Raw genomic sequence first — 127,179 nt, 5'->3', positions numbered from 1 at the left:
TTACAAATCAGGAGATACTCCTATCGCAAAAGGAGACAAGTTCAATCTCAATCAGTACCCTAAAGGAAATCTAGAAACTCAAGAAATGCAAAAGATTCCCTATACATCAGCTATAGGGAGTCTAATGTATGCACAGGTTTGTACACGTCCGGATATAATGTACATTATTGGAATGTTAGGCAGATATTTAAGCAATCCTAGAATGGATCATTGGAAGGCAGCTAAAAGAGTCATGAGATATTTAAAGAGGACAAACGATTATATGCTCACATATAGGAGATCAGACCATTTGGAGATCATTGGGTATTCTGACTCCGATTTTGTTGGATGCCAAGACAGTAGGAAATCCACTTCAAGCTACATTTATATGTTGGCTGGTGCGGCGATTTCTTGGCGTAGTGCCAAGCAATCTCTTATACTTCTTCCACCATGGCAGCAAAATTTGTAGTATGTTTTGAGGCATCAAATCATAGAATTTGGCTAAGGAATTTTGTCATAGGACTGCAAATAGTACAAGAGATTGAAAGACTACTAAAGATATACTGTGATAACAAATCAGCTGTTTTATACTCCAACAATAATAGGAGCTCGACTAAGTCAAAGCACATTGACATCAAGTTCCTAGTTGTGAAAGAAAGGGTACAAAGTGTTAGGATCGGAGTGGCACTAAGAGGGGGGGGGGGGGGGGGGGTGAATTAGTGCAGCGGATTAAAACTCGTAAGTTTAAAAACGATTTCGTAAATGTATAGAGATTTCAATTCGTCAATGACTTGAAAAAAATAGCTCGAGTAAAGTGAGAAGATGAAAATCGAAAGCTTGCTACTATGTAAATAATGGTTTCAAAAATGTAAGAACTCACACATTCAAGGAACGCACCAATTTAAAGTGGTTCAGTCAAAATGACCTACATCCACTTGCGAAGCCTTCTTCAATGAGGCTCTCAACTTCCACTAGCAAATCACTTTGAAGGGGAAGGACAAATACCCCTCTTATAACCTTTTTACAAGTGGTTCACACTCTTACAAATTTTTCAAAGAGAAAGAGGGAGGTGAACACTTAAGCTATTGAAAACAAGACTTTTGCTAAAGCTTTTCTCAATTTCTAACTTCCCAAAGGTTGTCTTCTCTACTGAGAATTGAGGGGTATTTATAGGCCCCAAGAGGATTCAAATTTGGGCTCCAAATTTTGAATTCTCTTGGGTTTCCGAGGCTGGCGATGACACCGCCTATCTGTGTTTGACAGACAGTGTATTGGCGGTGCCACCGCCGGACCTCTCGGGTGCTGGGCGATGCCACCGCTCAGTTCTCGGGTTCTGGGTGGTGCCACTGCCTAATCTGGCGGTGCCACCGCCTACACTATTTCAGCTCACTGGTTGGGCTCCAAACTTGGCCCAAACCAGTCCGAACTCGGGCCCAATTGGCCTCTACTTGGGTTATAGGATTAACACCTAATCCTAACCCTAATTAACATGCTAAATATGAATTTAAAGACATTTCCTAAGCTATTATAAAGTCTGCAAATCAAGACTTCTTCCGGCGAGCTTCCGGCGAACTTCCGACGGTCATCCGATAAACTCTCGGAAACCATTCTGCAGACTCCCGACAAGCTCCTACACTTCACGATTTGATCTTGGCGAGTTCCAACGAGCTTCTTTGGCAAGCTCCGATATTTCTCGGCGAGCTCCGCGAACTTTCAACGAACCTTCCGGCGAGCTTCCGAAAAACCCTTCGGCAAGCTCCCTACTCATTCTCGGCTAGTTCCGGCAGCATTCCCGATGAACCTTCGGACTTCCGTCGAACTCTCGAACTCACAACGAATCCTTCGCGCTTGACTCCGACACTTTGTTTCGCTTTATGTCTTCGTCGTTATCGTAGTTAATCCTGCACACACAAGCCAAAACTCTACTCTGATCTAGACAATTATTACAACGCGAATTGACATTCTGTTGCCCGGCACGTCATTGGTTGTCGCTTCGTCCGATTCTTCAACGCATCATCCTCTCTTGCAGCTTGTTGCCCAATCAACGGTTGACCTCCGCAACCCCAATATCCTTGGCGCAATTCTACTCTCCTTGGCCCGATGCCCGACGTCCGAAGCCTTCTGTCATCAATATCCTAACGTGATCTCCTCCGGCGCAACGTCAATTCCTCCTACGTCAACTGTCTAATCCTGATCGAGTAGACCTGCATCACTCAAAATGCAGTTAAACATCTAAACATAATTAATTAGTTTCATCATCAAAATTTGAGATTCAACAATCTCCCTCTTTTTGATGATGACAACTAATTGATGACTAACGGAGTTAACCTTAACTCCCCGGAGTTTAACCAAACTCCCCCTATCAATATGCCATTGATAGAACACTTGGATTATCCCAAATCCAAGCAACATTCATCACATATTATGAAAAATATTTAAATCATCATGCAAATATATATAAAATATTCAATTCAATGAATGAAGTCATCAATATACTTCTCCCCCCATGTCATCAACAAAAAGGAGAAGTAGCTCTAGCTATTTTAAAAGATATGCAAGTTTTTGCAACATGAAGCTAGATTTTCATCACAACATATAAGCACAAAAGTATAGCAAGATTTTTAAGTTCAATCATGGCAATTCTAACACTTGAATTTTTGTGCAAGATTACACTTTGCTTTTCTTTGCAAGTAACAATATGTATGATGTTTGATATAGCAAATTTCTTCATTACAATGATTGAGCTAGCAAATTCTTCATTCAAGTGTGCAAGCTAGCAATAACTTTCTCCCCCTTTGTTAATGTCAAAAAGAAGGAGAGGAACCAATGATTTAGACTTTTACATCAACTTTGCATCAATCAATATTTCAATCATCACATGATGCATACAAGATAATAATGCAAAGAAATCATTTCATGAAGGATATCAATGTGAAAATTCACCAAGGATCACATGATACAATCGTAAATCATGATATCATTATGCGATATATCATGAGATGATAATTTATCATATCAATGAAAGATATCAATTGTTGAACATGATATGATAATAGTCTCAAAATTTTTAATTTTTGATACATGTGATACATTGTGATACACTAAAAAATTTAATACGATGCTTTTAAGGATATCAATCTATTTTTGATACAAAGCATGGCAAGAGCAATTTTGTTGCAAGTTTTCTAAGTTTTGCACTTTTTGCTTCTTTCTATAGGCATGATCTTTCTTCTCTTTTTGAGAAGTGCAAGCTTGCAAGTTTTACTTCCTTAGCATGCTAGGAAGTTTACTTTCATTTTCAATGCACAAGCTAGCAAAACCTTCTCCCCCTTTATCAAAGTAAAAAAGAAAGGGAGGACTCAATGGCTAAAAATTTCAACCATTCAACAAGCTAAATATGCAAAGAATTAATGAAATATATCAATAAGGATCAATTCATAAATACCAAAGATATAATTCATGGTTCATTAAAATTCTTCTTAACAAGTTCACGATCAATATTCATATAATTCATAATAAAGCAAATTGATGTACAATCATCACATAAGGCATACAAGGCAAAGAAATCTTGTTATTTCTATATTATGAAATATATGATATCAAGGCTCATGATTCATTTGAAAAGATATAGCACAAAGAGCAACTTGAAACATTCTTATCAAGATCACATTTTAAAATATTCCAAGTATCAAGTGTTTAGAGGTAAAAAGTTCAATACATTGTATGAAAAAAATATAATATCAAGATTTATCATCATGTAATGTAGCAATTAAAGATGTGCAAGTTTAGCATTTTTGCTTTTCTTAAGATAGCAACTGTTTGCTTCTCTACAAGCTAGCAATTTTTACGATATACAAGTTTTACTACATACAAGCTAGCAAATTTAAAGATTTGCAAGTTAGCATATTTGCTTTTCTTTGCAATGTGCATGATAGCATTTCTTTGTAATGTTCAAGATAGCAAATTGTACATTATGCTAGCTAGCAAATTAAAGATGTTCAAGAAAGCAATCTCTTTCTTCTCTTTTCAGAAATATCATTTTTGCTTACTTTGCAAAATATATGTTTCTAAATTTTACAAGATGAGCTAGTGATATTTCTCCCCCTTTGTCAATGTCAAAATGAAGGGAAGACCCTTTGCGTCAATTTCTAAATCATGACAAAGGTAAGTATCAATCTTATCATTATAAAATATGCACATTTTCAAAACTATACATTTTATTTTTCATGCATGATATAAATAAATCAATCATCATTATGAGCATATCATACATGATATTCAAGCATTAAAATTTTTAAGCATTTATCAACATATTGATCATGATATCAAACATTCATCATTTAAAGCATTCATAATATACATCATATGCAATACATCATGTACATCATTATCATAAGTATTGCATGCATCATTACAAATTTATGAATATTTCATGCATTCATATCATCACATAAAGAATATCAAGAAGAATTAGTTGGGTGACGAGAACACATTTCATGAATACAAGGAATTGCATAAAGATCATATCATGAAAGATTTAAACATGTGAATACCAAAAGACATGATTTCTTTTTGAAAAACCTCCTCATAAATAATCGAAAGAAAATCTTAGGAGATCGATTAAACAAAAAATCTTGATTCATAATAAAATTTCATGTATCGAATATCGAGAAATCAAGATGATGATTCAAAAAAAAACATATCACAAGTTATATTCAAGAGAAAAATCATCATTCATTTTGTCAAATCAACATTTCTTGGGTATGCATGATATCAAAACATGGTTTCAAATCTTCAACATATAACATGCATAAATTCAAAAATCGAAGGAAGAAGGGAAGAATTCAAAGGTATAAAGATTTCAATCATCTCATAAACAAATGAAGGATCAAGTCATGAATCAAAAATTCCATGAATCATATCGACAAATCTCCTTTTAAAGAATCGAGATGATCATCAAGGGAAATCTCATGTTATTCCAAGAAATCAAGATCATGATTTTGATAAAACTCATCTTAAATTCAAATCACCAAAATCATTTTTATGGTTCACAATATTCGTAATATAAGTAGATTCATGATTTCATTGATAATATATTTTTTCTTTTTTAAGTATTTCATTTTAAGTGATTGATTTCATGTTAGCATGCTTTTTCATTTATGTTAAATAAAAACATGCATCAACGTTTAGGATCGAAAAATGAATTTCGTCATAAAACCATCAAGATCAATATATTCTTAAATACCAATTGTTAGGATAAAAAAAAATCCGAAAATGAAATTTAACATTTTCATGCATTTGGACATGGTTTTGCTATAGATTTTCAAATTCAATCATGAAGTTAAAACATGCTCATGATCATGAAAATTTTTATATCCAAAACACATAATTTCCAACATGTTATTAAGGCATGTAATAGTGTAAAATCATCAAGATACACATGCATGGATTAATCCTAAGCACTATCACATATCATACAATTATCATCCCTAATGTTGCATACATCATTCAACATTTCAAAACATAACATGCATGAAACCTTAGCAATATACTTTTCATGATCAAATTTTTAATTTTTCAAAGATTCTAAAAAGAAAAACATGATATAATTTTTAAAAAATAATTTTGTATTTCCTATTCCTACTATCTAAATTAAGCACTCATGAAAGACTTCAAGTAATTTCAAAATAATTCAAGAGATTTGAGTTACTTACCTTGTAGTCGAAGCTCGTCAAAGCCCAATTCGTCGTTTCACTTTTGGAAGTTTTTTATTCATCCTTGGTTGCCTTCCTCTTCTTTGGCCTCTTCCTTCATTCAAGTTCATTGTTTATTTTAGATTTTTATTTAATAAACTTATTAAGATTTAGTGTTCGAAGTTCAAGTTCATCATTGTCCTCATCACTTGAGTCATTGCTCAAGTGGTATTCATTTGTCCATAGTTCCAAATTCTTCCTGTTCTTTGGAAGGTGATTTTGTTCATCTTGTTCATTATATGCATTGTGCACCATTTCATATGTCATCAACGAACCAATTAGTTCTTCAAGTGGAAAAATATTTAAATCTTTTGTTTCTTGTATTGCGGTTATTTTAGGATCCCACCTTTTTGGAAGGGATCTTAAGATCTTGCTTACGAGATCAAAATTCGAAAAAGATTTACCAAGAACTCTTAGATTATTGATGACATCCGTGAAATAGGTGTACATATCGCCTATAGTCTCGCTAGGTTGCATTCGAAAAAGCTCAAAATCATGCAATAAAATGTTAACTTTCGAGTCTTTGACTCTACTAGTTCCCTCGTGCGTGATTTCAAGTGTTCGACAAATATCAAAAGTCGTTTCGTACGTAGAAATCCAATTGAACTCATTTTTGTCCAAAGCGCAAAATAGGCATTCATAGCCTTTGCATTTAAAGAAAAATACTTCTTCTCCAAATCCGAATATTCGTTCATTGGTTTAAAGGGAACTTGAAAATCATTTTCAACGATATTCCATAAATCCAAATTCATAGAAATCAAGAAAACTCTCATTCGAGTTTTTCAATAAGTGTAGTCCAATCCATTAAACAACGGTGGATGAACAACCAATAAGCCCTCTTGAAAGCCATGAAGAGCCATTTCTCTCGGGTGTAACTCCGAAATAAGAAATACCGGGCTCTGATACCAATTGTTAGGATCGGAGCGGCACTAAGAGGGGGGGGGGGGTGAATTAGTGCAGCGGATTAAAACTCGTAAGTTTAAAAACGATTTCGTAAATGCGTAGAGATTTCAATTCGTCAATAACTTGGAAAAAGTAGCTCGAGTAAAGTGAGAAGATGAAAACCGAAAGCTTGCTGTTATGTAAATAATGGTTTCAAAAAGGTAAGAACTTACACATTCAAGGAACGCACCAATTTAAAGTGGTTCGGTCAAAATGACCTACATCCACTTGCGAAGCCTTCTTCAATGAGGCTCCCAACTTCTACTAGTAAATCACTTTAAAGGGGAAGGACAAATACCCCTCTTACAATTTTTTTACAAGTGGTTCACACTCTTACAAATTTTTTAAAGAGAAAGAGGGAGGTGAACACTTAAGCTATTGAAAACAAGACTTTTGCTAAAGCTTTTCTCAATTTCTAACTTCCCAAAGGTTGTCTTCTTTACTGAGAATTGAGGGGTATTTATAGGCCCCAAAAGGATTCAAATTTGGGCTCCAAATTTTGAATTCTCTTGGGTTTCCGAGGCTGGCGGTGCCACCGCCTATCTATGTTTGACAAACAGTGTACTGGCAGTGCCACCACCCAGTTCGACGATGCCACCGCCGGACCTCTCGGGTGCTGGGCGGTGCCACCGCTCAATCCAATAGTGCCACAGCTCAGTTCTTGGGTTCTGGGCGGTGCCACCGCCTACACTATTTCAGCTCACTGGTTGGGCTCCAAACTCGGTCCAAACCAGTCCGAACTCGGGCCCAATTGGCCCCTACTTGGGTTATAGGATTAACACCTAATCCTAACCCTAATTAACATGCTAAATATGAATTTAAAGACATTTCCTAAGCTATTACAAAGTCCATAAGTCAAGACTTCTTCCGGCGAGCTTCCGACAAACTTCCGACGATCATCCGATAAACTCTCGAAAACCATTATGCGGACTCCCGACAAGCTCCTACACTTCACGATTTGATCTTGGCGAGTTCCAACGAGCTTCTTCGGTAAGCTCCGATCTTTCTCGGCGAGCCCCGCGAACTTCCAATGAACCTTCCGACGAGCTTCCGAAAAACCCTTCAGCAAGCTCCCTACTCATTCTCGGCTAGTTCCGGCAGCATTCCCGATGAACCTTCGGACTTTCATCGAACTCTCGAACTCGCAACGAATCTTTCACGCTTGACTCCGACACTTTGTTTCGCTTTATGTCTTCATCGTTATCGTAGTTAATCCTGCACACACAAGCCAAAACTCTACTCTGATCTAGACAATTATTACAACGCGAATTGACATTCTGTTGCCCGGCACGTCATTGGTTGGCGCTTCGTCTGATTCTTCAGCGCATCGTCCTCTCTTGCGGCTTGTTGCCCAATCAGCGGTTAACCTCCGTAACCCCGATATCCTTGGCGTAATTCTGCTCTCCTTGGCTCGATGCCCGACGTCCGAAGCCTTCTGTCATCCAATATCCTGACGTGATCTCCTCCGGCGTAACATCAATTCCTCCTGCATCAAATGTCTAATCCTGATCGAGTAGACCTGCATCACTTAAAATGCAGTTAAACATCTAAACACAATCAATTAGTTTCATCATCAAAATCCGAGATTCAACACAAAGTAAACAAATTTCTATAGAACATTTAGGAACAAACTTTATGTAGGTAGATCCTCTCACAAAAGGTGTATCACCCAAAGTCTTTCATGAGCATATTGCTCATATGGGTATATCAGAATTTAAGGAAACTTCAGTTTAGTGGGAGTCTGTTATATGTTTGTTATATGTTCTATACCAGATTTTATATTTGAACAGATATTTTCTAATCATAAATAAAGCTTCAGCATATTATACTTTGTATATTATGACTATTAAAGTTATTAATGATCTCATAAAGATAAAGTTGGACCAGTTGAAAATTGACATGTATATATCACATTCATGTAATTTTTATGCTACACATTTCATAATTGATCTATGTGATTTAGTTATATTAATATTAGTGATCAGATCATTGATGGGTTTAGGTATGATTGATATAGCAAAGATCGCTTTGATCCTATATTAATATGGTGGACAAGATTATTTTATATGTTCTGTTTAATAATGGCAATAATTTTGAGCTCATAAAGTATAGCACATTTATAAGGATACATATGTGACTTAGCGGGAGATTGTTAGAATTTTAAAGGTCATACATGTATAATCAAAATAAAGTATAGCTATTATTTTGATTAGCCCAAATTAAAGTGATCTAATTAAAGTAAAATTATTTGGCTAAATGACATAATTATTATGAAAATTAATTGTGTGGATATCATCAGTCATATTTCTAACGATGAGATAAGTTAGGAATATAAAACTCTTGAGGCATAATTGCATATTCATTAATTCTGAATATAATCATAATTGTAGATTCATCAATTATGATTATAAATAAGGTTATGGTCCCCGGTTGCAGTATCTAATGAAGTTTCTCTTCACTCGTAAAGAAGAAATCTGAATTTTTTAAGGATACTATGCAATTGAAAGGCCAAATCATCGATTAATTTAGAAATTACTCTAATGGATTCATCAGGTACGTTTCTGTGTTAATATGTTCTATGATTTTATGCATATTATAATGGATTTAATAAGTTTTATAGAAATATTCTAAAAGCATTGTTTTGGATCTATAAAATATGTTTTGAATCAAAAATTCAATTTTGATTCTATAAAATAATTATTTGATCTATATTTGATACGTTAAACAACCAACACTCGGTAGTTGAAATAGCATCTTTGTTTGTGTTTTTTATGCGCAAAGATTCTTCTTTTCCCTGGTAATTCGATTCTGTTTTGTAATTTATCTGAGATATGTTCCGAATTGCGTCAACGAACAATCGAAGAATATGGAAATAGTAAAGAGTTTCACCTAGAATGGGTGGGGGGCTACGACCAAGGTTGAACAGTTGAGTGTATTTTTGTGCTTTATTTTCAATAAGTTCCAAAATACGGAATTTTAGAGTCTATGGTCTCAAAAAGCTTATTATTATTTTTTTGCTAATTTAGCTTATTGTTGAATTGTCATGTCACTTTCGATATGCGTCCTGTTAAACCCCTACTATTCTTTGAATGTCTTGTTTCTCGCTCGGTGAAAGTCACTCGCTGTAGCTACTCGGAGCAATCTCCTGCAGACATTGGAACTGTTTTATTCGTCGGAAAGGTCCACATACTAAATTACTAAATTACTCTTGACTATATTCATTGAGACCTTTGGGGTCCAACTCGTGTTTAATCTAAGGGTAATGTCAGGTATATGTTGACTTTCATTAACGATTATTTCAAGAAAGTTTGAATTTATTTTTTGAAGCATAAAAATGATGTTTTTCTAACCTTTAAACAATGGAAGGTTTTGATTGAGAAGCAAACATGTAAACAGATTAAACGACTTCGAACAGATAATGACATGGAATTTTGTGAATGTGACTTTGATGAATTCTACAAAAATGAAGGAATCGTTCGGCATCACACTATTAGGATGACGCCTCAACAAAATGGTGTGGCCGAACGTATGAACAGAATACTCTTGGAGAGAGCAAGGTGTATGATATCAAATGTAGGGTTGACAAAGGACTTTTGAGCAGAGGCAATTAATATGGCCTGTTACATTGTCAACCGCGCTCCTTCTGTGGCACTTAACTTTAAAACTCTAGAGGAAGTTTGGTCATGTACTCCTGCTGATTACTTTGATTTAAAAATTTTTGGGTGTCCAACATACATGCATATAAATGAATAAAAATTAGAGCCTCGAGCGAAAAAGTACATTTTCCTTGGGTATGCTTCTGGGGTGAAAGGATACAGATTATGGTATTATAATCCCAAATCCCCAAAATTTATAATCAATAGAGATGTTACTTTTGATGAATTGTCTATGTTATCTTCCAAATAGGAATCTACTAGTTGTACAAATGATAGTGCGCAGAAGCAAGTGGAGCTTGAGATTGGTAGATCTGATTCTTTTCAATCGAACTCTTCTACTCAAAGAATGCCAGTAGATAGTCTCGAGTCTACTGACGCAGATGATCCAGAGGAAGAGCAATATTCTATAGCCAAGGATAGACCACGGAGAGATATTCGATCACCACAAAGATATGCAAATTTGGTTACATATGCTTTGTCTGTTGCAGAAGAAACAAATAAAGTTGGTGAGCCTACTACCTATTCAAATATAGTTTCTTATGATAATTATGCTAAGTGGTTGATTACAATGAATGAAGAAATATAATCTCTCCTTCAGAATAGAACTTGAGATCTTGTGAAGCCGCCTTCGGGTAAGAAAATTGTTGGATGCAAATGGGATACTATTGTTGAGGGAAAGGTCCTTGTTCAGAAAATTCATACGAAGGACAATCCAGCTGATATGCTTACGAAGCCTCTTCTGGTTTACAAGTTCAAGCAGTGCATGGACTTTGTTGGTATTTATTGTTGGTGATTGCCCATCGGGGCTTTTATGAAGAAGGTGGAGCAAGTTTTGTTGGAACATGCTAAGGTGGAGATTTGTTAGTTTGGCAAATCCCACATAGTCCCACATCAGAAAAATCAAGTTTGGTATCTCCTGTTTAAACTATAAATAAGGGCCTGGTTTTTGAAGTCAGATATACCACAAGAAAACCTAATTGTTTATTTTAGGCTTTTCTTGTTCAGTAGTTTTAGGTGTTTTATAGCCTAGGAACATCTTCCTAAGGCATTTATAATAGTCTCTCTTTTATAGTATAGTAGTGATTTGCTCCTCTTTCGTCCGTGGGTGTAGGTTAATTGACCAAATCACGTAAATCTGATGTTTTTATCGTTTTTATTATTTCTGCTTTATTGTCTTTGTTAGATTATCAAAATTAGCTGTAACAAAAGTCACTCGCAGTAGCTACTCCGAGCAATCTCCTGCAAACATTGGAACTGTTTTATTCGTCGGAAAGGTTCACATACTAGAATCTGGATGTACAATCCTAGTTTTCTTGAAATGAGAATGAAAAATCCCATAAGCAGAGTACTTGTTGTCAGTTTGATGTTTGACTGAAGCTATTATCGGTTGTTAAGGGCATTGTTCGATGGCTTTGAAATGATTATACTGTTCATGTAAACTTGAGAACTTACTTTAATGGAGGAAAAGCCCAAAGAGGACTTTTGATGCGACCAGGCTGCAATCTGCTGATCTTAATTCTCACCTTGTTGTTTGTATTTTATTTTACAATATTTTAAGATTCCGGATTTATTTGTAAATGCTTATAAATTCACAGACTGGAGGAGTCTGCAGAATACTTTGTTGAGAGTTCTTAGCTATTCTGGGGGGTGACAATACGACTTACAAATTGTTCTGTTTTGTTTCTAGGTGATAATATGTTTCACTCAATTTGTTGACAGCAAATGGCTTCTACTTTCAGCACCATGTCCTTTGAGTGCTACTGATTGTCTTAGTGCCAATAAAGCCTCTGTTGAGAAGTTCTCTTCTCTTTCTTCCTTATCTTCCGATTCACTGAGCGGCGGATGGCAGAACTTGCAAATGCAAAAGAGGTGCAATTCTAGGATCAGAGCTATGGCCAAAGAGTTACACTTCAACAAGGATGGCTCTGCCATTAAGAAGCTACAGGTAAGCATTTAAAAGAAACTCCCACAAGTTTGTGAAGTTGTATGATTGAAGATTTTGATTTTAGCATCAGTGCCTTATTGACTCTTATTCCAAATGTTGTTGTTACAGACTGGTGTCAATAAGCTTGCAGACCTCGTTGGAGTCACTCTCGGTCCGAAGGGTAGAAATGTTGTTTAGGAGAGCAAATATGGATCATCAAAACTTGTTAACGATGGTGTTACTGGAGCCAAAGAGGTACCTAATTATCAGAGTATTTATCCAAAGTTTATCTTGATTTATTTCTACTTAGGGATTGACATGGAAGTTCTATGCAGTTTGCTGTTAAGGCATAATTGTTGGGATGAAGGAGTAAGGAAAAAACAGAATACTATGATACGAATAAAAAAATCATTTTGACTCAAAAAAACTGATGTAATATTTAAAAACAGGAGGATTGACAAGAATACTTACAAGATGCCAAATACACACTCTCTATATTCCTTGCTTCATGAACTATAGTCCTATTTATAGGACCTAGTGAAACCACCCTACAACTACTAGATCATGATGGAGGTGGTTATTGAAATCATCATATAACTACTAGATCATGATCATGATAACTATCTAGATAATTATGAATCAAATCTCAACAATAATTTGCTGATTCAACAATTTTATCTTTGTTACCAACAACATATCAACATATCACTTTATGTTACATACGGAACGGATAAACATGTTTTTACCTTTAGTAGTATTTGAAGTTTCTGATTGGCTAATACATGCGTTGACCTGATCTGTTAACGTGGGTTGGTTCTTTGTTAGTTATTGTCTCATGTTGTCTGGTTGCATGAACCCTACTTACTAAATCTGATGCATTTAGGTCGAATTAGAAGATCCTGTTGAGAACATCGAAGCTAAGTTAGTCAGGCCTGCTGCAAAGACAAATGATCTCGTTGGGGATGGAACTACTGATAAGCAGATAAGATTTCCTCAAAGCAGTTGAGGAAATCTCTCAGCAGTTGAGAAGCAGATAAGATTTCCTCAAGGCAGTTGAGGAAATCTCTCAGCAGTTGAGAAAAATCCTCCATGCTGAATGTGTATAACCTCCCTACTGAGTGTGTATAAATGGCTGTCAAGAACTCACTATCAAAATGTATTAGGCAATTATATCTTATACATTTCATAGTTTCTTCTACAATTTCTATCTTTCTATCTTCTTCGCTTAATTTCTATCATGGTATCAGAGCAGTTTGCCTAGAGCAAGCCCTCTTCTCCGGAGTCCAACCATCCCTCTCGTGGCGACGCCTTCACCCCTCAGCCGTAGCCATTCGCTGCAGCCTACTGCAGCACTTGTGGCTGCTAATATCAGATCCTAAAGGAAGCACAGTCACGACCTTTGTTTCTACCGCCGGCTGCTACTCCCTTGCCAACCGAAGTCTTCCGCTGAAAACTCCGCTGCTCTTCCGGCCACCAAACTCCAATACTGCAAGATGCAGAGATTTCTTCCACCTCGCTGCAACAATCTCTCCTGCACTCTGAATCGCTGCAGCCTACCAGTGCCTCTGGAAGAAGCAGCAGCCCTCTTCGGCGTTGCATACAGCTACTCTTCTACATCTGACGTCTTCATCATCTACCTCCCGCCACAGCCATCGCTGCCTTTCTTGCTGCAGATTGCTCGCCCATCACTGCAGTTCATCGCGCTGCAGCCTACTCTGCAGCGCATCGATCTGCTTTTCTCCTCCTCCCTTCCTCCTATATCTTTACATCTTCTATAAAGATCACTTGACCCGCCACAAAATATCTGGGATGTCTTCATTTTCCTCTTCCGATATTCCTGTCCCTATTTCTGCAAGGACTCTGAGCACTTCTCAAAGTCTTATCACCATCAATGCTGCAGCACTCATTCCCTTCAAATTATCCAAAGGCGGCAACTACGCATCTTGGCGGGCACAACTTTCTAATCTTTTATTTAGCTATGATCTCTTAGGTTACATTGATGGCTCTCTCCAGTGTCCACCTGAAATGATCAACATCCCAGGCGAACCCAATCCAGTGCCAAATCCAGCCCACCAACTATGGTTACGTCAAGATCGCCTCATCCTCCAAGCTATTCAAGCTTCCGTTGCTGGATCCATTGCCCCGCTGATATCCTCATGTACGACTGCTGCAGAAGCATGGTGCAAATTACAAACAACTTTGGCAAATCGCTCGCGTACTCGCATGCTCGGACTTCTCTCCAATCTGATGAAAATGAAACAAGAGGGAAGTACTATTGCTGATTATCTACAAAATATCAAAGTTATCATCGATGATTTAGCTTTGATAGGTCATTCTCTCAGCGATGAAGAAGTCCTAATCCATACCCTCAATGGCTTAGGAGGCGAGTACAAAGAACTAACAGCAGCACTTCGGGCACGTGACTCACCAATATCATTCGAAGAACTTTATGATAAGTTGATTGACTATGAGACGTACTTGAAGCGTGATGATAAGTTGCCCGGACCACCTATTACAGCTCAGGTCAATCAAAAATCCAAGAGGAAGAGCAACCAGTACAATAAGCACGTCAACAACGATTTGGCTAAGCTACCTCCTAGCCTTATGGGGCCCAGACCAAACCCTCCTTACCCATATCAAGGTGGTAACTTTCATAATACTCAGCCGTCGCGTCCTAACTTCACAGGCCGCCAACGAGTTGTTTGCCAACTATGTGATAAAGTTGGACACTCCGCGAAAGTCTATCGGTCTCGTCCCAGACTCCCTACTCCATCACAGTGGCCTCAGGCGAATTTCATGGCTACTCCAACTCCTACTCAACCTAATTGGATTGTGGATTCGGGCGCCTCTTATCACATCACCTCTGATCTTCAAAACTTGTCCATCCACAACAACTATGACGGAAATGAAGATATCATCATCGGTGACGGTAAAAGAATTCCTATTACTCATTCTGGTTCCTCAACGCTTAGTTCACTTACCACAACCTTTACACTCGATGATGTTTTGTGTGCACCTAACATTAAAAGAAACCTCATTTCCGTTTCTCAATTCTATAAACAAAATAATACATCAATTGAATTCTTTCCTAACTTTTTTCTTGTCAAGGATTTGAGCACGGGGGCATCCTTGGTCCAGGGCCAGAACAAAGACAACATTTATGAGTGGCCATCCACTTCACAAATTACCCTTCCTACCGCTCACTCCTCAATCGCAGCTCCGGTTGATGTATGGCATCGTCGTCTTGGTCATCCCTCCCCTTTTATTCAGCAAAAATTACTTTCTCGTTATTCTCTTCCTACCTTGAAAATCAATAGCACTATTACTCATTGTGATGCTTGTCTTTACAATAAAAGTCATAAACTGCCTTTTGGGACAACCTCCATTTTTTGCTCTAAACCATTTGAAATCATTTATACCAACGTGTGGGGCCCTGCCCCAATTCCTTCTGTTGACAAGTTTCGTTTTTATGTCATTTTTGTAGATTATTTTACTAAGTACACATGGTTATATCCTCTCCATCATAAGTCTGATGTTTCTACTATATTTACTAACTTTCGAAAGTTGGTCGAGAATTTTTTTCAATCTTCCATTAAAACAGTTTACTCTGATGGTGGAGGCGAATATCAAGCCCTCACATCCTGTCTCTCTGCTTGTGGTATACAACACCTCAAGTCACCCCCACATACTCCCCAATTGGTTGGTTCTGCCGAACGCAAACATCGGCATATCGTTGAAACTGGTCTCTCCCTTCTACATCAAGCATCCATGCCACCATCTTTTTGGTTAGTAGCTTTTCAAACTGTAGTTTATCTCATTAATCGTATGCTCACTCCAGTCTTACAATACCAGTCACCATTTGAAAAATTATTCCACAAACTTCCAAACCTTCATAAACTCAGAGTTTTTGGCTGTTTATGTTATCCATGGCTCCGTCCCTATGCGTCACATAAGCTAACACCACGATCTAAGCCTTGCACTTTTATAGGCTACTCTCTTGAACATAATGCTTTTCGATGCTATGAACCCCAAACTAAAAAGGTCTTTATATCACGTCATGTTATCTTTGAGGAGTCTATCTTTCCTTTTCAAAATAATCCTACCATGCAAACTACTCCGATAAACATACATCACTGGAATATCCCTCCGATCTCATCACACGAACCTCCAATGACACCGTCCAGTCCTTACTCTCAAGATTCACATACTACTATTAGTCCAGTTCAACAGCTTTTCACTCCCTCTATTCCTCCACTCCCTTCCTCACAAGTTTCCCCTATTAATGAAGTCATACCCTCGGCAACATTGCCACTGGCTTTACCTTCTCCTAGATCTAGTGACATTGTTGTGCCGACGGTTAACCCGGTCCATGACAGTGACTCGCCCTCGGCTATACCACCAACACAATCTACCACTTCCACCCCCCCTAGACATCCAATGACAATACGCTCCAAAAGTGGTATTTTCAAACCACGTCAAGTCCTTGACTTACATGCTATAACAAATTCCTCCACTGAGGCCAGTGAACCCACTACAATCACTCAAGCTCAAAAATCTTCTCACTGGCGTAAAGCCATGTGTGACGAATATGATGCTCTCCTCCATAACTCTACATGGACCTTAGTACCCTTTCATCACACACAAAATATCATCGGGTGTAAATGGGTCTTTCGAATTAAGCGGAACCCAGACGGATCCATTGCCAGATACAAAGCACGTCTAGTCGCCAAAGGGTTTCATCAACGACCTGGTGTCGACTTCACAGAGACATTTAGTCCCGTTGTTAAACCCATAACAATTCGTCTTATCCTGAGTTTGGCTATCTCAAAGGGCTGGCACATACGACAATTGGATGTTAACAATGCCTTTTTACAGGGGTCACTTACTGAAGATGTCTTTATGCAACAACCTCCTGGTTTCGTTCATCCTCAATATCCGAGGCATGTCTGCAAACTTCAAAAAGCTATTTATGGACTTCGTCAAGCTCCAAGGGCTTGGTATAACGAGCTTGGCTCGTTTTTGACCTCAATTGGCTTCATCAATTCAAAGTCTGATACCTCGTTATTCATTTGTCAGCATAATGGAAGCATAATATATCTTTTAGTATATGTGGATGATATTATTGTCACAGGAAATGATCCTTTGAAGACTCAGGCATTTCTAAAGCACTTGGCCGATCGATTCTCCCTCAAAGATCTAGGAACTTTAAGCTACTTTCTGGGAGTGGAAGCAACATTTACATCTTCAGGTCTCTTCCTATCACAAAGAAAGTATATTCAAGATTTATTATCAAAGGCAAACATGCAGGATGCGAAAGAGGTTACAACTCCTCTCTCTACCAGTGAATCACTTAAATTATGTGATGGAAGTCCTGCTACAGATTTGACTCAGTATCGACAAGTCCTTGGCTCCTTACAGTACTTGGCTCTCACCCGTCCAGATATTTCATTTGCCGTCAATAAGTTATCGCAATTCATGCATCGACCATCTACTACGCATTGGTCTGCGGTCAAACGAATTTTGCGGTATCTTAAAGGGACTCTTAATCATGGCATTTTTCTTCGCAAAAATACTTCACTCCATCTCCATGCCTTTGCTGATGCTGATTGGGCAGGGAACTTTGATGATAGAACATCTACGTCCGGATACATTGTCTTCCTTGGAGCTACTCCAATCAGTTGGAGTTCTAAAAAACAAAAGACGGTTGCACGATCTACAACTGAAGCTGAATACCGTGCCGTCGCCACCGTCGCTGCTGAACTCAATTGGGTCACAAATTTGCTCAAGGAACTTAACGTCAACTCCACGGTTATTCCTACAATATATTGTGATAATATTGGAGCTACTTATTTATGTGCCAATCCAGTGTTCCATTCCCACATGAAACACATAGCCATCAACTTCCATTTTGTGCGAGATCAAGTTGCCAGACATCAACTCTGAGTTTCTCATGTACATACAGCAGATCAACTAGCCGACTCACTCACAAAGCCTCTCGCCCGTAAACTATTTTCATCTCATCGGTCCAAGATCGACATCCTTGATGGAAGCTCAATCTTGCGGGGGCATGATAAGCAGATAAGATTTCCTCAAAGCAGTTGAGGAAATCTCTCAGCAGTTGAGAAGCAGATAAGATTTCCTCAAGGCAGTTGAGGAAATCTCTCAGCAGTTGAGAAAAATCCTCCATGTGTATAACCTCCCTATTGAGTGTGTATAAATGGCTGTCAAGAACTCACTATCAAAATGTATTAGGCAATTATATTTTATACATTTCATAGTTTCTTCTACAATTTCTATCTTTCTATCTTCTTCGCTTAATTTCTATCAACTACTTCTTCCGTCGTTCTTGCTCAAGGATTGATTGCTGAGGGTGTTAAGGTTTGTAGAACATTACAGGCCATGCTACTCATTCTTCTGGTGTTTGTTCACAAATGAAACTTTTATCACCTGATAAGCGATAAACTTCTGATGTGTGCAGGTTGTTGCAGCAGGTTCCAATCCAATTCAGATTACGAGAGGGATTGAGAAAACAACCAAAGCCCTAGTGGCTGAACTGAAGCTAATGTCAAAAGAGGTATATTTAAGGTTCCTTTAGACATTTTTTTTCAGATATGGTATTGTTTAAATATATTTTTTTCTTGATGACATGAGTTTTCTTTTCTTGTTTTAATTTTTGTAGTCATAAAAATGAGTGTAGTTATGTGACTTGCATGTCATCTTAATTCACAGATCGAAGACAGTGAGTTAGCTGATGTAGCTGCTACGCTACATATCGTACGACGGAGGAGATGTTCATCGTACGACAACAGGTGGTTGGAATTTTGTGTGCCGCTACGCCACACATCGCATCGGTTGATTCATGGAAGAAGACGCTAAGAGAGAGAGAGAATGGAGGGTTGATTCATGGTCTCAGCAGGACTACCAAAGCGTTTGGCTTGAGCATCGAGGAGTTAAAAATGGGATACACACAAAGCCGTAGCCTTCTTCCTTCTCCTGACTCCTCCTCACCATTCTCCGAGTCACAAAAACACATGGCATCGCAAAATAAACGTTTGATTCCTCTTGCACATCTTGATTACTCAATTACTACTAAAATTCTGAGCAAACCGTGGAGGAAGAGACTGTGGAAGAAGAAGAAGAAGGTAAAGGCTTTTTGCAGACACGGCTCAGACGATGTACCTGCTCTAACTAACAATTCGAAAGCTTGAGTCCGCAGCCTTCTGTCCTATCCTCCCATCATTCCGATGCTCTCTCTCTCTTCCCTCCATTTTGATCCACAGATCCCTCGTGTCAAATAAAACGTAAGAAAAACACCTATACCACTCCGCTCCCAGGATTCAGATTCAAACCGTGCAACCTGCACGCCATGGAAGGCTCGTCAAGATGATTACGAGCTTAGCTTTGTCCCACCTGTTTTGCCTACTCATAATTTAACGCTAACCTAACCTTAATCGGAACGATTCATCGCTCGTCCATTCCACCTTCCTGCCGAATCAAACATGTTGATAGAAATAATAGAAGATAAGAACAATAATTAAAAAAGCTTTATTATAGAAATGAAATGGCTTTAGCTTGAATCTATTAACATGTTCCTTCTCCTATTTATACAAATTAGGAAAGATGGTGCTCCTGACAAGGATACCAATCTTGAATCGATGCAAAGAATTGTTTACAAGCGAGAGGCTTCATGAGTAAGATAAGTGTAGATCGCTACTGCTGCTGCGATTGCTGTTGTTGTGATGGCACAGGCGTTCCCTTCATTCTCCTTAAATCTGCCGAATGTTGACAGATCAGCGAAGACTACCGCGGTGAGGAAGATGAGGATTGACCACGGAGCCTCTTAGGAATGCAACGGCATTGGTCGCTAGCCGAAGGGTGAAGCTTCACTTTACTTAGCGACGTTGGTCACGGCCGAAGGCAAGAGTGAAGCTTCGCTCCGCGGTGAGGAAGATGAGGATTGACCACGGAGCCTCTTAGGAATGCAACGGCATTGGTCGCTAGCCGAAGGGTGAAGCTTCACTTTACTTAGCGACGTTGGTCACGGCCGAAGGCAAGAGTGAAGCTTCGCTTTTCTCAACAACGTTGGTCGTGGTCGGCTGCAACGGTAAAGAAGAAATCTACAGCAATGTTACAGTGATGCTACTACAGCAAAAGAGGAAACTGCAACAGAGGAGGAAGCTGTAGCAGAAGAGGAAGGAAAATAGCTACAACGAGGAAGAAAGGTGGGGCAGTGCTGATGAGCAGCACTAGAGATGTCGTAGCGGAAGGGAACGGACGAGAGCTTGCTCTAGGCAAGCGGCTCTGATACCATGATAGAAATAATAGAAGATAAGAACAATAATTAAAGAAGCTTTATTATAGAAATGAAATAGTTTAGCTTGAATCTATTAACATGTTCCTTCTCCTATTTATACAAATTAGGAGGGAGGATTTCCCTAACAGAATAGAGGATTTTCCTCAACAGAGTGAGAAATTTCCTTAGTTAGGAAAATCTTAATCTTAATCTTCTATCACGTGTGACGGATCCAAGGCCACGTCTCCGTCTCCACCCGCCGCCGGTTTCGTTTCGTTCGAGAAGATGAGACTCATCGGGTCGGTTTCCAACTCTGCCAGATCTGCGAAGAAGTCATCGGGGTGGCTCGATGCAGGGATCACGGCGGGCTTCCAACTCTGCTCGACTGCTCCATCGTATTCGTCACCCTCAGCCGGATGATGAATGCCCTTGTCTGCGACCTCTCCCTTTACGAAAAGAGCATCCGACCCGGTGGCCGTTTCCTTGGGCTCGTCTTCCTTTAGATCGTGGCCGGAGGTCTTGGAAGCTGAAGCGGCGTTCTTAGACGCTTGGGATCTTGTGGATCCAGCCAGAGCGTTGCGTTGGGTCGGCCATGCGTGGTTGTGCTCCGACGTGTAGGTGATGACTAACATGTTAGGATTGGTGGGGCTGCGCTCCACTTGTTTCCGTGCGGTGCATCCTTTGGAGCTACTGCACCTGTAGTAACCCCTGAGGTAAACCAACAGCTTCGGTCAGCTACTAAGTTTTCACTCACAACACTATTATTAATAACACCGAGCGTGCAATCGGTTATAAAGATGGTCATATCACGTATCTAATCATAAACATTCCGTGTTAATGCTTCAATGCGTCGTAAGGAAAGACGCAGAAAGCAAGCAGATTAGATAGACTGAAAGCAAACACACACACACACACTCATGATTTAGGGTTTCATGTTAGGATGAGAAAAAAAGAAATACCTAGGATAAGGAGAGCCCTTGATTGGCTTCTGGCCATACTTCCTCCAAGCCCATAGATCGTAAGGAACAACCTCTCCGCTGTGTCTATTGGTTGCCGCTGTAGGGGCTGGAATGCATACCACCTTTTTCACTTGGTTCTTCCTGATAAAGAAGCAAGTCCTATTACTTGTTGGAAAACAGCAACATATTCCTCGAGGAATTAGCAGCAGCTAATCGATGAGTAAAGATTCTCAAAAATAGTGATCTATATCTATCTATATAATGTATACATGGGCTGTCGAACCTCCGTTTGATGCCGAGCGTTCTAGTGGATGAGATCCGCACACCACCATCGTCCACGGAGCATCCTACCGCTGCACCATCACTCGCCTTCGTCATCTCCCCGATGAGTACCGCGGATGGCACGATGGCATTTGGAGGGAGAGGGGAAACCTTGGCTCCTCCTGACGACACCCGGAACGCCCTGTGGTTGATATCACATGCCTTTATAATCTCCTCGCTCATCCGCAACTTGCGGGATACGATCATCCCACCTCCACCACCATCGCTACTCTCTATTGCCACCTCGATCTGCCCTCCGTCGCTGTGGAGGAGAGGATCACGATGACACCCAAAGGGATCTCCCAAGTTGTTGATCCTGTCCCCGGGCGAGGGCAAGACTGTGGCCTCCGATGGCAGTTTCTGGTCGCTGACCGGGAACTCAGCAGCACCCGAAGCTCCAGCAAACCCGCCGGAGCGGACTATGTCGGCAAGATCTCCCTGATCACTCTCCATTCTTTGCCAGAAATAGTCAAACATGTATTCAGATCTTTGATGTTTTTTTGGCAAAGAGTGTTGCAGCGAAGGTGTAGCCTATTGCTGAAATCTTTCCTGCTGCTCTGGGAAGGGCGGAGGGAGGGGATGGGAAGAAAATTGTGCGGCGAGGGAGGAGTGAGACGAGAGAACTCTTCTTCAACCCCAAGAAAAATAGTGTGCGCAAGGGGACAAATGGATGTGTGCGTGTGTGCGTCGAGGAGAGAGAGAGAGGGTAGTATATTTTTATTCATGGAAGACGCTGACTTTTTAATGGAATAGACTTGTCCATACGCAACTGAGGACGGACAGAGAAGAGAAACACGTGTCTGTACACGTCTGTGTGTGTGTGTGAGAGAGAGAGAGAGAGAGAGAGAGAGAGGGACCGGAAGCAAGCGGCGATCATATTCTGTCGTTTGAGTTGTAGGTGTCCGATCCATCCATCCGTCCATCCAAATTGGGTGCCGGATTTCGTCTCTGAAGTGCAGATCGTGCCTCGTAGTCTCCGTCAAATTTCTTTTTTTTTTTTGTTTTCCCTGTTAGATTATTACGTAGTTCTATTTAATTAGATAATATATATTATAGATATAATTAACTAGTCAATAAAAAAAAATTATATTATAATAGGATTATTAAGAGGATGCTGTTGATTGAAGGAACTCTCCTAAAAATTTATCCTAGACCCTCTACTCTCGCTTATAAATAGACAAAACTTCTATTGACTATATATACATATTTCCACACAATTAATAGATTATAGTTTTTCTCTCTATTTTCCTAATCCATCAATTTAAGTGGTTTTACGAAAGAATAGGAAGAAAAGAGAATGAGAGTCTAGTTTTTCTTGGAGGTTGATATGTCACGATGATAGTGCACATGTAAATCAGATAAGATTTATTCTTCTGAACAACAATGAAAGGTATGCATCATAATATTGTTTAGATCCATTATTATTTAATTTTAAATTCTGACATAAAAGTTTCTTCACATTACAGATAGCATGATTACATATTTTATGCTAACAATTGGTATCAGAACATGATTTTTGAAATCAAATACTTTTGGATCTATTTGTTAGCATCTTTCGCTTGCGAAACAATATTAATCGGTTTTTGTTTATGATGCATGAATGATTCATCGGATATTATTGATCTGTTTTTTTTATATGATTTGCTCTATTGCTAATTATGAGCCATGTACGATTTCTTATGTTTGATCGATGGATTTATTATTTACTATCATTGATATTTGTTGATCGCCTGTTTAGTTGTTGACAGCCGTTGAATGGCTGTGCACAGAGATTGCAGCCCGTAGCTACATGCCGACAACAATCACTATGTTGATCTACTTGCGAGAGGCGACTGCACCACGCAGCGCGTATCGCAACAGCAACAACGACCATTAGCAGCCGCTAGGTGGCCAATCACATGCCACGGTGGCTACGTATCATGGCACCCACATGCAGTTGATGGCCACGCAAGCAACGACCGCACCGCATGTGAACGTGGTGGCCATAGAAGGTGACGGCTACACCCTGTGTGAAGTCGGCCGCCGCCATCACACGTAATGGTGGCGCCCGCTTGCGGAAGGGCAGTGGTCGCAAATGGTGGCAACCGCACTACGCAACGGTTGCCCTCGTGGGCAGAGGGCAGCAGCGATAGCCCCGTGAGGGCATAGGCCACACCTAGGTGGTAGTCGCGAGCAGGCACAGGCCACGCCGTGGCGGCAACGCCAGCTGTAGTCGTGCGCAGGCGACGACGATGTAGGGAAGATTAGGGCTTTTTCTTGGAAAAGGATATTTTTGCCCTTCAAAAATGAAAGAATTCCATAGCCTGTCCTTTTATTTACTTTCCATATATGTTCTTCATAATTGAAATTTTCCTCACATGTCCTTTTGATAGTTCTACCCTTCATGAATCTCATAATTCCGATCTATGTCTTGTCAACAAAATTATAGTTTTATCTTTGGATCAATTCTTATTGATTGACTTAATTGGGTTGATGTTTAGTTTAATTCTGGGCTTATCTAATTAAATAAGACTGATTGTCATAATGGTTCTTTTATAGTTTTCTCATATAAATTATTGATTGCATGTTGTAAATAAAATCCAATTATTATTCTTGGATATTTATTTGGTTATTAATATGCATATATTTGAAATTATAAAATAATAGTTATCTTTCACATAAGGCTCTTCATGATTTATGTGTTATTATGATTATAGTTATTATATGAGTTTTCTTTATGTTGATCAATATTCAATAATTATTATGGTTGTTATTCTATTATTGATTTATGTGTTATCATGATTCTAGTTTTCTTTATGTTGATCAATCGTCGTGCGCAGGCGACATTAGCGTAGGGAAGATTTGGGCTTTTTCTTGGAAGGATATTTTTGCCTTTCAGAAATGAAAGAATTCGGAGCATGTCCTTTTATTTACTTTCCATAAATACTCTTAATAATTGAAATTTTATTGACATGTGCTTTTGATAGTTCTACCTTTCATGAATCTCGTAATTTCGATCTATGTCTTGTCAACAAAATTACAGTTTTATCTTCGGATCAATTCTTATTGATTGACTTAATTGGGTTGATGTTTAGTTTAATTTTGGGTTTATCCAATTAAATAAAATTGATTGTCATAATGGTTCTTTTATAGTTTTCTCATATAAATTATTGATTGCATGTTGTAAATAAAATCCAATTATTGTTCTTAGATATTTATTTGGTTATTCATATGTATATATTTAAAATTATGAAATAATAGTTATCTTTCACATAAGGCTCTTCATGATTTATGTGTTATTATGATTATATTTATTATATGAGTTTTCTTTATGTTGATCAATATTCAATAATTATTATGATTGTTATTCTATTATTGAACTTCTTTAGCATGAATTAAGATAAAAAAATTTATGAATATTATTTGTAATTTATCTTCATAAGTTTTATCTGATCGATAACTGTCAAAGTAGTCTGGGATGATAGACTCATGAGATATAAATTATAATAAATGTATTATCATTTATAGGACATTTTAGATTATATTTTATATTTTTATATTGGTCTTACAACCACCAAAGTAACCTGGAACAATAATTTATAAAATATATTATGAAATTAGTCTACATTAAATAAAATAATATTCATAATGACAGCATAAATCAGAATAAAAAAATTTGACGAATAGTATTTATAATTTATCTTTCTAAATAGCTTGTGATGGTAGGCTTATGAGATATGAATTACAATAAAATTCTTATTATTTATGGGATATTTTAGACTGTATTTTATCTTTTTGTATTAATCTTGCAGCTACTAAAGTGACCTGGACCAATAATCTATAAAATACACTATGAAATTGATCCTCATTGATATTAAATAAAATAATATTCATAATGATACATATAATTAGGTGATTTAGATAATCCCAAAGGAAAATCTATTTCAAATAATTATATAATGGGATATGATGATACTGTTTTGGATATCCTTGCAGTTTAGTATTGTGTACCTAAATATAACACTACTATTCCACAAGGATGGTATCGATCTTGAGTGAATACTGGATATATGAATATATCATCTTTGGGTGAAATATAGATGATATCAATAGTTCAACATATTTTGAAAACTCAAAGCATTAATGTTATATTATTATAGTGATACTTTCTTCATTATATTTTTATAAATATCCTTATATTTTGTGGAATAAATAGCTTGAGCATATACAAGTTGTATTGAGTGAGTGAGACCTTGATCAGATTAATTGAATGGAAAATAGACTTAATTATTGAAAGTTCTATAGAATAAATAATTGAGGTGATTGATCGGGAAATATATAAAATACTTAATTTTATGATATTTAGACTTCAGTATAATTTACAACTAGCGTATGAGAATATCTAAGGATCAATTTAAATTTTCTGATAAGTCATTAGTTGATATCTTAACAAAAGAACGGACTAAAAATGATAATATTTGATGAATTTAAGATTATATCCTTGATATAATTGACAAAGTTATAAACTCAAGACTTATAATATTTTGAGTACTAATCATAGCTAACAATACTAAAATAAAGAAGGAAATAGGTAACACTAAAATAAAGATAAAATGTAAGTCAAATAAGTTTATAATTACTATATAAACTTATAAAAAAATATCTTCATAATAAAATATTTATTTTTTTAAGAAAAAAAATTATGTGACGAAGATACAGATTTCCTTTAAGAAAATCTCACTTTTCCTTCGTTTTCCCGACTAAAACTCCTTCAAGAAAAACCTCAGTTTTCCTTCGTTTTCCTCGGTTGGCACTCTCCGGAGGGACACCTCCAATAAGTGGTGTGTTCAGTGTGTAATAGGATGAGAGAGAAGGGGAGGCAAGCAGCCGCATTTCTCGGCTTTGAATTGGTTCCTTTCTCTTGATGTAAATTCTACATCAACAGGAGAGGTGGGGGATGCAACCCATTCCTCCTCGCATCCCTGCTAGTGCTCGCAGGCAGAATTTGCCCCGTGTGGTCGGCTCTCCTCTTTTCAGCTCAACATGTTTCTACTTGAGCAGATGCCTAATCAAGACTGACATTACGAGTGAGTTTCTATGGAGATCGAGTCCGAATTGCTGGTGCTGTTCTCGTGAATATTGGCTCCTATTTTACGTAATTAATTAGGCAGAGAATCTCGAGTGCATAAAGTGACAAGACTCGGATACAGTGTTTCAGGACAAATCATTATGAACAGGCTGTGCGAGTAGAAACCTCGTGTCCTGTAGCATTCCATGAATGCTATACACGTCTGTACTTTGTAAATACAAGACAAAGACTCGGCAATTTGAATTGAGTCTCTCCCTCCCTCCCTCCCTCCCTCTTCTTCTTCTTCCTCCTCCTCCCATTTCTACTACCACAGAACTGAGTAAAATTATTCGAATATCATTTTGCACAAGAAGAAATACGAAAGACGTGTAGCAAGCACCAAGTGATTTTGTTGCGTGTGGTGTGTCCGAAGCAAGCTTTTCATCTGCCTAGATACTTTAGACCACCACCAAAGATCGAAAAGGAGGTTTCGGACATGTCTAAAGGTCGCAATGGACAAACACCAAAGGCTTCCCAGCGTAAGAGCGGTGAGGGGCAAAATAAAGACCGACGAAGTGGAGGGAGCTGAGCTTTCTCAAGGACTGCTTCTGATGCAACTTCAGGTCAAGTGTCTTTGTCCTTTCTATGCTTGTTAAAGCCGTGTTGAAGGTTAGTTCTATTTGTGAGGTTAATATTTTTGTTTGATGGGCATGAAAATGAGGTACTGCTCTCTCTCTCTGCCTCCACTGTTATCCGGGAATTGGACACCATTCGAAACACATCTTGTCTCCCGTTTCTCATTTATCACTCACGGTGGCCGCTCACATTCTCCCAAGTTCATATCCTTTCTGCTCGAATGATTCCATCTCTTTGCCAGATCTCTAGAGGGCAAAGAAGAGAGAGAGAGAGAGAGAGAGAGAGAGAGAGAGAGAGAGAGAGAGCGAGCGAGAGAGAGATGCATCATTTCACCAACCTCCGAACATGATCCACCTACTTCTTTTCCTCCTTGGTAGCTGTAGAGGGCGTAATTTACAGCTGTGTGATACAGAGAGAATTACTAGTTAAGAAACCCGGCAATATGATATGATTCCACCGATGTTAATGTTGCTGTACGTGTTGATGAAGCATAAGCTTCTCCGATTGTAATTAAAGCCTCATCAGATGACTCGCATGATGTGCCATCTTTCTCCACGTACGAAAAGTAATAGTTTCTCAAATGCTGGAGTAGCGTGCCGAGTCGAGGATCACAGTCCTGACCGATTCCAGAGTCCCAAAAAATACAGCTCTTAGATCGATGCCTGTAGATTGATTGGTTAGTTACGAGAACACACCACCACGTTGGTGCATGAATGAAAATTCCCACTAGGGAACACAACACCTCTATCTCTTTCTCCCTCCTCTCACAGGCTGCTGCTCTCCAAGAATTGCAATCAGAAGCATTCTTCCATTTACTCTTATACAAATGACCTGCTGCAGTGCTGTGCCAGGGCCCATATGCCTATGCGATCATTGAGTGCACATCCCGCCTTAATGCAGAAGACAGGCATCTCGGGTACCCACCGCCCACCTAATCGAGAAGGCTCAGAATCCTCCTCCTTCCCACTGGATCGCAATGCATCTAATGCCAGAGTGCGTGATGATAAGCAGAGCAAACCATGGCATCCTCAGTTTCCGTAGTGTCGCTGGGCAAAGGGTTAATTTAAACTTAAAGATTATCCCACGAGATAATCGAGCGAGGAGTTTGGATAAGTCGACGAACTAAACTTCTACACCCATCGATCGCATCGATGAGCAATGACGTTTTAGCGAAGGAGGCGCTTGATGATTGTTGTCGTAGATGAGGTTTTAGTGAAGGAGCGAATGGGGTGATTCGCAAGTTCAGCCGGTTTGTCCGATGCCCGGTGGTCGGAGTTCATCATGGAAGAGAGGATGAAGAACGCAAAGAAGAGCATTGTTCGACGACGATCGTCACGCACTACTGTCGCATGATCATGACCATACGGATGACGATATGATAAGATGTATCAGGGGACGAAAGCAAAAGAAGGCAGCTGACACCTCTCTTACTCCCCTCTCTCCTTTTTCTTTCCTCCCTCCCGCAGCAGAATATAGTGCCGTCCCTCCCCCACTAAACACCAAAAGAAAAAAACTTTCCCAGATGGAATGATGGCTTCGGACGAGCAGCAATGCATGCAGCCGAGAGGCGGTGGGGAGGGAGGAAGAACATGGCCATGGACTGACACTTTCCTGTCGGGCAAAGCCTCGCCACACATGGATGCCAATTTGCAGAGCAGCAGGAGGCCACCCTGTAGCAAGTGACACCTGACATCATCACCATCGACAACACACAACGCTGCTGGCGTTGCCATGTCATTTTCCTATCGAGTTGGCATCACATGCATGAATTCCTCGAAACATATTCCAATCACATACTTTATCAGGTTCCGAGAGTACGTTTGTCTGTCGCGACTCTGAAGAAATCTTTGCGGCTCTCGAATATCTTTTTCTTCACACCATTCTTGTTCCTGCTATAGAACCAGCAGCATATTAGTCTCGACAAGTTGAATTCTAGTGATGATATCATTCCTAGGTGACAGCCGCATGTTAAAGGTATTCTTTTGTTACCCTCGGGAACTATTTGTACGTATGAATCATAAATTACAGACCCACTCAGCCTTATCCAAAACATTTGATGGACCGAAAAGCCCATAGAGCACATCCGTTACGAGGCCCGCGGGCTTTAATTTTCGTGACGAGCGTCCATGGGACTGGGCCAGCAATCCCATTTGCCGTGTCCACGAGTACGGCTATCCTCCCCTCTCCTCTCATCTGCCGTGGCAGAAAGGAAGCGCAGCATCGCAGAAAGAAAAAGTCGTGGGGTTGGTTGGGGAAGGGCGGAAGTAGACGCACATGGCTTCGGTGGTGAGGGGCGTCCTCCGCACGATGAAAGAGAAGGGCATCGGCGGTTTCTTCAAACATCTCCGCGACGAGGGTTACACGTCAGTCTTGTTCTCTTTCGAATCCATCACCTTGTTTCTTCTCTCTTCTGCGACCTAGCAAGGGTGATTTCTCGGGTAGGAACCCTAAAAGGGCCATTCTTGGATGCTCCTACGTTATCGTCTTGGATGCTCATACTTTGATCAGACCCGTTCTTGCATCTGTATCGTCTTTAAATCGAGGCGTATCTCTGTTCATGCGATAAATCTTAGCTATCGGATGCCTTCTCAATTAGGCACTCTCTTTTCATCGTATAATACGCCCAATTTTGCAGAAAAGAAGATGCAAGTGGTCTTGTGTGTATGCTTAGGTTAGCAAGAGTCTTCCTATTGCACTGCTGCAAATTGGCTCCCTTGAATTTCTAGGTTGATGCTGAAATTATTTACTGATTTCATTTTCTCCATCAGCACAATCCTGGATAACCTACGCCTACCTCTAATGGAAACTCGACCGATTTCTCTAGTTGACCCAAATTGTTTAGAGCTTTTGTTTGCAAACGTTCAGCAGCATCGAACAAGATTATGCATCTTCCTCCATGGATGGATGGACTATCATGCATATACTGCTAGGTTTCTTTCCTAAAGGTTCACTCTGACGCAATAACCTTATGTCTTCATGCTTTTTTGGAATTTTTTTTTCTTGCTATGCATACTTGATACTCAAGTTGCTATCAAAATTAACATGCTTTTATCATACAGTGATATCAAGCTGAGGTGGCAATTAGATAGAAAGAAATTCTTGTAGATGTTCTGGCAATTCCCTTTTTCTGATCATGTACGGAAGAAATATGACTCCATATAGCTATTCCTTGAAATTGTTAGTAATATGTGTTTCGTGGTCATCATAGTGTCGTAACTCAGGAATTCCCATGATAAACTATCTGGCCATAGTCATGGAGGGTTAACTTTTGCATCTCCTTTGTTTTTTATTTCACATCTGCTTATGTAAATGTCTAACTTTCTTGTGATGTTTAGAAATAATTGCCGCTCAACATAGATATCCATTGAAATTGTCATTGTAGTCAAACAACATAATGCCATATATTTCTTGTTTCTTTATGCATTTTGTGGTCAATAATGTCATATTTCAGGAATTACCACCATCAGAAACTATCTGAATGTAGTCTGTGGAATATAACTTTTCGAAAGAAGGGGGAGGGGGATGATTTTTGCATTTTTTTTTTTTTGAAATTTTTTGGATAACTAAGTCTCTGATGCATAGAATTTCTTGTCTGTTACAGGAACTGCCTTTTGGATGGGAATCTGCTGTAAGTGCCTTGGTGTGCCATATATGCTTTTCTTTTCTTTCTGTGATACATATTGGTTTACCTTGGATTTAGGAGCCAACCAAGTCCTATGTCTTAAATGTATTACATGTTACAATCAAGGGAACATATTAAACTTTTGCTTCTTTCTCTGCAAGTTATTTCAGGGCATGTTTTCTGCACATTTGATGCTTTCTTTTTCTGAAAGCAATAGTCTGATTTTTTAGGCAAACCAAGATTCACAACATTGGTGCAACAGTGGTTGGAGTTGATAAATTTGGAAACAAGTATTATGAGAAATTGGATGTCCAATATGGTCAGTGATCTTGTTGCTTCTTTGTTTTTCGAATACTGTGTTCTTCCCTGATAATTCTCTTGGCATTTTGATGCATGAATTTGAATTTTTTGTTATCTAGGCACCTAGTTGTTTTCTGGAAATCTTGCATGCTTAGCACATAGTTGTTTGCTCGTAGTTGAAATCAATCGACAACTTATACCAATTTATTTTAAAAAATATTCATTTAAAGAGTAAATTCTTTTACTAACAGACATAATTGATGCATGTATAGTGGCAAGTGCTAAATAAATCATTCTTGATTATGAAAGCCAAGCAGTAATTTCATGAATAAAGTAATTTCGTGAATAACTTGTGAGTACCAACCCACACTAAAAAATTTGTTTATATAATAAACTTTTGAATCTTAAGAATAAGGAAGCATCAAGATTGTAATGGATTATCTCCAACTAGGTGGCAAAAGGAACAAACATTACTCAATAAGTGTACAAGCATAACAAATAGCAATTTCCTCATTTGACCTAGTCTAATGAGATATTTTAAAAAGAAGAGAGCTTCTACTTCTAGTATAAAAACAACATAAATAACTTTAAATATTCCTGGTCATAACTATCACATTTGATATATAATGTAACACCTGATATTTTATTTCAAAAATTGTTTTATAATGTTTCTTGCAAAACATATATATATATATATATATATATATATATATATATATATATATATATATATATATATATATATAACATATAAACTCCTCATAAATATGAAAACTCTTAACTACTTTTAATAAATAACAGAATGATAAGTTATTAGGTGTACTGTCTGATTTCATTTCATATCATAGACCATCTTCCAACTATCAATTAGCACTTAACAAAGATTTTAGATATAAAACAGTTGCTTCATGATTTTTTATTTGTCATGTCGTTCAATACAAATTTTTATTGTTGGTAAAGTTTTGTGGCTTGGCTGGGGTGTAGTAGGTTGTCTTATACAACAAAGGATGATTTCTGATCGAATAATATAACTCCATGCTTTGTAGGTTTTATTCTCTAGTTTCATTAAAGACTTGTATAATATTCTTTTAGTCTTCATGGTTGGACAAACACCCAACTATTTTTCGAGAATCTTACATGCTTATCACATAGTTGTTTGCCCCTAGTTGAAATCAATTGATAATTTATACCAATTCATTTAAAGGGAAAAAAATCATTTAAAGACTAATATCGTTTACCTAACATATAAAAACATCCAAATACAATTGATGCATATATAGTGGCAGTTGCTAAATAAAGCATTCTTTATTGTGAAAGTCAAGCAATAACTTTATGAATAACTTTTGAATACCAGTTGACACTAAAAATTTTGTTCATATAAAAAACTTTTGAATACTATTAATGAGAAAGCATCAAAATTGTAATGAGTTATCTCCATAGCTCTTGCAGTTCTTGGAGACATGGAACCAGCCTTTGACACAACTTGTAATGAGTTATCTTATATTTGTTTTCAGAGTAATCTACCAATTTGTAATAGATTAGAGACTTAGGTGGAAGAGATTTTTTCATCACTTATGACCCTACCAAGAAGATACAGTCCTTTTTTATAGTTAAATATATTTAGTGTTGTAATGATAAAGATTTTGAATTCAAAATAAAAAGAGTCTTTTGTAAATTATGAATTTTGAAATGATGATTTTTTCTAAAAGTCTAGGGTGTGACACTATCGATAAATCAAAATGATCAAGTTTAGTAAATACTATGAATATAAAAATAACATCACTATTCTTTGGCCTTGACTTGGTAAGTAAAACATGAACCAAGTTGGGAATGAATTGTATGCTGTCGAAATCCATATTCAGTTGATGTCTCCCCAATTTTCCAATCATTTCCAAGTAGCGACGTTGTAGGTGATAGGTGAATGAAGTCAGTAACTTCACTACCAATGTTTCTCTGATTAAATACAAGGAAATAAGTCGGGTTAGCACATGGAAGGCCTTGACAAAGCTTCCTCACTAGAGCTTGATATGTTATGCAAGTGCGATTGTCGAAAATTTGTCATCTTCTCGAAGTCACCATTATGTACCCAATCTCCACTTTTTTTCTCCCTCTAGTGTTTTTCATATCTTGCAAGCACCACCAATTTTGGTTTAATTCATGAGGGATAGAGAAACACGTGTATCAACGATTAAATTTTCTAAAATGAATTTAGTATACTCTCGATGGAATATGTATATTATATTTTACAGATCAATAAACGGCAAAGATTACCAATAGTTTCCTTATTTCTATAAGGGAGAGGTTTATGTATCTCAATATGATCAAGTCCCCAATGTTATTTGTTAAGTATTGGATGGGAACACCCTGAAAATCTGGTATTTTGAGAAACTTGGTTCCATGGAAGCTAATTTCTTTTGCCTTGTATATATCTCTTATACGTGACTAGTTTAGGAGTAAAACACTTCAATGACATATACTTATTGATACCTTGAGCATTTGTGGTATCGAGATATCGTATACCAATTGAGTCATTAATGTTGATAATAGACCTATATAAGTTGAGGTTACCAACTTCTGACCGAGTCAGGTCTAGTAGATGATCATGAATATGAACACTTGCCATATCTCCAGTCAAATTCTTGTTTGTCAATTGTATAAGAGATCTCTCCGTTAGCTTTATCAGATATATTCTTACAAATTCCTTTATTTGGCTCTGGTTGAATGATGTCCTCGACCATCCATAAATGTATTAATCTCTCATCTATAATCTTACGAGCCTCCGGGAATGCAACAAAGTAGAGGAAGCATGACTTCAAGTGATGAAATATTATGGGAATTGAGATCTATATCCTTCGAGTTACGTCTTCACATCTTCTGAATTTATAGGAAATTTTTTGCAGCACTTCCATCCATTGGCTGATTTGATCTTTTTACTTCATAGACACTAAGCACAACAATTGTTAGAGGTAATCTACCACATTTTTAGATGATCTCCTTTCAAAAACACTACAAATGAGATGGACAACTTGAATTGAGGAAGACCTTTCTGCAAAATAAATTTCAGCTATATTCAAAACTCAAAAGTTGTAGCCCGTACGGATCAAGATATGCAAACTTGGCAACGTTGAGTTTATGTGCGGTAAGCAACACTCTAGATTCAGTCCATTCTTTTGGAAATACTGCCTCGATGGTATTCCAAGTTTTTACCTCCCAAATATTAGTCATCACTACTATCTCTTAAGTGTTGTTCCATCAGCCTGCTCTTCATCTTTGTATTATCCATATGCTTAATGTTGATAAATGGATACAACAACAACAATAACAAAGTCATGAATTTCAACTATTTGGGGTCAGAAAATAGTTGATAAATGGATACCATCGAAAAAATTAATAAATGGATATCATCGAAAAAATTGAAGATATGATATATAGAAACAGATAGACAAAACAAAGGTAAAATCAATCACTTACCTTTAAGCAAGAGTTGTGCCGACACGGATGGAAGACGAGACAGACAATGGGAGGGGATGGATACCAAGTTGCGAAGCCTAGTTGTAGACCTCTTGAAGCCTTTTGTTGATGCACTACATGTAGTTGAGGTACAACCATCCTCCCATGTAATAGATCCAAGGCCCTCTCCTTATATCTTCTATTTTTTCGATGGTATCCATTTATTAATTTTTTCGATGGCATCTATTTACCAATATTAAGGATATAAAGGAGACATAGATGAAGAGTAGGCTGATGGACCGACACTTAAGAGAGAGGCAATATTTAGTCGTGATGGATGAAGTCTGGGAGGTAAACATTTGGAATGCCATCAAGACAACATTTCCAAAAAGATGGATTAGATCTAGAGTGTTGCTTACCACATGTAAAGTTAATGTCGCCAAGTTTGCAGATCTGGTTACTCATCCATACAAGCTATAACTTTTGAGCTTGGAAGAGAGAGAGAGAATTTATTATGCAGAAAAGCCTTCCTCAATTCAAGGCGCCTTTCTCGTTTATGTAGTTTCTGAAAGGAGATCATCCAAAAATATGGTAGATTACCTTTAGTAATTTTGGTTCTTGGTGAGATCCTACGAAGAAAATATTTCTTATGAATTTAGAAAAGATGAAGACAAAACTCGAAGGATACAACTCTTAGTTACCATGATCTTTTATATCATTTAAATCCATGCTTCCTCGATTTGCTATATTCCCGAAGGCACAAGATTAGAGACAAGAGATTAATACATTTATGGGCAATGCTTCCTCTATTTTGCTATATTCCTGAAGGCTTATAAGATTAGATAAAAGAGATTAATACATTTATGGGTGGTTGAGGGTTTCATTCAACCAAAGCAGGGTCAAACAATAGAGGAATTTACAAGGATATATCATTGGGGACTTGATCCTATTGAGGACTTGGAGGATGCTCGCAACCAATGCTTATCAAATAACAGTGAGGACTTGACCATATTGTGGTACATAAACCTATCACTTATAGAGATAAGAGAACTATTGGTAATCTTTATCATCTGCTGATCTTTAAGGCAGAATATGCATATTCATTCGAGAGTATACTAGATTCATTTTGGAAAATCCAAATCGTTGAGACATGTGTTACTCCATCCCTCACGTATTAAACCAAAAGTTGGGTGTTGCTTGCAAGATATGCAAATACTAGAGGGAGTTAAAAGTGGAAATTAGATACGTGATGGTGACTTGAAGAAGATAAATCTTCGACAATTGCAATTGAGTAACATGTCAACCTTAGACGAGGAAGCTTTGCTTTATATATGCTAACTCAACTTATTTTTTTGGATTTAATCAGAGAGACATTGTTAGCGAAGTTACTAACTTCATTCACTTGTCACCCTCAGCTTTGATGCTTGGCAATGATAAAAAAATTGGTGAGACATCAATTGAATATGGATATTGACAACACAAGGTTCCTTCCCAACTTGGTCTATGTTTTACTTGCCAAGTCATGGCCAGAGAATAGTGATGTTATTTCCATATTTGAAATACTTCCTAATCTTGAACAATTTGATTTATGGGTTGTGTCATTCACTGGGAAGGAGTTGATGCTGCAAGAGCTATTTGTTCCTTTTGTCACCTAACTAGAGATAATTCATTACAATCTTGATGCTTCCTTATTCATAGTATTCAAAAGTTTTTATATGAACAAAATTTTTATTGTGGAATGGTATTCACAAGTTATTCGGTAAAGGTACTGCATGGCTTTCATAATAAAAAAAATATTTTATTAGCATTTGCCACTATAAATGCATCTAGATGTTTTTATCTACTAGGTAAAAGAATTTACTTTTTAATTTTTTTTCTCTTTAAATGAATTGGTATAAGATACGAATTGATTTCAACTAGGGGCATTCTAATTGAACTACAAAATTGAACCAAATCGAAACTGAACTTGAACCAAATAGGTTCACCAATGGTTTGGTTTGAAGGCTATAAACAGTTCTAGTTCGGGGGTTTGATTAACTGATTCGAACTGAACCGAATCTATTTTAATTTAAGAGATATCTTTCCAATTGAGTTTGCTGCCCTAAGCCCTTAACCCGTTCAAACCGATTAATCAAACCATCTCAAATGTCTAATTTTACAGATAGCATGGGCTTAATTTCACAAATATTGTCATGTCGCTCAATTAGACCAAGATTCCGATTCGGTCCAATTGAATTGAATCGGTTCATTTGAAAAATATCATTGTTATTCTTGAACACTTATTGCTATTTATTATTTGTTATTCTTGTACACTTATTGAGTGATGTTTGTTCTTTTTTCCACCTAATTGGAGATAATTCATTACAATCTTGATGCTTTCTTATTCATGGTATCAAAAGTTTTTAATGTACACAAAATTTTTAGTATGGGTTGGTATTCATAAGTTAATGCATGAAATGAATTGGTATACATGCATTAATTGTGTCTAAAAGAATTTGCTCTTTAAATGAATTTGTATAAGCTGTCAGTTGATTTCAACTGGGGGCAAACAACTATGTAATAAGAACGCAAGAATTTCAGAAAACAGCTGGGTGCCAGACCAACCATGTTTTGAAAAAAAAAGCATGTTGTGACAACTTAATATCCTAAAATTGGTTATATGTATCCGTCAATCAGAGAACAAAGGCTTTGTAAGTTTTTCTGAATTGATTTAAATCAATTATGTTAAGGCAGTCTGAGTTTTGATTAAATTTGGCATGCATGATAGAATTAGATTATCTTCCACTAGTTTTGGTTTGACACAACATGCTTAGATTATTTTTATATTATTTTTCATGTTAAAAGTACTAAAGAGAGAGTTTTGCTTTGTTATCTAGGGGCAGCGGAGTTTTGAAAATGACTTGTTCTCATTATTTTCAGACAGATTCTCATCTTTTTTTTTTGTCACTCATTAAATGATTAACATTGTATTGGAACTACTAATCTATATCTTATTATTTCATATGTGCAAGCACTAAAGTTATTTAAATAAATTTGTTACCGACTAATCTGCAGGGCGACACAGATGGGTTGAATATGCTGAGAAAGGCCGCTATAATGCGTCGCAAGTGCCGCCCGAATGGCATGGTTGGCTGCACTACATAACTGACCATACAGGCGATGAAGTAAGTTCATGTCTTAATGTCACTTGTGTAGTCTTGCCCAGCTGATTATCTGCATCCCTGTCAGATTTTAGTAAGACTTAATTGTAACTACTGAAAAAGATAGAAGAAGAACCATTCATGTTTGAGAACAAATGGAAATAATTTTGGAGGATTAATCAAGAGAACAGCATCTAAGAACACGTTGGACATATCCAAAGGGGATCTAAAGGTTAGCAAGTTGAACCACTTATGAGAAGAGGCATGGGAAGGCTTTGTTAGGAATGGGAACCAAAGATTTGATTTGCTTTTAGTTCAACTAGTGAGATCACCATGAATAGAAAGTGGTGGCAAATGATCCATGCAGCCATTCCTAGCCTGTTGTTGTTGTTGTTGTCGTCGGTATCATCATCACTGCTACAGTCAGATCTTTTCATACTCATAAGCTTGATTAACATCATAGTGTATATGTGTTTAAACAATAAGATATTAGATCGTAAACTAGATTTCTTACGATGATATAGAACATCCGTCTGATACTGCAAATAGGAGCATGCAAAATTCTCTGTATGCTAACCATTAACTGATGTTGATGCTTAACTCTTACCGGTTATTGCTGGGGCCTTAAGTGTTTCTTTTTCCTCAGCTTCTGATGCTGAAACCCAGAAGGTACGGGGTGGAACATAGAGAGAACTTTTCAGGAGAAGGCGATGAGTATATCTACCATTCCAAAGGCCACGCTCTTAACCCTGGACAAAGGGATTGGACCCGATACCAGCCCTGGCTACCTGCGAAATCCTAATTTCCTTTTTTCTTTCTTTCTTTTTTTTTTTTTTCCCTGAAGCATGACTGGGACACGAATTATGTTGCAATGCTACTACTACTTCCCTTTGACCAGCTTTTGTTATCTATCTATCTATGCTACTACTACGAATTATGTTGCAAGTTGGATGATTTTGTAACTGTTTTAATTATTTCCAAGCTAGTTCATACCTCCAGTAAGCGGTGGTAGTTATATTAGGAACACATCAATCAGAATTGGGTCTGATCACCGCGCAGTTCAGAATAAGATACCGCAAGTTTCATAATTTTTTAACGTTTTAATTTTTTTGGGATGTAGTTCGTGCCGCCGGCAGGCGACGGTAAGGAAACCAAGAGGTCTTCAGATCTGCGTCCGGGCTGTGACATCCGGCCCGAAACAAACTAACCCGTCCACTACGCCAATCCGGGCCGTAGACCGCATGGGCTGGATCCATTTTGCAGTAGAATATCTGGTTACGCCTCGGTGAACTTACCGCATGCGACTGTGGGGTATCGACGACCTCCAAAAATAATTAAATGGTGCCAAAATCACAAAATGGTGACCGACGGTGAACAGATCTAGCATTAACGGCTTCACCGAATCCATCTCGCTCGGCCCGTCCGCACAACTCTCGTCCTCTTCTGCTTCTGCCTTCTCTCCTTCCGCAGCTTCGCCAACATTGGCGTTCCCTGAACTAAAGCAAAGCACGATCCACTTGGCGGAGCTTCGAACTATCAAACCACCAGGTGCTCGAGCAAATGCGCCAAAGAAGCTTCTGCTTCTATTTTTACCTGTCATTCTACAAGAGGATGACTTGCTTCCATCGTTTTGCCCAGTCCGTGTTCCAGCTTTTGCTTCCATCGATTTGTCAGAACGATCCGTTAGGAGATGAAAGAAAGACCGTCAAGTCACGAGGCGGTGAGATGGTGCTCGACCAAATGCGCCTACAAAGCTGCTGCTCTCTGTTACTCTGCAAGCAACCACGTACGGTTAACACGTCTGCGACCGCGGAGATAAGAAATGCGTCCGACTCGAAAACAGAACGAGCCCAACAGAAGAAGAGGAGAAAGCAGCAGACATGTACATGTCTTCTTTTTTATGTCATTTCGTCGAACGGATACATCGACGACGCAAAGCAATGGGATTTCTCGCACCTGCTGACCGAGGAGCGCCAAATGACGATGCCAGAAGGGATATCGGACTTCATAAGGCCGGCGTCGAACGATCTCTAATGATGCCCGATTGCTTCCGACATCGGTCTTAATTATGTTGCGGACGCATCGGCAGTAGGGTCCGATCACGGCAAGTCAGAATAAGCTAACGCAAGTTGGAAGATTTTGCAGCGTTTTATTATTATTATTATTATTATTATTATTATTATTATTATTTTGGAGACGGTTCAGTGGGAAGCGGTAGCGATACCGGGGGGCATTCAGATCTTCGACGTCCGGGCTGCGAGACTCGACCCGACACCCGAAACCCAACTTGGAAGACGATCTCGATATGCCTCGGTGAACTTTCCGAATTCCACCGGGTCCCTCAACTGCGACAGAAGTAACAAATTTTCGTTATCTTATTGCGACCGGCGGTGAACAGATATGATAATCGAGGAAAAAAAAAAGTTTGATTCTGTTTTAATAGAAGAAATGTAAAGCAGATATATATATATATATATATATATATATATATATATATATATATATATATATATATATATATATAATCGTGATAATATTTAGTAGGATTATATTAGCACGTAGCATGCGTGGGCATGGAATTAGGGGACTAAAATGGTGAGATACTGTGGAAGGCGACTGGATGGTGGACGATGGTTATGCACCCCAATCATCGGTCTGGGGATCCGACAAACATCAGCTTGAAGATCTCAATCCTCCAATGAGATGGCCGGCGATGCATGGATGGGTGGGGCCTTAATCTGTCTCCCGTCCCCAACCTTATCCGGTTTCATTTTCACCACCTGGAGGAGTTCCCCCTCTACAAACGACTCGAAGCGTCGAGAGCCTCAGAAAATAGGAGCCAACTCCCCGCCGCTCTTTGCCTTATGGTCAATGCCGGGGGATGGCCGAGCCTCCACCCTCGCGGGGAAGATGACGACCCACTCCCTTGGCGTGGCTTCTTCTCCCGCTTCAAAGTCCTCCATCGTGTGCCTTGTTTACTTGCCCATCAATTAGAAGAGCTTCTTCCGAGTTGATGAATGACCAGTTTATGTCTGCGGCTCCTTCATTGCACAAAACTCGGGCAACTGCTCTGTGACGATAGATCGAGGAGTATCGGTCTCACGTTGTGTTAATCGCTCTATCCATCAATTTCACGATTAAAAATGGTAGGAGGTTTAGCCCTTCATCAGACCCAACCGTTCATCCCGCCACCACCATCACAGAACCCCGCATCCCATGTTTCGGAACATCGGCCGAGGGAGCCGTTGTCGTGCCTCCCCCCACCGCACCAGGTCAAAACCATGGAAGAATTCAAAAAGCTCCATGCTCGGTTCATTAAGCTCGGACTGGATCGCGTTCCCCGCCACGCCGGGGATCTTCTTCTGGCCTGCAGCTTGTCCGAATGGGGCAGCATGGACTACGCCCGCTCAATCTTCCTGGGGCTCGACGACCCCGGAACGTTCGATTTCAACACCATGATCAGAGGCTCGCTTGTCCACGGTGATCCACAGGGAGCACTCCTCTTTTACCCGGAAATGCTGCGGAGGGACGTGGAGCCGGACAATTTCACGTTTCCGTTGGTGCTCAAGGCATGTTCTCAGCTGTCAGCTCTTGCACAAGGATTGCAGATCCACGGGCATGCAGCGAAGCATGGATTCCAGTGCGACGTTTTCGTCCAGAACAGTCTGATCAACATGTATGGCAAGTGCGGCGAGGTCGAACGATCTTGCAGGGCGTTCGAGCAAATGGGCTCCTGCAGGACCGTCGTCTCCTGGAGCGCCCTGACGGCGGCTCACACCAGAATGGGGTTGTGGGGCAAATGCCTGGAGATCTTCGCGATGATGACGAGAGAAGGCCTGCGGGCTGACGAGAGCTCCATGGTCAGTGCCCTCTCCTCATCCAAGAATTTGGGCGCGTATGGTACGGGGAGAAGCATCCACTGTTCCTTGCTCAGGAGGTTTACCGGACTTAATGTCGTCGTGCAGACTTCGTTGATCGATATGTACATCAGCTGCGGATGCCTCGAGAAAGGAATTGCCATCTTCGAGATGATGTTCGAGAAGAACACGTGGACGTACAGCGTCGTGATTTCAGGGTTGGCGATGCACGGGGAAGGCGAAAGAGCGCTGCAGGTTTTCTCAGACATGCTCCACGGAGGCCACGAACCAGACGAGGCCATCTATGTCGGAGTTCTGAGTGCTTGCAGTCATGCCGGGCTGCTCGATGAGGGGCTCCGCTGCTTCGATCGCATGAGGCTCGAGCATCGCATCCCGCCCAGCCCTCAGCATTACGGGTGCGTGATAGACCTCATGGCCCGCGCCGGGAAGCTGAGAGAGGCATATGAGCTGATGGAGAGCATGCCGGCGGCGCAGACGGAAGCGGCCTGGCGGTGCCTGCTGAGTGCCAGCAAGACGCACGGAGAGCTGGAGGTGGCTGAGAGCGCCAGTAGGAATCTCGAGGAGTTGAATGCTCGTAACAGCGGAGACTACATAAATCTGTCGAACATGTATGCCGAAGCTAAAAGATGGAGCGACGCAGCGATGACAAGAAGAGAAATGGTGGATCGAGGGCTGGTGCAGGCCCCGGGATACAGCAGGGTAGAAGTGAAGGGCAAGATGCACACCTTTGTTTCAAACGATAAGAGGCATCCGCAGAGGCGTCAAGTGTACGAGATGGCGTATCAGATGGAGTGGCAGCTGCGGTTGGAGGGTTACACACCGGAAGAGAAGAGGCGGATGGTTGGTGGTGCAGAGAGTCAGAAGCTTGCCATCGCCTTCGCTCTGCTGAATACGAGCCAGGGAAGTCCGATCCGCATAATAACAAACCTGAGAATGGGGAAGGAATGCCATACCTACACCGCACTCGTATCGACTATCTTCGAGCGGGAGATCATGGTCAGGGATCGAAACCGATTCCACTGCTTCAGGCGAGGGGTATGCACGTGTGGAGATCACTGGTGAAGGAAACACGGGAGGCAGCACAGCAGAGAAGAGCAGAGCAGAGCAGCGGTCGACGTCCACTCCTTTCTCCTGTCAAAAAAAATAAAAGACTCTTCTTCTTAACCAATAATGTCTCTCTCTCTCTCTCGAGATAGATAATTAATTATACATGACGACAAAACAAAAAATTTTTTCTCTACCTCATGAGTCGTGCTGCTTGCTGTATGCTGCTGCTGCAACATGAAGGTGTTAATTTGGGATTTCAGTAAAAAAATACCCACTGCTCCATATTACTCTGATGGTGGAAAAATACTAAACAAACTTTTCTCAAACATAGAAAATCTGGCCTCCACGGACAGAATACTTTTACTTCTCTCTCTCTCTCTCTCTCTGGTTCTGATATATGGTATAACAATAATAATACAACAATGTTTAGATGTTGTTCGGAATATTGATATGCCTCAACAATAATAAGGGCAACTCGATCATACAAGCCTCAATCCAGAAACTGCAGTTGACACTTGTTTAACTCTTGGGTCACCACTTTCCAATGACACACCACGTGGATCTTCTTTCACCAAAAGGGGCAAAACACCATGTGAGCTCCAAGTTTTGCCTACTGAATCGCTGGCTTCCCCAAGAATTATAGCAAAAACTGCATCGAAACCACCTGCTCCAGGAACCCCCGCCAACAAAACCCCATCCAAATTCATAGTGGCATCCAGAAGTCGGGTTTGTGATTCTGGTTCGATCTACACAATTAAGAAAAAAGAAAATGAAGACACGATACTTACATTAAAGAGACCGGACAAGATGGACAATTTACTGACAACTTACGATTTGCTAAGTACCAGCATTTACAAATGCAAATGACTAACTCCACAATATGATCACCGATGATATTCTAATGCAAGCAAGAGAATGTGTCATGAATCCGTTGGATGCAATTGTTCTTAGAATACCACCTTAGCTGTAGTCATTATGGCAAAACCAAGAAGATCTAATGTTTAGGTGTTTATTATTATTTGGGTCGAGGTGTTAATTATTTGGTATTTTGTTTTAAGGTTACAAGTAGATTGCATCACGTGTTTTGCTCAGACATACAAGATCGGGAAGAAAAAAAAGAACAAGATCATATCGAAGAAAACACCACAAACAGGTCTTGCAAGAGCCAAAAGGAAAATTTCTGTGTTCAAGTCCGAGTGACTCCACTATGAGCTAATCTAAACTAATCTGCCAAGAATAACATAAATTCTATAATTACATAACAGTTTAATTGCATCAATGGGTACTCTATAGAATTCATACAAGTTCCTTTTGTCATGCATTCCAAAGAATGATCACATAATATAAAAACCATGTGACGAAAAGAAAGGGTGATTGTCAAACAATAGTTAACCACAACCAACCCTCACATCATATAAAACCGAACAATGATCCTTGTTTACCAACCACACATTGTCTAACCAAATCAAATTCTCTCTCGATACGTTCCTCAAAAAATCCGATTCGTGCTGATTCTTCCCCCAACCACCGAAGAGATCTCGGCGGAATTGCCACATATGAAATTGAACACAATTTTGCAAAGAAATACCCCACTTGTTTCTCGAGAAGACATGGGAAACATGCTCAGTATCATTTGACTGAATAGTTGCCTCAGCTCCTTGTTGTTTGAAGAAACCCTCCCCTTCGATTGGTCTTTTTTCACGAAAAACAGACATGAGATAACAAATCAAGTCTTTCCCTAAGATTTCGAATAGCTGTTCTAAATTCAAGTTGATTATGTTTCGTTTCTTCCTCGGAGAAAGACGATCAAACAATTCCCAATCATGGTCCTTGTGGATTGGATCATCCGTATAGGATAAAAAAAGAAACTCCAAATATTAGCTATCTTTCTCTTTGAATGAGATCTCACAACTAGAATCCCTTTTTTTTTCGATCCGGTTCCTCGACCACCGCGAACTCTGGACCAACAAAAAAAAATATGACCTCTCCAAAAAGTTGCTTGCACTTGTAGATATCACTGTTTGATATGCTTCAATAGCGAAGTATGTTACATATGGATCATAGGAAAGGAACTTGTTCACAAATATCAACTGATTTTGTGAGTGCAGTTCTGATGATAGATAATCTCCCCATTAAGTGGTGGCATATCGCCTTCTCAACTGACTTTACATAAATTTTCATACTGTCAGAACCAACTAGCTTTAGAGGTGCAGCGGGGCCTAAGACATGAGGATCCACGATGAGTGATCTAGCACGTCTTTGTTACCGAGATACATGCACTTGACCGAAGAGAGCAATTTAAAGCTTCTTCTTTGTAATTGCATATATACAGAACTTTCTATAGCACAAAAAACATTTCCTAAGATATAGAATTGCTTCCTGAGCCTATTTAATTCATTACATAGAACATTGATTATAAGTTTACGAATCAAGTCTGCCTTGTAAAAAGATAGATCATTCATAAAAAGGTCACACAATAACAACAACAACAACAAAGCCATAAATCCGAATTATCTGGGGTCGGCTACATAAATCTTTTGCCGTCACTAAGATTTGTAAAAAGTTGTATATTTAGTTAAGTTTAAAGTATTTAAATCTTTATTTATAGTTTTTATTAAAGTCCTTTTAGCTCTTCTATTTTTTCTCGTGCCACTAATATTAATCATTTCACCTCTTTTGATTACTGTATCTGAAGGTCTCATACAATCTTAAACGATTTTTTCTCATCTTATTCTATGTCAAAAGATACCTAGTTGAATTGGGCAGGCATTCAGTTGAATTACTGAAGCGATACCATTCATGAAAATGCTACAGTACCATTTGAATTAAGCAGGCAAAGGACAATCAATTTAAATTCTAAAATAGCTTAAAATCATGTTATCAGGCTGAAACTCAACAGGCAATGAGTTTTTAGTTTCTACAACCAGAAACATTTCGTGTCCAGCCTGAGCACAGCTCTCTCAGAATATTCTAAACACTGGACCAAACTTCCACAAGATCCTGTAAGCCTTAACAAACTTGTTAAGAGCTCACAGGCATGCCTTGTCTAGTTGGAACAAATCTGAATTGCATTCCACAAGTTACTGCAGGTAGCAGCATATATCTTAGCAATAAACTGTCTTAACAAGTAATCAAGTCGTTTTATTCTCCAATATAAACTACATAATAACAAAAACCTAGAAGATTTGTCCTGAACAAAACCCATAATGAGACTTGGAACAAAATAAACTTACAGGAACACCAGCTGCCTTGCCCATTTCTCGCATATGAAGCCTAATCTCTAGAAAAGCATTTCTTGCTCCTATCAATGACTTGACGACAAATTCTTGATATTGATCATTAACAAGCTGCATCCACTGGACAAGTATAGCTTCTTTTATATTAGGATGATTCACCATAAACAAAAAGAGAGGTAACAGAAATTCTGTAGAAAACATAATTAAAACAGAACAATCATAGAAAATTGACATGTATTTCACAGCAAGTAACACTTCACCAAATAGATTGATGCACTGACTCTGATGCTCCAAAAGATTATAATATCTTATATAATTTATACTATCTTTTTGGACCAAAAATTGCCTATCTCTTAGGGATATGAAAATTATTTATGAATAAAAGAGAAAAATCTAAGATGCAAGATGACATTCAGAAATCTATATTCTCGAAAGAAACAGGAAAAATGTTCACACAAGAAAAACATAGACTTTCAAACTTGCCATGAATATTAAAATATTAAAAATCTCCAGGAAAAATCTACAAGCTTTAAGCTTTTCTTTGTGTCCAAAGAGAAATTTCAATGATTGAGGGCTTATATTCTAAAGAGAAATAGGAAAAGATGTCAGTAAACATAAATTTTAAAACTTGTCATGAATATAAAAATGTTATATACTGAGAAATAAAAGTGTTTTTCATTTTTATTAGTTGATCATATAAATATTCAAAAATCTTTCATACATGTATTTAATGGATATTAAATGCATGCAAATGGCAACACCAATTCCAATGCTAATACAAATCTGCATGTTCTCCTTGCTCTTAAGACATCCTTGTCAGACTTCTAACTCCAATCAGAACCACAGCACCATAATGTCCCATGGTCAGCACTAATCATGCTCTAGCTTGTGGTTGCTTGGGTTTCTTGACTCTAATACCATGAATAAATCATCGAGCTCCAACCATAACTGCTAATTTGTCATAATTGGGACATGCTTGTCTTTAACTATTCCTTCCTTAACTGTTCTTTTCCGGAAATCAAATGTTAGAAGACTCTGCATTCAGGAACAGAAGCAGGGTTCCTATTTACATGAATTGGGTTAAAAGATATGCATCATTCTTTTCAGTTACCATTTTCTGTTAATTTGGTTTTCATTTAACAAGTGAATGCACAATGTAAGAAGTTACTAAATACCATTCCATGGGCATGCCGGCTGCAGCTGCTGATAATATGGCTGTATGCATCCCAGTAATCCGCTGCTAGCTTGCTTAAATTTTTTAATTGCTCCTCAAGCATTGAATTGGCAGATGCAATTCTTTTCCATGTTTCTTGGGACTTCTGAGGATCAGACTTTTGCCACTGCTTCACAGAGCCAACCATCGAGGGGGTAGATGAACCTCCAGTGCCAGGTTCCCCTAGTAGCTGACATGACAATTTAACCACATAAAAAGTTCATAAAATGCCTAATAAAATACAGATACAGAGAAAATCAAGAAGCTTTGGACAAAATAACCTAACTCACAAGATAATCTCAAAGGAACCAGCATAATTAACATGAAGATGTACAATAAAAAATATGCTAAAAATACATATTGCTCCTTGACATTTCAACTCATCATTGTGGAAAAAAAAAAAAACTTTCCAAGCACATTCCCAAAGGAAGAATGCTAGAAAAATTTTATCACGACTTTTTCTCAATTGGGAAACGTCACATAGTTGATTAGTCGAAGGCGTCAAGGAAGTTGTAGGCTTACAAGGGTCATAAGTGGAGGTAAGGAGAAATGAGACTTGTCATGATCCCATTTTGCTTGCAAAATATCAGTGACTACATCCAGCAAATGCTTTTCTCCAGTTACCTGTAAATTCATAATAAGATAACTCTAAGTAATAAATCTCTTTATCAATAAATTAAGGTTCTGACTTTTTTGTCAACATAAATTGATCTTCAATTAAGATTTAGAAGCTGAAAACATCTTAGTGCCTTAATTATGTCTCATCTTGTAATCTAGATCAAACAGCAGACACCAACAAAAAAGCAAAATTAAGCACATTAAGGGAAAAATATGTAGAACATCCAAATTACATCTTCCTCAGAATAAAAGACATTGATCTCATACAATCAAGAATTACTTTTTATACTACTAAAGTTTTTAGCAACTGCTCCAGTGATGATATAACTAGTATGCCCAGAACCAAGAAGTTTCCAAACAAGTAAACAGAATTTATATGGAACAGCTATACATAGGAACCACATTTATATCAATTAGAAAGAAAGATGGCACAATAGTGAAGAAACCTGAGCAGAGGAAAGAACTGCAGGAGAAAATCTGACATATTGTTGACTGCCATAGACAGCAGCACTGATGTCAAAACCACTGCCAATTTTGCCTTGAGCTATACAATGAGCACTTTGAGCTATAATGTGTACCAAATCAAGATCTGAATTAGCTGCATTCCCATGACCCAAACTTTTTTCTGATAATGGGAGGCTAACAACCCCAAGGTAGTGAAGTAATGCTGCAACAACTGATGCAGTCATTGCAGCTGATGAACCAAGTCCAGTTTTTGCAACCTCAGGTTTGCATTTCTCTCCAGTAGCCACTCCATTAGGAGCTTCTGAATTAAATGTAATCAAGGAAAAGGGAGGAAGTGAAGCCAGTGCATCTGTAGTCAAAGGTAAGCCATGTGCTTCGATCTGATAACAGAATGAGATACAGTTTAGTTTTCTTAATTGTTAAACAGTCATCAAGTAAAACAGCATGACATAATAAGATTGACAGTTATGGCTTGAACATCGAAATGGCAATATAGCAACTTACAAGGCAGACCAGGAAATAGAATATAACAATCATGTGTCAAGGAAATATGACAATCAGCACATGCAAACAAAGAAAGCTTTTGTATAAAAAAAAAGGATGATTACCTGGTTTCGATAAGAATAGAAATCATTGGCACCTAATATTGTAATATCAAGACCTACATTGAATATGGAAAATATAAATACAAATGCAGATATGAGCATAATTAATATTAATGAACGTATAAGTGGGGGAACTAAAAGAAAATGTAAATGATACAATGAAACTACCTTGTAGAAGTAGTCTTTGTAATTTATCCTTCTTGCTCTCATCAACAAGTATCACCTTGGAGGCAGTTATGGCATACTGAATGGCTTGTTCCACAAAAGGGTTCGTGAAATCTCTGGAAGTTTCAACAATAGTAAAGCAATCATGTTAAATATGCAGTTGAAGAAAAAAGTTCTTTTCTTGAACGATGGACAAAGGACAATTCAGATAACTGTAATGATCAACAATTTGAAGAATTACAGAAAAAAGGAAAACTGCTGACCCTATGCTTGATTTACAAAAAGAGGCAGCAAGACTTCTTCCAATAATTTGTCAATTATAAAGAAAAACATAATGTTGATCAGCAAATATTAACCAGCAAGAAACATGATAAATAAGATTGCAAATCTGGATGGAGACACTCTTCTTGAATGACTTTGGACGTGCCTAATGTTTCCATTGGGTTAATACTTAATACCACTTTCTGATGGATCAGTTTATGATGCCAATGCAGCGGCAGTACAAACGAAAAATATTCTAGCCAAGAGAATGCCTTTGTGGATCTAAGTTCTTCAACGAGGCCAATGAAAACAGAATCTGATCAGTGATTTAAAAAGCGTTAGGCGCCAAAAGGCGCCAAGGTCCCAAAATACCTGAGGCGCCAGGCGCTCGTCCAGGTGCTCGCCCGAGTGAAGCGAGATGCTCTAAAATATTAAAATATATAAAAAAATATTTTAAATTATTAAAATATATTTTAATATCTTAAAATATTCTCTATTGTTAACAGTAGAGTGTGAGGAGATTGAGGTGAGAAGCTGAGTCACGGTGAGAACTCAATCGTGGACAGGAGACTGTTGTTTGAGAGCAGCAATAGCGGGTGGCAACGACAACGACAGCGGTAGTGACATCGGGCGGTAGCAGAGAGTGGCAGCAGCAACGAGCGACAGCAGAGAGAGGTAGCAACAGTGGTGTTAGGACTCTAGCTTGGAGAGTTCTAATTGAGAGGGGCATTCATGTAAAACCTACCTAAGCCGACCCCTATTAAAGAGGTGAAGAGGTCGGCTAGGGTTAGGAGGTTGTTTCTTAGAGAAAAATTAGGAGTTGTAAAGGAATATGAGTCTTGAGTAGGAGTCCTATTATAAATTAGGGTTTAGAAGCCCTATAAATAGTCATGCATTCCTCCTCTTTTCATAAGCAATAGATAAATCTTTTCTGCAACCTTTGAACAGCAACTTGGAGGGAGGAACCCATATAGAGTTCCAAGGAGGCCGATCCCCTAAAGAGATCAACCCAAGTTTAGAATCTGCAAGGGTTCTAACACCTGGTATCAGAGCAATGTTCTTGGCATCTCGCTGCCCTTCCATAGCCATCCATCAGCCCTCCACAACCGCCCAAAGCAATTCCCACAATTGCTTAAAAGATCGTCGCCAAATTCTGTCATCATCTCCACCACCGCGGATCATCCTTTGATCTCCCTGTGAATTGCAACAGGTTCTGGTTTCCTACCTTACTGCTGCTGCAATTTAGTTATCCTTATTCGAAAATCCAAAAAAAAATTGTTCTTATATTGCTGCATAAACTTTTCGTCACAAAGTTTTCATCTCTACGACGAAAGATACATTGCAGAATTCCAACCGCATAGCACTGTCTGTTTGATCTTGCTACTGTGTTTTTTCTATCCAAATTTCTACAAAATTTTTATGACATCTTTGACACTTCCTAACAGCAGATTTCCCTTTAGTTTTGTCAAAAAATTCTCAATATAAACCATTGATCTTTTACGTCTAATCTGCTATACTTGAAAATCTGCATTATAAAATTTCAGCCGCGTAGTACTATTTGTTTGATCTTGATACAACATTTTTTCTATCCAAATCTCTCTGAAATTTTTATGATAGCTTTGACACTTCCTAAAGTGGATTTTCCTTTGGTTTCGTCAAAAAATTCTTAATATAAATCACTGATCTTTTATGTCCAATCTGCTACACTTGAAAACCTGTGCTGCAGAAAATTTCAGCCACATATTGTTGCCTTAACCCATCTATTTGCAATCTTTTTTGATTAAAATTTCTTATACACTTCATAGATTATCTTGGCTTCCATCTAATATTGATCTATTAAGGAATTCATCTCTAAAAACGATTTTGTGTTGCTACAAATTTTCGTCGCAAATTGCTGAAATTTTTCGACGAGAATTCTGCTATCGCAACTTGCACCAATTTTCTTGCTATTACTGCCGAAATTTTCTTGATTAAATTGGACATCCTTGCTGTCATATAAACTGAGATATTGTTGTCAAATCTCCAGCAAATACTCATCCATATCAGTATCTACATCTCCAGAAGGATGAAATAGAAAGGATTGTAAAAGAGATGCTCGAAATATGAGTTATTCAGCCAAGTTGCAGCCCCTACTCTTCACCGGTGCTCCTCGTACGAAAGAAGGATGAAACATGGCGATTGTGTGTTGATTACCGAGCTCTCAATGGCATAACCGCCAAGGATAAATACCCTATTCCAATAATAGATGAATTGCTAGATGAAAGGGAGCACAAATCTTCACAAAGCTGGACTTTTGATCCGGGTATCATCAAATACGAGTGTGCGAAGAAGACATACCGAAAACCACCTTTTGAACACACAACAACTACTACGAATTTTTGCTTTCTCCAACAGAAAGTGGAATATCTTGGGCATATCATATCAGAGGAAGGTGTGGCAATGGACCCCTTCAAAATTGGAGCAATACAAAACTGGCCGACCCCGAGGAACATAAAATTGCTACATGGCTTTCTGGGTTAAACAGGCTACTACCGCAAGTTCGTGAAAAACTATGGAAAGATCAATGCACCACTTACTTCCTTACTGAAAAAAAATGTCTTCCAATGGTCGGACAAAGCCTCCGCTGCCTTTGACAAACTTAAGGTAGCCATGATGACGACGCCGGTGCTAATACTACCAGAGTTCAACCGACCCTTCATTATTGAGGCCGACGCATCTGGAGTCAGAATCGGAGCCATTCTCATGCAAGATGGTCGACCACTCGCATACACTAGCAAGGCATTGTCTCCCTCCCATCAAAATATGTCAACATATGATAAGGAGATGCTCGCCATTGTGCATGCAGCAACGAGGTGGAGACCCTACTCGATCAATCGACGATTTTAAATTAAAACCGACCATAAAAGCCTCAAGTACTTTTTGGAGCAAAAGATATCATTCCCTGAGCAGCAAAAATGGGTAACAAAACTTCTTGGATTTGATTATGAAATAACTTACAAAAAGGGGAAAGAGAATGTTGTTGCAGATGCGCTTTTGCAGCTACCTGAGCAAGCTGAATTTTCGGCTGTTTCACTTCCGACCAGCGACTTCCTTGAGGATATTAAGATGGAATGGTAAGAAGATTCGAAGACCAGTAAGATCATAAAAAAATTAGAGGAAGCACCAAGCTCCATGGCTCATTACAATCAGGACTCAAAAGAATTATGTTATAAGGGACGCATTGTGCTTTTGACAAATTCTACTTGTATCTTCAAGAGCAGATTTTGGACAAAGTTATTCCATATGCAGGGTACTAAATTGAAAAGGAGTATGGCATATCACCCACAAACCAACAGCCAGACGGAAGTTGTAAATAGGTGCTTGGAGACATCCTAAAGCCACCCACCAAATATGACTACCCAAAGAGAACTCCAGACCCAGCCAAGTGCCATTTTTGATCGACGGATCGTGACTCGACGACGACGACCCACTAATGAAGTGCTAATACAGTGGGCGAACCTACTAACAGAAGATACCACTTGGGAGAACTATAACGACTTGAAGATCAAATTCTTAAAATTCATGAATCATCAGCCTCGAGGACAAGGCTGATTTGAAGAGGGCGGGTCTGTTAGGACTCTAGCTTGGAGAGTCCTAATTGAGAGGGACATTTATGTAAAACCTACCTAAGCCGACCCCTATTAAAGAGGTGAAGAGGCTGGCTAGAGTTAGGAGGTTGTTTCTTAGAGAAGAATTAGGAGTTGTAAAGGAATAGGAGTCTTGAGTAGGAGTTATATTATGAGTTGGTTAAAAGTAGGAGTTTTGAGTAGGAGTCTTATTAGGAGTTAGGGTTTAGAAGCCCTATAAATAGTCATGTATTCCTCCTCTTTTCATAAGCAATAGATAAATCTTTTCTGCAACCTTTGAGCAGCAACTTGGAGGGAGGAACCCCTATAGAGTTTCAAGGAGGCCGATCCCCTAAAGAGATCAACCCCAAGTTTAGGATCTGCAAGGGTTCTAACAAGTGGCAACGATAACAAAGAGCAACGACAGCGACAGCGACAGTAGCATCAGAGAGCAGCGGCAGCGACAGCGACAGTGGCAGCAGAGAGCAACGGCAACGATAGCGGAGAAAGGCAGAGGCAACAGCAGCGACAACAGAGAGGAAATGTCGGTGGCAGAATCGCGAGTACTGTTGGGGTTGGGGAAAGTCGCGAGGAGGAGGCTTCAAACCAACTAACGCAAATGCGACCAAACCAGACCTAAAAAAGTGGTTCAGTCGCTTGGTTTAAACCGGACGCTCGCCCGAAGCACCTGACGCCTAGGCTCGGGCGAGCGCCCAAGCGACGCCTCTTTGAAACACGCCGCTTGGACATTAAACGAGGCGCTCGAGACTCGCCTCGCTCGAGCGCCTTTTGAAATCACTGAATCTAATAAGCTCTTAGATCAACAATGTCAAAATAACATTATATTACCTGTACAATCTCTCGTGTGGTCAGAAAAATACATTTGTATGTTATTTCTCTTCAAAATAACATACAAATGATTTTATCCTTAAATTTTATAAATATAAGATTAACATTATGTACATCTATGTGCATGGGTGGGTGGTGGGAGGGTGTCTATATTGCTATTACCATGATTAGTCAGGTGAGCTTTTTCCCAGATGCTTGGAAAAAAACTCATGTACAATGCACCTTTGTTCAGAAGGCTGATAATACATGCAGGACAAGTCACAAGCTCTTCCAGCACAAGAATAGTAATGACCATATCTGACGAAAAGAAAAGATGAATGACAAAGAATCAGTTAACATAACTAACAAGATTGTATCCCAAGTCACACTGGCCTAAAGATGCCTCCATTTGCAAAAATCAAGGGACTTCCAAGGCCTAAAGTATTCTTGGAAGGGTGCAAGCTGCACTTGCAATGAACAATTCCACAGAATTTCAAATCTTATATTCAGGATATCCAAGTTCCTTGTCAAAATCACGCATAACACCTTTCCATTGTCACCTTATATTAAGACAATTTAGCATATATTTTATAGTTCAGTTGCAGCTTCTCCGCAACTCAATATGGCTTTTGGTTTAGGAGGGTGATCCTGAGCAGCAAAAGACAATGTGCATGATTATACAATAAAATGTATAAATGTAAATTCATGAGTTGCCCAAAACCATAAGCCAACTGCTGAACATATATTGAGTTCAATCACAAAAAGTAGGCATTCAATCAAGCACTTGCCTTGAGGAGGTGCATTGCAAGGTTGAGTTTTTAAGTGATAATTTGTATGTGCACTCTCTAGATAGCTGAGGAGATGTTACTTTAACATCTGTCCATGCCTGAAACAAGTATAGATCAGTGAAATAAGCCCAACAAGTTGTACATAATATTAAAATACATGAATAGTTTCATCAGAAATCAATAAGATTTATTTCACTGCTTAATACAGCATGAAAGAAGGATATATTCGTTTCTTTTCAATTAAGGCATCATATATTTCAAAAAAAAAAAGGAAGATCAAACCACAAAGGTATGCACGGTTACGTGAAATATTCACGCACAGAGACTAGACACCACCAATCCCGATACCTAAGCAAGGAAGTAACTTTGTGCTTAATCATTTTGGCACTTTATCAAATCACTTCTTAACATAAATCATCTCAGAATGGACTTAATAATCATGTACAAACTCAAGCAGGAAAAAGTTGCACATGTAAAAGGTTAGAGGTATATCAATTATCAAATCATGGAGTCACCACAATGCTGAGTTGTGAGCCTCCTAGCTGCCTACTATGAAATGATTCTTAGCTATGTGATGGGGTACAATATGAGAACATTAAGGGTCCGTTTGGAAACACATTCATAATTTTACTAGGCATTTGGAGAAAGAGATATGAGTAAATCTGCAATTATGGAATACCTTAAGTATCTGGTAAACAATTGATGAAGACTGCATTTTAAATGTGCATTAACGTAAGTATTTTTTGGTAAAATTATATTCTAAAAATCCATTAAATATTACGTGACAAATTTATCCTTCTAACATTTTTCATATTTATTCAAAATTGAATACATATTTTTTTAAAAAATTTAAAAGTAAAAAAAAAATTGTATGTAATCTTACAAAAAAAAATTGTACTGCTTAGATATATTATAAATAAAATATATAATCATGTAAATGAATGTAAAATAACCTTTCAAAATAAATAAATAAAATTCTACCTTATAGAAGACATGTGAGAGGAGTCGGCAACGACAGAAATCGATAGAAGGGGAGAGGAAATGAGGGTTAGGAATTTTATAATATAGTGGTAATCTTATTATTTTAAAGAATGTTATATGATACATTGGAAAATTAAAAAAAATTCATTAGCATCCCGCAAATGCTCTATGCTTATACTACCTTAAGGTAGCATCAGCATTTGAGCATTTACATTGCAGCATTTAGGTCCACTGTGACTTAAAAACAAAAATTTATCAAACACCAAGTCACACTTGAAATATGTATTGGGTTCTCAATACACATTTCAAATGTGTTCCCAAACACACCCTAAGCCTTTAGATAGAAAAATTATGACATCCCCAATTAATCTTTTACCAAAATTGGGAGATGTTGTGATGGCTTATAGGACTAAATGGACTTGCCAATATTAACTTGGGCTTCAATTTTATTGGGTTTTATGTTATTAGGCCACCAAGTTGTTGGATCAGTAATCATATCAAGTGGGATCATAATAAGAAAAAATAAATCTAGAATATCTAAGTTATTGAGATTGTGTCATATCGTTCTTTACATAAATGACAAAGAGTCTAAGATGGTATGTGCATGTTCAAAGGAAACTTATAGATGTGGTGAAATAATCTGGATCAATATTAGTGATATAAGAAGAGAAAGAAGAAAAACTAAGAAGGCTGCTAGGAACAATAAAAAGAAAATGCTGAATAAAAGCATATCCACATGAGAATGATAGCTGCCTAGTTAAGACTTTGACTGTTTGATAGCAAAGTACAAGGGTCGAATCCCATCATCACCACTTGCCATGTGCAGAAAAATAAAAAAAGAAAAACATTCATGCAGCTAACCCAAATAGTTGGGACATTATGCTTGTTGTTGTTATGTTGTATCATCTGGCTCTTTACATTTGTGTTGATTTTTCTCCACATATACAAAGGGGAAGGTAAATTTTCTATCTTAAATCTGCACAGCTAGGACTAGGGAATTTTAACAGTCTTATGTGCCAACATGAAAAATCTACTTGACCATTAAAATTAATTATTCCATTTTTATTTTTGATAAATATGTTTCAATAATCACCAATTGAAACGAGAGGATCACCTCGGGGAGCGAAAAAGCACAATTGCAAATAAATTTTCATCCAAACTTCACCCCAGACATGTTAGGAGCTCGGAATTAGTCTATCTGTCGGGCCTTAGACAAAACCAAAGGGCTGCTGAACAAATATAAACCCTTCCAGAACATGTTTCAATCTGGCCCTGACGCAGGTATGCATCATCTTCATCATGGAAATGACATTATTTTCAGAGGCCTCTGGCTTTGGGCACTCCTCGCTTTGCATTTACCCTATTTCATTACGCCCACAAGAAGCTAACAGAAACAACAAATCCAAAAGATTGTCGTCACAACAACCATTGGGTTATCTTTTTTGCAGTTTGATTAATATAAGAAAGCTCCTGCGATGGTTCGAGCAAATAGGTTACTCCTCGCTGATCGAGATTCTATTTTTCCATTGTTCCAAAATCTCGAATCTTTTCGTTCGCATAAGAAACGTCATAGAAGGTTTAAAGGAAAAGAAATCACTGACCCACGCCCAGCTCTCGGGCTTGATCTCATTGTAGAGAGGCCTGACGATCGCATAGAAGCGGGCCGTGGTGCTGAGAACGAGCCCCGCGTTGGGTCTCTCCAGAATCAGGTATCCACCAGTGATCAGAACCTTTCCGGGAGCCGAAACAACTCTATCCAAACAAGAAAAGAGGAATCTGAGACCCGACCGACATGAGGGGAAGAAACCCCAAAACTGCGTCGCATCAAGAAACCCTTTCTCGGAATAGAAGGGCAACGTTTCGAAGCAAATCGAAGCAAACGGATCGTGACGGGGGAACTCACACTTCCATCGTCGCTCTTCTCGAGTCGCACCCACCGCCAAGCCAGAAGTGAGACCAATGCCGTGAGAAGGAACGGGAACACCAGCGATTTTATTCACCGGAGACAGAGAGAGCACCTCAGACACGGCTTTGCGCAGGACCGGTGCGCAGCGAGAGATGCACTCCTCTGGCCCTCGTCCCCGTACATGTGCTTTGGAAGCCGCATCCGCCAGTCGTGAGGGGTTCGTTGTGTCACTCACGAGACTGGACCCGACCCGGTCTAGATTGGGTCCGACCGGGATAGATAGATAGATTCGGGTGGGTCAGATGAGCCGGTCAGGTGTTGATGACGTATGTCGACGACACATGCCAACAACGTGATCCGTAAATGAGTTAAAATCATATGACTGAGAGATAATTTCAAGGTTTTATAAAATCAATATCCAACAGTTTGAGTCGAAACACTGCTACAATAAATATTAGTCCTCCCGAGACATAATAGAGCCATACAGAATAAAAAGTATCGAATATAGAGGACGGACAAAAGGAGCTACGTTCGATTAAAGAACAAAGTCAGTTCTTCATAAAATACTACAGCCTATTACAAGCCTTCACATTTGAAGGAAGTAACAACATGAAACAAGGCTCCATCTAAACCATACCATAAGCAAGTCGGTGCTTCGCAATAACCTAAGCAGCAAACACCATCGAGTAATCGACAGAGGGGAGAGGAGGATCTTATGATCGGTACGTGCCCAAGCGTGTTCTTGTTCATCCCCTATCATTTGTGTCAGTGATCGAGACACCGAACAATCTCAACCTCTTCTTCCTCTTCTCCTGCTCCTCTTCCTCCTGCTGCTGTCGTGCTTCCGATGATTTCTGAGTCACCGCTAACCCTGATACTACCTCTCCTACCTCATCTCTCTCCTTCGTCTTCCTCTTAAAACTAAGTCCCAGTCCCATCGCACCACTCCTGCTCCCGCTGAAGCCACTGCTGCGATCGCCTTCCTCGTCTCCTTCTTCCGTCTTCCTCTTCAGACCGAGTCCCAGTCCCATTGCCCCATTCCCGCTCCTCCCACTATAGCCGCTGCTGCGATCGCCTTCCTCGTCTCCTTCTTCCGTCTTCCTCTTACAACCGAGTCCCAGTCCCACCGTCCCGTTCTTGCTCCAACTAAAACCACTAGTGCGATTGCCTTCCTCGTCTCCCTCTTCCGGCTTCCTCTTACAGCTGAGTCCCAGTCCCACCGCCCCGTTCTTGCTCCAACTAAAACCACTAGTGCGATGACCGTCGCCACTGCACCGAATGATGTCGATCAAGCAGTACGTTCTCCGGAGTCCATCCCTCTCCTCACACCTATAGAACGCCACCGTGTCCTTGGCCTGAAGTCTCTTCTCCTTCACAAACTTATTCCAGCCCTTGGTGAAGACGTAACTCTGGCTGCTCTTCCAGTAACAGTATCGGAATGTCCACGAGCGGTCTTCTCGGTCCACGAACTCGACCATCACCTCATCGGCCGTCACCGAAGCCACCTGTGGAAAGTACTTGGTCGCGTGCTTCTTCGGTATGACCAGCCTGTTGAGCTTCCCGACGTCGCTTGGCGTCAGTTCCTTGAGGAACATCTCCAGGAAAGCCACATTGCCGCTTGTGCCAGCGTGAGGGAGGCTCGGCCTCGGCGCCGCCTTGACAGCGGCTGATGCAATGGCGTGTCGCCTAACGTACTCCTCCATCCGTGACTCGTACGATCCCATCTTGATCATGTCAAGCACCTCGTCGGTGGTGAACGTCTCCTGGAACTTGTGCTCGTGGGCGGTGAGCGGGGTCGCGGGGAGGTTGCGGTGCGAGTCGCCATGGTGGAGCTTGATAGCCGCGCTGTCGTAAGCAGCTGCCGCCGCCTGCTCCGACTTGAAGGTGCCGAGCCAGATGCGGTGACCGTGAGCGTAGATCTGCGCGCCCCAGTGTCCGTTCTGTTGCAGCATGACGCCTTTGTATCGGGTGGAGGTGTTGGAGGTGGTCGCCATGCAGGGGGCGAAGCTAACCCAATTAACGATGCTGTTAGAATCGGATCCTTCGCGTCCCGCTGCCATGGTGGTTGCCACTGAGATCATGCTGACGGCGTCCTCTTCCCTAGAAGGAATGCGGAAGACGGATCCGGTTGAGCAGCAGGCGGTGTAATTTCTCAAGTGTTCTGGCTTGTCGAGGGGGCACCTACGGAGATGAGGTATTCATTCATGCGAGAAGAAACATAAGCAAGGGGTGCAGAGAGGGGTCGAGCATACAAGAAAAGGACGTCGATCTGGGACAAAGAGCTCACCTTAATGATTCGTCCATCTCCGGTTCAGATAAATACATAGAAGGAGAGCAAGTCCTTCAAATCTCCAAGACATTAAGGAACAAACCATGCACTTCAGTTCATGGGGTCCATAAAAGAAGCTTTAGCATTAAGATACGCACATGTACCATAATAACAAAAGAAGGAGATGTGGGGGACGCCTCCGAGGAGAATGGTGCTCGGTGGGAATTAATCCATGGAGAAAAATATGGCAGACAAGTCGAAGGAGAAGCAGAAGAGAGTTGATTGCGGAGATGGGATATGAGGATGCGAGATGGGTATGGGTATATGAAGGGAAGATAGAAAGAAGGAAAGGGGAGGAGCCTTAAATGGACAGTAAACAAGCTTCGCCATAAAGAAGGGGAAGGGAAGGGGGGACATAAAAAAGCAAGAGATATTTGATAGAGAAGATGGGAAAGGTTGGAAGGAGGGCTAATTTAGGAAGGATGATGCCAACGGAGGCCTTAAAATTAGACAATCAAGGGGAGTTGATTGGAAAGAGGTGGCTTGTCAGGGATATCTCCCTCCCTCTCTCCCTCCCTCCCTTGGATTCCGCAACCTAAAACAAACAAAACAAATTAAATTTTCCGGTGGCAGCAGCCAGCAGCTCTGAGATGTGAGCGAGGTGTCCCTCCACCCAAACTGAAGTTCACCTACCTCTTTCTTCTGTCCATCATGTAAAAAACATCGCTCGATCCTATTTCTCTCAAACCAAGAGCTGTTTTTTAGATTCCAAGCATCACAAAAATATTCTTGTGCCGACCCACCCCGATTGGTTTGTTTGACGACGACGACAGGTTCCCCATCGAATGCGCAAGCGGCAAAAACCACGATTTGCAGAAATGCTGCTGCCGCTCGAGTCGACGTTAGTCCTCAAGTCCATTTCTCAACAGCCCAAAAACCAAACGAGAACTCGCTCACATCTCTTCTTTTAGCTCCGACATTGCGGTGAAGCAAGGAGTCGGTTCGCGGGAACAACATACTGCCCTTCATCGTCGGAACACGCGCGTGGTGACGGATGAGGTGGGTCCCAGCTCTGCACGTCAGGGAGGCCGCCCTCCAGCCTTCGCACGAGGGACCCAAACGCTGGACGCACACGGGACTTTTGATGGGCGGAGACGTGTGGCGGTCGTGCGCCGCCGAACGGAGGCGGATAAGCTCGAGCCGCACTTATTTTAAGTTTCCGTCTTCGATTAGCGCGAACGGAGGCACATGAGCGCTGGGGATTGGATTGGATTGAATACTGGTTCGACGTCTCCTTCCTTAATGTCCTTGGGTGGAAGGTAACCATCGTTTGGTATGTCTTGAATTGGAGACTCCCGATAACAGTTCTTTGTCTGCTTTTTTTTTGTCCTGCGGCTGTGAATATTTTGATAATTTGATATCCAATATCAAGATTTAGCTTACGTATATTATATTATTTACATAAAGCTTATCGTTTCTTTTTCCTCGACTAGAGAAGAGAAGAGAGAGAGAGATACTGTGGGAACATATGTGATTGCTTGACCGACGGAAGCCCCGCGTGGTCAACAAGTAGGCGTATATTTATAATATCGTGTGGTCTTCGGAGCAGTAGTTCACATTGCAAGTTTCAATAATTATCTTTTTCCTTTATTGTGGGACCTTTAACCGCTTATTAATGGAAAGCAAATTTTACGTCTACCCAAATCTATCTCCGATTTTTTTGGTACACTCGCTGCGTGGGCCACACTCACCGGCAAGCCAAGTCCGCTTAAGCCACGTAGTTAAAGAGGACTTGCAACAATCGATCACCTCCACCCCCAAATGTCCTCCAATCGATTTGTGGCCCTGTATAGTCTTTGATCCAATTTACCAAACCATTCGCTCCTGTTTCCTTTCCCGTGGGTCAACCCTTGAGCACAGGCTCGCCACGTGTCCGTTTCTGGAACGGTTAGTACCTCAGTCGACACCAATGCGCCCTGGATCGATCCCCTCGTCCCTCAAAATATCGAATCTGATCAACGGTTCACGTTCGATCACAGTCGATTCGACGTTTAAACTCGGTGGTCATCCGTCGGATCGAGGTATGTCGGTGACTCTTCGTCATCTTTGGTTTTCGCAAGAAAGCGGGGCGGACCGCCGACTGTCCTCCGCTATTTGTAGTCCGCCTCTGCACCGGCGTGACGCCCTTGTTGCTTGCTCTTCGTTTCTCGCTCTCCCAAATCTAGGGGTCCAAAAACCGCCGCCCCCGAACACGGAGATCGGATGAGAGAGACAGAGGCCTTCGATCGGAGACGCATCACCTAATTGACAACCTTTACCTCTTTAGGTATCGATCCTCTGCATCTCGCCTCTAGACCTCCGTTCCCGAGGTTTGGCCCCTGTTTTTCGTGGGATTCAGCTTTGATTTTGATGTGTCTCGAATCCGATCGGCGTTTTATTTGACTTGATTCCTCGATTTGTTTGTAGTTATGCGTGTTTTCGGTTGATCCGGGTTCTTTTATGTGTTGAATTGGTTTTGGGTATGGGTTATGGTTCTTATTTTACTCGGTATGCCGTTCTCGAAGAGAAGCCGTAGTCTTTATCGAGGATCGTGTTGGAATCGAGCGATCTGATAATGTTTGATGGTATCTTTTCCATAATCATGACGCATGTTGAACGAGAGGGTCAATTTTCTTGTGAACTTCACGTGGTTCATCATTGATTACCTGCTGCTCTGAGATTGCCTGAAATTTGTATTGCGTTTTCGTGTTTGTTGTTGTTCGGTCGATGTTGCTGGTGCTGCTGGAGTTTGTTCCACGTCTAATTTTTGCTATCCATCCGTGGAAAACGATTAACGATTTCAGTTAACTTTGCTTTTCTTTTTAAAAAAATATTTGCTGCTTGATTTTCTGCAGAAAAAACTTAAACCCTTAGTAACGTATGGTTTATTTGTGTTTGAAGTTGGAATTTTTTTATCTACCCAAAAAAAAAAAAACTTTGCATGTTTTTTCGGTATTTTATATTTGTTGTAAACGATATTCAGCTAATTATTGTTATCTTGAGGTATCTGCTTGCGTGCACGAATTTTAGATGCTTGACAGGTTGTTCGTGTTGTGTATAGGATTGCCTCTTACGATGCTTCTTTGATGGTCTTTTATCCCGACAATTGTAGCAATGATTTAGTGGTTGGTGTATAATATTTGGTACAAAAAAAATATAGCAGATCCATTTGCTTGTGACTGTTAAGATTGCAAAGTATAATCAAGGATTTGTTGGAGTGATTTTTGTTCTCAACAAATATCTCTGGATTTAAGAACTGTCAAAGTATTTTAATGTATGCAGCAGCCTGACATGGATCGGCACCAACAGGAATTTTGAAGCCACCCTTTTTAAAGTTAAATGTGGAATATTCAACTTTACACCATTGTTCGTTAATGATTGCAAGATGTTCAGTATGTTTTGGAGATCAGTTATGGAGGATACAGGGCAGCAATGAAAGAGAGTATACAGATCTTTCAGCTTGACCTCTGTTTGTCTTCTTTCAGACTGATCTCTATCTTTACTGGTTCTCTTGATTTATTGGTGCAAATTCTGAGGTGTCTAATTTTGTTGCCTAGATTCTAGCTAGACAGACAAACCAAAAGCTGCTTCTTGTTGCTTGCCATGCCAACAATCAGATTGACATGGCCTCTGGTTGGTTGCAATTTTTCTCAGTGGTTATCCTACCTGTAGTTAACCCTTTTGGCTCTGGGAATGTTGGTTCATACTGGCACCAGAATGCTTTTTTACCAATGGAAGAAGTTAAAAGCTTTCATTGTGCTTAGCTTATATCTTTTCAACAGTGAGTATTTATCTAGATTGTACTGGCTTTGTTCTTAACCGTATAATAGGTCTTCTCTTTGCTTTTGTTGGATACCAGACAAACCAGGTCAGCTTCCTGGATGACTCGAGACTTGTAGCCAATTCTATTTAAATCGTCTCAGTAACATAATACACCTTTCAAGAGTTCATATGTTGTTTTCACCCTAAACTAGTTAAATACTTGCATGGGAGAAGCTTTTCATTTGGAGATCTTGTTGTTCTGCCAAATCCTATCTAGGAAAAAAAATCTCAAGATAAACTTAAAGAAGGCTCAGTGTAACCTTGCAAGTGTTCAAAACTATAAATCACCTCATTAATGAAGTAAATTTTATTGATGGAAATGCAACATGGTAACAAAAATCACTCCAGTTAGTTAATTCTTTAAACATTTTATTTTGTCATGTGAATGCTGCTTTGTGTTCCTGTCAAAGTTCTCTTGCTGTGGTTGTTGTAGGGTCAGGTACTAATTTGTTTCAGTTGTGTTTCTTGATGTTATCCACCATGTTTTTGAATTTACCTTATTCAATGAAAACATTTGGCATGTCTCCTTCCTCTCGTTGATAAGTTTTTTTTTTTTTTATAAATACCAATTGTGGAATTTTTTGAATTTATGTTTGGGATGCTTGCAGAATTAAATTTCAAGTTTTTCATGATCTCCTGGTCTACAAATGAATTTTAAATAGATGCATAGGCCGAACGACTCTCATATGGTATAAAGTTACACTATCAAGAAAATCATGGAAATTGACCACTTGTCTGGGCTATAGATATAGCTTCTCAGGGGATTGGATTCTTATCGTATAAACTTGGGGGTTTTGTGGTCCATTTTATATAGTGAGTAATGTTTCTTTTTTTCTTTGTCGCGCTCTAATCTAGGTTAAATGTTTATTCTCTAATATAACCTATTTACATAAGGTCTTTTTTTTTTTTCATGTGCAGGGTGGTGTCATAACTGTTCCTTTTCTTTTATTTTTCTTGCTTTGCTTGGTCTAGTTTGGTTTTTGCTACTGGGATGTAACAATTCTTTTGATACTTTTGATGAAGCTTTTAGTATCTTTCCAGATTTGTTTTCATTTTATAATAAGAATTATAGTAAGAAACTCAGTAGGAGCATCTTAAATATTGTGTATACTGTAGCAGGGTATCCTTGATCACAGACTTCCCTGACATGAATTTTTCTGGCTATTCTACCATGAGTATTTGTAAATACTGTAAGTTAGTAGGCATGCTTCGTGGAGACAAGTAAATCAGAGAGAATTAGTCAGTGGTTTGCAGTTTTCATCGTGAGTAAAAATGGAACAGATGAACGTAAAGGCATTGGATAAAGGTGAAAAACATGATCTCAAGAGGAAAAGAGATCCTGCTTTATACTTCACTGATGTTGGCCAAGGCCTGGTAGGATGTGGTGATCATCTTATTCCAGGCCAATCCTCTCGAAGGGTTTCCATCACAAAAGGCTGTAAAACTAACTTAGGCTGCCATCCAGAGACTCATATTCTCAAGAATTATTACAACTTCACAAAAAGTGGGTTGCCAAAACGTGTGCTGGCATATGAGAATGGTGAATGGAAAGATTTTCCTGAGAATATTGTGAGTTTGGTTCAAGAAGATTTTCGGTCAAAGAAAGCGATTACTGAGGCAGGTTTTCGAAATCAGCAATTGTTGTTAGACTACATTTACATGATTTGTATAGTCTTGGAAACAGGTTTGGTGAAGCCAATAGCTTGGATTGATGATCATGGAAAATGCTTCTTTCCAGAATTACGTCCTGAATGTTATGTATTGCATAGATACCATCACTCTGACAATGATATTCAGGTCTACATGAATCCTGATGCAAATAGGAAACATGAAACAAATGACCATTTTGAGATTTCCATTAGTGCAGCTGAAAGCTCAAGTTCACGACCTGATGATGAGGCTATGTCTAGTGTCAAGAGGGTCAAGAGTGAAAAGAATTCTGCTAGTGATTGTAATATTTATGTTGAAGTCAATGAAGCAGTTGGAGAAAATGAGTCAGGTTCTGCATTACCTTCAAATGTCCCTGCTTCTAGAATTTGTCAAGCACCTGCAAGTGGTTGCCAAGTTAATAGAGCTGTGCAGGAAATGTTACTTCAAGGGTTGGGCAAACTCATTGATGCAAAAGACATTCTTGGAATCCTTAGGACCCCATTGAGAAATGATTTAGGTCAAGTTCGTTTTAACCTTTTCCAAGAGCAGGTCGAAATTGCTAAAAAGGTGCGTGGCAATGCAAATGTCCGTTACGCATGGCTTGCTTCATCAAAGGATGCAGTGGAAGGGATGATGTTGCATGGGACTCTGAAAAGACCTGAGCAGAAATGCCTTTATGGCAATGGCATTCATCTCGCCCCTGCAAATTGTTCTAAAATCTGGTGAGGTCTGCTTTTGATACTAGGTTTTTCATGTTTGTGCATATTGGAGTACTGTAATCTCTTTTTGGCGAAGGCTGCCAACAGTTTTCTATCTGAATTAGTGGCTCCTGCCAGTTATTTTTTTGCTTCTTTTTTTTTTAAGCTAACAGTCCATTGTGAAAAACTATGACTTGTTTGCACATGTTATCTACAGTGCTAGTTATTCTGATGTTGACGAAAATGGTGTCATACACCTAATGTTGTGCCGCATTATAATGGGAAACGCGGAACTCATTTACCCTGGGTCTAACCAGTGTCAACCTAGTAATGAGAACTTTGACACTGGTGTAGATGATCTTCAAAAGCCAACTCATTATATTATATGGGATATGAATATGTATACCCATATATATGCAGAATACATAGTGACTTTTAAGGTGACCTCCAAACTTAAAGGTAATGTAGTTGTAGTATTATTTAGTCAACATCCATGGATTACTTTTTTTCAGTTATATATAAAATTTTTTAAAAGTGTGTATATTGATGTGACTGCAGAATGGCTGGTTGGGAAAGAAAGTAAATCTAATGTATCTGCCCTCACAAATTCTGGTTCACCTCACAGCTTATTACAGGTGTGTGTTGCAAATTACTGATTCCTTTCATATTTTATAGGATTGTTGAACTAGAAAACAAGGCTCGGGTTGTAAAAATCCATGAGGTTTTTCAAAAGTAGTTTGCTTTTTGGTCAATTATCTATTTACCTCTTCTGTTGAGAGGTTTTTCTATTGTGGTGAAAATGACAAACAGAGAAAAGCGGTTTGGTGTGTCTCTCTAGACCATGTAATTGATTCTAGAACTTTATCTTCTATTACATCTGATTATGTGGAAGTTTGAACTAATTTAATATCTTATAAGTTTATATATAAGCTTCATTGGCAGTGATTCACAGATCTTATATTTTCTACTGCAATCTATTATGTCCATCTAAGGTGATTTTTTGCCCTTTGCCATTGTGTGTTATTTGGATTCTTAACTATTATTATTATTATTATTTGATACTTTAGGATAAGGCTTTTCAGCCATCTCTGGCCTTTGGAAATAAAGCTCAGGCTCCTGTGTCCAGAACGATGCCAAGAATTCCAACCTCACCGTGGATGCCGTTTTCAATGTTATTTGCAGCAATTTCAACTAAAGTGCCTCCGGAGGACATGGACTTGGTTCACACTCAATATGATGAATTTAAGGTCCTAAAGATTTATTGACAAGTCATGTTGTTTTCTCTTTTGAGCCACTCTGGTCCTGACTATATATATGTGTATATATATTTTTTATTTTCGTTTTGCCAGAAGGGAAAGATAAGCCGGATTGACCTGGTTAAGAAGTTAAGGCAGATAATTGGAGACAAACTATTGGTCTCTACTATAATGAGGCTGCAACACAAGGTTAGATCTTCTTGATCTTTGTTAAAATGCTGCAAATGCTACCAGATATGTGCTCGAGGCAGAATGGAGATTTTAGTTTATAGGGAAGCTGCAAATAGAAAAGATTGAATTCTGTAATGCAAATATTGAACCAATTTAGGTTTGAAGTTTTTACTTGCTGTCCTGTTTGCTATGTACACCATTTCGTCCCAGTTCGTAACTTGGGTCTTTGGCTAGCTCAGAGAGTTCTGTTAAAACTTGAATAGCAACCATGGTTGTCAGCGTCTTTCTACCTGCATCCACGGGTTGGTTCTTAGTTTGTTGCTTCTTGTTTTTGTAGAAAATACTGATGAATTCTCTCATGCAGTCGAAACAACGCTTGACATCAAATGTTGTGCTCATGAATACCTTTTGTTTTGTTTTTGCCACATACTTTACGTATTTTGGTTTTTGATTGCCGCTATGCTTCTGTGACTGAACAAAACTTAATTATGTTGGGTTCAATTAATTCTTTTGTTCATTTCGATTCCAATTATGTCATCACTGTTCTTACTTTGATCGACTTTGTTGCCTGCACAAAGACTTGTTAGCAGCTATAGTCACTTGCAGAAGGTTTTTGCTAGAGTTCTGTTGAAGTGACAACTGAAGCATGAGTTGCTAGTTGGCAGTGACTTGCATCAAACATACAAAGTGCCTTAACTTTTTGCCCTTAATTTGCAGTTACCCCCCATGGCTAGACGAGAGCCCCCAAAATGCTGGTCTCAGAACATGCCACACGAGTCTTGAAGTAAGTATGATGGTTCTCTTACATCCGTACTCTGCTAATTCTTGTAGGCAGTGGATAAACTACTGAAGATGTGGTATTAGGTTAATGTAGAACAATGCCGACTGTTGGTACGCTACTGCGGATTGCTTTTTTGTTTTGCTGGTGTACTTGTAAAGTGGGTGGGACTTGCTTTTCTTTGCAATCAAATGTGACCATGAGGAAGCTCTGCTTTCTGCTGCTCCTGACTGATCTAGCCGACCGAGCAAGGAGAGCTTAGGATGCATGGTACTTTGATAAATAGACATGGGGCTGTGTTATCTGGAAGTGAGCAGCGCTGGGATGGGCGTGTTCTTGGAAACGCCACGCATGGAAAGCTGCATCCGTCCATGAGCGAGCGCCGTCGTGTGCCATGGAGGCCCATGGCTTCAACTTACGGAGTCAGAGGCGATGCTCCTCTCCGGAGATTGTGGTGGCGGCAGGAAAAGATGAACACACATTGTCGGAGATGAATATAAATGAAACTTCAGGCATCAAATGATTCGGTGCACGCTGCGAGTGGTGATAGGTTGACCAGCATTTCACACCAATCTACTTACGATTGATCACATGGGATCATGTTTGCGTGTGGAAACAAAAAGGTAAAAAAGAGCAGCAGAAGATATAAGTGTGTATTTATTTGTGCACGAGAAGGGAGGTGGTCGGATGGTCGTCGTGGGATGCGAAGCCGCAGCTATCTCGTCCGGTGTACCTACGTCTCGCGGTCTCGTGCACTGCCGATCATGGAGCAATCGAGTTGCCTGTCATTTTTAGTGCCAATGCTCTCCTCTCTCTCTCTCTTCCGGTGTGACTCTCCTCTCCCCTCTTCTCTTGTAAGAGGGCACGAAAGCGTGCCAGGCTCTTTTTGATAGAAGCCAATTAGTCACTTCAGTCGAGTAACCTCAGGTTCAAAGGCCTGCAGGCTCGTGATAGCACTTGTCGAGAGACCAACACGAGGCCGCGGAGAAAGGGGGTTTGAGGGTAACCTATGAATCCGGAAGGTTGATGGTTCTATACATCTCAAGGGACAGAGATGTGTTGATAAGAAGTCTTCGAGTCCCTCGGAATTTGTTGTTTTAGGCACGCACCCGAGGAGAGTGTAGTCATGTTGACTATGCTATGACAAGGCATATAATTTGACGCAACCATTCGTGGCTACCGAGAAACGAAGAACAGACTATGCATCACAGATAAAGCGTTAATCTGATTAAGATGTCGAGATGATGTTAGTATTCATGCTTCACATGGAGTATTTAAATATTCGTCATTTGTACGACTATTTACATAAAATTAATCATTATTATTCCGTCCAAACCCAAATGGAAGAGATGCCACTTATTTGATCGATTATTTTCTTTTGGAAAAAACACACTCCAAGGGAAAACATTTCGGAAACAACTTTTATGGTGCTGCTCTTCCATCTCTCTCGATCTCTATCTCGATCTAATATAAATATAAATAAATAAATATATATATATATATATATATGTATATATATATATATGTATGTATGTATATATACATATACATGTATATATACATATACATGTATATATATATATACATGTATATATATATATATATACATGTATATATATATACATATATATATATATATGTATATACATATGTATATACATATATATATATATACATATATATATATATATATATTCCTTGGGCATTTCTAACCCCCAAATCGGCGAAACGTGAGCGAAAAATAATCGGAGGAAAAGAATGCGGAGTTGGGGCGTCGCAGCGGACAGTGCGGTGCTTCTCCAGCCGGCCGCCGCGGGATTCAGGGCGCCAGCGGCAGACTTCAGACACCTCGCCTCCTCTTTCTGTCGCCCCGACTCGAGGCCCTCCTTCTCCGCCAAGGTAAACCGCACCCATCTCCATGCCCTTCCTTTTCTTTTTTGACATTCTCGACTTCCCCCCTGGTTAATCGAGAACTAGGATGAGTATCTCGATTATTGTTGGACGAACTCGTATCGAGTCCGCCGTCTCCAATTATTTACGCATTTAGCTCAGTGGAAGCAACTCGGAGCTGAATCTTGTCTTCTTCCGGGGTCGATTTTGGCTCAAGTGTTCACCGGCTATGTTTTTCGGTTGGTTTGGTTGCCCATTCCGTGTAAGAACGTTCTGGTGATCGATGAACCCTCGAAAAATCAGCAATCTTATATATGTTGTTTGTTTGTTTTTTTTTTTCTCGTAAATTTCTTGAAAATTATATACCCTTGATGTAAGTAAGCGCGAGGTGTAATCGTTCGAGTGATTTAGATGGTGTATCACATTTCTTTAAGTATTTGTTGCGAGAAAGAATTGGTGTCGACGGACGACTCTGATTCCGTCCAAGAATTTTAAACATGCTGATTGCTACTTGGCTTCGTTTAATCTGATATGTGGTATAACACAGTTCTCTCTGTTTTATGTACTATCTATGGACGACAGTGATGCAAACCTTACTTTAAGCGCAGGTTCTTAGGTCTGGTAATGTTTAAATATGATTTAAACTCCACAAGGGTTGGACTTAAATTTGTTGTCAAGAAGTTCTACTCGAAGAGGGGCCTCTGCAAATCGAGCTTGTAGGCTGGTTGGTTAGATCTATGGAACATTTTAGATGGTGACCAATCAAAATTTCAGGAACTCACGAGCGTTATTGAAATTTTTTTGTTTTGAAATTCAATATGTTTGGTTGCCCGACCCTTGATAAGTTGTCTAAATGATTCACAAACATATAAGAATGAGGCTTGCAAAAATTGTGACAGAAGAAAGATTGAGCATGATGAAGGAGGTCATCCCTATGTTCCATTACTGCTTTTTTGCATCCCAAAATTGTTAGGACTGGAAGGTCACTGGTGCATTGTAATGTGACCATCGTGTCATCATCTACTGGAATGTCTCCTTTTTTTTCCTTCCAACCTATCATCCTTTTTATATGAAAGGAAGTCAGTGCTTGACAAGGCCCTTATAATATATGATATGACACAGAATTTCCAAAAAATGTTGGAATTATCTAATATACCTGTAAGGGTTGCTGATCAGTGAGCTGAAATTCTTATCAGAAGATGCTAATCCTCCATAATTCCATAACATGCAGAGAATGGTGTGCTTTGCACTATATTTTTGCTCAATTATTGTATTAACTTCCAATCCATAAGCTTTTCTTATGTGTTTTATATTTCTTAGGTTTATCTACTATTTGAATTGAAATTTAGATTTAGCATTTTATACTTAACCTCAATATATTATATTCCTGTGTGGAAGCCTCACAAAATTTTTATTGTCCTTTTTTCTCCCAGTTGTTCCATATTCATATTCTTGAAAAATCCCAATGGTAAAAGCATAGCAATACGAATTGTCTGATCACTGCAGCTTTATTGAACAGGAAGAGCGTATATAGCAACTCTTTCGCTAGTTGCAATTTATAAGCCTTGGATAATAATCCTGGTACTTTCTCTGGTACCGAAAGGTCTAGATGACACTGTATTGCTAGTGTTGCTATTCTAGACAAGTTTACTTGGCTCTGTTTAAACGAGTGAGGAACAACGTCAACAACTTTTAGAGTTCAATGAAGCCTACCATTACTTTGAAGATTTTCATATTTCCAGTAATTATTTGAAAAAGATGTACATATTAAGCAATCTAGTCATTTGACTTTGAATTTTGTACGTATACAAAGTGGAAAGGGTAAATTGGCCCAAGTGTCTCAGGGATCAGCAATAGAAGCCCATATGATGGAAGTATCATTTTCCAATGTGCCAAAGAGAATAGCTTTAAATTTCTGTTGCAAAGTCAAATTTTAATTCTTGATGCTTTTCCTTGGTGCATCATAGATTGTATAGTAAAAGTGAGTCTGTGAACAACATTGTTTGAACTTTAATTTCACTGAGACTTAAAAATGATATGGTATCTTTATAAGTTAGGCTACATCATTTTACGAACATAGACAGGAAAAAGACTATGGGAATTTTTGTTGTGATGCTTTTTAGTGGCAGAAGCACAGGGAATCTGTTTTTAGGTTCTCCAATACTGATGATGGATGGAACATTTTGCATGGAGGGCCTATCCTGCAGGGATTTGGCTTTGTAACATCTTCCTTTTTGTAACCATCGTCCTTTACATGCCTCTCTGATTTTATAAATGAAAGGTTTGGGCTTCATAAATTTATCCCAGTTATTATATCTTTTTTTTTTTCAGAGACATTTAGTGTTGATTATTTGAGTGAAAGCATTGATGTTCTTATTACTGTACTGTGTTGTTACGTTTTCCAGAGTTCTATTGGTTGGCCCAAGATTGGTATCCGATTAGAAAATCACCGAACAAGAATCTTACAAGTGAGAGCACTGGGAAATTCTAGTGATGGCCAAACACCGATTGCCCCACTTCAATTTGAATCTCCAACTGGTCAGCTTCTGTCACAAATAATGCAAACCCACCCCCATCTGCTCCCAGCTGCGATAGATCAGCAGCTTGAGAGGCTTCAATCTGACATTGATGCTGAGAATGCAAAAACTCCAGTAGCTTCTCAAGACCTCCCCCTTTACAGGTTTACAAAGAAGTTATATATTTATCTGCTCAAGTTTCAAATTTCTAGGATTAACTTCCGTTGCTTGTTTATCATGTTTAGACCTCTACTAGAAGTGTTCGTAGATAAGTAGTCATGAGGCATTCTCGTTTTTGTGCATCAAAAGATCAGTCGATGTGTGCTTCAGCAGCTATGATGTTATTTCGCTTTGCTATTCCCTATTAGAGTCCATTTCATGTGTAATTTATCCTATTGTGTCCTATGATGTTATATCTCACAAAATATTTTTGATGAGAAAAAATGGAAAAAAAAAATTATCAATTCTTAGAATTTCTGGTTCATTATAATGCAATCCACACATCAACTACCAAACACTTATAATTTGTAATAAAGTTTTTCAATTCAAAACTTAGAAGCTTTTTTTGAAATAAGATATCAGATGCTTTGTCCATGGTACTTGGATGTCCATTATTTTGGCAATAGAATATAGAACACTTCTTACATGTGCTGTCCCTGTTCATCTGGATTAATATGCAAGTTACCTGAGAAGAAAAATAAATAAGAAATGGAAAACTGAAAATGTGGTCAGGTGAGGGTTTTGGATTCCTGACATGTCTGAATGCACTTGTACAAACAAATAAATCCTTATGAAACTGCAGAAACAGAAAAAGCTGGATAGAAATGAATACACAAGATGTGTCTATATCCTGATCTGGATCTAGATATCCAAATATCCTGGTATTATTTTAATTTTAATTTACCTATAATAAGTGTCTTTAATTATCTACTTTTATCTATTTTTTAAACTTTAAGCATACATTAAGCTCTCCTTTGTGTCAGTTTGTTTTTCCTGCCTTAACTACGCAGGATGTCTCTTTTTAAAATTTTTCCTAAACTATAGATTATATATTCTTAACAGATCATTTTGTCTTATATTATCTACGCAATGTATACATTCATAAAAATCTCACTGCAATGTCTACTTTTTGACTTATATTTTTATGAAGAATTGTTTCATATCTCCTTGGATGTTTATATTCTAATGATCTCTTTGGAACAATTTGTTTTGGATGAATAATATGATTATCCACGAATATATGTAGATTTGTACATCCATATAGATTCATTGCCAGTTGTGGTTGTCAAAGCAATTATTTTCATAAATTTAGCCTCATACCTAGTTAATCACTCATTTGAGTGTACGTTGGAAGACAAATGGACTCAAACAGGTTTGTGCCAATATCCTGTTTACCTTCGACCTTACAATTATCTTTAGCTGATGCCTCCAGTTTTGCCTTGATGTGTTTCGATAAGCACATAAAGCTGCGGAAAACCCTCTGGAAGAACCCTTACAAACCAACCACATACATATAATCTACAAATATGATAGGTACTTAGTAAATATGTTTATTATTAATCCCGTGTGTGTTGCAGTCTCATAAGTCTTTCAATTTTCTTTTGTTAATTCAATGAAAAAGCATTTGATGGCATATTGTTTGAAAATGGAATGTAGAACAGTGGTACTGATTAGCTACATAAGCAGCAAAACTTTGATTGCTTGTAAGTTACAAGATCATTCTAGATTTCCTTTTCTGAATGCAAACATGCAGCAAGTTTAAACAGGATTTCCTTAGATCTTCAGTCAGTTGTCATGCTCCTCTGTGTTTAAGTTTCAGAGGTGTCATTTAGTCTTTCTAAAAATTCCATGTTGAAAGTTGATACTGCTCTTGGTTCCTACACGAGTTTGAGCTTCTGCTTATCTATTCATTTGCATATTTTTTGACGTCCATGGTTTTCAAGTGATATATCTCAATGCAAATCTCAGAAGAAACTATGAACTTTGTAATGCTACTTGTTAGTGGCCTATCACCAACACGAAAACCATGAACAATGAACAAAAGAAAGGGGATGAAAGAAAAATGACAACAAGGACAAAACCAAACAGATTGAAGTATGCAGGATTAGCTACATGACTGGGAGATTTCGATTGGGCTTTATGGATAAACGATCGACTTTCTAGCAAGAGTTTTTGTTAATCTGTTAAAAGAAACATTATTTTTACAGATTCTTCTTTTGTTGCATGTATTTTGTTTCAGTATATCTTAAAACTGAGCTAGCTCATGATAACATCCAGGAGAATTGCAGAAGTCAAAGAAAAAGAGAGGCATAAGGCTTTAGAGGAGATTATCTACTGCTTGATTGTACAAAAATTCATGGAGAAGGAAATCGATATGATCCCCACGGTAACTACATCCACGGATCCTACATATCGGGTGGACTCATGGCCCAATCAAGAACATAAATTGGAAAGCATGCACTCTCCTGATGCTCTGGAGATGATACAGAGCCATTTAACTCTTATTCTCGGAGAAAGAGTGGGTGGCCCACTGAATACTGTCGCCCAAATTAGCAAACTTAAACTCGGGAAGCTTTATGCAGCCTCTATCATGTACGGATATTTCCTCAAAAGAGTAGATGAAAGATACCAACTTGAAAGGACTATGAAGACCCTTCCGACGAAGCCCAGGGGTCAGAGAATATTTGACGAACTGAAGCCTAACCCACTATGGGACTTGGAGTCTATGGTGCAGATTTCATCAGATGATGATGACTTTGATGGTGATGAGACAAAGCCTTATAGATTGAGGTCCTATGTCATGTACTTGGATGCGGAGACATTGCAAAGATATGCAACCATAAGGTCTAAGGAATCTATTTCATTGATTGAGAAGCAGACGCAGGCCCTGTTTGGGAGGCCAGACATAAGGATAGCAGATGATGGGTCTCTGGAAACTCCAAATGATGAAGTTGTGGGAATAACTTTCTCTGGCCTGACAATGTTAGTCTTGGAGGCAGTTGCATTTGGGACCTTTCTGTGGGAAGCCGAGGGCTATGTGGAATCGAAGTTCCACTTTCTGTCAAGTTGAATGTACTTTGAACCGGTCATCATTTTGAGCGATCGCCGCCGCCGAATGTTGTGGGTCATGCCAACCTGTTATATTTGGGTGCAATTGTGAGAGAGCTTTGGTCGATAGAGCTACTCTTACTGGAAAAGGTGAAAATGATGACTCTGGCATTCCCGATATGCTTTCTCCACTCGTCATCATGCTCTCGTATAAGTTCTGATCATAGTGGACTCGAGCAGATGAGGATGGTCGGTCTTATGATGACATAATGATGATATTGAACTTACAAAGGAAGGAAGAGTATTAGTGATGTAACGATGATGCCGAAGTATTTCTGGTCATCTGGCTTTGTTATTGTTGTTGCTGTTGTTGTTGTTAATCGATGATACATATATCTTTTCTGCTGTAAAGTGCCAAGATAAAACGAGTATTTCATTTGCATGGTTTCTGGCACCCCGAGGGAATGTGTGGAGAATCATACTTGGGAGATGCTTTGTGGCACCGTGAAGGAATGTGTGGTGAGTCATACTTGGTTCAGTTTTCATCGACATGGCTTTCCAGTGTGCTTGTGCTTAATTTGAACCATAGTGTGTGAGAGGCCGGCCGGACATACATAATACGTATCTATCTATCATCCTTTGGTCATCTTTTGTTATGATTTGATTAAGAATGAATGACATTTGTTCAAGGTGGACCCCAAGTACGCTTTGTGTGTGGGGGCCAGACCACCCTGATAATTAGACTCATCCAAGATGATGGAATGCTGACCCCCAACCAACCAACTTTGGGCCGAAGTTGAACGCCAATCAGCTATGACAAATGTGTATTATATGGTGTACCTTAGAAAACGGGAAAGCATTAGCGTGGGTTAGGTCACTCCGCCAACCACCCTAAACCTTTCTTTTAGTCAAAAGTCACAGTGGTTTTGAGTGCGTTTGGAATTTTTGATATCTGATATATATATTTCAAATCGTATCTTTATATTGAAAATTTTTTATTTACTAGCATTTCAACATTTAGAGATTGCTAATATAATTTTTAAAAAAAAATCAAAAAGATCTTATGATTTGATCTAAAATCATTTTAAGATATTCATTCAAATCTCTTATTTGACTGTACAAAAAGAAAAAAAAAAAAAAGTAAATATTGTTTTCGAAGACAGACAGCATTCGAGAGATTCCCGTGAGCCCACAACAACAGGCAAACAAACAAACGCGATGCAGCGTTTACGCTCCCTTCCCGCCGGCATTTTGCTTGGAAAGCTGCTGGCTGGGGTTGGAGTCGTCTCCTCCGGCCAGCCGTCGCATGTGGAGAGGGACAGCGGCTGCATGTGGTGGGGGTGAGCTATATACCAAACTCTTTAAAAGACTTTCTTCCATCCATCATCCACTCTGGCTGGTGGGGAATGAATGTCCATGTGGGCAGAAGAAGCCAGTCGCTGATGAGATACGCGTGGATGGCATCTCACTCGGGTCAACTCCACCGGTCATCAGCTTTGTCGGATTATCTTCTTCTTCTTCTTCTTCTTTTTCAAATCTCCAATTGGTCACAAGACTGTCTATGGCATGCACATGAACGATATCAACATCCGTCGCTTCAGCCGATGAGGAGGGAGCATGTCCTTGTGGATCACCCACCCACCTGCCATCAAGCAGCGGGTGGATTCCCGTGAACTCGGGTGAGAGAGCTGGCGCAACCCCATCCATCAAAGGCATCCGGTGTGAACCCAACAACTTGTTTCCGCTATCCATTTAATTCTTCTTCTTCTTCTTCTTCTTCTTCTTCGTATGTCACTTTGCTTTTGTCCTGATGTTCGTTCGTCACACCATCAGAAGCATCCCGACGGACGATTTGAACGACTAAACGTTTCGGTAGGTGGGGGGGACGGGGGAGAAGGGGAAGATCACTTGTGATCAGTCGTCAAAGCCTGTGGGACGACAAGTAGATTACAAAAAGAAAAAAAAACACTGAAGCAGCAGACACACTTGCAATCAATCACATGTTCTTCGGTGACATCGAGCGATTCTGTCGATCGCATGTGACTCGAGTTTTCCGATCCATCCGCTCTCAAACTAGTCTTGGATCCATCCTCAAGGTTCACACCCACGTCTTCACCATGTCTCTCCCACACTGACAAAGGCCCTCCCGCACTAAACTCGTCTCTCGCTCATCATAATTTGTTTTCCATGTTTTCTTCTTCTTCTTCTTCTTCTTCTTCTTCTTCTTCTTCTTCTTTTTTATATTGCCGATGCTGCATGATTGGATGGAATATAGAAAGGAAAATTATGAGGCCTAATTATTGCGGTGGTGGTGGTGGTGGTTACAATACATATGAATCCCAGCAAGTCACAGCTTGGCATTCTCGTCTGCTTCCTCGGTGTGGGTTTGTGTGACCATGGCACCCCTGCTTCTTCTTCTACCTTATTACTAACCAACCCGAAGCATCCATCCTCTGTTCTTGAGTCAATGCTTATGCTATGAGACGCGGCTGTCTCTTTTGGGTCAAAAGCACTAAATAGCAGCGCTGTGCATGGAGGAGTTGTTCTGAATGAAGCGCGTTGAATCAACTCGAGCACCAGTGGCAGAATGGGGCTTTCCTTCAAAACTGGTGTGGGAAAGCCAACACATGCTGGTTTCCAGATCACCTTCTCTCCCCCGACTATTCTTCTACTTTCCATCCACCGATCCATCGACTAATTAATTACCTCCTTTTATTCAAAGCATTTTTCAACACCTCTCGAGCACTGCCGCTTTGTCTTATATAAGAAGAAGACGCCAACAGAGCCAACACAACAACGAAAACCAAAGAGGAGGAGCAGGGCAGTGGTGAAAGCGGAAAGGAAGAGAGATCAGCGGGAAGGAGCAAAGGGATCCAAAAGGGAGCTCGGAGCGGGGGGATTTAACGGGGGCTGAAAAGAATGCCGGCGGCAGCTCCCGGCACCGCGATGACTGTCTTCCTGATGCTCTCATGCATGGCGGCGGCGGCGGCGCTCAACCTGACGACCTTATCCTTCGACGACGGCTTCTCCCACCTCTTCGGAAATGAGAACCTCATCCGCTCCCCAGACGGCCGCGGCGCCCGGCTCACCCTCGACCGCTCCTCCGGTAATCCGCGTGCCTCTCGACCTTCCCCCCTTCTTCAAGCTCACGTATCGCTTCCCTTGTGATTGTGTCATACGCCTGCGTGTTGTTGTTATTGGTTATTTAGGATCGGGATTCATATCAAACGATCTCTACGACCATGGCTTCTTCAGCGCCTCCATCAAGCTGCCCTCGGATTACTCCGCCGGCGTCGTCGTCGCCTTCTACGTGAGTCGATGCAATCTAGTAGTCCACTTCGTTTTAGAAAGAACGTTAGTTAAATGATCCACAAAAACCTCCATCGAAGTGAATTAAGTAGTAGTGAGGAAATTGAATGCGCTATTTAAAATGTATAGCAAGCACATGAAAGACACCTAAGCTGTCACAACTCGCACAGATTTGGTCTGTGCACCGACCTGCACGACTCCTCCAACGGTTCAAAGATTGCTGCCGCATCTTTTTCTTCCCTGTGCCAAGTCCAAAGGCTGCGCAATTAGTTGGGGTTTTCCTTTGTTTTCTTTTTGTCTCCTTCCTTTTACTGACGACGTCTTTCGAATCAAATCATATGCGAGTTTTAATGATGATTTCGTCCGAGTCCACGAACCCTGTTGTTGAATGCAGACATGTTGATTGATACCACTATTTTTATGGATGTGTTCATAGAAAAGAGCGAGAGGGAGATAAATATCGTGAGGGCACCAAACGAACTATTTATTGTATTGTATTGTATTGTATCGTATTGTATTGTATTGATCATGGAGAAGCTTGCAGCATGATTGATCGGGTGTCTCGTGGTGCTGAATGTGCGGTGCAGACTTCCAATGGAGATGTGTTCCAGAAGACACACGACGAGCTGGACTTCGAGTTCCTGGGCAACATCAGAGGCAAGGACTGGAGGATTCAGACCAACGTCTACGGCAACGGCAGCACCAGCCGAGGCCGCGAGGAGCGCTACTTTCTCCCGTTCGATCCCACCGCCGAGGCTCACCGCTACTCCATTCTGTGGACCTCCGACCACATCATGTACGCCCCCTGCCATCCTACTTCATCCTGTTACGTGCGTACCTACGTCCTCGTGCATCGGTGGATTAATCGGTGTGATCATGACGGTGCTCTGCAGATTCTACATCGACGACACCCCTATCAGAGAGGTGGTCCGCAGCGACGCCATGGGCGGCGACTACCCGTCCAAGCCCATGTCCATCTACGCCACCATATGGGACGGCTCCACCTGGGCCACCGCCAACGGCAGGTACAAGGTCAACTACAAGTACGCGCCCTTCGTCGCGGAGCTCTCCGACCTCGTCCTCCGCGGATGCCGCGTCGACCCGATCCAGCAGGTGGACTCCGCCCGGCGGTGCGCCGAGGCCAACGAGGATCTCCTCGCGGCCGACTTCGCCCAAATGACCCCCTTAAAGCGCGCCGCCATGCGCCGGTTCCGCGAGCGCTACATGACCTACTCCTTCTGCTACGACGCCAACCGGTACCCGGTCACCTTCCCCGAGTGCGACATCATCCCGTCGGAGCAAAGCAGGTTTTTCGAGTCAGGCGAAACCAAGTACCCGAGGGACCGCCGGAGGGCCAGGCGCCAGAGCCGGAGACCCTAAACGCGAGGCCGACATCGGCCACTGCTGCATGCTTCCATTCTTTTTCTTACGGCTCTGTTTATTACTAGGCACCGTACAAGTTGTGTGTAGGATCGATGCATGGCTTCGTTCTTCTTCACGGGTCGTTTTAGTTTGTGCAGTAGAGGTATACACAGCAGCAATACACATATAGTGTTCGTTGATTCTTTGGGGTGGCCCGAGAAGCTTGATTTTATGTAATGGGGTGGTTGGCCTACGTTTGGATCTTTTAATGGAGCTTCTTGGAGGAAATAAGTAAATGGCGATGGTTGGCTCATATAGGATTTGGTTTTCATATTACCGGTGGATAGCTTTTTCCAGATGCATGCATGGATACTCACTTCGTTTTTGCTATGATTTTTTGTTTTTTGTTGTTGTGTGTTTGGATCTTCTTGGGGGTGGTGGGTGCTATGATGCCAAGCAAGCACGTCATCTTGGAAAGGTGGGATGTTCGATGGAGGAGTTCTCGGTGCGATGTGAATCTTCATCATCTTCTGCGACCAAACTCTCTCATCTTTCCGATATGGCCACCCACTGCGCGGAGTTAATGCGCCAAAATGATGTAGCTTCAGTCTGCAGCAAGCTTGTTGGATAGATTGACCATCAACGGCAGGGGGGGTTGCGCTGCACCTGGTTGGTTGGCATTCAAACATTGTGGGCAGCAGAGAGACATGGGGACGAGCATCCGATGTGATCCTCACATGGCCAGCCACCAGAGAAGGAGAAGGGGAGATGGTGGGACCGTGACATGCCTCTGAAAGTCCACAGCAGCAGATAGATAGATAGATAGATAGATAGATAGATAGATGATCACATGGTGATATCCGCTATATGTCATCCGAACAGAGATAGAGAGAGGGATAGTGCGATTTTTGTGATGATGCATGAGCTGTGTTGTCAGCCAATTGAGAACAAAAGAGGGAATGGCGAGACGCCTGGTGACTGCTCACATGCTTAGGTTCTCTGCTCTTCTTTGTTCGGAGGACTTGCTGCGTCGAGAAGAACATGGCCAAACTCATCATCGTAATAACAACGGGATCCAGTGGGTGAATGAGCGGTGCCAAGTAAATGAAGTCGCAGCAGCAGCAGCTGGTACCGTGACGATACTAGAACTGCAAGTTCGTCTAATTCATTCGTTTTATTTCAACTCGAGAATTCATGCAATGCAGCACGATCGATACAATGGGTAGGTTGGAGCCATGGATCCTCACTCACTCGATATCCTTTGTCTAGTTTAACCACCTTTATTTGGTCCGGTTACTGATGATTGATTCCAGGGTCTTTGTGGTGATGGGCGTGAAACAGAGGGTCAAGCGGGGACGTTCCATCCAACAACAGAATGCGGACGCTCAATCTTCCACAGGGAAATAAATAAGACGCAGCTTTCTTCAACATTTAACATCACGAGACTTTTATGCCGCACTGTTTTGATGCACGTATTATATAGCGTGTTATTAGCAGCCGATCAAAAATCGACGACGGAGTACCGCTGCCACAGACCTGATGAAGACGGCCCACATCCTCTCCGGAACCACCAACCTCCGCAAAAGAGACGGTTAGGAAGAGTACCGGCATCGCGGCCCGTACAACTGTTCCGTGTTCTACTACTTACCTCCCTCCCTCGCCGTCGCCGTCGCCGCCGCCTGTCTCGAATGTTTCAGCGGCTCCCGACTCCATCGATGGCGGCCTCTCCTCCTTCTGCTACTCCCCCTCTCATATTTCCCCTTGCGTCTCCATCTAGAATCCACCAGGTTTACAGAGGGAGCGGCGTGAGGAGAGGACGAAGCTTGGAGGAGAACAGGAAGCGACCCCCCGGCGGGTGGATTTCGGCGGAGGTCAAGGCGAGGCCACACAAAAGATCGAGGTAATGCCATCAATTCATGCATCTCCCTGTCGATTCGTCTCCTTCCAAGAACGCTTCTCTCCTCGTCGCTCTTCTGTTGTTGCCTACCTACTTGATGCTACCTCGCCTCGTGGTTGGTTGGTTGCGTCGTTTGGTTCTTGTTCTTGGCATCCGCCTTTTGCTGTTTCGTTCAGGGTGTCACTGCCGAGAATACCATCGTCGAATCGTTTTGTTCGTGCCGTCGGCGACCCATTAGTCGAGTACAAGGAACCGGTGTTCCAGTGGGAGAAAGCAAATGACGCCTGGAAGCTTTGGGATTTCGTGCCGCTCGGCTGTGAGTTCCTTCTCCTCCCCTCGTCATTAACTTTGCCTGCTGTATCTTATTTCGTTCGAAAGAACCTACGTCTTACTGCTTATGCTCAATTCGAAACACCAACCTAAGGGAAATGCGGCGTGTTCTTGTGTATACAAAGCATCGTCTCCTGCATTGACCACGTTAGTATCATCATATCGAGAGTGCGAATAAGAAATAAAAAAGAGAATAAGAACAGCAGAAGCAATGATATCATCATCGGGAGATTACAAAATACGCTTTTGCTCTCGAACACACATGCATAGTGGAATGATTATTGCGCGACTTCAATGGCGTACACGATGGGAAGCCTTTAATCATGAAATGCTTGAAATGGATTGGCTCCTGTAGATTTGACACATAGGTACAAAAGTAACTAATTAAAGAGCCAAGCATTTTGGGCAAAATGGAAGAGCTCTTAATTTGGAATATACATGATTAAACTCCATGTTGAACACCTGATCGTTAAACTCGCTTTACGAAAGGCCTCGTGCATGGTCTTAAGATTAGAATAGATACCATTTTTGTCTAGCAATGCTCGATGATTGTTCGCGTGTTAAGCGTAACACACGGCTCCTACCACCGGCGAATGATGGAAACATAGTCGGAGAGGTAGCTTGATGTTGAGACAATGGCTTCCTTGACAGGTAATATTAGCATGAGGGATAAGGATCCTGCTGCGACGTTCGAAGCAGATAAGAGAAGGGCCGAAGAGACCTTGGAGCGATTGCAACGTCAAGTCGAGCTGGAGTGTGAGATTCACAGAGCATATCCGTTTTTGTCCGAGAAGGCCTTGTTGCCCTTGTGGCAGCTGCTCCCAAGGGGTTCAACGTCTTCACCGAACTCAGAGGAGGAACGATCGCAAGAATCAGCACCGGTCCCCCTAGTAGCTGGGTGGCAGCTATCACCTATTTTTGGTTCGGAACCGGAGGAGGAACAGCATCATCAGTCGGAGATTCCCTCTCCTAAGCTCCGGGCTTGGCTTGCGGAGTTGCAGCAAAATGGTCGCTTTAGATCTATGCCTCTCGGTGGCTCAAGGAGCAACTCAGTCGGCTATAATTCGGAACCTCAGCCTGAGCCTTATCTGGACTCGCAACCGAGTTTCCAGCAGATGCCTCACCTGACGTCCGGTGACAAGCACTGCATGATATGGAAATATGAGCCTAGCGATGGGCAGTACCTGGAATCAAGCTCGGAGCTTCATGAGTTGAAGCACAATGCGCCAGTCATGCAGCATGGCGATCAGCAGCAGCCTCTCTACTCGCCATGCGATTCCGCGACAGCACGCAGTGAGCAGCGGTGCACGGAAGACTTGATGCCCACACCAGGAGCTGAGAAGGTTGAGCAGTACAACTTGAGGTACTCGAAGCAAAGGTTCGGCAGCAAGTGGCAACATGTACCCTGTACATACGGTCCTGCACCGAGCACGCAGGCAAGCTCGGCGCACTCGATTCATGCAGTACTGGACTTGCCCCGCGACGATCAGCGGCATTCAGGAAGCTACCATGGATCTCTCCGGTGGTTCCAAGCCTGGTGAGGTCCTGTAAAGCACACCGTGCGGATGTGACAGTGCTCGTCACAAGCCTACCATTCATGTCCGGTAGGAATGCAGAAAATGAATGCTTTCTGCCGGTAATGGTCTGATAAAAATCAGCTTGCCATGGCTGGTTCACCCTTCATACCGAAAAGGTCGTGGATGCAGATTTGTCGGACAAGGGGAGCCCAAGAATTTGACCAGAAAAATTTGTCTCGGTGGGAGGGGATGTATCACCCTCACACACTGGTATTCTCACAAGAGAAACATCGTAGAACAAAGAGACATAGCAACTTTGAGCGACTGTTTCTAGTTGAAAGTGTGGTTTCAGCTAGCATTTCATCCAGCTTGTGCCGTACATTTTGCGAAGAGCATAAGAAGTGACTTTTCGAAAGGAAACTAGTTGCTGATTCTTGCGTTACATCAGGTTTCAGTAAAGGCCAAATTTTAGATACGATTTCTCCTTCGAGACTCGGCTCTATACTTTTTCCCTGCTACGTCTTGACGTCCTCCATAGGTTGTTGGCCTCCGCAGCAGAGAGAGAGAGAGAGAGAGAGAGAGAGAGAGAGAGAGAGAACAAACAGATCGACGTATTGATCGAACCACGTATAACAAAGAGAAGAGAGCATGGGAGCAGAGACAGCGACTCCACAAAAAAGCTACTGGAGAGAGCAACACGACGGCGTTCCTCATCAGCTTGGGCTGGAGCTTGCCGTGCAGTGGCAACTCGCTTAAAACCTCTCCGGTCTGCCACTAGAAAGCCGATGTATGCCAGATGGGCAGGACAGATTAATCTCCACCAAAATATGTCTCTGACAACAACAGGGTGGGTTAAAAGTTTTCCGACTCCATGGCGCAGCTACTTGTTCTACGATCACCAATAACTTGGATGGAAAACAAACCTCAAACATGTTACCGCACACGATGAGATTGGGATGCAAGGGCGAGCGGTGCACCAAAGGAAGAAGAATGGATACAGCGCGCACGCTACTTCGTCTCTGGGTGTCTCCGAACCCAATTGAGCGTTTCATGATGGAAGTGCTCTTGATCGGGAAGGAACAATCCATATCGTCAATCGATGGGCAAACTAGCGAACATGCTGTGACCAAGTATTCTTATAAACAAACCTTTGTCACTGCTGTTCCGAAGCTTGCATTGCCATTTTCCAAACAACAAGTATACCAAAAATAATCAAGGAGGGACCCCCACCGAGGCCGCTGTCCAATCGATAATGCTGCTAAAACACCTTTAGCCAAAAGTGCGTGGTCCACCACACCCACACTCCTCGGTTCTCATCGGTGAATCCGCTTCAGCCGAGTAACAGAGATTAAATGTGAAATTGCCTCTCTCTTTTTTTTTTCTTTTTTTTAAAGGGTGACAGACTGAGATTCCTGCTCACTTTTTATGTATTATTTTTTAGGCCGGACTCTGCTGCACCAGCAAGTGTCTATATATGTACGCAGTCACAGAGTCCCCCCAATTCTTCTCCACCGCCAGCGAATGTGAGTAACAAACAAAACAAATACCCCTCCCTCCCACTTCTTCTTATCCTCGTCTTCCCCCAGAAGAGTAAACCGCCAAAGCCCATTTGCAACAAGACGATGGGTGGCGGTGGCAGAGGAACGGCTGGAGCGATGGAGATCGTAGAGGCGTCTGAGAAGGAGGAAGAGGATGAGGAGATCTCGCCGATCGAGCAGGTGCGGCTGACGGTGACGAACACGGACGACCCGACGCTGCCGGTGTGGACGTTCCGAATGTGGTTCCTGGGGCTGGCGTCCGTCTGCCTGATGTCGTTCCTCAACCAGTTCTTCTCGTACCGCAGCGAGCCGCTGGTGATCACGCAGATCACCGTGCAGGTGGCGTCGCTGCCGCTGGGCCACTTTCTGGCCCGGGTGCTACCCACGTGGAGGTTCCGGCTGCCGGGGCTGGGGCAGCGGGAGTTCTCCCTCAACCCGGGGCCCTTCAACATGAAGGAGCACGTTCTCATCTCCATCTTCGCCAACGCCGGGTGCGCCTTCGGCAACGGCTCCGCCTACGCCGTCGGCATCGTCAACATCATCAGGGCCTTCTACAAGCGGAGTATCAGCTTAATCGCCGGCTGGCTGCTCATCATCACCACCCAGGTTCGGCGTCGATGCGATGATGTCCTCCTCTTCATTTGATTCGTTCTAGAATTGGAATGGGTTCGGTGAACCGATCAATTCGAATCGACTCATGGGTTGTGTTTGCGTGCGTTGCGCAGGTGTTGGGGTACGGATGGGCGGGGCTGATGAGGCGGTACGTGGTGGAGCCGGCGCACATGTGGTGGCCCAGCACACTCGTGCAGGTCTCGCTCTTCCGGTAATTGTTCTTCGACCTTCTTCCTTCTCTTTGCTATTCGATCCTTCCTTCAACTCGCCATGATGCTCGCTCGCTTACTGCATTCTATTTCGATTCCTCCGAATGATCCCTCTGTTGCACAGCTGAATCCGTCTCGTCATTCACCGTGTTTCCATTTTACCCTGGTATACCAAGTACAAGACACGCCATTGTTCCATCCAACTCAACCTCCTCTTGCCTTGGGAACTTCCATCTTCACCATTCTAATCCTTGATCTGCCATTAGTTTATTTTTCGACTCCACCGGTGCCGAGGATCCGCATTTCTACGCTACATCTCCGTCGGGCATGTGATAGGAATCTGGACCCTCCCATGTCAAATCCACCGACCATGTTGGTATTGCTTTTTTGAATGATCGGTTGCGATCACGCTTCTTCATCGGTGACTCCCGCATTCCTCCCTTTTTCTTAAATCCTACGCGGCCTCGTGTATTGTGCACCTCCGTTCACGTGACACCGGTGACGTAACACCGCACCCACCGATGTGACGCGGATGGAGATCCCGTTGTTTCCATAACATCCGTAAGAAGGAAAAATGAGATGAACGGTTTTGAATGTCAAGTTTGTTACGGATGCCTTTTTTTTTATTCCAGTAACATCTTTCTTATCTCCTAGTATATCTGTTGCTGTCTCGTAGGCCGAGCAGAACTGATGATCCGCCGTTGATACAAATTAAAATGGAACCTAACGATCATAAGCCATAAGCCCACAAGAAAGAATCAAAGCTTTAGGTATTATTTGATCGATATGCACACGTATAATTTCAACCGAAAACACCTCATTCATATAGATACACATTTGAATCATGTACCATGATTTATGATAGTTTTAAATGATACCTTATTTTCCTAGTTGAAATTAAGAATTTTTGGAACAGAATTTAATCGATTATTAAGAAAAAAAAAATCAAAGTAACCAAGCCAATATGAATTCATAGATGGACCCTTTGAATTAACTCCTCGTTATGATCCCTACTACCTCAAAAGCTTCTTTTCATCTTATCTATGTCTCTAGGAGAGCTACGGCCACATCAGATAAGGAAAAAAAATTTCTTGGGGGGTAAATACAAAAGGCCACCCTAGTTTTCGTTATTATAAATTGCAAATTTAAAAGCGAGCTTTCTACTGATCGCAGAGCGTTGCATGAGAAAGAAGACGGCCGAATTCGCCGCATTTCGAGAGCCAAGTTCTTCGTCATCGTGCTCATCTGCAGCTTCTGCTGGTACACGGTGCCAGGGTACTTCTTCCCGACCATCACCAGCATGTCGTGGGTCTGCTGGTTGTTCTCCAATTCTGTCACGGCCCAGCAGCTCGGGTCCGGCCTGAATGGGTTGGCCATCGGCGCCTTCACCCTCGACTGGTCCACCGTCGTTTCCTTCCTCGGCAGCCCGCTGGTGTCCCCTTTCTTCGCCATCGTCAACGTCTTCATCGGCTTCGTCATCTTCGTATACATCGTCATACCCGTGGCCTATTGGGGTCTCAACTCGTTCGATGCCAAGACTTTTCCCATCTTCTCCTCGGAGCTGTTCGCTGCGACTGGCCAAAAGTACAACATCACTGCCATCGTGAACGATCGGTTCGAGATCGACATGGCGGCTTATGAGAAGCAAGGAAGGATCAATTTGAGCATGTTCTTTGCTCTAAGCTATGGTTTCGGATTTGCTGCCATCGCAGCTACGTTCACCCATGTTATGTTCTTCTACGGCAGGTATGTTCCTCGCTTGCATCTCTCTCTCTGTCTCTATTTCTTACTAAACTGAAACTTAATTTACGGCTTCCTTGTTGTTGCTCTAGATCATCTTCTAGCGTGCAAAATTACTACATCAAATCGGTCCATTTATTTTCCTTGCAAACGAATGGTAGCATAAAGGCAAACTTTCAACAGAGTACACTCGGAGAATGTTTTATTGACAGTATCTACATACCTATAATCGGCGGTCGTTTCTCTAAGAATTGCATTTGAGATAGAATGGTTCGAGAAGAATCAAATCAAACTATTATGTAATTGTCACATGGTGCAGGGAGATCCACGACCGGTACCGTGCTTCTTATAAAGGGAAGCCAGACATCCACACGCGCTTGATGCACAAGTACGCGGACATCCCCGGCTGGTGGTTCTACTCTCTGCTCCTACTGACCGTGGCGGTGTCGGTGGTGCTCTGCACGGTGCTCAAAGATCAAGTTCAGCTGCCAGTCTGGGGGCTCTTTTTCGCCTGCGCTCTTGCCTTCATCTTCACCCTCCCCATCAGCATCATTACTGCCACCACCAACCAGGTAACAATCTTTTTGCGTCTCTTCCTTTTTTTCGCTACTGTATCTGAACCGGTATTGCTGCTGCTTTGGACGGATGGGAAAAAGACTCCGGGCCTCAACATCATCACCGAATACATGATGGGTCTACTGCAACCGGGGAAGCCCATCTCCAATGTCTGCTTCAAAGTGTATGGTTACATGAGCATGGCCCAGGCCGTGTCCTTCCTGGCGGATTTTAAGCTTGGCCATTACATGAAGATCCCACCCAGATCCATGTTCCTGGTTCAGGTAAGGAGTACCACTCAACTCGTGAATTCGCTACTGACACCGCGTGTCACATGCAACTCGTCATCGTCCGCTGAGCTGAGCCAATTCTGTGACAGCTGATAGGCACCATCATCGCCGGAACCATCAACATCACCGTGGCGCACTGGATGCTGGGATCCATCGATAACATATGCGACCGAGCTCGGCTGCCCCGGAACAGCCCCTGGACGTGCCCGGGCGACCGGGTCTTCTTCGACGCCTCGGTCATCTGGGGATTGGTGGGGCCCAGGCGCATCTTTGGGCCGCTGGGAAACTACGGATCCCTCAACTGGTTCTTCCTGGGCGGCGCCATCGGTCCCGTGCTGGTGTGGGGCCTGCACAGGGCGTTCCCGGCTCGGTCGTGGATCCCCTTGGTCAACCTCCCGGTGCTGCTGGGGGCGACGGGGATCATGCCCCCGGCCAGCCCCATCAACTTCACGGCGTGGGTCGTGGTGGGCACCGTCTTCAACTACGCGGTGTACCGCCGGCGGAAGAAGTGGTGGGAGCGGTTCAACTACATTCTGTCGGCGGCCATGGACGCGGGAGTCGCCTTCATGGGCGTCCTGCTATACTTCGCGCTCAACATGGAGAACACGAGCATCGACTGGTGGGGAACTGATGAGCACTGCCCGCTCGCCACGTGTCCGACAGCCAAAGGGGTGCAAGTGGACGGCTGTCCGGTCTTCTGAGTCTCGTCGACTTTGACTCGCCCTAGCCTAGCTTATTTTTCGGACGTGTGGTGGTGGTGGTGTTTCAGCTGAAATTTCAATTAGGTGTTTGTGTTGCTATTCCTGCCGAGATCTAGAGATATATCAGAATAACGGGGTGGGCGTAGCCTAGCAGCAGTCATGTTTTTTTTTTTTTTTTTTTTGTAGTTTTTATTCTTGGCTTTATCATTCGACACCATTCCATTTTATTTTGGCATCAAAAATGCTTTTTCACTCGTTCACTAATACTTCCTGCTATCTATCAGACATCAGACGGTGTTCGCCGACCTTGCATCTATGACGCGACGCCTCTTTCTTCCGCCTCTGTGGCAGCACTCTCTCTCTTTAGGCGGTCTGGATGTGACAAGTTACGCCAGCAAACACAATAGGAGCCCACCTCAAGATCATATCGAAATCAAATGTGTAAATAGAAAATACAACATCTAAAATGCCATATATGCATGTATGCGTCCGATATAAATGAATGCACCAAAGAATTAGATATATCTAGCTTGCATGTGCAAACTATGGCCTGCTCCATTCTTAAAGATTATGCATCTTTGACGCAATTGGAGCGTAAGCATGGAAGGGTAAGTTTTTAGATGTTCTTGAGGATTGTATTAACATCCTTCAACTCCATCATCAAGTCTCTCATTACACGTTTTATGAATAGAAACCATGAATAATAATACCCCACACACACACACACGCTATACACGGCAGCAGGCTGGCAGGCTGGCAGGCAGGCAGGCATAGAAAAGAAATCATAGGATCGTCCCTTGGGCAGGTTCGGGTTTGTCCTGATGCTTGGTTGGTGAATCTTTTGAGGTCGGTGAATCGTCTGAAGTTGTTGAATCTTTCGAAGAGGTGGTCGAATCTTTGGGATCCCCCAGTTCGTCGTGACCCTTGGCCAACTGCTCCTCAACTTTGCGCCGTTCCTGCTCCGTCGCAGCCTTATCCATTGCCTTGGTTCCAACATCACTAGCAACCCTGGCAACCTTACCGAAGGCCCCCGTCACCCATGCTGCCCCGGTGAACACATACCTGTTCTTCATGATGGCCGCACCGGCAGTGCTAACCTTCTGCTCCGCAGCTGCAATGGCTGATCTCGTCTTCTCCGACACCTGATATTTCTGATCCATTTCCATCACCTTCTCGTTGACGACAGCAGTGCCCATGCTTATTTTCTCGCTTAACCCCATCCTTTTGTCCAGATCCGAGACTTTGGCTGAAGCTGTGGATGTCAACTGGTGCTTCTCATCGAAAGACTTTGCCTTGTTCAGTGCATCCTTCCCCAGGACGAATCCCTTGGCCAGCATAGTGGTGACAACATTCTCCGCCTTCCGAACAGCAGATCCGATGCCGCCGGCACCCTCATCGCCATCGTTCGACTATTCAAGCGAGATCATCAGAAAAAGAGTGTTACGAGTAGTTTATATAAATTAAAGAAGAAGAAGAAGAAGAAAAGAGCGGGCGTAGTGTACTGCAGGAGGAATTAAGACGGTAGCTGGGAGTTGGTAATCCACGGCGGGTGTGATGTCGATGACTAGATCACATATTTTTGCACCCTGCACTTTGAAATGAAAACCAATTTAGAAGATCAAAAACGAAAAACCAAGAACAAAGCTCTGTAATTTTATCCTCCAAGTAAGATGACTAATAACAACATTTCCTTTCCTAGGCAAAAAAAAAAACTAGTACTTCACAATTCCAAATCTTTGTAAACAAGAGTTATGTCCTTGCGCGACCATGACCATGATTCTAATGGAAACCGCTATCCATAAAGCACCACGAACTGAATTGAAATTCAGCACCAAGGCAGAGAGATCAATAAATGAAAAACCAGATTCACCATAATTTACAAATAAATTCTTTTTTCTTTTTTTTTTTAACCGAGTAACCTATGTGGAGATACCAAACGTACCGTAAGAAGAAGCGCAGTCTCCGCTCCTTGTGAATCTTTAAATGTGACATAGGCAACCTGAGATGACTCATCTACACTGCAAAAAGGGAACGGAAGCGTAGCAAATGCATATGCATCAGAAAGAAAGGTGCATAAATGACGGACATTATGTGTGAGTACAGACCTTTGCACTTCGATGTACACGATGTCACCAGAAAATGAAAAGAATTCCTTTATATCTTGCACTGATGCACCGCAGGAGACATTGCTAATCTTTACCGTACTTACCTGCAGAAGCAATAATTACTCTCTGATCAGGACTATTTTCTCACCGATGATCAAATGACATACCAAGAACATAGCATCGAAAGAAGAACCTCGATGGTCTAAGTTGCAATGCTTTAGAGTCAAAGAAGCAGAATAGTTTAAAAAAAAAAGGCTATCCAGCAAACTTTCACAAATCAAAACATTTCAGAACAAAGATCACCTACTGCGCGTAGCAAGATCAGGCATTTTCTGGTTTTCAGCAAGTCAAGAAGCTATTAACAGACAGACAGACAGACAAACATAGCAAAATCAACAAAACTCATTAGATCGGCCAGGAAAATGCCAAAAAAAATTTGTTCTTGGAAGTCGACTTGTGCTTCTTCTACTCGTTTGAGGTAAAATCAGAAGGTGCATGCCTTGCAAATTATACTTCGATCAATATTTTCATACAATAATAATAAGCAGAGATGGTATATGAGAAGGGACCTTAGTGCAATGATAAGATTCCTCCTTTGTAACCTAGTTGACCAAAAGATAGTAGCAACTATTCTTTTTGTTAATAAGAGAAAACAGCAACAGATATATGATATTATGCTAGACCAAAAGCATGGAAAGTGGGAGGGGAACAAAAGGCTTAGAGAAGAGAGGCAAGAGAAGAATGTAACAACACTACTTTAAACGTTTAAACAACCTACCGATAAGACTGATCATAAGATAGACAAGTTAGTATCTACATACAAGTTAGTATCTACATCTGGAGAATTGGTGGATACATGGTAGGTTTAGGAGACAAATCATGGGTCAAATGCAGTTAAAAGACACCAATAGCTCCATAAGTAGGGTTACAGAGGCGGTAGATTAGAGGATGTTGTAGAAGAAACAACAAACTTGAAGGAGCTAATGTAAGCTACTCAGCTTAAGAGAGTAAAAGGGAAGATCGCATGTTCTGTTATCACATTACACAGACATCTTTTTGACACCTCACCAGCTCTAACAATCGTGTATCACGAAAACAATCTCGTGCGGGGAGGGGAGACGTTGTCATCGGTGTTACACAAAGAATCTGGAAAACAAAAAAATTGATAGCCATTCAATTCATTCATGAAAGCTCATGCAAAGGGGAAAACTAATCCAACAAATCCATAATAACAACCTATTGTTAACTATCATCAACAAATGGAACGCCCACGAACCCGGCACGCAAAGATGGTGCGACTTGAAACAAGATTAGACACCGGCGATCAGAAATGTGTCTCGGATCTTAGCATACCGCGGTTAACGCACGGTTATAAGACGGCATCGATATCTGACCAAAAAACCTACAAATTCCTTTTGGGTTACAATGCTTAAAGAATCATAAAAATGATCTACAGATCAAAGATGCCAATTTCGGAGAAGTGGAGCAATCATTCCAAAGCCAAACTACAACGCACGATCTCAATAGAATAGCTCAACGTGTACGATTCCTATCGCCATCAAGTGCTCGATAATCCTAATTGATGGCGTCAATCTCCAATGATCCAAAGAATGATGGAAGAGAGAAAGAAAATAAAATTCTACCTCAATCTGATCAGATTCTAATCTGACAGAAACCCTAACCATATATTTGCAACCAAAAAGAATCGAACCATTGGGATAAAACACACGGTTCTTCAAACATACGATCGGGGAAGATTCGAAGGCAGAACTCACCGTCATGGCTACCGATCCGGCGACGCGAACGAGGACGAGAAGAACAGAGGAGGGAGAGATCGAAGGAAGAGATGAAGACGAACGAGGAAAGCGGCAGGCGTGAGTTGGAGGAGAGGGACGAGCACTTTATAGGCGGTTCGATTGGGAAGGGTGTAACGGAAGGCCGCCGTTAACCGCATCCGTCCATTACGCGCCGCGGGCGCGATGGACGTGGCACGACGTGTGCGGCACTACGTCAAAAATAATTTTCTTTCGTTTTCCTATATATATTTTTTAATGTGGTGTGAGGATCGGATAATTAGCGGGGATGACAACCGGAGGACCAGACCAAACTCCATCCGGTCTCGTTTATGTCATTATATCATAAATTATATATATATATATATATATATATATATATATATTAATTATATATATATATTTATATATTTGATAATTGAACTTAATATCTATAATTTCAACATTGTATATATATATATATATATATATATATATAATAATAATAATAATAATAATGTATTTAAAAATATATAACCACTAAACTAATCTTAATTTTTTAAATACATTTTAAAATTTTATAATAAAATAATAAATAAAATATTTCATCAAGATTGGTTATGTGATGAAATGCACCATATGAATTTTAATTTGAGTGAAAATAATTTAACTTCTATTTATTTAATATTAATTATTATTTATGTAATTAATTAATATTTAACAGACACATCCTTAAAAGGATAAAGATGATAGTGATATAATTAATATATATTTTAATTTTAATAATATTATTTGTTTTTAAATTTTTATTGCTAGGTATTTTATATATTTTCTTTTTTACGTAGGATTCATTTTGCACATACATGTGAGCATGAAAATTAAAAAATAAGATTAATAAAGAAAATTATTAATCTATATATTTATTTGGTTTTTTTTAATATTTGGATATATTTGTTTTTGAATATTGTTATGATAGTAAAATATCATTATTATTTATAAAATTTTGTATTGTTAATTAATTTTGATTATAGGTTTATTTTTTAAAATTAAATAAATTAATTAGGCGAGGATGAGTAGAGCACATGTTAGATTGTCTCTGTATCCATCCCCGTATTATTTATATTATTATATTTATATATAATATATATTTAAATAATATTATTAAAAACATATATAAAAAATTGAATCCAATATGTTTAATTTCAACATTCTAACATTAATCACTAAACCAATATTATGTTTTAATTTTATAAATTTTTGTATTTATAATTAATTTTGATAATAATTTTATTTTTAAATAGAAATAGATTTATTATGATGATTTGAAAAATCCATGGATTCCCTACCCTTCATGGGGATTTTTCATCCTCGCCCTTGTCTCATCTAAATACGGATGTATTGAGGATTAGGAGATGAGGGATGAGACGAGGATGGAGAAGCACTCATTATCCTCGTCCTACCTCATTCACATCCTTATTTGTAGGTTTTTTTGTTGTCAATGAGGATTCTTCATCCTCATTTAGTCCTATTTAAATGATGAATGAGATGGAGATGAAGATGAGAAGACGAAACAAGATGGGGAAACACTTCTCGCTCTCGTCTTAATCCTTGCCTTTATTCCGTTTAAATGGGCAAGAGATGGGAATAAAGATAAGGAATGAAATGAAGATCAATGATCAATCTATCAACAGTGGTTTAGTATTTATTAAGATTAAAATTATAAGAATTATATGTAACTTATAATTGATATATTTGAAGCAATGAAAATCATATATATATATATGATTAAAAAAAAGTTATTACATATTTGAAATTATTGTAGATACTTTCCAAACGGTAGCCAGTAGCTTCCCTGGATCTGTTAACCTCCTAATACTTGGCATGGGATATAAATTATGTGTGATCTTTGCATGCTGTGGCCACCACGTTTGTTCCAGCGTTGAATAGTCATATTGGATTGGTTTGGAGAACTAATTATGGAAGACACGGATTCGGCACATAAAGTTGGTAACAGGTGAAGGTGCCGATCTGAAATATGGCAGATAAGTGAGATGGAACGCATGGCACACAGTTAAGATGCTGTGCATTTGGATTCATATCACGAGGTGAGCACATACCTCAAAGTGAGGTAGAATGCATGATAAAGAGCTTTGGATTCATATCACGAGGTGAGCACACATCTCAAAGTGAGATAGAATGTGTGATAAAGAGCTTTGTATTCATATCATGCGGTGAGCACATATCTCAAAGTTAGGTGAAATGCGTGACAAAGAGCTTTGTATTCATATCATGCGGTGAGCACATATCTCAAAGTTAGGTGAAATGCGTGACAAAGAGCTTTGGATTCATATCATGAGGTGAGCACGTGTCTCGAAGTAAGATGGAACGCGTGGCAAAAAGCTTTGGATTCATATCATGAGGTAAGCACGTCTCTCAAAGTGAGATGAAACGTACGACAAAGAGCTTTGTATTGATATCATGAGATAAGCACGCACGCATCTCAAGTAAGATAGAACGTATCGCAAAGAGCTTTGGATTCATTTTATGAGGTTGATCGATCCAAATGTTCACCGGAAACATACTTCGCTATCCATTAGCATGACATTTAAAATCCTACGTATCACTGTCTCCGTACAATCAAGATAGTGGGGCCGCCGTATCTTATCGGATCTATCTTGAGAAACATTTCTCTCTCTCTCTCTCTCTCTCTATATATATATATATATATATATATATATATATATATGAGAGAGAGAGAGAGAGAGAGAGAGAGAGAGAGAAATGGAACGAGGAAAGGCTGGCTGGTCAACAGCTATGGGGATCGACGGCGACTCGGGTGGCGGCGTGGAAGAGAACAGATGGGACTCAAATCCACGAAGGAGAAAGGTAGGCGTACGATGGATTCGGAGATGAATTCAGGTTGCATGATAAACAGCAGGATCCATGCTTGCAAGGAGGAGACGTCCTGCAGGCTGTCTGCACAACTGTTTAGGGAATTGTTTTTTATATACTGTGACGAACATGGCAACGACAAGAAGAACTTGTACTGTCTCGACAGTACCAAGGCCTCTTGTGTGCACCGTCAACATGAACTCATCCGCGCCACCGATTGCTCTGGAATGGGGCAGGGGCAGACATGTTGACATGTTCAAGACATTAAGCTTTCTGTTAGAGATAATAATGGTATGAAGAATCAATGTTGAGCTTAATTTGCTGCAGCTTTGGATCGAGAATAATAATGGTGGAGGGAGCAGAGATCCACACTGGTCATCGTTCAGGAGACGTCCTAGGAAATCCAAGAACCCCGTGAGGTCACCCTTTCGTTGACCCATTTGTTTGTATATTGTTCCACCCATGCTAATTGATGAAGCACTTTCATTGTTTTGATTTACTCCGTTTTAATCTCCATCTCGATGCCGTGCGACCTATCACTCATATAACAATAAATTCATCTCTGTAATGAAAAATACTCATTATAACTAAGGGGTATTTCTTTACAAAATTATGCTCAATTTCTCTTTGTTGAAGATTCTAATGACCGATTATAAAAAAGATAATAATAATAATAATAATAATAATAATAATAATAATAAAAATAAAACTCCTTCTAGTTGACCGATTATAAATAATAATTTATTTAGAAGAGATATTTTGATTATTTTATAATTTATAAAAACTATAGATTTATTTTTTTTTTAAAAAAAATAATGTTGTTCTTTCGTGGAGGGTATGTAGGAGAAGAAAAATCCCCAAATAAACCTCCCCTAAAAAAAAAACTTCTCATTCTTCTTTACCAATAAAAAAAACATAGATTTATCTGACACTTTGATGAAGAACGTGGGTATAGAAATATATCCAAAAATGCTTACTTTGGGTGAATTATTTCTTTTGTATATTCAAACAAATTATTTTGAGTTGAATCAATGGAATTAGTTAATTTTTAATATGGTCACGTGTTATTTACACTAGATGAAAGTTTATGTTGATAATGTTGGTTGATATTATCATTTTTATCATATCCTATACGATTGATGTTTTATTTTTTATTCTATGAAATTATTTATTTTTAATCATTATTTTTAATATTTATTATTATTATATATATTTAAAATTATTTTTATATTTAAAATATTTTAATTAAATATATGATCTAACACCTTAGACTTTACCGAATGACTTGATATGACAACTCAATCTAGTATTTTAGATTGATATGGTGTTCTATATGATCTCTTTTCTAATACACTCGAAATATTAGATTTTTTAAAAAAAATTAAAGATCCAGAATCTCATTCTATATATTTTATACATTCAAATATTGATTTAATTATGATGCATCAACTAACTTATTAAAGATTAAGGATTTCATCCAACATACCCTTTGTAAAAATAAATAAATAATATAATCTAATCTCACATAATAATACTTGAATGAAAATAATGATAGGAGGACAAATGATAAAGTGACCCTCTTGAAAGCCAAAAAAAATTATTTCTCTTATACCAACTGTTAAACCAAATGATAAAAATATGACTCGGATACCAACTGTTAGGATAGTGTGCAGCTAAAGTAACGAGGAAGTAAAGTAGTTTGTAATAAAGGTAAATAGCAAAATAGAAATTCAAACCGATTTATAGTAGTTTAGTAGTCGTAACCTACGTCCACTCCCGATTCCTTTTCACTCAAGGCCATCGACTTTCACTATCGATCCTTTTTCCAATGAACGAAGTTGAACTACCCTTATACTCTTTCTCCTTTTCACAGGTTCAAGAAAAAACCTTTACACCCCTCTTTTATAAGTGTTCCCTCACACACCTCCTTTACAACTATCACTAAGCCCTTGGAGGAGGGACTCTATACTTAAAAGAGTTTTACTACCTTAGACTCACAGAGTTTTTGCCTCTTTTCATGTATATTCCAAGTAGGAATTTATGAAGTATTTATAGACTCTAAATGACTTCAAAACTTGGAGCCAAAATTTAAATCCCCGAGTTTTCAGGGTACGAGCGGCACCACCACCTGTCGGTCTGACACTGGGTGGTACCACCGCCCATTCTGGTGATTCCACCGCTTGACATACTAACATTGGGTGGTACCACCGCCCAGTCTAGCAGTACCACCACCTAACAGCATAGAAAAATGTGTTCTTGACTTTTCCAACTCATTGGTGGTTCCATCCAACCTTGGGTGATCGAATGAGCCTTCCACTTGGCTCAAAACAGACCCAACTTAGGCCTAATGGGCCCTTAATTGTGTTGGAATGGTTACACCCGAAACCAACTAAATTACGACTTAAACTAACTCGATCTAGATAACTCATTATAAAGCACAAACCATCTATTGTACGACATGTCATTGGTTCTTTCGGTGCTTCGTCCGATCCTTCGATGCATCATCCTCTCCTTTGGCGTATTGCCATATCGGCATGTTGACACTCGTAACTTTCGATCTCCTTGGCGCAATGTCCAATCCTTCGGCCCAATATCCAAACTCATGACACGAAGCCTTATGCCGACACGTAGACTATTTCTCCGGTCTGACATCCAATCTTATGATATGTTTAATTCCGACCCAACTTCTTATTCTTCCTGCTTTAATCAATTTGCCTCTCTTGATCAAAGCTAGTCCTACATCACTCAAAACACAGATTAGATCATAACATTATCAATTGTTTCATTATCAAAATATGAGATTCAACACAAAAGACAAAGGTCAGTGCTTCTACTGCGGCAAAGATAGACACTAGAAGAGAAACTATAAAAAGTATCTTGTAAAGAGGGCGAAACAGAAGCTTGGAGAAGCTTCAGATGTATTCATGATTAGTCTCCATTTTTTAGAATCTTATGATAATACATGGGTATTAGATACCAGTAGTGCTTATCATATCATATGCATAATGGAAGAATATAAATAAAATCATAAATTTTTTAAAAAAGTGTTCGTTATCGTGTGAAGATTAGTGCACAAAAACCCATGAAATTGAAAACCACATATGAGATAGTTGTGTTACTTAGGGAGATGTATATCCCTGAATTCCTATAGATCTATGTGAGAGGATGAAGGAGGTTAAGCATCCTCCCCTTTTGCAATGATCCATATAGTAGGGGTTACGAAGACACTCCTCAACTCGCTGCCCAAATTTCCATACCTGCTATCTAAGGAGAAGATGGGGAGAGGAGAATATAAGGTGACAACCTATAAACCTAGCTTATGACCCTTTGGTTCTCTCCAATTTATAAAGGCCCCTGATCAACTTAACCCTAATAGATCCTGCCCTATTGGGTACTGGATATAGGAAAATCTAGGGGCGACATCATATGCATAGTAGAAGAACAAAAAATAAAAATATCAAATTTCTCAAAAAAGTGTTCATCATCGTGCGAAGATTGATATGTAAAACCTACGAAACTAAAAAGCACGTATGAGATAGTTATGTTACCTAGGAAAATCGTATATCCCTAAAATTTTACAGATCTGTAGGATAGGATGAAGGGGTCAAGCGTCCTCTTCTCTAACGGTGATCCACATGACAGGGGCAATAAAAATGCTCCTCGAATCATTATCCAAATCTCTACACTTGCTAACTAAGAAGGAGAAGGGGAGAGAAGAATAGGAGTTGGTAACCAAGAAGCCTAACTTATGACCCCTTGGTTCTCTTATATTTATAGATGTCTCCTATCAACTTAACCATATTAGATCCTACCCTATTAGGTACTAGATCTCCATCCAACTATCCAAGCCTCTTAGATTAGTGGATCTCTATTCAATAATCTTTTATTGGCTCTTATTGGATCTCATCCATAGGATCCAATAATTTAGGGGCTTATTGCATATCTATTAAAATAAGGCCTCTGATGGATATTTCATATCTGAACCTTTACTCGTTGCAACACCTATCATATGTGTGTAACCCTCTAGGCCCAATATCAAGCTGGCTATGAATCTTACTTGTCAGAACTCCTTCTAGCCCAGTGAATTATTATCTTCATAATAATTTACTCGACTCATCAACTTTGGACATACTATGTCACTACGTCGTAGTCCCTAGACGATACATGGGAATCCAATCATTTGGACCTATCTATCCTCAGTTACCATGTAGCTATAGTCCCTTATCCATATAATATCACAGAGACCGTATATTGGACATAGTGCTGTTAGGCCCATATGATTTCTCCTCGAGTCTCGCTCTAATTAGATTCTCCATAGAGAACTCTTTCTATCTCAATTCGAATGACCTTATGTAAGGATTTGTCTGAGCAAGAACACATGAGATATTCTTCTCATGATACGAGAGTAGATGATCCTTTATCGACACTCAATAGCCTTCGTAAGGTTGGATGTCACTCCCGATAATCAATTGTACTAGTTATGAAACTTCTAAACATATTACTATGGTATCAAAGAGTAGAGTACTCATACAGGACATCCTTAGTATCTCAAGTCTAAAGACTAAGTACACTATTAGGATGACAAAATCGTTGTCTGACAATAAAGTATCATCAACCATCCAGCATTTCATGAGCAGATCAATTAGTGAACTCATTCTCTAATAACTACTTGCATTGTAACCCTAGGGTCCTCACACGAGCAGCTATGAGACCAGTCACCTCCATCATATTGATGGGTAAATAATACTAGTTTATCTAGTTATCTCGATATCCCTCTCGAGTAACCTATGACAAGGATTATTTAGGGTCTGTGTTTAAAGGTGAATCGATCTCATTATCATGATCTCATCACGATCTAATTCACAATGCACAAATCTATGGATATTATAATATATTTAAGAACAAGCAATATAAAGTAAAAAAATATTATAAAAATAATAAGCAAAAAAATTGCAAGTCATGTCATATGTGCCATCACTTACATTATTGGCTTGCATAGCACCTATGACTAGAATTGGATCTCCATCTAACTACCCAAGTATTAGATTAGCTGATTTCTATCCAATAATCTTTTATTGATTCTTATTGGATCTCATCCATAGGATTTAATAATTTATGAGTTTATTAGATATCCAATAAGATAGGGGCTCCGACGGATATCTCATATCCGAATCTCTACTTGTCGCAACACCTATTATATGTGTATAACCCTCTAGGCCCAATATCGAGCTAGTCGTGAGTCATACTTATCATAACTCCTCTGGCTTAGTGAATTATTGCCTCCACAATAATTCACTCGACTCATTGACTATAGATGTATTATGCCACTACGCTGCAGTCCCTAGACGATACATGGGAATCCAATCCTTTGAACCTATCCATTCTTAGTTGCAATGTACCTATAGTTTCTCATCCATTTAATATCTTAGATACTGTATACCGGGCATGGTGTAGTCAGGCCTATACGATTCCTCCTCGAGTCTTGCTCTAATCAGATTCTCCCAAAAAACTCTTTCTCTCTCAATCCGAATGACCTTGGCAAAAGATTTATCTGAGCAAGAACACATGAGATATTCCTCTCATGATATTGAGAGCGGATGATCCTCTATCGACACTCAATAACTCTCGTAAGGTTGGCTACCACTCCCGATAATTGGTTATACTAGATCCGAAACTTCCAAATTTTAAGTCTAATATCAAAGAGTGGAGTACTTATACAGGACATAGTCTCTCAAGTCTAAGGACCAAGTACACAACTGAGATGATGAAATCGCTCTCTAACAATGGAGTATCATCATCCATCTAGCATTCCATGAGTGGATCAATTAGTGAACTCATTCTCCAATGAGCACCTGCATTATAGCCCTAGTGTCCCCACACGAGCAGCTTTGAGACCAGCCGCCTCCATTATTTAGATAGGTAAATAACACACTAGTCTTTTTGATAATTGTGATATCCCTCTTGAGTAACATATAGCCAGGATTATTAATGATTTGTGTTTAAAGGTGAATCGGTCTCATTATCGTGATCTCATCACGATCCGATTCTTATTGCACATATCTATGAACATCACAATATATATATACATTAAATAATATAAATTAAAAAAATATAATAATAATAAGCAAAAAAGATTGTGTCATGTCACATGTGTCATTACTCACATGATTAGCTTACAAGGCACCTTTTGTTGAATCTCGGATTTTGATGATAAAATCAGTTGATGAATTTGTGATCTAATCTGCATTTTTAGTGATGCAAGACTAGCTTCAATTAACGAGAGGCAAATTGATTGATGAAGGAGGAATCAAACGTTGGGTCCAAGTTGAACATGTTAGGAGATTAGACGTTGGGCCGGAGGATTGGTCGACATGCCGGCAGAAGGACTTCGTGTCATGAGTTCGAGCATCAGAGATCGAACATTATGCCAAGGAGATCGAAAGTTACAGAGTCAATATATCGATTGAGCAATACATCGAAGAGGACGATGCATCGAAGGATCAGACACACCAATTTCTAATGCTAGCTATTGCTGATCTGAATAAGAACACATAAGATATTCAGATCAAGGCAATATATATTCTAGTATATGTGGATGACATTATTGTCATAGGCAACAATCCCAGAGACATCCAAGCATTCATCAAACAATTGGCAGATCGATTCTCACTTAAAGATCTAGGACCCTTGAACTATTTTCTGGGCGTAGAAGCTATATTCACATCTTCATGTCTCTTTCTATCACAAAGAAAGTACATTCAAGATTTATTATCAAAGATAAACATGCAGAACGTAAATACGATTCTAACTCCTTTCTTTGCTAGTGGCTCTCTCAAAATATCTGATGGAAGTCCTACTACGAAACCCACTCATTATCGACAAGTTGTTGACTCGTTACAGTACTTAGCTCTCACCCATCCAAACATCTCTTTTGCAGTCAATAAATTATCATAGTTTATGTAGAGGCCGTCTATTATGCATTGGTCTATGGTCAAACAAATCCTGTGATATCTTAAAGGGACCCTTAATCATGGTCTCTTTCTTCGTAAACACTCTCCACTTCATCTTCATGCTTTTACCTATGTCGATTGAGTAGGCAACTTTGATGATAGAACATCCATATCGGGGTATATTTCTTCCTTGGTACTAATCCAATTAGTTTTTATTCTAAGAAACAAAAGATAATTGCATGGTTTACAATTAAAGCTGAATACCGTGTCATCGCCACTGCCACTGCAGAACTTAATTGGGTCACAAATCTGTTCAAGGATCTCAACATCAATTCCACTCCTATAATATATTATGATAATGTCGGAGCTACCTATCTATGCGCTAATCCGGTGTTCCACTCTCGTATGAAACATATTGCTATTTGACTTCCACTTTATGCGAGATCAATTTGTCCGCTGTCAATTTCATGTTTCTCATGTGCATATGACTGATCAATTAGCCGACTCACTCATGAAGTCTCTCGCTCGTAAACTTTTTGCATTGCATCGATCCAAGATTGATATCTTTGATAGGAGCATCATTTTATGGGGGGGCATGATAGCAAATAAAATTTTTCTAACTGTATGAGAAAATCCCTCTACTCTATTGAGGAAAATTCTTCGTCTCAACCTGTATAAATAGGAAGAGAATATGTGAATGCAATATAGCTTCTTCAATAATTCTTCCTATTTTTATCTCTTGTAACATAATCCAAGAAGCTTTTCTTCAATATATTGTCACCTTTCCACAAAATGTGTAGTATAAAAAGGTATACACTTTCAGGATTATAAGATAATACACGAGTATAGGGAATTCATGCATTCAAAAGTTGTAGATAGGTAACTGATCCTCTAACTAAACTCCAATATTTTATTGAGTTATGATGAAAGGGATATATTTTGTAATGGTTTGGTGAAGTGATATAGAGACTCCATGTCTCCATGGTCTCACATAAGTTCTAAGAATGCTTTTATGAGAACACTGGGCAACCTCACCTTGCTTCCTCCCACTAACCTGCCTTCATTTCTACCAACACAACCATCCAACCAAGCAATATAAATCCAATGAGCCCACCAACTTCATTGAACGGCTAAACCCTTGGCTTGCAGAGCCTCCCCCTTACTGTTCCTCCCTCAATCCATATAACCACTCCGCCTCATCCCCCCTCAAGTACTCGAGACACCAACGACGACGCCATGTACTTGTACTCCTGGCTTCTTCAAACCAACCTCGATCCCGACCTCGTCTGCGAGTACTCGCTGCTCCTAGCGAGCAACGAGCTCGAGGAGGACGATGTTGCGCACTTCGACCACGAGTTCCTTCAGAGCATGGGCATCTCCATTGCCAAGCACAGGCTCGAGATGCTTAAGCTAGCCAAAAGGGGTAAGACAAAGTCGTCGTCGCGCCCCGTCTCTTTGCTTCTCGTCGCTGTCACCAAGACCAAGAATTGCATCGCGAGGTACTTCCGGTCGTTCATCAATCATGACGCTTCGCCCATCGTCGTCGTCCCGAGGTCGTCCTTCTTCGATGGAGGAGGGCCGAAGAGTGATATGTTGAAGAGGAACAAAAGGATGTCGCGTATCAAGCAAGGGAGGGTGACGCTTTATATGGCACCACAAGCCATGGCCTATAAGGAGAGTAAGGACAGAAAAGAGGACAGCTACCGAGGGAGAAGCGGAGAGGAGACCAGGTGGGAGTCCATGTTTCAGGACCTGAAACCTACTTAACTTCATGATGTGGATGGAGAAGGCTTTCATGGTGCAACTGCTGTTCATTCAGATGGAGGGCTTTCCAGTTTGCTGCTTGTGCGTTCACTGTAGCTGCTGTTGTCATTATGATCTTAAAGTGGCTGAAGCAGAATCAAATTTTGAATTCGAACTTGATAGTGATGATAATATATAAAGCAAAACTACATGATATATGATGAAATTAATATGTCTGCTTCTAATAGGCCGGCATAATGTATTGTGCAAGATTAACTTCCATGGCCAAGTCAACTTGGTTAGCTTACCTACCATCTTAATACATGCAGGTGTTTGATGGAAAATGATTCAGTAGGTGCATCAATCTAACCATGATCTTATTCAGATCAGCAACAGCTAGCATTAGAATATCTTATGCATTGAGAGGAATATCTTAAGTGACGGGTGAAGTTTAAGAGAGAGATAAGTGGTTGTATAGGTTATCTCCTAAACTTGTGAAAAGGAGAAAAAAGGGTATAAAAAGGTAGTTGGTCTTTGCCCGTTGAAAGAAGAATAGAAGCCGATGACCTCGCATGAAGATGAATCGAGAGTGGATGTAGGTCATGACAATCGAACCACTATAAATCTAGTTTGCATTTATTGTAAACTGGTTTCTTACTTTCACTACGCTTACGAAAGTGTTTTTAAGTTAACATCTTTCCGATATCAATTTTCATCGAACAAGAATTTCCAAATTAACATAATTTTATATAAGCACTAATTTATCCCCCCCCACTTAGTGTTCATTCACGATCCTAACAATTGGTATCAGAGCCAATTTCTCTCTGTTTGGTTTAATACCTAAGAAAGATAACTTTTTTCAGCTTTCAAGAGGGGACTCTCTATCATTCATTCTCCTATGTTCAATGGGACGGACTACATGTATTGGAAAACTCGAATGATAGTTTTTTTTGTTTTCATTAGATTTTAATTTATGGAATATAATTAAAAATAATTTTTGAAAGTTTTCTAATCCAATGAACAAATAGAATGATTTGGAGAAGAAAACTTTTTCTTTGAATGCTAAAGCGATGAACGTTTTGTTTTATGCCTTAGACAAAAATAAATTTAATCAGGTTTCTATTTACGAAACTATATATGAGATTTGACACACTCTTGAAATTACACATGAAAGCACAAATAGAGTTAAAGATTCTAAAATTAATCTTTTGATGCATGATTTTGAATTATTTCGTATGAAGCCAAGCGAAACTATTATTGACATATACACCCATTTTACGGATGTCATCAATAGTTTAAAAATACTTGGTAAAATTTTTTCTAACCTTGAACTTATAAATAAAATTCTAAGATATCTTCTAAAAATTTAGGATCCAAAAGTAACGACAACACAAGAAGCGAATGACCTAAATAATTTTCCACTTGAAGAAGGTCTTTAATAACCTATGAAATGACTTGTCTTGAACAAGATCAATATGAGGACCACCTTCCAAAGAACATGAAGGATTTGACACTTCGAACAATAGAAGACCACTTGAGAGAAAGCTCAAGTGATGATGACATAGAACTTTTAATAAAAAAAATTAAAAAATTTATGAAAAAGACATTCTAAAAATGAACTTAAAAATGACACAACAATTTGCTATAAATCCAAGAAGCTACCAAAGAAGAAGAAAGCTTTCAAGGTGATATGGGAAGAATCGAGTACATCTGAAGATGAGGAGCAAACCATCAAAGGTGAGGTGGCGAACTATGCCTTAATGGCTTTCAACGATAAGGTAAATGATTCAATCGAATCTCATTTATCTTATAATGAATTGCTTGATGCTTTCCATGATTTATTTGATAAATATAAACTAATTAGTAAAACATATAAGTTGTTAAAAAAGGAGCATGCTTCTATTACTAGTGAATTTAAAAAATTAAAAAATGAGCATGCTAATTACATGTTAACTCATTGCACTAAATGTAAAGAGTTAGACTTAGTTAAAAATGAAAATGTATTACTAAAACAATCACTAGAAAAATTTAAAATTGGTAGTAAATCATTAAACATGATTCTTACCAATAAGGGTCATGTACATAGAAAAGTAGGAATCGATTTTGTGAGTAGAAACACTCAACAAAAACTGACTTTATTTGTTAAAGGGCCTACATTACATGTTTCTCATGAAAACAAATGTAATTTTTATTGTAAGTGTGGACACTTTGCATATATATGTTCATTCAAGAAGTTTAGTTTGCATAAATTAGTTTGGGTTTCTAAAGGAATCATAAATGACCTTATGCCAAAAATCAAAATAGATAGATCTAATCATGAGCGACCCAAAACTAAATGGGAACATGGAACAAACCGACTCTTCTTGTAGACATCTCTAAAATTGAAAGCTAGGAGTAAACGATGATTTATTTATTATGAATGCTCAAGGCTTATGACCGGAGATCCAACACATTTCACGAAGCTCTCTAGCCGAAATAAAATAATTTTAAAAATGCTTTATGCTTAAATCATGCTTGATGATTTAATTATGCATGATGATTTGAAGTAATGATGATTTTTGTTATTTATGATTTATTGATCTTCATTATTTCTATGGTGAAATTTGCTCTTTTAGTTTTAAACTATGATGCATGTTTCGATTGTATGAAATCAAATCACTTAAATTGAAACAAAAAGGGGAGAATGCATTTTTCTTGAAAATATCTCTAAAGCTTTTTAATTTTTCAATAAGTGATTCTTAGTGATGAATCTATTTTATGTTATCTCTTGAATTAAGAAAGTAATTTTGATGATTTGATGATTTGAATTTGAATGAGTTTTATCTATATCATGATCTTGAATTCTCGGAATCATAACTTAAGATTTTCTTTATATGAATCAAGATTGCTTATTTTTTATTTTTGAATGATTTTTGTATTTTATTAAAGAGAATATTTATCAAATAAATCATGATTTTTCTCTTGATTTCTCAGAATTCATGACTTCAAATTTCTTGTGAAGATCTTTTTCCTATTTGATCTCCTAAGATTTCTTTTTGATTATTTGAGAGAAGATATATCAAAATGAATCATATTTTTTGGTATTCATATCTTTCATGACATGATTTTTATTATGTATAATTCCTTTGTATTTATGAATTGTATATCTCATCACCAAGTTAATTTTTCTTGATATATTTCATGTGATGATTTGATAATTGATGTAAAGAGAAATGAATTGCACCATTATATTATTTCTCTCTTCTTCTTTCTTTTTGACTATGATAAATGGGGAGAAAGATTTGCTAGCTTTCACAATTCAAGAAGAAGCAAAAACTTGTAAACTTGTAAAAATTTCTAGCTTGTACATCGCAAAAAAAAAGAGAAAAGTACTAGCTTACACATATTAAGAAGCAAAACTTGCAAACTTATCTCAAAAAAGAAGTAAGAATTGCTAGTTTGCAATCTCAAGAGAAGCAAAAGTGTTATCTTGCCCATCTCAAGAAGTAAAAAATTATTAACTTGCACATCTCAAAATTATTGTTAGCTTGTATGTTGTAAAACTTACATATCTTAAAACTTTACTAGATGCACTTTTTCTTTTTGTTGGTGACAAAGGAGAAGAAGATATGATGATGAGTTGAATCATGCATGGTAGGATGTACTTTTATATTTTAAAACATTGTATGATTTTCTGAATTCCAAGTTTCAATCAATAAGACATATTGATAGGAGGAATTTAGTTTAAACTCTGTCATCAATTGATTGTCATCATCAAATAGGGGGAGATTGTTGAATCTCATATTTTGATGATGAAATCAATTGATGAGTTTGTTATCTAATCTACGTTTTCAGTTATGCAATTGGATCCTACGAATGAGATCTAATGAGAGCCAATGAGAGATTATTGGATAGAGATCCACTAATCTAAGTAGTTTGGGTAGTTGGATGAAGATCCAATACATAATAGGGCAGGATTCATTAAGGTTAAGTTGACAGAGGGTCTCTATAAATAGGAGGGAATAAAACACTCATAGGCTAGAGGTTTCTTGGTTGCCACCTCCTATTCTCCTCTCTTATTTTCCTCTTCAGATAGCAGGTGTGAAGATTTAGGTAGCAATTTGAGGAGCATCGTCGCAGTCATGCTATGTGGATCACCGCTAGAGAGGAGAACGCTTAGCGTCCTTCATCCTCTCTTACAGATCTGCAGGGATTCAGGGATATACAATCTCCTTGTGTAACACAACAATCTCATGTGTGGTTTTAAGTTTCGCTTGTTTTATGCACCAATTTTCGCACTACGATGAACACCTTTTTGAAAAATTTGAGGTTTTTATTTTTTCTGTTCTTCCGCTATACATGTGATGTCACCATATATTTCCCTACAGTACCACCCAGACTAGCAGTGGTAACACCCAAACTGGTGGTGGTACTACCTAAACACAGTCTCCTAGACTATGTTAGGCGGTGGTACCGCCTAGTGTCAGTGTCGTACTAGGTGGTGGTACCGCCTAGTGTCAATCTGACAAGCGGTGGTATCGCTCAGCAATGGCAGTGGTACTACCCAATAATTGCGGTAGTATTGTCAGTACCCCAAAAACTCGGGACGAGACTGTTTTGGCTCCAAATTTGAATCCATTTGGAGCCTATAAATACCTCACTCATCTCTGCTCGATTAACACATCAATTAAGAACAAAAAAAAAAAATACTATTACAATCTTGTGAGATTTCCCCTTCTCTAGCTCTAAGTATTGATTTCAGTTTAAAAAAGGGGTAAGTGGCTTCTAAAGGTTGTCTCCTAAACCCATGAAAAGGAGAAAAAGTTATAAAATGATAGTTGGTCTTCATCCATTGAAGAAAGACTGTTTGTGGATATCAGTGGCCTTAACGAAGGAGGAATCGGGAGTGGACGTAGGTCATGACGATTGAATCACTATAAATATGGTTTGCACTTACTTTTTGCATTTTATTGCTATTACATTCTAAGTTAATTACTTAGTTCACTTTCTCTAAGTCAACCACGCTTTCATTATCATTTTCATTGAATGAAGATTTTCTAAAACTAATATTTTCATCGAAAGCACTAATTTGTCGCCCCCCCACAACCCCCCCTCGTTATCTTATAGATGGATATCACTCTCTTATGGATTTTTTTAATAGAATCTCAACCGGTGGTGAAGGTACTTACTCAAATTGTTTAATTGGCTCAACATCATCAATTGTAGGAGTATCATCACTGATATTCTCACCACAATCTTCTTGTTCATCTTCCCCATGATTATCATGAACTATAGGTGGAGGAACTAGGCTCAAACTCCAAGGGATATAAATATAGATTTTTGGCTTCTCTGCATTGTCACCATCATCACACAATTGGTATTCAAGAAACACAATATCTATATTTTTAATAATCTTCTTGTTCACTGGATCCCAAAATCTATACACAAATTCTTCATGACCATACCCTAAGAAAATGCATGCTTTTACCTTATTATCAAGCTTAGACCTCTCATCTTTAGGAATACGAACAAATGTCTTGCACCCAAAGACTTTCAAGTGATCATACAATACATCTTTCCCTTTACACACTCTCTTTGGAATATCACCTTTCAAATGAACTGATGGAGAAAGGTTTATCAAGTCAACTATAGTTCTCATAGCCTTCCCCCAAAATAACTTAGGTAACTTGGCATGGGAAAACATACACCTAATCATTTCTTTAATGGTTTTGTCCATCCTTTCTACCACACTATTTTGTTAAGAAGTTTTTATTAAATCTCATATTTTGATGATGAAATTAATTGATAATGTTATGATCTAATCTACATTTTGAGTGACGCAAGACTAGCTTCGATCAGGAGAGGCAAATTGATTAAAGCAGGAAGATAAGAAGTTGGGCTAGAATTGAACATGTCAGAAGATTGGAAGTCAGACCGGAGGAACGGTCGATGTGTCGGCAAAAGGCTTTGTACCGCGAGTTCGAGCATCAAGCCGAAGGATCGAACATTGTGCCAAGGAGATCGGGTATTGCAAAGGTCAATATGCCAATTGGGCAATACACCATAAGTTCGGACGAAGCGCCGAATGAACCAATGACATGCCAGACAACTTAATATTCTTGCTTGTAATATCTTTTCTAGATCAAAGTAGTTTAGAGGGCGAATTGAGTTGGTTTCGGGTGTAACCATGTTAACTCAATTAGGGGCAAACTAGGCCTGAATTGGGATCATTTTGGGCCAAGAGAAAGGCCAATTCAGTGACCCAAAAGTTGGGTCAGCTGGTGGCACCGTTAGAGGCTCAGTCTCCAAGACACAAACTCCATGTTAGGAAGTAGAATCGCCAGATTAGGCGGTGGTACCGCTAGGACCCGGGAAACCTGGGATGAGACCTTTTTTAGCTCTATTTTTGAAGTCATTTGGGGTCTATAAATACCCAAGTTATTCCTACATGTAATAGCAAGAAATTGAGTTGAAAGGAGAAAGTATACTTGAGTAAAATTGTGTAATCTTTCTTAGGATTTAGAGTCCCTTCTTCCTAGTATTCTTCTAAAAGGAGAAGTGAGGTATAAGAAAGAGAGGTTGTAAAGGTTCTCTTCTAAGCCTATCAAAAATAGGAAAAAAAGTTGTAAAAAGATAGTTGATCTTCACCCATTGAAGGAAGATCGGTAGTGGAAGCCGGTGGGCTCGAGTAAAGAGGAATCGAGAGTAGATGTAGGTTACGACGACCGAACCACTATAAATCGGTTTGTATTTATATTTTGCTTTTTACCTTTATTGTAAACTGCTTTACTTATTACTTAGATGAACACTCTTATGAACATTTTCAAAGTTAAACACTCCTTAATATAGTTTTTGTTGAATCTCGAATTTTGATGATGAAACCAACTGATAAGTGTTTATGATTTGATCTGCGCTTTGAGTGACGTAGGATGCTTCGATTAGGGAGAGATAATTAAAGCATGAAGAATCATGTTGGGCCAGAGAAAAACAAGTTAAAAGATTGGACGTCGGGTCGGAGGATCGGTCGACGTATCAACAGAAGGCTTCGGGCCATGGATTCGGATATTGGGCCAAGAAGAGCATATGTTGTGCCAAGGATATCAGAGTTGTGGAGGTCAACTGGCCAATTGGGCAATAGGTCGCAAGAGAGGACGATGCACCAAAGAATCAGATGAAGTGTTGATGGACTAATGACATGTCGAACGACATAATTCATACTTAGTAATAATTGTCTAGATCGAAGTGTGTTTTTATATGTGCAGGGTTAACTACAATAGCAAGGCATAAAGCAAAATGAAGTTCTGGAATCAAGAACGCGATTTCGTTGGGAGTTCGAGAGTTCGTCGGAAGTTCTGCCATAACCAACTGAGAAGTCCAGGAGCTTGCCAAAGAAGCTCATCGGAATTCACCAAGAAGATCATCATGAAGTCCAGGAGCTTGCCAGGAGTCCACCGAAACATTGCTGAGAGATCGTCGGAAGTTCACCGGAAGATCGTTGGAAGCTTGCCGAAAGAAATCAGACTTATCTTGCTTAAAATATGTCTTAGGAATCATAGTTAGCACATAATTAGAGTTAGGATTGGGAGGTAATCTCATTAACTCTGTTAGGGGCCAACTGGGCTCGAACTTGGGCTGGTTTGGGCCGAATTCAAGGCCCAACCAGGGTGCTGAAAGCTTGGCCAGTGGTGGCTCCGCTTGGGGAGCAACACCCCAGGAATTCTGGGTGGTGGTACTGCCCAAGTTAGGTGGTGGTACTGCCGACAGTGAATGCTGCCAACGATGGTACCGCCCCTGTCAAACGGTGGTACCGCCTAGTGGTAGATCCTGCAGCGGTAGTACTGCCCAGGAATGACGGTGGTATCGCTAGTCCCCAGGAAACCTGGGATGAGATCTTTTTAGGCTCCAAATTTGAATCAACTTGAAGCCTATAAATACCCCTCTCATCCTTGGTTAACTTATAAAAGCACAAAGAATTTAAAAAGGAAAAAACGCTGTTGTAATCTCTTGTGAGAATCCTCCTCTTCTAGTCTAAGTGTTAGAATAGTTCGAGAGAGGAGTGAGTGCTTGTAAAGGTTGTATCCTAAACCTGTGAAAAGGAGAAGAGGGGTGTAAGAAGGAGGTTGATCTTCGCCTATGAAAGGAAGATCGATAGTGGATGTCAGTGGCTTTGACGGAAGAGGAATCGGTGGAGTGGATGTAGGTCATGATGACTGAACCACTATAAAACTCGGTTTGCATTTCTATTTGAGCAATTTATCTTTACTGAAAACTTTACTTGCTTACTACTTCCAATACATTTACGAACATGTTTCAAGTTAAGATCTTTACGAAATGGTTTTCGTCGGAATCGGTTTTAACATACGAAGATTTTCGAACCGACGTAATTTTTACTACTGCACTAATTCAGTACTGACTCATTCCTAACAGTTTTATTGTACGAAGATTTTCGACTCGATATAATTTTTACATATGCACTAATTCACCCCACCCCCCCCCCCCCTCTTAGTGCCGACTCGATCCTAACAGTTAGTATCAAAGCTATGTTTTTTTCTCGTTTGGTTTAACACCTAAGAGAAATAACTCTTTTCGGCTTTTAAGAGGGTCACTCTATCATTCGTCCCCCTGTGTTCAATGGGACGAACTACACTTGTTGAAAAACTTGGATGAGAGTTTTCTTACTTTCATTGAACCTCGATTTATTGAATATCATTGAAAATAGTTTTCAAAAGTCTTTTAATATAATAAATGAATGGAATACTTTGGAGAAGAAAACTTTTTCTTTAAATGCAAAAGCTATGAATGCTTTATTTTACTCCTTAAATAAAAATGAATTTAATTGTATTTCTATTTGCGAAACTGTGCATAACATTTGGCGCACTCTTAAAATCATATACGAATGCACTAGTAGAGTTAAAGATTCAAAAGTTAATCTTTTGATACATGATTTTGAATTATTTCGTATGAAACCAAACGAAACTATTGTTGATATGTACACTTGTTTTACGAATGTTATCAATAGTTTAAAAGCTCTTGGCAAATATTTTTTGAATCTTGAACTTGTTAATAAAGTTTTATAATCTCTTTATAAAAATTGGGATTCAAAACTAACTACAATATAAGAGGCAAAAGACTTAAACAAGTTTTCACTTGAAGAACTTATCGGGTCTTTGGTGACCTATGAAATGACTTATGTGGCATATGATGAACTTGAGAATAACTTTCCAAAGAATAGGAAGGATTTTGTACTTAGAATAAAAAAAAGACCACTCAAGCGAAAGCTCAAGTAATGATGAACTTGATCTCTTAACAATAAAGTTTAAAAAGTTTAAAATCATATACGAATGCACTCAATGTGACTTTGGACAAATCAAGTACCCCGAAGACGAAAAGCAAACCAACAAAGACAAAGTGGTGAACTATGCCTTGGTGGCTCTCAATGATAAGGTAAATGACTCACCCAAAACCTCTTTACATTACTATGAAATAACTTGATGCTTTTTATGAGTTATTTTTAAATTAGTTAGTAAGAAATAAAAAATATAAAAAAATCATGCTTCTTTTTCTAGTGATTTAAAAAAATTAAAAATTTGAACATTACAATTACATGTTAACTCGTAGCACAAAGCATGAAAAGTTAGATTCCTTTAAAAAGAAAAATGCATTACTACAACAAACAAAATGATTTTGATTGAAAATATCTTATGTTTAATGAATCATGCTTGATGTAATGAGGTAATGAAAATGTTAAAAAGGTTTCGTATCATGCTTAATGATTTTATATTATGCATGATGATTTGAAGTAATGATGATTTGAAATCTTATGTTTTAGAATTATGTGCTACACTTTTGATCTTGATAATTTTTACGATAAATCTTGCTTTTCAAGTTTAAACGATAATGCATGGTTTTGGCTTAGAAAACAATGGCATGCATATATATGAAATCAATCACGGAATGCATTATTTTTCTTAAAAATGACTCTATCCCTAAAAAATTATTAAATTTTTCAACAAGAAATCCTAAGAGATTAATAAATCTATTTATGTCATTTTGAATCTCTTAAAAGTATTTTTGATAATTTTGATGATTTAAATTTGAATGAGTTTTTACCTATATCGTGATTGTGATTCCTCGGAATTATAACTTGAAATATTTTATAAACCAAGATTTTCTATTACGTGTTCTCGTATTATTTAAGAGGATTTTTTTATGAATTATGATTTTTCTTATGAATTCTAAGAATTATAACTTGTGATATATTTTTTATATGAATCATAATCTCGACAACTTAAAATTTTTTATATATGAACAAGATCTTTTATTCTTCTATATTCCTTTTCACTAAAGAAGAGATTCATCTAAACGAATCTTGGTTCTTTCACTTGATATTTATTAATTGAGATTTATTATGAATCAAAAATTTTTGTATTTTGTTCTCCTACAATTATTTTTGCTATTCACTAAAGATGAGACTTATTCCCCTCTTCCTCTTTCTTACAATGACGAAAGGGGAGTAAGAAAATTACAAGCTTGAATATTAAATTTAAGCAAACAAAAGTACTAACTTGAATGTTAAATCTTCTAAATGTATAAATTCTTCTTATACATTTTTCGGATCATGATCTTGATTTCTTGATTTTTATGACTTGAGTTTTCTTTTTAAATCAAGATCGTTTCCTATCATTCCTTCTATTTACAAAAAAAAAATTCTCAAAAATGATATATGGTCTTTTGGTATTCATGACTTGATTTTTTATTTTTACTGATTGAAATATTGATGTAAATTTATCCTTATTATTTATCTTTATCATGATATGAAAATTGATGTAAATGGAAATGAACTTCAATATTGTATTCTTCCATTCTTTTTGCCAATGACTAAGGGGGAGAAAGAATTGCTAGTGTGCATATCTCAAAAGAGAACCAAAATTTGCTCGCTTGCATAATTCAAGAAGAAGTAAATCACACTAGCTTGCAGATCACAAAGAAAAGCAAACTTGCTAGTTTGAATATTCTAAAATGATGTAAATTTGTTGAATCTTAGATTTTTTTTATGAAGTCAATTGTAATTTGTTTGATCTAATCTATATATTGAGAAAAGTATACATGATTAACTACGATGATAGTAAGACATAAAGCAGGTGTTGTGCCAGAGTCAAGATCGAGATCACGTTGGGAGTTCGAGAGTTCGTCGGAAGTCCGGACATTCGTCGGTAGTTCTGCGGGAACCAACCAAGAAGTCCAGGAGCTTGCCATAGAAGCTCATCGGAACTCGCCAAGAAGATTGTCGTAAAGTCCAGGAGCTTGCCGAGAGTCCGTCGGAGCATTGCCGAGAGTTCATCGGATGTTCGCTGGAAATACGTCGGAAGCTCGCTGGGAGAGCAATTGATGCACCGGAACAAGAAGTGCAGTAAACTTGTCTTAATTATTATAGTTAGAGTATAAATTAAGTTAGGATTGGGAGGTAATCCCACTAACTTAATTATGGGCCAATTGGGCCCTTGTCATGATTGAATTGGGCCGAATGGAGCAGCCCATTCAGCCCCTGAATTCCTGGCTGACGGTGGCACCGCTTGGGAGACTCGGTCTCCTAGGAATTCTGGGTGGTGGTACTGCCCCTGTCAGGCGGTAGTACCGTCGACAGTTATTGCTGCCAACGGTGCTACCGCTAGAGCTCGATCTTGGAGCTTTGTGAGGCGGTGGTACCACCCAGACTGAGCAGTAGTATCACCTATTGTCAGATGTCAAGTAGTAGTACTGCCCAGTAATGGTGGTGGTACCGTTAGGACCCCAAAAATCTGGGATTAGACACTTTTAGGCTCAATTTTTAAAGCTATTGGGGTCTATAAAGATCCCACCCTTTCCTGCATGAAAGGGCACGAAACCTATTGGCATAATCTTGAGTTATTGAGCCTTAAAGTGTTATAAAAGTTAAAGTTTTCCTCTTTCATCTCTTAGTCTTGTAACCATCTAAGAAAGAGGAGTGAGACTTATAAGGGTTGTCTCCTAAACTCGATAAAAGGAGAAAAGTTATAAAAGGTGGTTGGCCTTCGCCTATTGAAGGAATGCCTCTAGTGGATGCTAGTGACCTCGTCGGAGGAGGAAGCCGAAAGTGGATGTAGGTCATGTTGACCGAACCACTCTAAAACTCGGTTTACATTTACTTTGAGTAACTTTCTTTTATAGCAAACTGCCTCTCCTCCTTACTGTGTTTTAACTACGTCTACATACGTTTTCACACAAATATCATCCGAGATCAGCTTTAATCATACGAAGACTTTACGAAACCGACGCTTTTCATTTGTGCAATTTACATTACTGCAAATAGCCTTAGTCTTCTCTTGCACTTTCACGAAAGGTTTCAAGTTCAAATTCTTTCCGAAACAGATTGAATTGAAAGCATTCTCGTTAGAATCGGTTTTAATCGAAATAAGTTTTTTTTAAATAGTGAAAGTTTTCTGCTGCACTAGTTCACCCCCCTCCCCCCCCTCGCTCTTAATCCTAACAATTGGTATCAAAGCAAGTTTCACTCTCATTTGGTTTTAAACCAAAGAGAGATGGTATTTGCTGGCAATCTAGAGGGTCATTCAATTACACGTTCGCCCATGTTCAATGACACATATTACACATATTGGAAGACTAGAATGAGGTTCTTCCTAATTTCAATGGATTTTGAGCTTTGGAACGTTGTCGAAAACGATTTTCAAAAGTCTTCTCTTCCAATGAACGATTGGAATGAGTTGGAGAAGAAGACTTTCACTTTTAATACCAAGGGTATGAGTGTCTTATTTTGTGCATTAGATAAAAACGAGTTTAATCGAGTATCGATTTGTGAAATGACTTTTGATGTTTGACACACACTCGAAGTGACTCATGAAGGCACTAGTTGAGTGAAGGAGTCAAAAATTAATTTTTTAGTTCATTCTTATGAGTTATTTCGAATGAAATCGAGTGAGACCATTGAAGACATGTACACCTAATTTACGGATGTCGTCAATGGTCTAAAAGGACTTGGTAAAGGTTTCTCGGATTTTGAACTCGTTAATAAAGTTTTAAGATCCCTTCCAAAGAGTTGGACTCTAAAGTAACGGTTATTCAAGAGGCCAAAGATCTAAATAATTTTCCTCTTGAAGAACTAATTGGGTCACTAATGACCTATGAAATGACATGAAAAGCTCATGAAGAGCTTGAGGATACCCTTCCAAAGAACAGGAAGGATATAGCACTAAGAACATAAGAAGATCATTTGAAAGAAAACTCAAATGATGAGGACTTTGATGAAGACTTGGCACTATTAACAAGAAAATTCAAAAAAATTATAAAAAAATAAATTCAAAAATGATACTAAAAATAAATTTGAACTAAAGAAAGAACAAGTGATATACTTAAGAAGTCGAGACACTTCAAGAGTGAATGTCCTCAAGCAAAGAGGAGGCAACAAAAAAAGAAGGCTCTCAAAGTAATATGGGACGACTCAAGTGCATCCAAAGAAGAGGAGCCAACAAACACCGAGCAAGTTGCTCACTATGTACTAATGATCATTGGAGATGAGGTAACAAGTTCAATTGATGCAAATTTATCATTTGATGAACTATTAAATGCTTTTCATGAATTATTTGATGAATGTAGAATTTTGAGTAAAAAATATAATTTTTAAAAAAAGGAATATGCTTATCTTATTAGCAACTTTGATAGAGTAAAGATTGAGCATGAAAGTAGCTTAGCTTCCTACACAAAATACCATGAACTAGAAATACTTCAAAAGGAAAATGTGCTACTTAAGAAAACCTTAGAGAAGTTTGAGGTTGGTAGCAAGTCCTTGAACATGATCCTTGCCAACAAGGGTTACGTTCATGGGAAAGGCGAAATCAGATTTGTGAGTAGCTCTCATCAAAATCCAACCACCTTTATTAAAGGTCCTACCTTACATGTATCACCTTACACCAAATGCAACTTTTATTGCAAACCTGGACATGTTGCGTACAAATGTCCATTCAAGAAATATAGTCCACATAAATTGATTTAGGTTCCTAAAAGAACCTCAAATGACTCGATGCAAAATGATAAACTATGTAGATCGATTTTTGAGACACCCAAGGTCAAATGGGTATCTAAAAATTATCCTATTTTGTAGAAACGTATACCATCACAAGCTAGGAGCAAGAGATGATATTTTGTTTTTGGATACTTAAGGTTTATGACCAGAGATCCAAAATAACTCATAAAGCTCTCTAGCCAAAATAGCAAAGAAAAGATCATTAGAATTAAAACTATCAATTATAAAATACTTATATACCATAAGATCATGATGCAATCCTGTGTGAGAAACACTTAATCTTGATCTCTCAAATTTTGAAACTTGAGAACTCTTATGCATGAATTCCCCTTCTCACATCTTCCGGATTTATCGAATACATTCCTTCCTCAATTTTTTTTTGGAGCCAATTCTATCTTACAAGATCATGAACTTACGGCTTGTGAACAATATTTGTATATGAATTTGTATGATGTTTTGATGTGAATCATGAACTTATGATATACATTTTACGAGTTTTACATGATGTGGTATACATTTTGTGAGTGTGTGTGTGCTTTGAGCAGTGCTCACTGCATGTAGGTGGTGGCACAGCCCAATTGGTGGTAGCACCACTAGTGGTCACGAGTGGCAGGCGGTTGCACCGCCCAGCTAGCGGTGCCACCACCTACAACCTGCCCCCCTTATAAACACAACTTAGGGACGACGGTAGAACTGACCCCAAGCCCTCCTACACTCCTACAAGCCCTCCTCACACCTCTAAACACCTCTCCACTCCTCATTCTCTTTGATCCTCCTCTAGAAACTCAAGGAAACCCTTCCCTTCTTCAAATCCAAGGATCAATCTCAACCTTTCAAGAAGATTACTGCAAGGGTATTTCTTAAACCTCTTATTTCAATTTATTAATGGATCTTACCTCTTATGTGTAGTTCTCTCTTCATTTATGTATTTAGTCTTTATGGGTTATATAAGATCCTCTAGGGACAAAGGGAAAAGGAGATTAGAAGAAAATTATGACTCCCCCCTACTTTTTGATTCTAATCAACATGCCCTAAAATTTTTATCTATAGAATCTAGACATGTTCATAAGGGAAAAGATGTTGATCTAGATGAACTAAGTGATTTGGAACATATTCAATGGTTTACAAATCTGGATATTCTCCAAATTCTTCAAATAAGTGAACCTATCTACCATATAATTGTTAGGTTATTTTACAATAATCTACATGTAGATGAAGAAGAAAGGGCATCTACCTATCTATTAGGACATCATATATCTATTATGGATAGATCAATTTGCGACATCATAGGAATCCCGGTAAAAGAAAGAGGTTGTTATTTTAGAGGACAATGGGATGATGAAACAGATGGGACCACTTACGTTGATGACTTAGGAATAATTTTTGGCAATCTTAACTTAATGATACTTCCAAAAAGCTGTGAATACTTACTACCTTTAAGCACCAAAATACTTCATCATATCTTGATTAGTATCATTCTCCCAAAGAAATATCATCATGATGAAGTAAGCCAAATGGAACTAGGTATCATGTATTGGATCATGAAGGGATATAACAATTGTTTTGATTACCTAATCCAACAAAACATGATTGAAATATCAAAAAAGGACATGATGCTTCTATATGGTGGCTTAATCACAAGAATACTCCATGCCTACGATATTGCCATTCCACCCGATGAAGAAGTTATAAAACTAGATAGATTTAGTATCATAAATAAAAATCTACTTCGACGGATGAGAAGTACATTCAGAAATGGTATGTGGATTAGACTACCTAGAAGGAGCGATCCGCTTCAACCTGAACCAAAACTGGAAATACCAATATTTAGGGGTAATCAATCTCCTCCAACTGGTTCATTTGAGGAATCACCTCCAGTAGAGCAAGTACCTCATTCATTTATCAAAGACATAGGAATTCGGATGAATCATTTTGAACAACGACAAGATCGACTTGAACAATGCCAAGATCAAATCTTAATTGAGCTGCAGCAGATTCACCGACAGTTTGATACCTTGTTTAGACATTTTAACTTTCCACCACCTGAATAAGCTGTGTATGTATTTGGGAAAAGTGGACACAATTTCTCCTTGTTATGTTGTAATACTATGTTGTTTATCTTAATATTGTAAACTTAAAATGCTACTCACTTTGATGATCGTAGTGCTTTTATGCTACTTACTTGATAGTAAAATTCTACGCTAACTACCTTGACAGTTAAATTCTAAGCTTACTTTAATGAATATATCACTCTAAGAATTAGACTTGATATATCTTTTGAATGGATAAAGTCCTTGATATATTTGTATCTACGACTTGATGTATTGTTTGATGAGCATTTACGGAGTTAGGAATGTTAATGTGTCCGAATGCATGAATCTGTTAAATTTTGGTTTCAGACCTTCTTGATTCTTTGATCGCTCATTTAAATTTTGTGTTGATAATTTTATGATGTGAATTTTATATGATGATAAGATTGTGTGCCTCAATAACATGTTTACTTTGAAGTTGGAAATTTTGTGCTTTGATGCTAAAAGTTTCTATGATTATGAGCATGTTATTATATAATGATGCAATAGCATAAAGTTTACTTTGATGATTATGATTTCTATTAAATATTGAGAAGTTTTAATCATACATCGAATTTTTAATCCTTGAGTACTACAAAGTGCTAATGATATTGCCTCATTTAAGTAGTGATGAAAAGCTATAACAAAATATTTTATAAATGCATGAAGTATTTATACGTATCTTGATGTTTGATTCATGGAAATCATTGACAAATGCATCTCTTGGATTTATCTCTTGTGAATTTTTATTGATAAATGATTTTGATGTGATGTTCCTTTCATTATGAAGATTAATTCTTGGAATTTCTTTTATCCTTCATATGATGATTCTCTCACATGAATTCTTTCTTAATGAAGGAAAAAATTTTATGATTTTTTATAAGATGAACACTTGCAAGAATAAGGATTTGAGTTCACATGAATATTTTGATCCTTGTAAAAATTGAAGCATGATTTAATGAAACTCTTTTATCATTTTTAATGTCATTCAAAGTTGGTTCTCAATGGATTTTCCTTATTTCTTTCCTTCTTCATACAGTTTTGATGATAAATAAAAGGGAAGAAGTTAATGAAAGCTATCTCCTTAATGTTTGAATGATACCATGTCATGAATGCTTGAAATCTGACTGGTATGATTTTTTTTTTAATGTGACATGAATTTTTACCACATTTGCATTGTTGAATTGTTATCATTTTTCTTGATGACAAGGGGGGAGAAATAATACCAAAATATTGTAAATTGATAATAAATGTATGTAATTTTACACTTGAAATGTTTGCATGTTAACTTTTCTTCATTATGATAAGATATCTGGAGCTTAACTTGTAATTTTACAAATTGATATCTTGCTATAGAATGATGAATTGCTATGCTTGTCATCCGTCATATTTGAAATATCAGACTTGAAAATGGATGTCATGCCTTGACATTATTTTGAAAATGTTAGATCATGATAGGAATCATGATGTGTGTATTGATAAGTTTAAATGAACTTAACTTCTCAATATGTCTCTTGAATTTAAAGGTCTTGAATTTAAGAATGTCTTTTCTCAAGTATGGCATATAGATAGGGGGAGTCAAGGTTAACTCCGTCATCAATTGATTGTTATCATCAAAAAAGGAGAGATTGTTGAATCTTGGATTTTGATGATGCCAACTCAATTATAGGCCAATTGAGCCCGAATTGAGGCTGTTTTAGGCCAAGAGAAAGGCCCATTTAATGATAAAAAAATTGAGTTAGGTGATGGCACCACCGGTCCAACGGTGGCACTGCTAGAGGCTTAGTCTCTAAGACACAGTCTCTTAGACTATGTTAGGCGATGGTCACACCAGACTAGGCAGTGGTATCGCCTAGTATTAGAGTCCGCTTATTATTTAGCAAGTGCACCAGAAGAAAATTCCTCTTTTTATTTCCTTCAAGCATCTTCATTTAACAAACTATCTTTAACCATGTTTATGGTTAGAGTCCCCTCTGATATGGAGTTAGAAATTGTTATCATATATGTTTCCAAACTTTCTAGTAAAGAGATGAGAAATAATAATTCTTGCATCTCATCATCTATATTTCAGCAATAAACTTATTTGCAAGACTCTAAAATAGGCTTATATGCTCAACAATATTACCACCATTTTTATATTTTAAATTAATAAGCTTTCTAAGGAGAAAAATTATATTTCCCACCATCTTTTTCGTAAAAAGATTTTCTAATCTTGCCAAACAACCTCAGCTCTAAATTCATTAAAAATATGCTGATGCAAACTTACATCAATCCATCTTCTAATATAGACAATAGATTTTTTGTGTTGAATCTTTCATTCTTCATCTTCATCGTACACCTCCAAGTGGAATAATTTGATAAGTTTAATTTAATTATACCATCTGATTCTTTCATTTCAATCACACAAGAAAAACTAGTACCAAACAACCTGATGCTGTGATACCACTTATTGAAAAAAACTATTATAACAAAATAATTCTTTTCCTTTTTATGTTTCAAAATGGGTTTTTCATCGAAATACTAACTTGTTACCAAAAACAAATATTAACCAGAGTAATATAAACAATAGAACAATGAATCAATAATAAAGTGAGATACCGAATTTTTTACATAAAAAACCCGATGTCAAACCGTTTGATCGTATCTCAAAACCTGGCTTTTTCTCTTTCCTCTCTTTCTTTTTTTTTTTTTTTTTTTTTTTTTTTTGTCTACGTTGCCATTGTTTCTGGAGTTCGTTCCTTCCGTTTGTTTGTCCTTTTCTTTTTTTTAAATAATTCAGATTTAGGTTGAATGTTCAAATCATTCAGTCCAAGCTTACCAATAAGATGGACCCAATAATATTATACTAGGAACTTGCAAGATTCCTTTCGATACTTTTGCATGGAATGTAAGATGGCATGTCTGAAGCTTTCAATATATTAAGTTTTCTGTTAGAGATAATAATGACATAAAGAATCAATCTTGAGCTTAATTTGTTTTAGTTTTTAGATAGAAAATAATAATGGTGGAAGAAGCGGAGATTCACCCTAGACATCGTTCAGGAGACGTCCTAGTAGGAAATCCAAGAATCCCCGTGAGGTCACTCTTTTGTTGACCCACCCACGGCGCATTTGTTTGTATATTGTTCTACCCATTGCTAGCCGATGAAGTACTTTCATTGTTTTGATTTACTCCGTTTTAATCTTCATCTCGACGCTATGCGACCTATCACTCATGTAACAACAAATTCATCTCCGACACTAAAAAAATTATGCTCAATTTCTTTTCGTTGGAAATTCTAATGTTCAGATTATAAAAAGATAATTCCAATTCCATAATAATAAAACTCTTTCTAATTGATCGATTATAAAAAAAGACAAATGATTCGACAAATAAAATTATTATTTTAAGTAAATAAATATTTATTTAGAAGAGATATTTTGATTATTTTACAATTTATAAAAACTACAAGTATATTTAAAATAATAATAATTATGCTCTTTCCAACCGCTGATTAAAAGCTAGTTGGAGGCATGTAGGAGAAGAAAAATCTCCAAAAAAACACTTCTCATACTTCTTTACCGATTTAGAAAGCATAGAGAGGCTCAGAAACAAAAAGGTGAAAAACACTTTTATTGGGGTGAGAGAGGCTCGAACTCTCGACCTCAGGATAACTTGGAAGCTATGAGACCTACGCGCTAACCAACTGCGCCACCACCCCGTTAGATTTTTAGATTAAAAGATATATATTATAACGTAGATCAATACGCGTAGTGAATAGCACGTGAGTCGTGACTTTTGCCATTTAACGCCTCGCTGGCGCACATATGTCGGACGCCCTGTGTTTCTGATTCCCGTGGGAACAACGATGCATGCTCTCTCTCTCTCTCTCTCTCTCTCTGCGTTCTTGCGGTTTGCCCCCACAATTTTGTTTGATTCATGCAGATTCTGTCGGTAGTAGACGAAGAAAGAATGGGCCCGGCGCCATTTGCCGACGGCTGATGCGTCAAGACAACCACATGCAACTAATATTAAGAGAAAAAATAATAAATGAATAAAAAGGACAAAGAAGTGGGGCCTCATGCGCACCTACTAAAAGTGATTTGTCAATCAAATCGTCTGCATCTATGAAAAGCATAAATACACGTCGGTCAGAGATAAGTAAGTGCATATCGCCTACGTTTTCTTTCGTGTAAGCCACTTTCCTTCCTGTTGGGTCGATTGATTATTTATTCCTTCCCTCATCCACCACGTGAGGAAATTAGAATGATAATAAAAAGAATAAAATAAAATAAAAAGAAGAAGGAAAGGAAAGTGGCTTCCTTCCTCCCCGCGTGACCACAACAGCAAACCATACCACAGCGTCGTTTTCCTCATCGAACCAGCGACGACAACGTGTCGCTTCCACCTACCCACTGCAGCAATAAAATAACCCCTCTACGATGGCGCCGCCGCTTCAACCCATCCGCTACATCTGTTCACATTTGCGTGTATTTACCGCCCCCTTTCTCCATCTGTCATTCCATTTACGAGCTCCGTTTGGCACTCATTGCGACTCGGCCATTCGTCCTCGCCCTCCTCTCCGGCCGCTGCAGGCCCGTGATTTACTGAATTAGCGACCCAGCGATATATATATATATATATATATATATATTGACTCGAAATCCAAAGCAAATCAGTTTATCAATGTCTATTTAAAAATAGATATTTCTATTGATTTATGGTGAGAAACATTGAAAATAATCTATAAATCAATTATTATGTTTTTAATAAGATTTCGATCTCTTTGTATCAGAAATACTAAAATTCTATTTAAAAATAAAATGGGAGTTTGGGATTTTCCCATAAATTCGTCCGATCTAATTAGGAACAGAAAGATTAGGTTTGGTTCGGTGACTGTGCCATGCCATATTTACTGGAAGGAAACAAGCCGGAAGCAGCAGAGTACGCCTTCCTTGAAAGCGAAACGGGCCACGCCTTTTGCGTGCGCCGATCTCTCTTTCCTTCGTTTGCCTGCTCGTTTCTTCCGCGCCGTTTGCGCCGCGCCCTCTTTCCGGTGTCCACGGCCCCTCTCCTAGCTTCCAGGTTTTTAGAAGCCGCCCATCGCTGCTCCCCCCGAGCCTGGACTCACCCGGATTTACCGGAATCCAGGGATCCAGTTCGTGCGCAGGAGTCCGGCCACGCCGGTGATCGAGCAGGAAGCGGATGAACCTCTGGTCCGACGACAACGCCTCCGTGATGGAGGCCTTCATGGCCTCCACCGACCTCCAGGGCTTCTCCTGGGCTCCTCCTCCCACCCCTCCGCCGCCCTCCACAGCCGCTTCCTCCTTGGATCCCGTGAGGGCCGTCCGTGGTCCTGCCCCGCCGGCGGCGTCGCCGCAAACTCCAACCACGCCCGCGTACCTCAGTCAGGAGACGCTCCAGCAACGGTTGCAGACGCTGATCGAGGGGGCGCGAGAGAGCTGGACGTACGGCATCTTCTGGCAGTCGTCGGTGGACGCCGCCACAGGGGCCTCCTACCTGGTCTGGGGGGACGGCTACTATAAGGGCCGCGAGGAGGACAAGCGGAAGCAGCGGCCCACGGCCGCCGCCTCCCCCGAGGAACAGGAGTACCGGAAGCGCGTCCTACGGGAGCTCCACTCGCTCATCTCCTGCGGCGGATCGTCGGGGATGGACGAGGCCGTCGAAGACGAGGTCACCGACACCGAATGGTTCTTCCTCGTCTCTATGACCCATTCCTTCGTGAACGGCGCCGGTCTTGCCGGTCAGGCTCTCTACGCCGGCGCGCCCTCCTGGGTCGCAGGCGACTCCCGACTTGC

The 127,179-nt window shown here is 39.5% G+C and overlaps 12 protein-coding genes and 1 non-coding gene across 19 annotated transcripts in view; 8 read left to right on the top strand and 5 right to left on the bottom strand.

Annotated features, from left to right (window-relative positions):
• Positions 1-20,622: 20,622 nt before the first annotated feature.
• LOC135589021 (probable WRKY transcription factor 35) lies at positions 20,623-22,491 on the bottom strand. The gene is made up of 3 exons (XM_065081343.1): positions 21,790-22,491; positions 21,507-21,647; positions 20,623-21,255 (listed from the first exon to the last, which is right to left on the bottom strand). The coding sequence occupies exons 1-3, from the start codon at positions 22,302-22,304 to the stop codon at positions 20,754-20,756; spliced, it is 1,158 nt and encodes a 385-aa protein (XP_064937415.1). The 5' UTR covers positions 22,305-22,491; the 3' UTR covers positions 20,623-20,753.
• Positions 22,492-29,685: 7,194 nt separating this feature from the next.
• On the top strand, positions 29,686-39,020 carry LOC135583648 (probable NADH dehydrogenase [ubiquinone] 1 alpha subcomplex subunit 12). The gene is made up of 5 exons (XM_065079224.1): positions 29,686-29,873; positions 31,112-31,138; positions 31,363-31,451; positions 37,937-38,046; positions 38,669-39,020. Exons 1-5 carry the CDS (start codon positions 29,785-29,787, stop codon positions 38,822-38,824), a joined length of 471 nt encoding a protein of 156 aa, XP_064935296.1. The 5' UTR covers positions 29,686-29,784; the 3' UTR covers positions 38,825-39,020.
• A 1,587-nt stretch (positions 39,021-40,607) lies between these two features.
• Positions 40,608-43,140, top strand: LOC103994573 (pentatricopeptide repeat-containing protein At1g31920). Of its 2 annotated transcripts, XM_065079221.1 has the most exons (2): positions 40,608-41,882; positions 41,988-43,140. In XM_065079221.1, exons 1-2 carry the CDS (start codon positions 41,166-41,168, stop codon positions 42,960-42,962), a joined length of 1,692 nt encoding a protein of 563 aa, XP_064935293.1. In that variant the 5' UTR covers positions 40,608-41,165; the 3' UTR covers positions 42,963-43,140. The 2 variants fall into 2 exon arrangements, with proteins under 2 accessions (XP_064935293.1, XP_009413217.2); XM_009414942.3 differs by having other exon boundaries at positions 40,611-43,140.
• A 135-nt stretch (positions 43,141-43,275) lies between these two features.
• LOC135583651 (phosphomevalonate kinase, peroxisomal-like) lies at positions 43,276-57,806 on the bottom strand. Of its 2 annotated transcripts, XM_065079222.1 has the most exons (10): positions 57,616-57,805; positions 57,314-57,464; positions 54,732-54,829; positions 49,253-49,365; positions 49,088-49,140; positions 48,461-48,859; positions 47,919-48,020; positions 47,359-47,586; positions 46,181-46,303; positions 43,276-43,693 (listed from the first exon to the last, which is right to left on the bottom strand). In XM_065079222.1, the coding sequence occupies exons 1-10, from the start codon at positions 57,621-57,623 to the stop codon at positions 43,427-43,429; spliced, it is 1,542 nt and encodes a 513-aa protein (XP_064935294.1). In that variant the 5' UTR covers positions 57,624-57,805; the 3' UTR covers positions 43,276-43,426. The 2 variants fall into 2 exon arrangements, with proteins under 2 accessions (XP_064935294.1, XP_064935295.1); XM_065079223.1 differs by lacking the exon at positions 47,919-48,020 and having other exon boundaries at positions 57,616-57,806.
• Positions 57,807-58,160: 354 nt separating this feature from the next.
• LOC108953587 (AP2/ERF and B3 domain-containing transcription factor At1g50680-like) lies at positions 58,161-60,560 on the bottom strand. The gene is made up of 2 exons (XM_018830196.2): positions 59,906-60,560; positions 58,161-59,799 (listed from the first exon to the last, which is right to left on the bottom strand). The coding sequence occupies exons 1-2, from the start codon at positions 59,941-59,943 to the stop codon at positions 58,365-58,367; spliced, it is 1,473 nt and encodes a 490-aa protein (XP_018685741.2). The 5' UTR covers positions 59,944-60,560; the 3' UTR covers positions 58,161-58,364.
• A 1,446-nt stretch (positions 60,561-62,006) lies between these two features.
• On the top strand, positions 62,007-68,508 carry LOC135583654 (probable inactive poly [ADP-ribose] polymerase SRO1). 4 transcript variants are annotated; one of them, XM_065079220.1, is made up of 8 exons: positions 62,007-62,213; positions 64,667-66,120; positions 66,314-66,555; positions 66,655-66,731; positions 67,164-67,343; positions 67,446-67,541; positions 68,241-68,307; positions 68,388-68,508. In XM_065079220.1, the coding sequence occupies exons 2-7, from the start codon at positions 65,021-65,023 to the stop codon at positions 68,304-68,306; spliced, it is 1,761 nt and encodes a 586-aa protein (XP_064935292.1). In that variant the 5' UTR covers positions 62,007-62,213; positions 64,667-65,020; the 3' UTR covers position 68,307; positions 68,388-68,508. The 4 variants fall into 4 exon arrangements, with proteins under 4 accessions (XP_064935292.1, XP_064935291.1, XP_064935290.1 ...); XM_065079219.1 differs by having other exon boundaries at positions 64,868-66,120; positions 68,241-68,508; XM_065079218.1 differs by having other exon boundaries at positions 64,865-66,120; positions 68,241-68,508.
• Positions 68,509-70,012: 1,504 nt separating this feature from the next.
• LOC135587611 (UV-B-induced protein At3g17800, chloroplastic-like) lies at positions 70,013-76,197 on the top strand. The gene is made up of 3 exons (XM_065079214.1): positions 70,013-70,200; positions 72,597-72,871; positions 74,985-76,197. The coding sequence occupies exons 1-3, from the start codon at positions 70,060-70,062 to the stop codon at positions 75,775-75,777; spliced, it is 1,209 nt and encodes a 402-aa protein (XP_064935286.1). The 5' UTR covers positions 70,013-70,059; the 3' UTR covers positions 75,778-76,197.
• Positions 76,198-78,198: 2,001 nt separating this feature from the next.
• On the top strand, positions 78,199-80,739 carry LOC135583659 (probable xyloglucan endotransglucosylase/hydrolase protein 30). Of its 2 annotated transcripts, none has more exons than XM_065079215.1 (4): positions 78,199-78,861; positions 78,965-79,065; positions 79,652-79,860; positions 79,958-80,739. In XM_065079215.1, exons 1-4 carry the CDS (start codon positions 78,675-78,677, stop codon positions 80,442-80,444), a joined length of 984 nt encoding a protein of 327 aa, XP_064935287.1. In that variant the 5' UTR covers positions 78,199-78,674; the 3' UTR covers positions 80,445-80,739. The 2 variants fall into 2 exon arrangements, with proteins under 2 accessions (XP_064935287.1, XP_064935288.1); XM_065079216.1 differs by having other exon boundaries at positions 78,634-78,861; positions 79,609-79,860.
• A 4,923-nt stretch (positions 80,740-85,662) lies between these two features.
• Positions 85,663-90,042, top strand: LOC135587610 (oligopeptide transporter 4-like). The gene is made up of 6 exons (XM_065079213.1): positions 85,663-86,314; positions 86,434-86,531; positions 87,703-88,275; positions 88,589-88,841; positions 88,926-89,108; positions 89,204-90,042. The coding sequence occupies exons 1-6, from the start codon at positions 85,793-85,795 to the stop codon at positions 89,813-89,815; spliced, it is 2,241 nt and encodes a 746-aa protein (XP_064935285.1). The 5' UTR covers positions 85,663-85,792; the 3' UTR covers positions 89,816-90,042.
• A 308-nt stretch (positions 90,043-90,350) lies between these two features.
• On the bottom strand, positions 90,351-93,781 carry LOC103994579 (binding partner of ACD11 1). Its single transcript, XM_009414952.3, has 5 exons — positions 93,696-93,781; positions 91,921-92,024; positions 91,758-91,833; positions 91,318-91,401; positions 90,351-91,224 (listed from the first exon to the last, which is right to left on the bottom strand). The coding sequence occupies exons 1-5, from the start codon at positions 93,699-93,701 to the stop codon at positions 90,598-90,600; spliced, it is 897 nt and encodes a 298-aa protein (XP_009413227.2). The 5' UTR covers positions 93,702-93,781; the 3' UTR covers positions 90,351-90,597.
• Positions 93,782-104,770: 10,989 nt separating this feature from the next.
• LOC135680299 (uncharacterized) lies at positions 104,771-105,301 on the top strand. The gene has a single exon (XM_065194182.1). It carries the CDS (start codon positions 104,771-104,773, stop codon positions 105,299-105,301), a length of 531 nt encoding a protein of 176 aa, XP_065050254.1.
• Positions 105,302-124,996: 19,695 nt separating this feature from the next.
• Positions 124,997-125,081, bottom strand: TRNAM-CAU (transfer RNA methionine (anticodon CAU)). Its single transcript is given in 2 exon segments — positions 124,997-125,032; positions 125,044-125,081. It is a non-coding gene; the product is annotated as a tRNA-Met (tRNA).
• A 1,117-nt stretch (positions 125,082-126,198) lies between these two features.
• Positions 126,199-127,179, top strand: part of LOC103994582 (transcription factor MYC2) — a 2,660-nt gene continuing 1,679 nt past the window's right edge. The window contains exon 1 of the mRNA XM_009414954.3: positions 126,199-127,179. This exon is cut by the window's right edge and continues 1,679 nt beyond it. Coding sequence (XP_009413229.2) covers positions 126,566-127,179 — 614 coding nt within the window. The 5' untranslated portion in view covers positions 126,199-126,565.

The sequence above is a fragment of the Musa acuminata genome, chromosome BXJ1-8 (assembly GCF_036884655.1).
Source record: "Musa acuminata AAA Group cultivar baxijiao chromosome BXJ1-8, Cavendish_Baxijiao_AAA, whole genome shotgun sequence".
Lineage (NCBI taxonomy): Eukaryota > Viridiplantae > Streptophyta > Magnoliopsida > Zingiberales > Musaceae > Musa > Musa acuminata.
Note: the sequence above shows the minus strand (reverse complement) of the source record. Positions and strands in the feature narration are given on the sequence as shown.

Excerpts from the sequence above, each read along its gene's own strand:
- LOC135589021 (XM_065081343.1), bottom strand. The coding sequence starts at position 22,304 with ATGTTTGACTATTTCTGGCAAAGAATGGAGAGTGATCAGGGAGATCTT. Across the intron at positions 21,648-21,789 it reads ACGCTCGGCATCAAACGGAG|GAAGAACCAAGTGAAAAAGG; the intron begins GTTCGACAGCCC and ends CTTCTTTATCAG. Across the intron at positions 21,256-21,506 it reads AAGGGCTCTCCTTATCCTAG|GGGTTACTACAGGTGCAGTA; the intron begins GTATTTCTTTTT and ends GGTTTACCTCAG.
- LOC135583648 (XM_065079224.1), top strand. The coding sequence starts at position 29,785 with ATGGCTTCGGTGGTGAGGGGCGTCCTCCGCACGATGAAAGAGAAGGGC. Across the intron at positions 31,139-31,362 it reads CTTTTGGATGGGAATCTGCT|GCAAACCAAGATTCACAACA; the intron begins GTAAGTGCCTTG and ends CTGATTTTTTAG. Across the intron at positions 31,452-37,936 it reads GAAATTGGATGTCCAATATG|GGCGACACAGATGGGTTGAA; the intron begins GTCAGTGATCTT and ends ACTAATCTGCAG.
- LOC103994573 (XM_009414942.3), top strand. The coding sequence starts at position 41,166 with ATGGTAGGAGGTTTAGCCCTTCATCAGACCCAACCGTTCATCCCGCCA.
- LOC135583651 (XM_065079222.1), bottom strand. Across the intron at positions 49,366-54,731 it reads TTGCAATGCACCTCCTCAAG|AGATTTCACGAACCCTTTTG; the intron begins GCAAGTGCTTGA and ends TGAAACTTCCAG. Across the intron at positions 43,694-46,180 it reads GCAAGGCAGCTGGTGTTCCT|ATCGAACCAGAATCACAAAC; the intron begins GTAAGTTTATTT and ends TTAATTGTGTAG.
- LOC108953587 (XM_018830196.2), bottom strand. The coding sequence starts at position 59,943 with ATGTATTTATCTGAACCGGAGATGGACGAATCATTAAG. Across the intron at positions 59,800-59,905 it reads GAGATGGACGAATCATTAAG|GTGCCCCCTCGACAAGCCAG; the intron begins GTGAGCTCTTTG and ends TCATCTCCGTAG.
- LOC135583654 (XM_065079219.1), top strand. The coding sequence starts at position 65,021 with ATGGAACAGATGAACGTAAAGGCATTGGATAAAGGTGAAAAACATGAT. Across the intron at positions 66,121-66,313 it reads GCAAATTGTTCTAAAATCTG|TGCTAGTTATTCTGATGTTG; the intron begins GTGAGGTCTGCT and ends TGTTATCTACAG. Across the intron at positions 66,732-67,163 it reads CACCTCACAGCTTATTACAG|GATAAGGCTTTTCAGCCATC; the intron begins GTGTGTGTTGCA and ends TTGATACTTTAG.
- LOC135587611 (XM_065079214.1), top strand. The coding sequence starts at position 70,060 with ATGCGGAGTTGGGGCGTCGCAGCGGACAGTGCGGTGCTTCTCCAGCCG. Across the intron at positions 70,201-72,596 it reads GGCCCTCCTTCTCCGCCAAG|AGTTCTATTGGTTGGCCCAA; the intron begins GTAAACCGCACC and ends TACGTTTTCCAG. Across the intron at positions 72,872-74,984 it reads CAAGACCTCCCCCTTTACAG|GAGAATTGCAGAAGTCAAAG; the intron begins GTTTACAAAGAA and ends GATAACATCCAG.
- LOC135583659 (XM_065079215.1), top strand. The coding sequence starts at position 78,675 with ATGCCGGCGGCAGCTCCCGGCACCGCGATGACTGTCTTCCTGATGCTC. Across the intron at positions 78,862-78,964 it reads CACCCTCGACCGCTCCTCCG|GATCGGGATTCATATCAAAC; the intron begins GTAATCCGCGTG and ends TTGGTTATTTAG. Across the intron at positions 79,066-79,651 it reads GCGTCGTCGTCGCCTTCTAC|ACTTCCAATGGAGATGTGTT; the intron begins GTGAGTCGATGC and ends TGTGCGGTGCAG.
- LOC135587610 (XM_065079213.1), top strand. The coding sequence starts at position 85,793 with ATGGGTGGCGGTGGCAGAGGAACGGCTGGAGCGATGGAGATCGTAGAG. Across the intron at positions 86,532-87,702 it reads GTGCAGGTCTCGCTCTTCCG|AGCGTTGCATGAGAAAGAAG; the intron begins GTAATTGTTCTT and ends TACTGATCGCAG. Across the intron at positions 89,109-89,203 it reads GATCCATGTTCCTGGTTCAG|CTGATAGGCACCATCATCGC; the intron begins GTAAGGAGTACC and ends ATTCTGTGACAG.
- LOC103994579 (XM_009414952.3), bottom strand. Across the intron at positions 91,834-91,920 it reads GTGTACATCGAAGTGCAAAG|TGTAGATGAGTCATCTCAGG; the intron begins GTCTGTACTCAC and ends CCCTTTTTGCAG. Across the intron at positions 91,402-91,757 it reads AGACTGCGCTTCTTCTTACG|GGTGCAAAAATATGTGATCT; the intron begins GTACGTTTGGTA and ends TTCAAAGTGCAG.
- LOC135680299 (XM_065194182.1), top strand. The coding sequence starts at position 104,771 with ATGTACTTGTACTCCTGGCTTCTTCAAACCAACCTCGATCCCGACCTC.